Source organism: Haemorhous mexicanus, chromosome 18, assembly GCF_027477595.1.
Source record: "Haemorhous mexicanus isolate bHaeMex1 chromosome 18, bHaeMex1.pri, whole genome shotgun sequence".
In the NCBI taxonomy this organism is placed as follows: Eukaryota; Metazoa; Chordata; class Aves; order Passeriformes; family Fringillidae; genus Haemorhous; species Haemorhous mexicanus.
The window spans coordinates 7,673,527-7,775,044 of record NC_082358.1 but is presented as its reverse complement, the minus strand read 5'-3'; the positions used below and the strand labels follow the sequence as shown (position 1 = coordinate 7,775,044).

General features: G+C 47.1%; 8 protein-coding genes across 14 annotated transcripts; 3 read left to right on the top strand and 5 right to left on the bottom strand.

Annotated features, from left to right (window-relative positions):
* Positions 1-18,404: 18,404 nt before the first annotated feature.
* Positions 18,405-23,911, bottom strand: SLC35C2 (solute carrier family 35 member C2). Of its 4 annotated transcripts, none has more exons than XM_059862284.1 (9): positions 23,639-23,911; positions 23,412-23,562; positions 21,727-21,790; positions 21,435-21,507; positions 21,112-21,280; positions 20,747-20,830; positions 20,243-20,418; positions 19,417-19,546; positions 18,405-19,274 (listed from the first exon to the last, which is right to left on the bottom strand). In XM_059862284.1, exons 1-9 carry the CDS (start codon positions 23,753-23,755, stop codon positions 19,153-19,155), a joined length of 1,086 nt encoding a protein of 361 aa, XP_059718267.1. In that variant the 5' UTR covers positions 23,756-23,911; the 3' UTR covers positions 18,405-19,152. The 4 variants fall into 4 exon arrangements, with proteins under 4 accessions (XP_059718267.1, XP_059718269.1, XP_059718268.1 ...); XM_059862286.1 differs by having other exon boundaries at positions 20,354-20,418; XM_059862285.1 differs by lacking the exon at positions 20,747-20,830.
* Positions 23,912-24,020: 109 nt separating this feature from the next.
* ELMO2 (engulfment and cell motility 2) lies at positions 24,021-43,277 on the bottom strand. 2 transcript variants are annotated; one of them, XM_059862282.1, is made up of 21 exons: positions 43,067-43,277; positions 38,858-38,983; positions 38,683-38,723; positions 38,104-38,176; positions 37,696-37,746; positions 36,538-36,719; positions 35,638-35,737; positions 35,306-35,457; positions 33,019-33,097; positions 29,464-29,514; positions 29,019-29,141; positions 28,260-28,394; positions 27,733-27,837; positions 27,543-27,651; positions 26,772-26,908; positions 26,293-26,456; positions 26,098-26,210; positions 25,687-25,794; positions 25,271-25,357; positions 24,878-24,951; positions 24,021-24,350 (listed from the first exon to the last, which is right to left on the bottom strand). In XM_059862282.1, the coding sequence occupies exons 2-21, from the start codon at positions 38,933-38,935 to the stop codon at positions 24,150-24,152; spliced, it is 2,163 nt and encodes a 720-aa protein (XP_059718265.1). In that variant the 5' UTR covers positions 38,936-38,983; positions 43,067-43,277; the 3' UTR covers positions 24,021-24,149. The 2 variants fall into 2 exon arrangements, with proteins under 2 accessions (XP_059718265.1, XP_059718266.1); XM_059862283.1 differs by having other exon boundaries at positions 43,097-43,277.
* Positions 43,278-43,409: 132 nt separating this feature from the next.
* Positions 43,410-45,820, top strand: LOC132335943 (small nuclear ribonucleoprotein-associated protein B'). The gene is made up of 7 exons (XM_059862943.1): positions 43,410-43,536; positions 43,647-43,798; positions 44,144-44,255; positions 44,504-44,656; positions 45,017-45,155; positions 45,309-45,434; positions 45,641-45,820. Exons 1-7 carry the CDS (start codon positions 43,534-43,536, stop codon positions 45,676-45,678), a joined length of 723 nt encoding a protein of 240 aa, XP_059718926.1. The 5' UTR covers positions 43,410-43,533; the 3' UTR covers positions 45,679-45,820.
* A 463-nt stretch (positions 45,821-46,283) lies between these two features.
* On the bottom strand, positions 46,284-52,646 carry DDX27 (DEAD-box helicase 27). The gene is made up of 21 exons (XM_059862942.1): positions 52,489-52,646; positions 52,270-52,404; positions 52,108-52,167; positions 51,685-51,835; positions 51,286-51,332; positions 51,042-51,128; positions 50,219-50,324; positions 49,961-50,134; positions 49,503-49,653; positions 49,251-49,350; positions 49,001-49,142; positions 48,773-48,926; positions 48,579-48,660; positions 48,320-48,497; positions 48,036-48,142; positions 47,797-47,902; positions 47,601-47,695; positions 47,376-47,502; positions 47,056-47,140; positions 46,781-46,855; positions 46,284-46,493 (listed from the first exon to the last, which is right to left on the bottom strand). The coding sequence occupies exons 1-21, from the start codon at positions 52,582-52,584 to the stop codon at positions 46,478-46,480; spliced, it is 2,274 nt and encodes a 757-aa protein (XP_059718925.1). The 5' UTR covers positions 52,585-52,646; the 3' UTR covers positions 46,284-46,477.
* A 41-nt stretch (positions 52,647-52,687) lies between these two features.
* ZNFX1 (zinc finger NFX1-type containing 1) lies at positions 52,688-65,860 on the top strand. Its single transcript, XM_059862941.1, has 13 exons — positions 52,688-53,127; positions 53,803-55,803; positions 56,596-56,724; positions 57,165-57,310; positions 57,513-57,656; positions 58,096-58,213; positions 58,455-58,711; positions 59,225-59,364; positions 59,674-59,828; positions 60,482-60,627; positions 60,985-61,095; positions 61,809-61,904; positions 63,299-65,860. Exons 1-13 carry the CDS (start codon positions 53,073-53,075, stop codon positions 65,723-65,725), a joined length of 5,925 nt encoding a protein of 1,974 aa, XP_059718924.1. The 5' UTR covers positions 52,688-53,072; the 3' UTR covers positions 65,726-65,860.
* A 324-nt stretch (positions 65,861-66,184) lies between these two features.
* CCNDBP1 (cyclin D1 binding protein 1) lies at positions 66,185-72,090 on the top strand. Of its 3 annotated transcripts, none has more exons than XM_059862518.1 (11): positions 66,185-66,338; positions 66,419-66,478; positions 67,123-67,202; positions 67,770-67,851; positions 68,304-68,448; positions 68,663-68,736; positions 69,034-69,110; positions 69,742-69,995; positions 70,381-70,441; positions 71,389-71,435; positions 71,713-72,090. In XM_059862518.1, the coding sequence occupies exons 1-11, from the start codon at positions 66,272-66,274 to the stop codon at positions 71,819-71,821; spliced, it is 1,056 nt and encodes a 351-aa protein (XP_059718501.1). In that variant the 5' UTR covers positions 66,185-66,271; the 3' UTR covers positions 71,822-72,090. The 3 variants fall into 3 exon arrangements, with proteins under 3 accessions (XP_059718501.1, XP_059718502.1, XP_059718503.1); XM_059862519.1 differs by having other exon boundaries at positions 66,187-66,338; positions 68,304-68,400; XM_059862520.1 differs by lacking the exon at positions 66,419-66,478 and having other exon boundaries at positions 66,239-66,338.
* Positions 72,091-72,586: 496 nt separating this feature from the next.
* EPB42 (erythrocyte membrane protein band 4.2) lies at positions 72,587-82,372 on the bottom strand. Its single transcript, XM_059862517.1, has 13 exons — positions 82,246-82,372; positions 80,608-80,793; positions 79,698-79,928; positions 78,988-79,106; positions 77,859-77,981; positions 77,313-77,487; positions 76,891-77,029; positions 76,399-76,502; positions 75,848-76,090; positions 74,702-75,019; positions 74,102-74,262; positions 73,727-73,860; positions 72,587-72,842 (listed from the first exon to the last, which is right to left on the bottom strand). Exons 1-13 carry the CDS (start codon positions 82,253-82,255, stop codon positions 72,692-72,694), a joined length of 2,094 nt encoding a protein of 697 aa, XP_059718500.1. The 5' UTR covers positions 82,256-82,372; the 3' UTR covers positions 72,587-72,691.
* Positions 82,373-86,574: 4,202 nt separating this feature from the next.
* On the bottom strand, positions 86,575-101,033 carry LOC132335852 (protein-glutamine gamma-glutamyltransferase 6-like). The gene is made up of 13 exons (XM_059862782.1): positions 100,879-101,033; positions 98,009-98,182; positions 97,422-97,661; positions 96,797-96,915; positions 95,477-95,605; positions 94,078-94,255; positions 92,550-92,685; positions 92,063-92,166; positions 91,111-91,353; positions 90,253-90,579; positions 89,111-89,268; positions 87,360-87,493; positions 86,575-87,057 (listed from the first exon to the last, which is right to left on the bottom strand). The coding sequence occupies exons 1-13, from the start codon at positions 100,883-100,885 to the stop codon at positions 86,904-86,906; spliced, it is 2,103 nt and encodes a 700-aa protein (XP_059718765.1). The 5' UTR covers positions 100,886-101,033; the 3' UTR covers positions 86,575-86,903.
* Between the last annotated feature and the right edge of the window lie 485 nt (positions 101,034-101,518).

The following is a 101,518-nucleotide window of genomic DNA, read 5'->3' as shown; positions in this document are numbered from 1 at the left end:
CTGCCAGTGGCACACTGCAAATGGCTGTGGGGAGGACAAAGAGCATCAGTGCTGGCACAGCCCGTGTCTGCCAGGACACCCCTGGCCCTGGCAGAGTTCAGCAGGGCTGGGGGGAGGACTCAGAGAGGATTGGCCCTCACAGCAGTTGAGAGAACCGGTGGCTTTAGAGTCTCAAGGATCTTGTGCATCCTTTTGTCACTGCACACCAGCTCTCCATCCTCTGTGCTCTGGGCTCAGACCAGGACTCAGATCCAGACCCAGACTGAGCTTTGTGTCTCCAGCCTTTTGCAACACAGCTCAAGCTGTGAACCGACTCAAATCTCAGGGCTCCCTGTCAGCTCCCACCAGCATAACTGAGGTGAGGAAAGGGGCTGGAGGTGCTGCAGGGGCTGCACCAGCCTGGACTGGAGGAGGCAGCCTGAGACCCTGCAAGCAGATCAGCTGCACCTCCTGCCTTGGCTGCCAGCACCTGCAGGGAGTCTGGATCCCTCCTCAGAAGAGCAGCCAGATGGGAAAGGTCTGTGAGAGTCTGATAACGTGGCTGCTTGGCTTCCCTCCCTGGCAGGCCTGCACGGGGCACACAAGTGCCTGTGTCTGGCACTGCAGGAAAAGGGGGGCACGTGCCCCGAGGCCAGGCTGGCATCTCTGCCCTTCAGAGCCCCCAGCACAGCTTCTCCTGCTGAAACATGCCCAGGGAGTGCAGAGTGCATGCTCACTCACCCCACAGTGAAGGGCAGGTGGGAGGTGCATCCCCTGGCTGTGCTCAGACACTTGGCAGATGCTGAGCCAGGCTCCACAGGACAGGGTGCTGGGGCTCAGGGTGCAAAGCCAGCACCTCTTTCCTAGCAAGGCTCAAGGAATTCATCCCTGTCCCAAAACTCACTGAAGGACATGGAGCTGCTGGCTCTGGACCACCCAGGGCAGGACAGGAGCTAAAGGCCAGGCAGCTGCTTTCTTGCACTTGGATGCCAGCAGAGAAGCTGGCATGTGAGGGGTAAAGCCAGGCAACAGAAAAGAACAAGGCAGTGCTTGTGGCAGGAGTGCTGAAATCCACTATTATTCTATGCTCTAAACTTATTTTTAAAATTCTCTTTCCTCTGCAGATGGTGCAAACAAAGTGCCAAGTAATCTGCCCCCACTTTTCTGCACAGCAAGCAAGAAGACATCACTGTATCAAACAGGTGGAGGTGGGCACCTTCACCAGCAGGCACCAGCCCCAACTCATTCACCCTGCACCAAAGGCATCTCAGCAAGCCAAGCAGCTCTACCCTGCTTCACCCATGGGAAGAACACAGCACCAGAGCAAGGCCAGGGTGCTGAGCAGGCTGGGGGAAAGTAGGCAAGGATGGAGGGTGTTTTCTGTGTGTGGAAGGGAGAGGAAGGCTTGGGAAAAGTCTCCACACTCCCTGGGACCGAGGAAACCCCTGGCAACAGGGCAAACATCAGGGGCATTTCTAGTTCAGCAAAACTAGAAGTTCAGTGTGTGCTTCTGCATCACAACTTGCTGCCTCAGTGCTGGAAATCCTTGGAATTTAGGTGGAGGATGGATGTGATGGCAATGATAAAACCTGGGCTTTTCAACCCATTTTCACTCTCGGGGCCTGTGAGGTGGGCTTGACTTGTTAGGTAGGTGAAGATATCACAATGATGGTACCAGGAGAGGAGGAGAAATCAAGGCAGAGAGTGATGTCTGTGATCAGTCACGTGACAATCAAAACAGAAAATAAAGCCCAACACCCAGCACTTGGCTTTTGCTCCTGCAAATCTGTCTGCACCCTTGTAATCAGCAAATCCAGAATCAGCCTCCATCCCCTGCACGTGGGGAAGGTGACAGGGATCAGCAAGGCGTTGTAAAATTGGTTCTATTTTTACATGCACAGAAGGAACAAGGAGCTGCCCATCACCTCTGTATCCCCCTGACAGCAGGACTGGCACTGCCTGGGCCAGCAGTGCCCAAACCCTTGGTTTTTACTGTCCCAGGCTGCAGAGGCAGCATGGGCCTCTCCTTGGGCATCCTGGCACTTTAGGGCTGTGAATTTCCCAGGGACATTCAGCAACCACTGGCTCCTACTTGCTAGAACCTCCCCAGCTCTTCCTGGCTTTTCCAGGATTTCTGGGCACAAGCAGGCAGCTCCTGGTCCGACTCTACAGCCACGGCTGTGCTCAGCTCCTGCTCTGCAGCACCATGGAGAGCAGAGCATCAGTCCCCTCCCGAGGATGGGCGCAGGCTCGCTTCTGCACCGGCCCGAGAGGCTGATGTGCTGATGATGTTCCTGCCCAGGGCTGGAGCTGCAGCAGCCCCGTGCTGACCTGCAGAGCCCAGCAGAGCTGTGCAGAGCAGCTCCCCGCAGACACTGCACCCCACTCTTGCCCGGCTCTCTGTGCCTGGGGCTGCACAGATCCCAGCACCCCAACCCCACCCTGGTGCTCTCTGTGCTGCCAGGAACAAAGCCCTCTCCTGAGCAGGCTGGGCTGCCTTGCCTACAACTAAACATTCACATGCACTGTGCTCTAGCCCTTTGATCAGCAATTTATCTCTCCATGCCACAGGTTTCCTGGAGCCTGGCGTTTCCGCCCCGTGCTCAGCCCAGGTCCCAGGAGCCCCAGAGACAGGTGTGAGGAATTAGCTACAGGGGCTAATGCTCTGACAGGAACCAGCACCAAAAGCAGGGGACAGAGTGTAATGTTTATTACATTTGAAGCAAAGCAAACATGTGGCCTACTTATGTATCTAGAAAGAATTAATTGGGGAGCTCCACAAAGCAGCAGATTATAAATTAGAATAATTTTCACCAACTTCAGCCCATTCATCTTGTTTCACACCAGGCCTGTCAGCTCAGGCTGACGTGGCCGAGTGCAGCCCCAGGCCCAGCTGCTGTCTGCTGGCACAGAGGACTCTCACAGCCAGCCCCATGGGCACAGCCTGCCAAAAGCCATGGGGAGCACCTGGGCTTCAGCCAAGGCACACACCTTTAATGGAAACAAGCTCAGAGCCTTAAGAATGGCTCCAGAGGTGCTGAGTGCCAGCAGCTGCCATCTGCAGGGGTATCCAGAGTGCTCTGCTCCAGGGACAGCAGAGATGCTGGGCACTCACCTTGTGCTCCTCCAGCCCCTCCTTGCTGCAGCCTGCAGGAGCTGAGGGTCTGGCAGGGCTGTGCACACACCTCCTGCACACCCCATCCTGGTACAATTCCAGGGTAGGAATCAGGCTCTCCTGATGGCACATAATGGACAACCTCTGGCCAAGGTCAGGTGGAGAACCCTTTGCACAGCTCAGGGGTCACTCCTGGGGACATCACCCACCATGTGCAGGTGCCTACCTGAGCTGCTGGGAATGTAATGCTCTGCGTGCCCAAGGCACTGGGGGCCTTGGGCTGACACCTTGAAAAGGGGTAAAACCTCTTTGCAATCAGATTCTGGTGCAAGGACCAGCAGGAATCACAAACTGGAAAATCAGCTCATGCTGAGCTGCTCTAGCCCCCCAAAAACCAGGCCCCAGGAAGGGCTCCAAAAACCAAATCAAGGAATGACCCTGAGGTGTTTCAGGAGTTCTGTCCTGGAGGAAAAAACCACCCAGAGCAGTGACAGTATCCCAGATGGTGAAATCTCACTGGCTCCTCTGAAAGCAGAGGATGAGAATAACACTGATTTGGCCTCCACTTACAGGTCCCAAGGGGACAGCATGCAAAATACCATATGGATGCTGGGATCATTTTCCTTCAAAAGGTCACCTGCTGCCTAGCTGGATGAAGTGTTGAAAGAGCCAGTGGAGATGGCTGGGCAATGGCTGTAAAGGAGGATCCCTGCCTGAAGATGCAGTTCAGGTCAGAGCACTGCCACCAGGACCTCAAGTCTCCAGCCCTTCACAGTGATCAGGGGTGGACAGAACCAGAGGTGGGGCCAGAGCCTCAGCAGCCACCTGTGCAAATGAGAGCACTCCCAGGACAGTGTCTGCAGGGCTCCAAGGCACAGACAGTCACAGTGGTTTCCACAGGGAGGAGCAAACTCTGCCCCAAGAGTTCTCCTAGGCTCTGTGGTGTCCTCAGAGTGGGCAGGAACAGCTGCCTGGAGCATGCTGGTGTGATGCTCTTCCTAACACCCTTCCAGACAATTTTCAATTCAAAGAGACACGTGCCAATTTGTACTTGGTCTTTTTGACAAAACTATCCAGAAGCAAGAGCTAGCATGCTGCCAAGGGCTTCAGAGGTGTACATAACAGTCTTGTCTCAGCTGACAGGATTCAAAAAGCTTCATTCCGTGGCAGGGACTCTCATCAATCTGTTTTTAGCAGCTGAAACAACCTGCACTGACATAGGAGCTGTCAGGTTCAGCAAGCCCACAGAGTCCACCCTGGCAAGGGTGTGAGATCAGGATGGGCAGAGCCCTGCAGGCACCAGCCCAGGGCTTCCAGACAGGTGCCAGGTGAGGTGCACCTGTCCCAGCCAGGTCTCACTCCAGAGCAGCACCCACCCCTTCACCACTGCTCTGTCTCAGCTGCAACCCTCCCTCCACACCCAGCCAGCTGATAATTTGTGTTAGTTTGTTCAAATGTCATTATTAATTAGTATAAAAACACTATTAGCAATGTTAATGTATTCCAAACAGTTCTGAGCATTGGCACTGTGTGCAAGCAGAACTGGGGCAGAGACCAAGGCAGCAAAGCCAGGCCTGGGCATGGGCTGAGCTGAGCAGTGAACCAGGATTGTCCCTCCCTCAGCACTACTCTCCCTGGTATGGCAGTCAGGAAGGGTTGGACTGAGACAGATTTGTGTTTGTGTGTGTTTGGAAATCATGACCACAGAAACGACCCAGCGTGGGAATTTTAGGATTAAGAGCAAGGAGCTGAGGCAGGGGCATGGGGGTAGCAACAAACCCAAATGTAAAGTGGATGAATTATTTACTGCAATAAACAATTGTGAAGTCACTTACTCTGGCTCTATGCATTCTAAATGGGGGCTGCAGCCTTTCTCACATCTCCCTAGTGTGCTGAGTGATTTTTTTGCAATTGGATGCATGAGGCTGGGGTAATCTTATAAGAGACTCCAGAAGATCAGTTTAGTATTGATCATGTGCTGAATTTAAAGGCTTTCCACATCCATCTGCTGCTGTTCCTCAGGTGACAGCCCAGCAAAGATCTGGGTGCTCACTGCACCCCAGAGCAGGCTGCAGGTTGTGGCTGGGCTGATGCCCAGCAGCACTGGGGCCAGGGCATCCCACCAGAGCTCTGCTCAGGAGCCAGCAGAGTCACAGAGCTGCTCCCAGCCTGCCTTTGGATCAGGTCCCCCAGAGAATCAGGCTGGTCAGCAGGGCCAGCTGGCTGTGGACTGCAGTGGGTCACAGCTCAAGCCCAAAGGGGCCCATCACAGGGTGACTGTGCCAGCAAGAGCTTGGAGGAACATCAATCCTGGGGACACAGGGTGACAGGAACAGGCACAGAGAGAGAGAGAGCACAGGGAGGAGTACACGTGGAGCAGGACCTCTGCCTGTGTCTCCTGCACTCTGCAGGTTTGCCAGGCATGTGAGTACAAAGGGTGAGCCCAGACTCCAGAGACAACAGCCTGGCAGCAGGACAGTTGCTGTGACATGCCCACAAAGGTGACAGGAAGAGGGAATTCGGGATTATGGGACTCTTGGATATATTGTGTCATGACGAGGTTTTAGTTTTTCTTTCACTAATATGCATATTGCAACTTGTAATGGAGCCATGAAAGCTGTGAGCCATGTTTTCCAAATGACAGCCTGCTCTACAATGCTAAAATATAAAGTGTTGTTTTGTAAAACAACAAGAGTTATATATATGAGAAATCTACAGATTTACTGAAGTAGGAGATGTGCAGGGTAAGAAAACAATGACACCTCCAGGTCCATATTTACTTAACAAAGGACCTGTGTTCAAGCAACTCTCACTGGCATACTCACAGAGGTTGAGTGGCTGAAAATAAGGATACAACATAAAGAAGCCCTCTTTATCAGCAGAGAGAGCACATCAGGTGCTCCTTCAAAATTCCCAGGCAAAAATAAGAGTCTAAAAATCCATTTTGCAAAGCTGTCATCTGGGGTGAACTGGGGCTGTTGTCACCTGTGGGCAGCTCTGTAAAGTGCTGAGAGGCAGCACTCTAAACACAGGGCAGGGCCCAGGCAGGACCTCAGTGCCCTGAACCTGGTAGGTGCTGAGATGCAGATCTTAATTCCAGACATTGGTAAGGCATCCAGTTCCTCTGCTGCTGTTGTTGTTGCTGCTGTTGCTTTGTTTTCAATAGCTGCAGTTAAACATTTAACCTTTACATTGATGGAATGACCCAAACATGTTTTTCCAGGCTGGCCAGCAGCGAGGCTGCCTCACAGTCAGCAGAGGGATGATTTTCCTTTCAGCCTGGCAAATCAGTGTGCTGGGTGCCTGGCAGACTTGCAGATGTCCCCTGCTCAGAACACATGGAAGGGCCTCAAAGGTAAGGTACAATTTCTCCAGACTGCCAGGTCTAACAAAGAGGTGGGCACAAGCCTCTGTCTTCTTGGCAAGCAGAAGAATAGCAGCTCACAATTTGGACACCAGGCTGGCTCTGGCTGGTGCTGTCCCATGCCTGTGGCTCTGCCAGCAGCTGAGGCACCTATTCATCATGCTGGCTTTTTGGATGGCACAGAAAGAGTTACAGGAAGGAGCAGCAGAATAATGGTGAGTTAATATGGTCCCATGTTTTTTACTACTCTCAGAATATTAAATTGATCGCCTGGTACCAAAGGCCAGAAGTGTCACCTCTCAACAAGATGAAATCTATGTAGCCTGTGGATAGGGGAAAGCCACAAGATTTATAAAGGCATCCATAAAATTAACATTTGAATGAGGATATGGGAGAAGAGACCATGAGCTGCAGCAGCAGCAGGTCTGCAAGTCCCTGCCACCCCTGCATTCAGAGCCCAGCAGGCACTGCTGACTGGGTGCACCCTCCTGCCCCAGTGCCTGACCCAGTGGGGCCCCAGAGGTGCCCCATTGCCAGAAAGGGACTGCCAGGAAGCTTTGGGAGATGGCAGCATGTTGGCAGTGCCACGGGGAGAAAGTAGCAAAGGGCAGGAGCCAGCCACATCCTAGATCTCCTTGGGGAACCCCTCCCTGGCACTCACAGAGGCCCAGACCCTCTCTCCATCCTCCCCTTCCACGGCTCAGTGTGGGGACAAGCACCCTGCCAAGGCTCCATCCCACTGCCCAGGTGCCCAAGTGTTGTCCCTTGGCACAGCAGACACAGACACCCAGCACCCCAGCAGCTTTTGGGGTGCACAGCTGCTGACACAGGGGCTCAGTCAGTGTTCAGCTTCCCTGCCTGTAGAGCCAGGTGCTGGGCACTTCTCCCTGCTCTTCCTCTGCACAGCAAGGAAAATACTCCAGTCCTGCCACAGCCCTGTGACCAGGAAGATGCTGGAGCACTGCTCTGGAAACAGCCTGAGAGCTGAAGTTGTTCAGCCTGGACAAGAGAAGTTTCTGAGGAGGCCTTAGAGCCCCTCCCAGGGCCTAAGGGGGCTCTGAGAGGGATGAAGAGAACTTTGTACAAGGGTCTGAAGTGACAGAATAAAGGGGAATGGCTTCCCAGTGACAGAGAGCAGGGTTGGATGGGATCTTAGGAAGAAATGTTTCCCTGTGAGGGTGGTGAGGCTCTGGGACAGGCTGTTTAGAGAAGCTGGGACTGCCCCATCCCTGGGAGTGCTCAAAGCCAGGGCGGACAGGGCTTGGAGCACCCTGGGACAGTGGAAGGTGTCTGAGCCCATGGCAGAGTGTTGGAATGAGTCCACCTTTAAGATCCCTTCCAACCCCTGCCATTTTAGGACTGTGATTCTCTGACCCCATAGACCTGCTGTTATCCCATGAGACAGTGCTTGGCTGTGGCAGTCATGTTTTCTGAAAAATCCCCTTGCCCAGGACACTTCTCCTGGGAAGTTGAGAAGCCTCAGAGAAAAAGGAAAACAATATTATCTCACGTGCTTCTCCTGTGTTTTGCTGCTTTGGAATGTGTTTGGAGATCGTTTATCCAACAGGTGATTGTTTCATTGGTTTCATGGGAATTGTTTTGACTTAATGACTGATCAGGGCCAAGCTGTGTTGAGACTCTGCAAGGAGTCACGAGTTTTGATTGGTATCTTTCTAGCCTTCTGTAAGTATCCTTTCTGTATTCTTTAGTATAGTGTAGTATAGCATTCTTTAATATAATATTGTATCATAAAATAATAAAGTAGCCTTCTAAGAACATGGAGTCAGATTCATCATTCCTTTCTTCATCTGGAAACTCTGCAAATACAAGACTTGGGGCCACAAACTCACCATGACAGCCCATCCCACATTGCACAGCTCAGATTCCTGCCCGGGGGCACCTTGGTGTGTGTCCCAGGGTGGCAGTGTCCCAGGGTGGCAGTGTCCCAGGGGTGGCAGTGTCCCAGGGTGGCAGTGTCCCAGGGGTGGCAGTGTCCAGGATGACAGTGTCACAGGGGTGGCAGTGTCACAGGTGTGCAGTGTCACACGTGTCCCAGCTGTCCCTAGGTGTGTGTCCCAGGGTGGCAGTGTCCCGGGGTGGCAGTGTCCCAGGGTGGCAGTGTCCCGGGGTGGCAGTGTCACAGGGGTGGCAGGGTCCCGGGGTGGCAGTGTCCCGGGGTGGCAGGGTCCCACCTGTCCCGCCTGCTCACACCTGGCGCGATCGGGGCCGCCCCCGCTGCTGCCGGCGGCGTCACTGCCGTGCAATTAAAGGAATGAAATGTTTATACAGGAATAAATCTGTGCTAATGAGTGCATCCTGCCCTGACAGCCTCTGAAACACAGCAAGCAGCACGGGAGAAGGTTCAGATGTGCTCTGCTCCCAGGCAGCAGCCAGGCCCGGGGATGGAGGTGGAGAAGGAGAGGGAAGCAAAGCCAGGCAGGTGCTGGTGGGGCACAGGAGCCAAGGGTGCTTTGGTTTCCATTTCTGCTTTCCTGACAAGGAGTCAGCAGGAAAGACCAATCCCATGTCAGGCTGGCTCAGGCTCAGGAGGTGTTTGTGCTGTTTCCTTCTCTGGCACCTTGCTCCAAGGTTCAGGAAGAGCAGAAGCCATTGGGATGGTGGGGACACGCTGCTTTGGGCCCTTCCACCCAGGTGGCCTGCTCAAAACCTTTCCTTCAGGTAGCAGCAGAAGCTGTGCAGGAGGAAATCCCCGTGCAGGTCATCCTTGCTCTCCTCCATCCCTCAGAAGCACTGCACTAATCCCAGTCCTGCCTACACGGGAAGGCACGGAGACACAGAATCCAATTAGCCTGAAATCCTGCTCTGGCTCCTGCACAGCATCTCCCTCCCTCTCTCAGAGCTGTGGAGCTGCAGAGATAAACAGTGCATTAGGATTCCAGAGGGGTCTGGCAGCAAGGATGGCTCTGGAAGTGCAGCACCAGTGAGACACCCCTGCACCCCTCCCAAACACCTCCCTCCTCCTGTGCCTCACAGCAGCTCCTCACCCTCACTCAGCCTGCAGCACCTGAGCCAGGTGGGAGCTGAGGGCTCAGGCCAGAGCTGGCAGGTGCCCAGGCTGCTCTATCCACCCCAGGGACTCCATCTTTGCTGTGGGAGGATGAGTGGCCTCCAGAGCCTCCTGGGGGTGGCCAAGGTGGCACCAAGGCCATGCCAGGGCCCCTCTCCCTCCCAGGGCATCCCTGTGCCCGGAGAGCCCTTCAGAACCAGCAGGACACAGGGCACCCTCAGCTCCCCTGTCCCTCCTCCAGCAGAGAGTGGCCCTGCATGCCTGGCTCTCCAGAACAATCCAGGGGACAAAGCAGGTCCCAGGCCCACAGAGACAGTGGGAAAAGGCACTGAAAGAGCAAATCCTCCCCTCGGGAAGCCAAGCACAGCCAGGGCCAAGCAGAGTGCAGGGGGTACCTGTTGCTGACTCTGTGCCAGGCCCTGCAGGACCTGAGGCAAGGACCCTTCTGGGCTTGATGCTTCCACTGCTGTGCTCACACTCCTGCTTGCACCCCCTGTAAATTACCTGCTTTGCATTTTGCAGCAGCAACTTAACAGTATTAATTCATTGTGTTGTGTCTTTAACAAACACCATTATCATATCACCAGCCAGGATTATGCAAATCCTGCAAAAGGAATTATTTCTCTCCCCAAAGTCACCTTGATTTATCAGTTTTAACCCAAAATGAAATAGTAAGTTGCTTTGGACAAACTGTTAGAAACATGGCCACACATGACCACTCATGACACGTGGCCAGGAGTCTGTGATGGCCCCACAGGGCACCTGTGCCCAGCTGGTGACCCTTCACATGGGCAGGTGACAGAGCTCTGTGCTGGCCCCCACTGAGTGGACCTGGACCAAGAGCTGGGGAAACAACCCCTTGCAAAATACACCTGGGACAGCTCCCTGGGACCATTGCCCAGGCCCTGGGGCAGGGCAGAGGCTGTGAAGAAGGGTAGAATCATAAAATCACTAAGGTTGGGAAAAACCTCCAGCATCATCAAGTCCAACCTTTGGCCAAAAACCACCACATCAACTAAGCCATACCCACACTGAGTCACTTCCTGAGTGCTTCCAGGGATGGAGACTCCATCACTTCCCTGGGCTCCAGCACTTCCCTTCCAGTGCACGTGGGGCTGGCAGCAAGGAAACTTTGCAAAATTGCATTAAGGGCTGTCCTGTGGCTGCCACTGCTCTGTCCCATCCCTGTCCCTCCTTTGCAGGCTGAGCCTGTGTCACAGGTAACAAACCAGTGTGTTCTCCCACACAGGGGGGGGCAGCTAGGGACCAGCAAGCAAACCTGCATTCCCCTCCAGGAATGGGCTCTGGAACAGGGCCCTCAAACAGCTCAAAGCCCTTGGCCATGACTTCCCTGCTGCAGAGGTAAAGGCTCCCCACCCCTCTCATGATGACCACAGCTGTCCCTCTGTAGCTGCCCTGAGAAGGCCCCAACGAAGGAGGGATGATGAGGAGGACTCCATGGATATCAGAAGGCTAATCAATCACTTTATTATACTACATTATTCTATACATCTAAACTGAACCTGCCAAGCACTCGACCGTGCACACAACTGCTCAGACTGCCCAGAATCTGTGACTGTCACCCAGCAGTCCCAGCACACACACACCTGGCCCTGACAGGCCAAGGAAACAAAACACCCAAATCACTCTGGGTAAACAATCTCCACGTTGCATTCTACTTTGGCACAGACACAGGCACAGCAAATGAGAGAAGAATATTCTTGGGAAAAATTGTGCCTTGCTTCTCTCTGGGAAGAGAAATTTGGGGCTACATCCCTCAGCACAAAGGAGGCACCTGTATGATTTAAGGTAACCTTTTCTCCATTGTTTGTCAGCAGTTTGAGTCAGTCCTTCAGCAGAGGGTGAGAACAGCACCTTAGCAAGAAGAGAGGACTTCTCCTCTTTCTCAGGGCAGACAGCAAGACTGCAACCTGAGCACAGCCTTTTCTTGCAAAAGGAGCCAGGCTGTGGTGAGTGCTTTGCCCTGACAGCCAGCATTGCTTTATGTGCTCCAGCTCAGTGCAGAGGGGCTGTTCTGAGACAGAGATCTGCTTCAGATTCCATTTACTGTGGATGGTAGCTGTGTTAGAGTACAAAAAAATTCCCCAATTAGTTCTAAATAATTTCTACTTTCAAACTCAATGTGTTCTGGCAGACAAAGAATCAAGGGCACCGACTGTGTGTTGGAGCAGCATGATTGCAGGCTGGTGAATTGAAAAGCCATGGACAGGTGGACACTCAGCAGCTCTTGTGCCTATGGCTCACATTTAATTCTAACAGAGGATGGGAAATTCCTCAAAAAAAAAAAAAAAAACAAACATATTATGACAGAGACAAGGATGAAATTAGGCACTGGCAACTTGTGGTAAAATACAGCTCAGTAAGAGATAATTATTCCCAAACCAAACACTGGAAAAAAGGACCTCTTAAGGAGTCCCTGCACTGTGCCTGGACATCACCACTGGCACACCTGGGCACACCTGGGCTGGGTCTGCAGCCAGCACCATGAGAGAGGCTTTGATCAGCTTTCAGTCTCACCCATCATGGGCCAGAGGAGCACTGAGCTCCAGAGGTTTTGTGGGGACAGAGCTGGGGACAGGCTGGCTGCTGTTGTGGTGTGCAGAGACTGTGAGGAGGAGCTGGAAGAGCTTCCTTGGCCATCCCTGAACAGAGCCTGAGTGCTGGTGGGAGAGATGCCTGCTCCTGGCACGGCACAGACCAGGGCTCAGGCTGCCCACAGCGTTAAAATCACACTCATTCCTGCTCTGATGTGTTCAACATGGTCCCTCCTGCATTTCTTACAGCTCCCTCATCTTCCCTGCCTCTCATCCATTCCAGACCCAGCTCCTCAGCACCAGCTCTTATTTCCAGCACAGCCTGATGTCCTCTGATCATTTCACAGCTTTCCTCAGGCTGACCCAAACCAGGCTCAGCCAGGCCACCACTGCCCTTGCAAGATCAGAGGGACTACATCCTCCTGGCCTTGAGAATCCAAAGGATGAATCTTCCCAGTCCTGCCCACCTTGCAGCTGGCACATCCCTCTCCACAGGCACAGAGCCCCTCAGAGGCAGCCCCTGCTCTGCTGGGCATGGGGACAAGGCAGGCCAGGGGCTGGGAAGGTGGCTGCAAAGCTGGAGCACAGGAGGGATGCAATGGCAGAGACCAAAACAGAGAAGGCAATTCAATTTTCAGAGGCTGTCCCACCAATTCAGCTCAGAGAGATGATAAGAAACCCATTTCCAGTGATAGGCACCCTAATCCCCAGCCATCCTGCATTTCCATTTTTGAGAGGCGCTGTTTCCAACAGGGAGGCATTTTCACATCTAGGTTTGCTAGAAGGGACAGCAATGGATTAAATACCAATTTTTCCAGCACTGATTAACTCCTCCTGTGCCTTCTCCTGCCACTTATGCAAGTGCTGGATCACAGGGCAGTGGAATGACTGCTGTGCTGTACCCCTGGAGCAGGAACACAGAGCTGGAGGCCTCTCCCAGGCTCTTCCCAGTGGCCTGCAGTCTGAAGAGACAGGGAAGAGGAGAAGAACATGACATGCATCAGCAGTGCAGGCAGAGCAGCTCAGATCAGGAATTTATTATTGCTTAAGGCAGGACTCAGACTCAACTGAGGCACGAGTCATGCAGCTAAGTTTAAATCCAGTGTCAAAACCATTAGACAGGTCCAAAGTGCTGCAGGGCTGACTTAAAACCACACTTGGAGGAGAAGAGCCACCTAGAGAAAAAGGGAAGCAAACTATGCAGAGGTGGCCATGCCCCTCACATGCCATCCTCACAGTTTCAGCATTGTGGTCCAGGTGCAGCCTCCAGGTTACTGGAGAGCAGAAAGACAACAGCAGCACAGATGCTGACTTCCAGCATCAAGCAGAACTTCTTCTGTCACTGGGAGGCCACTAAGCCACAGCATTCCTAGGATGCCAGCACAGCTTTTCCCCAAATGCCTGCAGCCAGACCTGCATCTGTACCAGCTATCCCAGTCCTCTTCCTTGTCCCACTGCCCCCACACTGTGCCAGGTTTCTCCATTTATCCCCATTTCCTGAGATCAGACTCCTACCCACTCTCTGGGGCCCTTCAGGGACCTGATGGGCCCCAGGCTCCCAGTCCTGCTTCTACAGCACATCTTTTTACCCTGGCATCCCACGCAGCAGCTCCCTCCCAGACGTGATGAAGCTCCCACCACAGGGTGGGAACAAAGCCTGGATGTTCTGACTTAGCCTCTCCCAACCCCTCCCTTGGCCCCAGTTATGAACTGAGCAGTTTTCTGGAAAACCCAGACAGATTTTGCCTCAAAACTGATGTGGTCTCTGTGCTGAGGCTGCAGGAGGGAGCCCTGAGTGTAGTCAGAGCTCTCCCATCACTCCACACGGCTCCAGCACCAGCCACAACTGTCCATTCATCAACCACTGCACAAATGGAAATTTAAAGGCTCATGGCTCTATAACACAGAAAACAATTCCCTGTGCATTTTTACAGCGCTGTAATTTATTGGATCAGAAATGATGAATGGCAGCAGGAGGGGGCAGAGCCAGCACACAGGAGAGTGCTGATGCACTGGAAACCAGAGAGAGAGAGGTGTAGCTGAGGGCAGGGAGTGGGAAAGCCCCCAGGATTGCTGCTGCCTGGGGTGGGGGAATGCCACCTCCTACAAGCACTGACTTCCTCCCACGCCTTGCAAGCCCGCCATTCAGGGCAGGATTTGCAGCAGAGGCTTCTGTAAGAAAAAGCCACATGAGGAAGAAGAGAGTTGGGCTCTGTGCTCCTGAGAGGCACAGCCTCACTCTGCCCCGGCAGCCTTTGCTGGCAGCTTTGCAGATTCAAGGCACAAGCAAGAAACGGAAAAAAGCTTCATCCCTGGGGAAAGAGGAGCACCTGGTGGAAAAACAGAGCGTAAACGTGAGCATTGCAGCTCCTCCCCCCTGTAATCTCCCAGCTCTGGAGTCTGAGCTGCATTCAGCAGTAATTGAAACCAGGCTCTTTAACACAGGTGCCAATTACTGCCTGTTAATGCGAGGAGCACTGATAGATACAGCAATTACACAGCTCTGCAGGGCTGGAGAGCACAGAACGAGATGGAAGGGGCTACTTATGCCACTGTGGGTGTTGTAGGACAGCACTCTGCCCCAGCAAACCTCCTGCAGTGTTAGACTGGGCAGGTTCTTGCACGCCTGCATCTCACCTGAGTGAGGAGCGTGCCCTTGACACAAAGAAGGGAACAATATCCCGGGGTGTCCCAGGTAAAGAATTGCCAGCAGGTCAAGGGAGCTGATTCCTGCCTGAGGCAACACTGCTGAGGCCACACCTGCAGTGCTGTGCCCAGGGCTGGGCTTGTCACTGCAAGACACACAGACATACTGCAGAGAGACAAGCAACAGGCTATGAAGATGATGAAGGGCCTGGGAGCCCCTCACATCTGGGGAAAGGCTGACAGAGCTGGGACTGCTGAGCCTGGAGAAAGCTCAGGGGGAAATCTGTCAATGTCAATAAATATCTGATGGGAGGGTGGAAAGTGGATGGAGCCAGGCTCTGTTCAGTGGTGCCCAGAGACAGACACAAACTGAAACAGGAGGTTCCCTCTGAACACCAGGACCCACTTTTTTCCCCAAGGGTGGCCGAACACTGGCACAGGGTGCTCAGAAAGGTTGTGGAGTCTCCATCCTTGGAGATACTCAAAGCCAGCAGGACACATTCCTGGGCAGCAGCTCTGGCTGGCTCTGCTTGGGCAGGGGCTTGGGCAAGATGACCTCCAGTGTCCCTTCCAACCTGAACCATGCTGTGATGGTGATCTCCAACCATTCGTATTCTTTGTCTTCTGCCATTTCTACACTTCTCTTGCCCAGCTGCCTTTCCCCCACCTCTCTGCTCAAAGCCTCCCCCATTCTTTGCCTTCCTGGGGGTGATGTGGCAGTGAGGAAGGAGGCTGATGCAGGTGTACTGTGGCAATGATGCCAAGAGGACAACGGAAAGTGAAATTCCCAGAAAAACCCTGCAGAGATCCAAGGCTGTGAACATCAAAATCTGCATACCCCAACAAGGAGAAAAACCAAGAGAGCCTCAGTGCAGCAGCAGGGGTATCAGAGTCAGAGGCAGTTATTTACCACTGCAGAGACTGCAGGAGAATGTGAGCCCTTTAAAGCCCCAGGCTGGCAGCAACCAGCATTCCTCCCATCTACACCCTGAGCTCCCCCTTCCCCACCTCACAAGGCACCAACCACAAACCATGTAATTAATCCTACAGAGATGTTCAGCTGCAGTGAGAAACGAAGCACATCCTGAGGCATCCCTACTGCTGGCACCAGGCCCCATGTTGCTGCTCTGCCTTGCTACTCCTGTGTGTTTTGGAGACAGGCTTGCCTCCCCACAGCAAGCCCACTGGTGTTACATACCGTGTTTGCTGGGCAGAGGACCAGAGAGTGCAGGGGGGTCTGCAGGGACACTTTCCCCTTGCCCTCAGGATGTTTACGGTATTGAAATTTTAGCAGGAAGCCAAGCATCTGTTCTTCAAATAAAGAGGTCTCCCAGGGGGATGTGTGGGGAGGCAGAATCATCACACATGTAAACACCTGGTCTTACAGGCAGGAACAGAGTTTGAGGAAGGAGTGCAGCACTTCTGAGACTCGTTCAGCTTTGCTTCCGCTGCCTAACGAGTTCAAACACCATCAATATTCAGTGGCAGCCCTCCCTTGCCAGGCTGGCTGTGGTGCTGAGGGGCTGGCACAGACAGGGGAGCCTGGGCAGCACAAACACAGCCCTGAGCCCTCCCCACAGAAGGGCTCATCCTCCCGTGCTGCTGCAGCACACGTGTCCCTGGCACTGCCCTGCTCCAGAGCCCTTGCAGGACGTTCAGCCTTCACACATTTCCTCTGAGGAAGGGAGCAGAGCCAAACTGTGCCACATAATGTTTGTCTCTACTCAAAGCTACTTCCCCTGTCCCCTAAAGTGGCCCCTGGCTTGGGGCTTGTCAGAAAATGCTCTGCACAAGCAGTGAGCTGCACCACTCCTCTCAGACAGCCACAGGGACCACCGTGGCACCAAGAGACCTCCTAAAGGCAGGAGACAAGGCTCTGTGCCTGCACACACGGCTGGGGGCTCCCAGGGTTTCCATCCCAAGCCTCAAACAGCTTCAGCAGCACCAAGAGGCCTTGACTGCCTCTGGCCAAGGCACTGCAAAGCCACCCAGGGCTATTTCCAGAGGCAAACAGGATCTACTGGCACTCCCAGCTTCCAATACCATCCTGTCCATACCTCCATCCCCCCTCCTCAGTAGACTCCAGTCTTCTCCATGCCTACAGTCTGTACTTCAACACTCACTACAGGATTGTGCAGTCTCATTTATTTTGTGCCATTGCTGCAGCACTCCTGGCTCCCTCCTCCAAGTTCTTCATCTTTGTGTCTTTTTCCATTTCCAGCATTTTCAATGCACAGTAGGATTTTTTCCTTATATGAGAAGGTGGGCAAAGGTTCTTTCTCCTTTCATTAAATATTAGTGTCCATTCAAGCACGATGGACAGTGTTCAGCAGAGCTGTGGTGCTGCTTTTACACTGCTGCACTGCCCTACAGCAGCCCAGTCCCACCCCACCCCTCCCAAGCTTGCCCACAACTCTGCCATGCTCCAGGAGCTCCAAGACAGAGCTGGAGTTCAGGGGCATCACCTCTGCCTTAGAAAGGAAACAAGGCTGGAAGCAACAGACTACATGGTTCCACAGGTCACAAGCACAATTGGATTTCATCTTCAGGCACCACAGCAGGTGCAAATTCTGGCCTGAGAATGAAATTGCCTTTACCTTGGATTTACAGGGACATGAAATCTCAGTCTGGGAGTTACACAGCAGAAGGATTCCCAAGGTTCAGTTGTAGGAGAGTGGAAAGTGAAATGAAGGAGCAGCTGTGACACTGTTGAACCCAGTTCATGTGCAGGAAGTGCCACTGCCCCACATCAAGCACAGAGTATTTGGGGCTTGGAGCTCACAGCTATTGGCAGGGCAAACAGGGTGAATCCTGCTGGAAGCATCCCCAGTTATTGGAAAGTACAGCTAGGGCCAGAGCAAGCAATTCTCAGCTCCAGACATTCTACTTGATGCACAGAATCCCTTGGTCTGCCAGCCTGGTGTGGACGTGCTGGTTCAGCAGCTTTACACGAGGAAGCTGCACCACCTGCTGTCTGCTTTGGAGCCAGTTACCAGAACGTGATCAAAGATGATCACTAATAACTAAAGTTTTCTTCAGAACCAGCTTTTTACAGGACATGCTCTTGATTAAAGTCATCAATAAAACTTCATCTCTGAAAACTAAGAAGCAAGATCAACAAAAGGACCATTTAGTCAAAATGGCTCAAGATCTCAAACAGAACATGAGAAGTTCACTTTAATTCCCAGTTCCTGTCAGGAGAAAGACTGCACTGTTATCCCTTTGGGAAACTCTGTCAAGGTATTTCTACTCTAAAAACTACAAAAGCTAGCACTGAACAAAACTTTGAAAGACGTGGAAATTCTGCCATGCAAAACACCAGCCACCTGGCCAACACCACTTGAGGCTTAGCAGCAACAAAAATGACATCTTAAATCCTGCTATTCCCCCTCCCTGGACTGCAGCACTACCTGATCCAATCAAATGGGTCAAAGAGATAAGAGTCTTACAAAAAGCCACAATACTAAAAGCCTTCTCAGGGTATATGGTGCATCAAGGCAGAGCAGTCAGTAAGTTCTCTTGGCTGGCATAAATATGAGAGGCTGCAGAACATCTCCCTAATTCTAGAGATCAGTGATAGATGGGCAAGTGTTTTGTGTGCCAGGCCTTATGGGCATGCAGTAGCAAGGTCAGTGGAGGACTAAAAGGAAAGGAATTGAGAAGACAAATGACCTCTGTTGATGAAGCATAGGTGGAGAATGTACAGACAAAAGCAAATCAGAAAAAGAGTTTATTTAAAAACCAAAAAATCCTCCCCTCAAAACCCCACATACTTTCTGATAAGCTTATTGCTCAAGTTAGATCTCCTGTGACACTGCTCATTCTCCTCTTGGCCTGTAGCAGAAGTACTCTGGCATCCCTGTCTTCACTCCAACCAACATCACCTGGAAATGTTCATCCTTTTCAACTGGTCCCAAATACCAGCATTTAATTCTCTCCTTACAATGCACACAGAACATGGAGGTCCCCAGGCACAAAAAGTCCTCACTGGGACAACTCTAGGGATTTATTCAGTCATGTGATCCCACTAGGATGGGAGTTCCTAAGTTGCAGAAATATAAAAATAGAGGAAGGTGTATCTACCTTCTCCTTTGAATTCAAAGCCTAAACAGCAGTAAAATCATCCCAGAACCCCTCAGCCTGCAGTCCAGACATGTCCATGTTCATTCTACAGCTCATGGTCAGCCTTCAGGATCCCCTAATGGACTTTGTACAGCTTTTCCCTGTCTCACCTTGCCATTCTACACCCACTGAGCCAGGGCTTGTCTTCCAAGTTCCTGTGAAAGGGATGTTGCCTTTTCTTGTGCAGCATCTACAAATCCACACTGCAGCAAAACAGCAGAACTCTCTCACCGGGCCCTGGCTCTGCTTTGGGTGGTCACAGAGACTTTTGGACCTTCCTCCTGGACAGCTGTCAGGCAGGTTAGGTAAGAACAGAGCAGGTGGCTTTGTGCTTCATGTTCAGTCAGTGCTGTTGTGGGGTTTCAACAACCTCCTCCTCTTCCTCAGCCTGTTCGGGGTGGCGCAGCAGCAGCTGCAGGTCAGGGTCAGAGCTGGCCTCTTCGTGTGGCTCCAGTGCTTTGTCACCTGCATGCAGACAGCCCCTTTAGTGACAAACTTGCTGGATTCCCACCAAACCGGCGCTGTCATGGAGCTGGAACTAGACCCAGCTCCTAGAGAAGCAATGAGAAAGCCTACAGAGAAAGAGAAAGGGATTTAAAACAATCACCTTTGGAATTCATGGCTTTGAGAACAACGTGGAGGGAGATTCCTAACAGGCAGACAGCAAAGCCCAGCCAGTTCAAGAGACTGAGGCGGTCTCCCAGTAAATGTGTGGCCAGGAATAAAATGCAGATTTCCTGTGGAAACAAAAAAACATGGCAAGTGGCAGGGCAGGACCTGAGGAGATATGCGTGCTACATTTTTCAGCTGAAGCCTAGATCAAGATGTCAGGCTGCTAAATTTCTATCAGCACATTCTTTCATGTGCACAGAGTTCTAAAAACAGTTTCTAGAAACAAACAACCTGTCAAACCAGGATGTGGGATTTTAAGTCATCTGACTGCATAGCTCAGTTACAGAGGAATCTTGCAACTTCTGGATCAGAGAGATTTCATATATCACAGTTCAGCTCAAAAGTATGTGTGCTGCACTCCTCTGGGGAGGATGTGCCAAACTAGGCTACAGAGACAGCTCAAACCAGTGGTTTGGTCATATGCAGGTCTGATGCAAGAGCTTGCCCTTCTTATCCCTCCTCTCTTCCCCACCATCTGCTGTTCCTGAAGGCAATGTGTTTTAGTCTATCCCACATTCCAACAAACTTGGATCATTAATGGTATTTTTTATAGAACAGCCACTAGTCTCTGGCCCTTTGCTGTCAGGGACCAAGAGACTGCACTGCAGAGACTGCAAGGCAAAGCATCAAGCTCCTGTGCAAGGAGAAGAAAAATAACAAGCAATTGTTTCTAAGGATCTAAGCAAGCTCCCAGCACATAAAGCCCAATAGGGATGACTCAGTACTTGCCTTCTAGTATTAGCACAGGAACCATGCCTTACCTTAAAAATGCCAGCAATGGAAAGGGTGAGGCTAGATGTTCTGGAAACCAAGAGGAACTCAGAAAAGCCTAGACCAAAGGCAAGAATTCCACCCAAGAACAGCTTCCCTACCAGAGAGAACAGCATTCCTGCTTCATGGAAACGGAAGAGCTTCTCTGATATGGACAAAGGAAGGCCTAGGAACAAGACAATGAGTAGCAGAATACCATTCCCAGCTCCCAGGATTCCTCTTAATAAGATTGATGGGGTGGGCTGCTCACATTCCAGTATGAGGAGGATGTGCAGCCAGTTCTTCACAGCCCTTACTTCCACAAGTGTGGCAGGCTACTACTTCTATGCACTCTTTAACGTTCTGCCAGCATGAGATAAATCCAGGTCTCTAACTACTTTGCAGAGTTGATAGTTGTTCACTTATTTAAGTGAATTATCTCCAACAACAAACTGCTAAGCAATCTCCCACCACTCTATAAAGCTCTCCCTGCTGTCTGTAATGAACTCACGCACCCTCAAACACCGCAAAGAGTGGGAGGAGCCCCAGGAACATGAGCGGCTGCAGGTGAAACATGATATCAATGGGATTCTGGAGCCCTGAAAGAGGAGAATCAGTAACAGAGCAGGCAGCAACAAGCCAGGGAATAACACAGGTCCCAGAGCCTTTATTAGCACCATTCCTAGACAGACATCTTATTTGTGATGCCCACACCTGTGCTGCTGCAGACACCCAGCCACCTTCATTACCCACCAACAGATATTCTGTGCCCAAGGTTTCAAACACCTTCCATGAGATGTTTCTGCAGCAAGGGCAATTACCTCTCCTTATTCCCCTCCCTGTTACCAGCACCACCACCCCCTCCTGGCACCCCACATACCCAGCTCAGCCTTCTGCATCAGTATCTGTGTGAGGGTCCAGCGAATGCCCCCCAGGAAAGAGGCACAGAGCACCAGCACAAACCCCTGTGCATTGAACTGTGTGGACTTGTAGGTGAACATGAAGAGTCCCCCAGCAATGAGCAGAACCACCAGAAGCAACGTCACCCTCTGCAGGAGAGCAAACACAACAGAGACAGGCACCTCCTTCCTTTCAGATTCACCCAGCTAACTGCAGCATTCCTCTGCTCACGTTTCTTGTGCATGCACTGCCTATCTCCCTGGGTCTGACCTCCCTCCCTAAAGCATTGCATGGGACTCTTACCATTTCCTCCAGCTTGAAGAGCAGTGAAAAAAGCAGGATGAAGAGAATGGCAGAGGATTTGGTCATTGTGTAGCTGTAAAGACCAAAATACACAGTCAGACTTCTTCAATGTAGTTCTTCCCATCAAAGTTCTATTAGAAACCATCACCCATTTCTACACTGCTACCAGCAAGCTATCACAGACCCTGCATGCTGACCCCACTAACCAAACACCTGTCCAAGAAACAGACCTTGGCAAAGCACTCTCCAAACCCCACCAGAGGCTCCCAGGGAACCTGGTGTTTGTACTCACAGGGAGACAGTGACATACAGGAAGCTCCAGTTACTCAGCCCAATATCCAAGGAAGTTGACAGAGCTAAAGAATTAATGAAAAAGTCCTGAAGTTAACCGTCCTCTGTGACATTACTCAAACCCACCACAAAACCCTGCTTCATGGCCACAGACAGCAGAGCAGACCCCGGGGAAAAAACAAGCTTTCCTCAAGTTAGTTCTTCAGAACCACCATAAGTCAGATATTCTCAGCTCTTCATGTTTCTGTCCTGTTCCCTGTGACTCAAGTTGGGCTCAGCACTGCACTCACTCAACATGCATTACAAAAAAGCCAGAAATAACTCTTGCCCTCCCTGTGACTGAAAGTGATTGCAGATTTGCATAAAGTCTTCCTTGACTGTATCAGAACATAACTTGTAAGTCTGAGGGTCACTGCAAGAAGCCTGAAAAAGCAACAATTATCTGCACACAGCCTTGACCCTGGTGCAGCTTTTGGTACAGTCTATTCTCCCTTCTTTGTAAGTTTCCTACCACAGGAAACAGTGTTACTGATCCAAGGGCAGGCCATGCTGAAAGGTAAAACTGCTGCAGATGTGGAGAGCTTTTTTCAAGAAACCATGGGGCATGTTATGTAAGGTACTGCAAACCTTGCCAGAGATCACAGACCAGATGCTGTTCTGTGGGAGCCAAAACAACACCCAGCCAAAGAACTGCAGAAGGAGTTACAGTTCTGAGCTCCAAGTAGGAGCTTCACTTCTTGGTCTCAGATAGTTCTGTGCGCCATGAATGATGAATTCTCTATCAAGCTCCACCCTGAGAAAGATGCAACGCATGGCTTGATACCAGCGTTAAAGAAAAAATGTTACTTGCAGACACAACTTATCAAGGCACTGCAGAAGGTTCTCTGTGCCAGTGACTCCTTCAGAAAGATTTCTGTGTGGCCTCTCCCTATCCTTATACATCTCTGTAATGAGCAATGAAGGTGGCATGTCTCAGGCTGAAGCTTTAGGTAGCATCTACACCTGCCCTACACCTGGTAGGGAAACACAGGGGCCAGAGCAATGGCTGGACCCCACAGCTCACCCTGTCCCAGGGGATTGCCCCCGACCACCCCAGGCAAAGGGCTCTGGAAGCAGCCAGAGTGCCACAGGCACCTCTGAGCATTCTCACAGAGTCACAGAATAGGCTGAGTTGGAAGGGACCCACCAGGATCATTGAGCCAACTCCTGGCCCTGCACAGGACACCCCAAGAATCCCACCCTGTGCCTGAGAGTGTTGTCCAAATACTTCTCGGACTCAGTCTTGGTGCCATGACCACCCCCCGGGGAGCCTGTTCTAGTGCTCAACCACCCTCTGGGCGGAAACCTTTTCCCAATATCTAACCTAAACCTCCCCTGATTCAGCTTCATATGTTTTCTTGGATCCTGACACTGGTTATGAGAGTGAAGAGATCAGTGCCTGCCCCTCTGCTTCCTCTCGTGAGGATGCTGAAGACCTGAAGACCACAATGAGGTCTCCCCTAAGTCCTCACTTCTCCATACTGAACACACCAAGTGACCTCAGCCGCTCCTCACATCACCATCCTCGTGGCTCTCCTCTGGACGCTCTCCAACACCTTCATGTCTTTCCTATATTGTCGTGCCCCGAACCTGTGGCCCGCTCCCGCTCCGCCGCCCTCTCCCGTCCCCTGCCGTGCCCGGCCGTACCTGCGGGGGCGGCCCGGCGGAGGCAGTCGGCCCAGGACAGCGCTGCCCGCGGCCGCCCGGAGCGGCAGCGCGCCAGGGCGCGGGCGAGCGCCGCCAGAGCGAAGATGAGCAGCAGGTGCAGCAGCGTGACCAGCAGCGGGAACGGGAAGCTCTGCGGGACCGACAGCCGCTGTCACCGCCGCCGCCCTCCCGCCGCCGCCGCCCCGCACCGCCCCGCCACCCCGCACCTTCATCAGCCACTTGTTGTAGAAGGTGATGCCGATGGAGAAGCCGTAGTAGAGCAGCACCAGCGGCGCCGCCAGCGCCGCCCGCCCCAGGGCCGCGCCGCCCGCCCCCGCCGCCATGCGCCCGGCAGCGCCGGGGGAGCGAGGAGCAGGAGGAACCGGGGATGGGCACGGGGGATGCCGTGACGGGGCCGCGGCAGGACAGGACAGGGCAGGACAGGGCAGGGGTGTCGCGATGCTGAGCGGGCCGTGGCGGCGGGGGAAGCGGGGCCGCCGGTGACGTTGCCCGGCGGGGCGGGGGAACGAGCGACGGCACGGCGGCCGAGCGGGGCGGGCGCGCAGCGGTGACGCTCCGCGCAGGGCGGAAAGAGGCGGAGGCGGCGGCGGCGAGGAGCGCTACTGGTTATTATTGGAACCGATACAAAAGGCGGGCGGCGCCGGGACCCCCGGGCCGAGCCCGCGGCACGGCAGCAAGCGGCGGCCCCGGCCGCACGGCCCGGCGGGCTCGGGGCCCTCAGCCGTAGTGGTACACGAAGTCGTAGCTGCTCGGCTCCTTGGGGATCGGCGGCGGCGCTTCGGGGATCTGGATGTTCTCCAAGTCCAGGAGCCTCAGCTTCATTTCCATGCTCAGCAGCGTGTCCAGGTCGCTCTTGGTCAGCTCACTGGACATGTCCTTCCCCAAGAGAGCGTTAAGCCCATCAATCCAGATACAGTACTGTGGAAAAGAAGGGGTCATTCACGACTGCAGGCATAAATGATACCTTATGTCAAATCTTTCTGTCCTTGCAAAAATTAGAGACCTTTAAGACAGGAAACACTGCAGTGAGTTAATATGTAGGGAAAAAAAAATCCCAATCCCAGCTCTAAAACAGTTCCCACAGATATTTCCAATGGAGTTAAAAGCCTAGAGGAAAGTGTGAGCCCATGGTTGTACTAGAAGGACAAGAGTTTCTACTGTGGGACAACAAATGAAACAAGTAAACAGATTCTAGGAAACAGCTGGGAAAAAAAGTAGCAGTCCAGACTAGGGGAAATTACTGTGGGATTTTTTTTTTCTTTTTAAATGAAAAAGATAATTAAGGGAGGGAAAAAGATGGTTCATATAAAGCATCAGCAACATATTCTAGGAATGAACCTGGTGAGAGACAGCCTGCTCGAGTCTCAAATGAGAAGCAACTGATCCATCTTAATCTCTGAAGTTAATTGCTATATATTCTACTGCTTAACCACTATGTTTCTTACCTCATATTTATTGGGTGCAATGAAGTTCAAGGTCTCATCGGGATCGTATAATATGGAGAAGGCCAATTCTAACACTTCCTAAATGGAAAAGAATCTTTCATTCACCAGCTGAACAGAACATTACAGCACCTTCTGCCTGCCACCCCAAGAGAGCTGCCTTGCTGCAGCTCAGTACACTTTCTCACACTGGTATTGTGAGCAATTCTGAAGAGACTACAGCACAATCATGTTTACAGCTCCTTGCATCACAAAGGAACACTAGGAAAGGGCTCAGACAGGAGATAGGGTTTGTACACAGCACACCTGCAGTGGGGGAGATCATTCACTCCTCTTGCTTGCTTTCAATCTCAAACACTACAGCATTAGATATTAATGACAGTGAAAAGGGAGAACTTGCCTTATTCTGTTTCAGTGCACTTTTCTCCTTCATGTGTGGACAATCCTTCCCTGTGACAATGGCTTTGATGTCTGCAACTGGAACTAACAGTGAAAAAGTAAAACTCCCAAACAAGCAATCCTAACCAGGAAAATACAGAACTTTGTTTTGTCTTTGTAACTGAACACTGTTTGGTTTTTTAGCTCATTAGTGCAGTTTTCCAAATCACATTACCAGTAAGACATCCCTGCACCTGGCTTTTAAAAAAGAACTATCAAGTAATTCCAAGGTTTGAAGAATTTGGGCAAGGAACAAAAGTTGGTGTCTCCTTAGTCAGGGCTTCAGCCTTGTGTCTTTCATCTTTATCTAGAATTATATTCATCCTCTGGACAGCAGAGCACAGAAGAGTGCACAGCGTGTAATCAGGACTTACTTTTTTCTTGTAAAGATTCAAAGGTCACTTCCCCCTGGGCATTATCTTCCAGGTCTCCATAGTGTAGCACCTTGTGATTCAGAGCCAGGCGACAATACCAGAATCTTTCTGGAACACACACCAAGGGTAAGCTGAGCAAGATCATTCACATAAGGTCTCACAGCCACTATGTTACAGCCTCTCCACCCAATCCATCTGCTCACCCAGCTTCTCAGCACAGCTTCTTATTCATGAAGGGATGGCTGTATTCTTAGAAATACGCATTTGTGCCATCCCAAACTACTGGCTGATATGGACAGCCAAGTAACCAGCTTTTCTTTCTGGCAACATGCCTGCTGACAGACTAATTAATTAGATCTTATTTGCTACAGTTCTTCACATGAAAAAATACAGCAGACACTGTCCTCTTACCTTGTCTTCTGCGATTTCCAATTTTCCTAAAGCTACTTCCCTCACAAAGCCTGTTCAGGCGCTGCTGCTTTATCAGCTCCAAGATCTCAGGCTGGATTTTCTCTCTCAGCTCCCTGGCAATCAAATATGGAAGAGTAAGCAGAAAATGGAGATAATAGCAGGTATAGAAGGCAACAGTTTTTGTTAGGCACGTACACAATAGGTGGAGACTGGAAGTCATCTTGGCTCATTCTCTCAGACTGGCGTAGCCGCAGAATCTCAGAATAGCTCAGGCTGCGCAGTTTGCTCTTGAACTGGTCCAAGGAGTTTGGTTTAGAGGGCAGAGCCCTTGTGATCTGTTCCCTCACAACCTGCATAACCTAAAGAGGTGGGACAGGAAGAATAACAAGTCACATTCTTGTTGGCAGCATAGAATCAGGGCACAGCCCAGTAGCAGCAAAGAACTAACATGGTATAACTGGGGCCAGGAGTATCAGGATACTCGTGACTTTGAAGATCCAGAAGAATCAAGAAGGACCTCAGGGCATTCCAAATAAAAGTCATCCTCCCTTACAGCCCATACCAATGCCCTATCACATCATCTGTGCCCTACTCCTTAACCAAATATACAGACTGAGTGAATATGTGCTGATCTGCCAAAGATTTTTACAAAAATATCTCTTCTCCACCCTGACCTTATTAAAATCTTCTGCTGTCGCCCTCATTTCTTTCCAGGTCTTGTTCAACAGCTGGATACAGATGGCAAACAGTTCCTCAAATGCACGGTCATGAGTGAAAAACATGGGGTGATAGTCGTTCCTGCCTTCATTGGCTTCAGAAAGAAACAAACCACAGCCATGTGAGCATATTGGACAAAAGGTACTAGGAGAAACTAAAGTCCACTACAGTGACAGACAACTGATGGTGTGCAACAGTACTTACTCCAAGGGATTAAGACAGTTCAATACTTTGTCACTCCATAGATAGTTTATTGACATCAGCAATTCTCCCCACAGCTCACCATGCAAACCTCTGTGACTCATGCCCTTTTTATCCTGCTCCCCCAAAATAACTGCCTGCAGTGTTTCCCATCTTCCTCTGGTGGAATTTCTTACAGTGGTTAATTTTCTCAGAATGCTGTTTTGAAACTGTCAGAGCTAACAAACTTTTCCCAAGTTCATGCTGGTTTCAAGACTATTTTTTCTTTATACAGCACCCTCCTGAAGCTCTGAGAAGTTGAAGCTTTCTGCATGTATCAGTTTTTCAGGAGAACGAGAGTGCACACACCAAAATTTCTTACTTTATTTTGATAATGATATTATCACTCAGACATCAACTGTGCTAACTCTAAGCTCACCTTGTCCTTACATGGCAGAAGTGAGATCAAGGTAAAAATGCTTGTGAATATTAGTTTCTAGAAGCATCAGCCCAGCAGCCTGTAAAGGTGGGTAATGAATGGTACTTACGGAGTTCCCCAACTTGCAGGATCTCACAAAGCATCCTGGTGAGCTCAATGGCACTGCGCCCAAAGGGACACTCATGTTTATCTTCTCGGCTGCTGTTCTCCAGAACAATCTACAAGAACAGGATGCCACACACACACTAAGAAGAGCTGCTGAGGTGTTGGCATCTGTAAAAATCAGCAGCTTCACGTACCCTGATATAGGTGTCCTGATGAAATTTGGCCAAGTAAAGCATGTTGTCCAACGCCAGCATCCCAGGAGGAGTCTGTGTAAAATCCATGGCTGGATTGATGTGATTCTGTGAAAAGAGTGTGTAGAAAGAATCCAAATAAATTAGCTCAATGAATTGTGTGAGAACTTTTTCTGAATGAATTTTAAACTACCTGTCCATCAAGCACTCCCTCACATCTATCCAAGAGGTAACTCTGAACACCTCCTGACAATGCTATCTGAACTTTCTAGAGGCAAGGCTGGTTCCAAGTTCTTCATAGCACAGGTGCATATGGTAAGAAATAGCTCCAAAGAATGCCTAATGAACCCTTGCACTTAACCCATCAGCAAGTTCTTCACAATATTCCCCAGGAGTGTGAGTGAAACTGAATCTCTAAACTCAGATACTAAGTAAGGTAAAGGAAACAGCTATTTCTTTCCTTATTTCCCCACAACTCCTGTGGAGATTGCTCAGATTGCCTTGACAAGATTTACAGTCTAGATGCATACAGTGAATCCCAGCATCTTGTAGTCCTTGGTGTACATGGCTTTGCGTTTCTCTGTTCCGCTGCCAGGGACGGTGTTGCTGTCAGACTCTGCATCAAATGCAATTCTTCTCAACTCAAATATGATGTCTCTCTGTGCCTGAAGGACAGAAGGCAGGGAAATGGTGATGTGATCAATCACTACAGCAGGATTTTCACATATTGCACACTCCTGCATCTGTCCTCAGAGCTCACACAATGAACACAGAGAGATGCCAAGGGTCATTAGCACTATGCACACAAAGAGGCAATCCATTTCAAAATGGCAAGTTTCAGTACACTGGGTAATGCAAAATATTTGTTTGCACTTTTCTTTAACTGCAAGTTTAGTGACAGGCAATTTCTAAGCATTCAGGTAATGCTATGGCATTTCTCCTTAAAAACTGTAATACAGCTGAGTAACAGACACCTGAAAAATGCCCCGTTTTCCTTCTATACTGCAAGCAAATGGATAAAATGATGTGCCTGCCATAGAGGTTAAGTAACCAGTTTGACAGCTGGTCAAGAAAGGAGTATATGACTTTCAGAGCCCACTTACATCTCAAAGTCCCAGAGAATGCAGCAGGATGGTCATGAGCATATCCTTATCTCAAGGCTGACAATGTGAAGGGCGAGTTTGAAACTTTATGTACATCCACTGCAAATTCCATAGCACTAGGGAGCTCAGGAATATGGCCACCTGTACATCCTATTCTATCAGACCTTACTCAGCTCTAATAGTGACCTGATCATTGGGATCCATCTTGGTCATCATTCTCTCTTCCAGGAGATTAAAGGTCAGGACCTGCAGGACGTAGAGCTGATGTGCCATTTCTGTTTTAATGGGGCGGTTTCCTCTGATCACGTGCTGCAAAATAAAGAAGAGGATAGAAACTAAGAGAATGCAAATAAAAGCTGAAGTATTAACCCTAGGCATATGCCAGACTGCATGTGCATCTCTCTATATGAACATTCAGTTGTTTAACCTCCACATCCCACCAGAAGCATAATTATAATGCTCTGTAAAGGCAGAAAGCAGCATCCTGGTAACTCCCTTTTGAATAAGTTTTACCTTTGAAAGAGTCACTTTGCAGCAAGTGCCCTAAGGGCAGCAGAATTTACACTATGCACAAGTGAAACCTCCATTGAGAGGACATTAGGAAGCACTTTGTCATTCCAGACATACTTACATTTAGGATTATAGACCTCAGGTGCTTCTGGGCAAATGCATTAGCCATTTCCTGTTGTGGAATTTAAAGATGAAATAACATGAGTGAAATATAAACAAAAAGCCCACACTGTGCAGAAAGGAGAAAATGGAAGAAGCCTATGAATTGGAGATAGCACTAGCACACAACAAAGTGCTTTTCTACAGACTGTCAATTTAGCATAGCATCTCACCACAATCATAGATGGCTCCCCTACAGAACATCACTACTGTGGAGAAAGCCACTAGCAGAGTCAAAGCACAGAAGCAAATTCAGCTTAATGTTGGACATCAAATGGTACTTCACTGTTAGGAGATAGGGCAGCAGGAAGCACACTGTGCATTGCCCAGGAAAAATCTGCCATTTCCAAGAGCTTCTTCCAACTAGCATTTCACAGCTTCTTATTCCAACGTAAACACCCAAGATAACAAGAGCTATGGGATGCAAGTTTCAGGTCTCCTCCATCTCAAAAACTCTCCCTCTGAAATTGATTTCCTTTGTCCAGTTTCTAAAGAGATGATCAGAAGTCAGCTTGAGGACAATTTGCAGAAGCATTTCAATTTACAAAGATACAGGCTAGTAATTTTCATGCTTAGAGGAAAGCTTCCAGTTTCCCTCCTGAGTGCATGGCTTCCTTCTCTAGATGAGGAGGGTTTCCCAAACATCAAGTCATGATGACAAACACTCACAGCAGATGCAAGATGTCTTCAGTTTCAGCAACAGTTACACATTCATCTGCAAAAACCTAACCTGTGCTTTCCTTGGAAATTGTGAAGGTGTGCTTTCTAACACAGCAGTGACCTCATCACCCCTGCTAGGAGAATAGCACAAGTGCTAATGTCAAGGTGTCATGAGTTTGCTGCTACAAGCAAAATCTTTTGGGTAAGAAAAATCTGTTGGGCATTTTATCATCTGGAAGAAGTACAAAAGAAGTGACAGTCTGAGATGTCTTCACATTCCTGTGCAGTGCAGATTGAGAATTGGGAGCAGATGTGGAGTCTCAGACAATTGCACTCAATCAGCTGTACATTCTGAGCAATCCAAGACTTTCCAACTGCTCCTATCAACATCACTCTTGACAGAGCAAGAAGTCTGCTAAAATGTATGCATTAACCTTGTTCAGAATTCCTATTATCAGTTTTGATCCAGACAGAAACCTCCTGAACCAAGACAGTGACTGACAGCCAAGCTGTAATGGCTGCAAGTTCAGCAGGGCTCATCTTACAACCAAAGTGAGTCAGTGCTTGAGTGGAAGGTATCTAAGGAGCATCTAGATGAAGTAGGAGGCGCTTTCAGAGAGAACACATTGCCCTCTGAGTCATTATTTTCTACTACTATTTGTGAGCTGTAGTACTGAGAATAGGACAAGGCTCTGTTGTTAGGATTTGCTCATGCATGCGACACAAAGAATCCTTTCTCAAAGGAATTGGTTTGTGTGGGATGGAGTTAACAGGTGACTGAAGCAGATAAGAAGTGGGGAGGACAAAGACAATTAAACAATTCTAAACAGCATAGAAAGAAGCATCAACACACAAACAGTCTAACCACTGCTAAGGGGTCTATGCTCTGCTGAGAGTCCAGTAAGGCCCACTTTGCTGCTTGATGGTCACAGAAACACAGAATGGTTTATGATGAAAAGGATGTCTTGAGATCACCTAGTCCAACTCTGCTGTTTCAAGCAGCATCAGACAGATTTGGTTGTCCAGGACTGTGTCCAGTCAGGTTTTTAACATCTCCACTGATGGAGACTCCATAATCTCTCTGGGTACCCTGTTCCAGTGTTTGACCACTCTCTAATTTATGTCATGGGGGTGTGCACATTTCATCTGGAATTTCCTAGGTTTTAAGCAGTGCCCACTGCCTCTTGTGCTGTCAGCAGGCACAACTGAGAGGAGTCAGGCTCCCTCTTTATTATTCCCTTCCATCAGATATTTAAACACATAAGACCTCCCTGAATCTTCTCTTCTTAAGGCTGAGCAATCCCAAATCTCTCAGGCTCTATTCATATGGAAGATACTCCAAGTCCCTTAGATAACTCCATGGCTCTTTGTGGTCATTTGGATTGTATTCAAGGGAGGGGAAAAACAGTGAAAAATCCCTTGGAATTTTGTTTGCTATGAAGTCTACTATCTTTGCTGAATTACCAGCAGAGGAGTATGATTTTTCTTATTTTCATGTATTAAGCATATCCATTAATTTTAGAAATTATGTAACATTTATTGAGATGGCAATTTCCACTCTGAAGGTGCTGCATCCTTGAAAAAAGTGGAACATTCTCTGTGCCATGCAGAAAACCAAAAAACCTACCAGTATCTCAATAGAGAAGGTTCCAAAATCAACCTATTAACAAGAATGGTGATTTCCCTGGAGTGAGCAGAGGGCAAAAAACATTCTTAAACTACAATTACCATAAGGGAGAAGTCACAAATTAGGCAGAATTTATGCTCTAGTCCCCAGTCAGCATCAAGTTTCGTGACTGCTCTTCACAGACAAACAGCTCTATCTTTAGAAGGATGCAGCTGGATATGAAACTGTCATTAGCACAAGTGAGATTTGAGCTATAAACTCATGCTGCTGTAAGTTTAAGGAGATTCAGATTGCTAAAGGACTTGTTCCAGTTTTACAATTGGTTCACCTGGTCAGTCTTGCAGTATCAATTTCCTTTTATGACCGTCTCTATGACCTTGTGTGCACAGAAAGCCATTCAGGGTTTCTCCTGCTACTGACTCTTCTCCCCTCCACAGTCTGAGGGCATCCCCAGGAGTCCTCCCACCCTTCTCCCTAGGTTCATCCACTCTGAGGCTGTGGGCATCACCCCTGGGATACAAGGAGGCACAGCTAGAGAAGAGCTAACATGCCTACAGTCCCCTACATGACCAGCCCCCAGGCTTGAGTTACTTACAGTGATGGGCAGGTCTAGTGGGTTAAGCAGCTTGTCCTGCTGGCAGAAAGCAAAAAAAGGCACAAAGAGAAGCAGACAGGATTTAGCTTGGAGTCCAGGAATAAGGCACAAACAGGGCACTGGAGAAGAAAGGCTTAACACAGCAAAGCTACACAATACACACATATGCACATCTTGCAGGTAGCTGAGATCTTGGGAGCTTCCTCAGAGCAGGGCAGTGTTTCATTTCTCATGTTTGTCAGCAGGAATATTCCTCTATAACTTAAGAAAGATCCCTTTTTTGGGGAGAGGGAGGTGGGTGTTTCTTTATAAAGTACATACAGCCCCAAGGAGTCTACCCAGCCTACCTCTCCCATACACAATTAACTTAAACCTCCCATGCTGTCTGCAGGATTACTTTCTGTCTCTGAAGGTCTTTCAGAATCCTTTCTGAGCATGTCCTAAATATAGATGTGTGCTCCAGGACACATTATTAATGGGATGGTACTTCTTCTCCTCTGTTGCCATACTGAAACAGGCACTTAAGTTCTTGGCAAGGTCTGAGGTCTACCTTGCCCAGACAATGTGATTTCTGAGGCATAAAAAGCCAGGCAGCCACCATCACTCAGGTTTAAAGTCAAAAGGCAAGAACAAACCTGTCTTTTATCCTCAGGTGCCTTCAGGAAGAGGGCATTGATCAAGGCAATGGCATATGTCTGAATCTCTTGGTTTGAGCTGCAGAAACAAAAAAGGGGAGGCTTGTAAGGCAACAGGCAGTACAGAAAGTTACAGCTTGCTGCTTTACCTGCACCATGAGAACACTGACTACAGCACTAGTGCATTTTCAACAGACAAGCAGGACTCATGTAACCTATGCTTATGATGTCCAGCTCTTCAAAAGGCTTGCAAAAACCTGACAGAGATTTGACTGACAGGTCCATTACCCAGGAGGCAGAGCAGACTGCAGCCCAGCACCACCACAGTTTGTTTCCAATGCTGAAACTATCTCTGTAAAACCTGGTTATGGTACAGTCTGCTACATGGATACAGCTTGGAACTTGCATGGAGCAAGTTATTGTTCTCCCCTATGCCAGTGGAAGCCACCAAAACCAAAATCAAATGGAACTAAGGGGAAAGAATGCTTCACTGCAGAACTTCCTCAGGTAAAGGGGGGTGCTTAGGCCCTTCCTATGTCACACAGAGCATGTGGTTATACTTGTCAGGTTCAAAACAGCACACAGCTAAGCTTCAAAATGCCAATGACATGCTTCTGTCCTCCTGTGTCAAATGCAGGTTTATTTCCTGCAATACTCTAACTCTTCCTGAGGGGTAGACCTTGGCTGTCAAGTCCTTTATTCCTCAGCCTGACCCAGAGCACTCCTGCATCAAGCTCTTCTGATGAACAGTAGTCCAGTGTATCACCTAAATGAGTATGTGTGCATGAATAAACGTTTTAAAAATATTTTTTATTTATTTAACTATACATGTAGAAATAAAAGATCTTTTTATAAAAGATCTGAAGCCAATACTTCTTTTAACTTAAATACCAATTTTCCTCACTTTGACATATCTCTGGATAACAACCATATTCTTTCTTCTATTGCTCCCTTCCAAATCTTTTTCATTTTGACCAGTCTGCTGTACTTCAAACATGCAAATCTCCATGCACCATCCTAGGTTCTCCTTGGGCCTCCAAGCTGCACAGGTCTCTGAAGTCTGACATTCACTTTTGCTCTCCTTTTCAGGCTTTGTTGCTCTTTTCACCACACTGCTTGCTTTTTGACAAAGCAGAACCATTTTTTAGGTTAATTTCTCCTCTTCTAACTCATCTCCTTTGGACTTATTTCCATGGTCATGTTCTTCCAGAACATATCCTCTGTTATGAACTGTTCCCTCCTGATGGCCTTGCCAAGAAAACCACCAGCAAATCCTGACTCACCCTCCCCCTCCCCTTCCAAAATATTCCCTGCATGGATGCTTTCTTAAGTGACCATTTGTGGTCTGGAAGCACTTAAGCACACAAGTTTATGTCTTGAACGAAGATAATTTACTTTAAAAACCTGCACAAGTGTGTTCAATGTAAGGACCAAATCTGTGTTTGAGTAAACCAGAAATCATAAAGCTGAAAGAAGATACACTCTTTGCAGAACAAAGCAGCTGGGGTGTTCAGGAGAACTTGTTTAGCTTTTCTGTTAACCAAATTCAAATGTATAAACATTCCAAGCACGCAGTGACATTGATGCAACACTTTGTTTGCACTATAATTTGGTTAAACTACTGTTCACTGATTAAAGAGCATCAATCACATTCACAAATAGTGCTTTTCCATACAGAAAAGAATTAAAAGGCTTGAGAAAAAACCCAACCTGTTCAAAGCTCTAACAACTACATGCAGCTTTTCTATAATGAAGAGTAGAACTGACCTAGACAAACAGCCCTAAGAGATAGAAATTAATTTGCCAGCTTGTTTGGAAAGTGAGGAAGGAAATGAAGGGAATTTTTAATCCCTTCAAGCAAAAAAAGCAATTGTTTTCTTCCTTAGTATGCAGGACAAAACCCAGAAGATGATGAGCTCTTAGATTCTAGTGGAGACAATTTAAAGAGGGGTAAAAGTGAAAGACAGCTGGATGCAAAACCTTTGGGAAGTTGTTCTAGTGAAATGCAGGTTTGGTCCTAGCACTGAACACACCTGGGGAGTTATTTAAAGCTAAATAGCTTTGTTCAACACTCATGTGCCCAAGTTCTTCCAGAACACAGAACATATTTTTCTAGGATCTCATGTTTTAAAAAAATCCATTAGAAATCTTAAACTTCAAGTCAGTTGTCATTTTGGTAATGCTTAAAAAAATGTTTAAGTGCTCCAAATGTAAGAGGATGTCTTTTTAAATAAACAAGTAGTCACAAAATTGGTAAAATTCCCAGCATTGCTGGGTGGACACTCACACTTGCAGGTGGGAAATGAGCTGCCCCACAGTGATCTCCTCTGCAATCTTCTGGTACAGAGTCTGGCTGTTGAGCACCATGCTCTCCAGGATGGCCAGCGAGCGCTGCAGGATGGACACGTCCACCATGGGCTGGCTCACGTACCCTGCAATCTGAGCACAGCAGGTCAGCTGCTGCCAGCCAGGACACCTCCAGGGGAGTGAGGGCTCACAAGGAGGGTGCACTGTGCTCTCAGACAGCACTCAGCTTCTCAGAGTCTTCTGCTCTTCCTGGGAGATGCATTAAAGCATGAGAAGAAATAATATCCACTCACCCCCTCCACCCAAACTCACCTGTTTGATGAAGGTTATGGAGACCATGTCCCAGGAGACAATACCATGGTCCATGAGCTCCAAGAAGGCAGTCAGGGTGAAAGCCAACATCTCACTATAACTGAGAAATTGAAGAATTCAGTTACAAGAGATCTGCTGGCAAGGAAAAAAGCCTGCTCAAGCTGCATAAGAGAAAAATGTCACCACACTCTCCTAATAACACAGTGTGGCACCTGGGGGAGCAATAAAGTGTATGCATCCACGCAGATAATTTTACTGTTTTGTAGAAAGATATTTTATTTTTCCTGGCTACAAGCACAAATTAAAATTAGCAGCAGTAAGTCCCTAGTCCTGCCACCAGAGACTCACAATCACCAGGATCAGTACTTGGCTACTCAAAGGAGCAAACACGTTTCCACATCAGAAAAAGAAAAAAAAGGGAAGTTAATTGTCCTCTAAATATTGGGACCTGACTTGAAATAAAATGAAGGCACAGCATGAAATGTGGAAAATTTAATACATAACCACAAGACAGAAAGATAAAAGAGACTGAAGGGAAGATTGCAAAAAAATGCCAAAAATGTATTAGTTGCTAATATATAAGAAGAGCTATAAATGTTATTACAGTAAGTTATCAAGACTTTAAAAGTACTTTCAATGAAATATAACAACTGCAACAGAAAATCCAACTGAATTCTTTGTACCATAGTTCACTGTGACTGTGCTTGAGGAAACTTCCAGAGCAAATCATGACTGTCTCCTGTTCTGCCTTGTGAGGTTTAGCAAATGACTGGAAAGACTTTGTCTCCACAGATCAGCATTTGCTCTAAGGTTGTGAAATTGCTTAATGCCACTTCAGGAAGCCAAATGAGCCCCTTACTCAAGGCCTCCTCCCAGAGTTCTGGAATAAAGGAAACTTACTGGGATAGGAGTTTGGTCCCACTCTCCACAAGCCGTGTCAGCACTGTAATCCCTTCCATGTTGATGAACTCTGTGGCAAAGGTGACGTCTGCTGAAAGTTTGGCCAGTTCCTTCATGGCATCCAGCCTGGCTTCCATGCTGTGGGACTGGATCCTCTCCATCAGCTGGCGAGCTGCCCTGGACTGGCAGGAAAGAGGGATGGTGCCAGTTACAGAGCAGGCACCTGCAGGCTGAGTCCTGCCAGCATCAGCATTCTGTCAGAAGCCCATGGGTGGGCAGGGAGAGCAGAGCCAGGGTAGAGATAGCAGCAAAGTCACATTCAGTAGCTGCAGTCAGCAAGTCTAAGACAGACTAAAAAAAGGCTTCTCTCAGCAACAGTTGCAGCCAAGCAGGAGGTGAGTAAAATGCTGGTTTGCAAGTTAGAGCAAATGCCTGTTTTTCTCCTCGCTGAGGTAAGTGGAGGTGAGTATAGAAATAAGGAGCAACACCATTAAAGAAATACAATATTGATAAAAAGTCTCACTGATTCAAAGAGAAGCATGATCTCATTCTGTGTATCCAGAAGACATTCTGTAAGATTTCTCAGACACAGATCATTATATCCTCTTAACTTCCTTTTGCCCAAGTACCTTCTCCCAGTCCTACTCACCCGCAGCTCTATGCCAAGACATTTGCACAAAAAAAGGTTTAAGAATTTAAATAAGAAGAAAGCTGCAAAAGATTACTTTTGAGGGCACAATAGCAATAATTCAGCAGGAACAACCTCCTCTTCATCAAACTTGTCTCTATTTTAATTTTTTGCATTCAGTTGCTGGAACTGTTGCTTTCTAACTGACCATGCTAAGTTCCCTCACATTGAGAATGCATTTGTCAGGTGTTTTATTGCATCCTAATCTGGGAGATGCATTAAAATTGTAGACTGGGTTTATTGACAGGAAGTCCTATGAAAGGGCAGAGCATCCAAAGGAAAGACACACACCTCAGGCAGGAGGGAAAACAAAGAGTGTGTGCCTCACTGCATGGAAGGGCCCTCAACAAAGGTAATTTGCAATTACCCCCTGCAGCTTGGGGAGAAGGAGAAAGAAAAGCCAAGAGGTAAGAAACAGCCTGCCACCCATGGAGAGTTACTGGGAAAGAGGGAGGTGAGGAAGCATTTACCGGGGACACTGCCAGCTGGAGGATAGTTCCATTCTTGATGTCACAGCGAGTCTGCAAAGAAAACCCAAACTTAAACTGTGGAAAAGTGGGGGGGACATAACCCCCCCACTGGATGTGCACTGTAGCTGGATCTACAGTGCACATCTGCATGCACAGCAAAGGGGCTCCCATGCCACACAACCCTACTGAGGGAACTGAATTTGAGTGGCTGAGCCCCCACACCTGCAGGCCTGCAAAGGGAGCAGTGTAAAGCTCCTCTGTTAAACAGCACCGTTTGAGTCTGAATCTCCCTGAGAGCAGAGATGCTGCTCCTCAAGGATTAGAGCCAGTATTGTTCCATGACTTGTAGTCCAAGACATTCTGGACTCTCACCCAGGCTATCAGCAAACTGCTGCCTCTCCCACTGACCTGCTCTGTGATGTACAGCTGAGGACCGTCAGCGTAACGCAGCGTGTAGTACTCAGGGTTTGGCAACGACCACCTGGCAGAGGAAGAAGAAGAAGGATACATTAAGCATCTTTGTCCTCTTTCTTCTGGCTGTCCATTAGGAAATGGAGCTTGATCCCAGGAAGTTGCAAAAGAACTTTCAAGCAAAGCTTTAGCAGGGGAAATCAGGTCTCCCAAAGAGGAGAGAAAACTCCTCTTGAGGACAATGTGGGACTTCAGCCTACTCTGAATCAACTCTGTGGAACACCTGAACAGGCCTACACTTCAAGAACAGCAGGATGGGCCAATCCTCAGAGAAACTGACCCTAAGGCATACGAATGCACACACTTAGAATTGGAACAAAAATGGAAGGCCCCCATCTTCCAGGAGATTCTTTTCTTCACAATTTAAACCCCAGCCCATTCCATGGCCAAAACCAGCAGCAGGCAGCATGGACTGTGCTAGCAGCACATTAACAAGCAGCAGACTTCCACAGTAACCCAGCAAGACTTGTCAGCAGGACAGACTTTCTCCACAAGGATTCCCAGAGAACTACTCACCCATCACAGACCTCCTTGATGATGGATGCAAGAGGCCTTTTCTAGAACAGAAAGAGAGTCCTCAGTAGCCGTGTTCCTCTCAACCAGAAAGGAATACTGCCCATTTCTATGCTTCCCACATTCCAGTATCAACGCTGGGGTGCCTTTCCTCCCCCATCTGGTTACCAGGTCTCACCTGATCTATTTCTAGCAGCTGGGCATTGGCACCTGGCCACTCAACAGCCACTTTCACAATGTCTGAAGGTGGTGGCATTGCTCCAGACTCCTCCAGGTGCCCTTACAACAGCATACACCTCCACACCTGTTAAGAGAAAGGATAATGAGCATCTTCTCTGAAAACTATTTCACTTGCTACACTGGATCTAACACCAAGCTTTGAAACACCTAAGCCCAGGTTTCCTGGGCCTAACAGGGACAGAACAGACATTACTAGCAGAGATCAAGGACTCACACAAACAGCATATTGTGAAATTGCATGCCCAGCTTCATCACTTGAGAAATATTTCTGAGAACTTGTTGGGGCACTCACAAGAAGGAGGGTCACTGATCAGCAAAGCCCCATCTGCCACCCACTGTCTGTACTGGCAGCTCAGGCTGCAGGACTACTAAAGCAGCAGCTCCCTAGGCTCAGCTGTAGGTGAGAGCAGGAACAGACTGTCCAGGTAGCCTCCCTCCCACAGGCTGGTGTTTACTCACACCCCATCCAAATTTCTTACACAACTTGATCCACTCAGGATACCCAAACAGGCTCTTAGGCGAAGCTAGCTTTATCCTCTTCCCTTCCTGTAACATCATAAATCCAAAACATGAGCACCCATCACAGAAAATAAATAAGGTAACTCAGCATCTGCTCTGGAAGTGTATCTTTCACTCCTTTAATGTGCCTTTCAGAGCACAAGCTTATGTTCAGGGTTTGGTCTCAGTCAGTTGTCAGACACAGTGGTTTGTGCCCAAAAAAATTGGACTATGTGACCTCCTGCACTCCTATGACAGCCAGACTTGGTCCACTCTACCATCCCCCATCACCTGGAAAGTATCTGGCAAGCCAGATTCAGGATTTCATTATATTCTGGAAAGCCAACCCCAATTCACAGAGACGGCTACAAGTCAGTACTCCTGGCCTTCTCTTTCTGTTTGAGCACCAATCCCAAGAGTATTTTCTTGTATTTTCTTAAAACTCATTAAATGACTGTAAGACTAAACACATCTCGTTCAGAAAAGTACCAGTCAAGTTAGGTTCAAAATAACATCTCCAACCTTGCAGATAAGCAGCACACATTAGCTGACCTTGGAAAAGCAGCAGGCTCAGGGCAATTTCCAGTATCCAACCAGTACTCCCCAAAGAGCCCAATTTGTATGACACCCCTCGACCTGCAGGGTTTCCATTTATTAAATCTACAAACAGACAGGCAGTTCCCAAATGGTGTGTGATTTCCACTCACTGTTCTCCAGCAATTAAAGGCTATGATGGCCTAAACTGAAAGCCTGAGAAACATCAGTCCTGTGCAGAAATCACACACTCAACATCCCCAGTAACCAGCCCATAATAACTGAACAGGTAATTACCTCTCCCATGAGTGAGCCAAGTCACAACCAGAAAACATCTAAATCTATTCAATGTTCAAAACACAACAAATACACAGGGAAGAGACAAGGCTCAAAGATTAGTCCCTGAGTATTAAGAACTGAATTTGCAACTTTTTAAACTAATTTACCCATGAGTAATTATGCATGAGTAATTAGCATCTAATTACCACTTTTCCCTTCAGCCTCTTGCAGTACAGTCATAGTCTTTTATTTGTATTGCAAGTGACAAGTTGCTACTGAAAAGTACAAGGAAATACAGCAATTTATATGCCAAAACAAAGATGTCCAGATTACTAGAGGTAGAAGTCTTTACACATCTCTAACTTGTCTTTTCTCACTCAAAGAACATGCCACATTCAGAGAGGGGAAGTGCCCATTAAAACAGAAATGCTGATATGAGGGGAAATCCTGTAGAAATCATAGAACATTTAGGTTGGAAAACACCCTTTAGGTCATGAAGTCCAACCATAAACATAACACTGCTAAGTCCACCACTAAATAATGTCCTTAATAACCTTATAAATGTCCTGTTTTATGCCAAAAAAGGAACTGCAGAGGCACACAGCACCCAGAGGTCATGCACTCTACCTGCAGCTCCCCTGACATCCTCATCACCAAAACCAGGGACCAACCAAGTTGTATTGCACTACCTTGGTATCTCGAAAAAAAAGCTCTCAGCTGCATACAAATTCAAAGTAACGCACCATGATATTTAACACTTATTTCTGCCCCAAATTTCTTCTGTAAATGAGCACCCACTCATGACTGGCAACCATGCTCCCTATTCCAATCAGTATTCAAGGCACAGCAAATACACAGTGAAAGAAACAGAGCTTCAAGACTCTGAGAAATATCTTCAAGGTTTTTTTTTTTTTTTTGCACAGCAGCATCACAGAGCAGACACCACAGGTATCTGTACCAAGGCAGAGATTTGAACACCAAAGTGACTTGGCTAAGGAGAACCCAGAGAAGCAGGAATTAAAATTTTAAAAAAGTAGGAAACTTTTTAGAACAGTCTTGGACAAACAATGCTTTGAAGGACCAACACAGATTGATAGTTCAGCAGAAGCAGCTTTTCCAGAAGAGGACAACTGGACCACGAATACAAAGGGTACTTCAGGTCAGCCTCTTAACCTGAGGTTGTCTGCCAAAAGCATGCTTTGAAAAGATTTCACTGTGCATCTGCAGACAAGAGGGGTGCCAAGATGTTTGGTTTTACAATGGATATTTTGCAGTGCAACAGTGATAGAGCTGATAAAACTGTTGAGAGGCTCTTGTGAAGAAGTACAGACCATGATGTTGCGTAATTGTGTTTAGCAGTCAGTCACTTATGTGCATGCTCTCACAGCACATTCTTCTCAACAGCCTGTAAACAATTCCTCACAGTTTGTACAGAGAGACAGAAGCCAAGCTGAAATCCATCAAAAATTAATTCAGTCTGCTTCTGCAGAGTGAGATCTGTCATGTAAAGCAGTGGTGCAGGGGTAGCTGCAGGGCAAGGAAAAATCAGCAGAGCCACTAAAAACACACTATTCAAAAGACTTCTGAGAAGCTGCAAGCTAAAACAACTACAGTATTTTAAGTAGAATTTCCCTATTCACAAACTCAATCTTCTTTTCATTACAGATAGAGAACAAAGTGTGCTGCATACAGAATGAAAATGAGGAGGATGAAAGAACATTCCCTGAAAAAGAAAAGCTGCCTGGTAGAATCCACCAGTCAACAAGCAAATAGCTGCAGCTTCTGAAACCTGTAGATGCAACAGAACACCCTCAGCAGTCCTCAGCAAGTCCCCAGATGGTACCAACTGGCCAAGCTAAAGTTGGAAGTGATGCTGGCACAGGGACTAATGGGACAGGTGGGCAGAGAAGACATTCCTTGGCCAAGCAGCATGAAAGGGTAGGAGATGGCAGAGTCCAGCCTGAAGGCTATGCAGTTTTCTATATTACCTAACACCCCAAGCAATGAGAAACATCCCTCTCTGGATAAACCAGAGAAGCAAATGGCTCAGATTCCCGTCTCTGGAATCCTGCATTGCTCCAAATGCCTTCCATGGCTGCACTCTGGCGGTAAAGCACCATGCTATGGGCCCTGGTCATGCACATTTCAACACAGCACGGCAGAAACCGTCTCTTGGCAAAGACAGAAACTGATAGCAACAAGCAAAAAGAGAACTGCTTTATTATTTTTAATCAGTCAAGTGACTTCAAAGCCGCCAGCCAGGCGCCAATCCCTGAAGCTTGGCCCAAAACCCAGTTCAAGGCATTAAACAAGAATTTTCTGCTAAGCCCTGTCCGCGCTGTACCTCGGCTCCCGAAGGAGCACCGGCCTCGCCCCTCTCGGTGTCTCCGGGGCCAGCGGGGGCGATGCGCCGGGAGCGCAGCACAGCGGGACCTACGGAGCTGCTGCGGCCGGGCCGGGGGCGGGCGGAGGAGCCAGGCCGGATCAGGGCCGCGGGCAGGGTGGGCGCGGCGCCGCAGCGCGCACGGAGAGGCGGCTGACACGAGGCGCTCCGCCGACGGCTGCGCTCCCGCTCCCTACCCCTACTACCCCTATCCCTATCCCTATCCCTATCCCTACCCCTACCCCTACCCCTACCCCTACCCCTACCCCTACCCACGCCCGCGCCCGCCCGCGCTCCCCCGGCCCCACCGCGGCCGCCCCGCGTTCCCGCGGCCCCGCCGAGGCGCTGCCGGCGCTGGCACCGCCCCTGGGCGCGTCATGCGCCCGCCGCGCTGCCATGGAGACCGCGGGGACCATGGAGACCCGACCCGCCCGCCCCGCCACCCCAGCGCACCCCCTGCGCAGCCGAGTCAATGCCGCTAACCGAGCGTCCCTCGTCCCCGCGCCCCTCCTCGCCTCCGGGGCCGCCGCGGCGGGGCTCACGTCAGCTCCCCGTGCCCACGGTGCCCCGCCTCCGGGAGCGGCTGCGAGCGCCAGGGGCCGGGCGTGCGGGAGCTCATGCAGGGCAGCCGCTCGGGCTGGCGCGGGGCTCTGCGGCGGCGCCGCGGCCGCGCTCGGCTCCCTCCGCCCCGGCAGCGAGCGCGGGGCCGCGGAGCTCTGCGCAGCCCCCGCCCCCGGGCGCGCCCCGCCCCGGGAAGCGCGGCCGCGGCGCGCCGGAACGGGCGGGGCCCGCGCAGCGCGGGCGGAAGTCGCGGCCGCCGCGCGTAGGAGCTTCCGCCGGGGCGGGCGGGGTGCGGGGAGCGAGAGAGCGCGGCGGGAGCGGCAGCAGCAGCGGCGGGGGGAGCACGGAAAGCCGCAACCATGGTGAGCCGGGCGGGCCCGCGGGGCGGGGGGCCGCGGGTGCAGCGGTGCAACGAGCTCCGCTCCGCTCCCCCTCCGGGCCGGGCCGCGGGTAACGCGGCGCTCTCTTGCAGACGGTGGGGAAGAGCAGCAAGATGCTGCAGCACATCGACTACCGCATGCGGTGCATCCTGCAGGATGGCCGCGTCTTCATCGGCACGTTCAAGGCCTTCGATAAGCACATGAACCTCATCCTCTGCGACTGCGACGAGTTCCGCAAGATCAAGTGAGCGGTGGGGGTGCCCCCAGCCCGCTCCCCAGCGCGGGGGCCTCGGGGCGAGAGCCGGGACAGCGGTGGGGCAGAGTGTGCTGCCGGCTCCTGCAAAAACACTCATGCGTTTAGTCTCTCATCAAATCCCCAAACTGCCAAAGCTTATGGGACCCTTTGTTTCAGTTCTTTTCAAATAACCAACATACGTGATGCCATTTAAGCAGTTTAGATTTAGTTTAAAGCATATAAAATGTGCTCATCTCTGGAGAAGCAGCCTAGTCATATTTTGTTGCAAGCTCAAAGGGCAGCATTCATTCATTCTGTTTTTCCTTCTGTTTTGCAATTTTTTTTTCTCCCCAGACCTAAAAATTCAAAACAGCCAGAGCGGGAAGAGAAACGAGTCCTTGGTCTTGTGTTGCTGCGAGGGGAAAACCTGGTGTCCATGACGGTTGAAGGACCACCCCCAAAAGATGTAAGAATGAGCAGAGAGCTCAAGAAAAAAAAGGGAAATCTGATTAATTTGCTTCTTTGCAGGGGAACACTACTATTGTATTGTTGTAGACTTACAGATCTTACAGATGCTCTTGTGGCTAGGTCCAACTAACTTCACTGAAGGAAGCTGTAATTCCTTTGTGGGCTGGGACATTTCATTGGACAAAGCAAGGCTGTAGGCTCTGTGGACTTCTGATGAATCTTTCTTTTTGGGGGCTGTGTTTTCAGACTGGAATTGCCCGGGTACCCCTTGCTGGAGCTGCTGGAGGACCTGGTGTTGGGAGAGCAGCAGGGAGGGGAGTTCCAGCTGGTACTCCCATGCCACAAGCTCCAGCAGGATTAGCTGGCCCTGTCAGAGGAGTGGGAGGACCATCCCAACAGGTGAGATACTATGACCCATGGGGCTTTTAGTTTTTGGTACCAGTGTGATCAAGAAATGGGTATAGTGGAAGAACTGTAGTCTTAGTTTGTTACCATAATGTTTGAGCCTAGCGAGGAGTTTTTGGTATGAAGTCTGCCTGGGTATTGTCCTGTATGACAGAAGAAGAGGGTTGAAAAGTGCAGCTTTTCACACATAATTCAAGTGGTATCCATTGAATTGTGTTACAGGTTGTACTGTTATTTAGTCAGTTAAGAGAAAGAAGATGAGTGTAATTTCTGAAGGGGAATTTCAATGTTACTTTTTAGTTATTATGATAAAGCAGGTGCTATTTTTTCTGAGTCTATTTGTTTCATCTACAGGTGATGACACCCCAGGGTCGTGGAACAGTTGCAGCTGCTGCTGCAGCAGCCACTGCCAGCATAGCAGGAGCCCCAACTCAGTACACACCAGGGCGTGGGGGTCCTCCCCCACCCATGAGCAGAGGAGCCCCTCCTCCAGGTAGGAATCACTCTGTAGAGCCCATGTTTTGTTGCAGAATTGGTAATAACATTTTTCTGATGAAAATCTGGTATTGTGGGAGATACCCTGGTACCCAGCTAGTGCCTTGAATATTCAGCTGGATTTACATGCTTGTTTTTTCTCTGGCTTAAGGAATGATGGGACCTCCTCCAGGCATGAGACCACCAATGGGCCCCCCCATGGGAATGCCACCTGGCCGAGGGGCTCCCATGGGAATGCCCCCTCCAGGCATGAGACCACCACCCCCAGGAATGAGAGGTGAGCAGAGGCTATCCCAGCTGCCATGAGAAGCTGTAATAAAATGTTTGAAGGGTGATGCATTCCAGTGTCTCCCTAGCTCTGCTACTTGGCAAAGTGCTTAGGTGCCAAAAAGGGGTCTTATGACTACTTTGAGCATGGGGGAAATGTCTTTTTTGTTTAGTGTTGCTGCTTCTTTTCTCTTCAACTCTTTCCTTTATTCCCAGGACCCCCTCCACCTGGCATGCGCCCCCCAAGGCCGTGAGAGTTCTGTAATGTACCTCTGAACTGGGAGAAGACCAAGGAAGGGGATACACTGAGTAGTGCCACCTGTCAGACCTTTGCTATGTATATTTTATATCTACTGCTGGTAATGTTTGCCCTTTTTAATAAAGCTGGAAAACCTAGTACTAGGAGTCTCTGTTGTGCTGGTCTCTTTGTGTCAAGAGTGCAGCCATTACTTTTTACTGCTCCACATTGGTCATCCCAGAAGAGCAAGCCTGAAGAAAAAAAACTTAATTTGTATAGACAGAAATTACCAGTTATTTTGTGTTCCTTATAGAAATTAAAGCATAGCAATGAAGTTTAACAAGGCTGATGGAAAAAGAACAGATTGGGAGAGTGGAGAGGATAAAAAATGAAAGAAACCATCTTTATGACAGGTGGTTTGAAAAACTTTTCTTCTTATTATAGAAACGGGTTCTAAACCACAAGATTTTTTTTCAGCTCTTAGTTATTTGACATCACAGAAGTATATGAGCAAAACTTTGTTCGGTTTTTGCCTTGAAATCATTACATACATGAACTAGAAAGATGTAACATATTCCAGCTCCCAGTTGTTCTAGCCATCCATAAAAGAGAGTCAACATCTTACAAGAAAAATAATCCTTTATTTCATGGGTTGCTACAGATGATTTCAGAGTCTTCAACCAGGTAATTGACAACCATCCCAGAACTATTTCACAACTTGAAGAAAAACTTCAATTTTACTGAGGTTGTCTCCTTGCAGTACTACAAAATCGAGGGGCTGTACAGTGTGTCTGAATTTTGTAACAGTTCTTACTTTATTTTCTCTTATACCTGCAAGAGAAGAGAATAGAAATGTTATTACTCCATCAACCCAACTGTCAATGACAGATGAGAAGCAGCACTGAGCATTTTCTAGGCAAAATGGTCTCCCAAGTAGAAGCCTAGGAATGTGTTACTGAAGGCCCTATCCTTGATTACCCCCAGCATCAGACCTGCAATAAGAGGGTACTGCAGAACCAACACACCTTTTAGCAAGGGCCTTTTAAACAATTACAAGAAGAAGAAGAAAGCAAGGAAAAAGCCCCAAAACTTGAACAAGAGAGTAAAGGGAAGTATACCTGGACTTGGATTTGAAGTTCCCTCCTTTCCTGCGCTGGGCGATACCCAAGCGTTTTCGATCTTCAAAGGATGGGCTTTGGAGAGAGAGAGGGGAGGGAGGAGAGGTCAGCCATGTCACAGAATTCTATCAGCAGGACAGGTACTTCTCAAAAGAACCCTGCCCCAATTTCAGAACCTCTTCCCCCAATATCAAAATATCCCTGAGGAAGTGCAGAGATGCAAACAAATTCTCATTACTGCAGTCTGCACTAATGTAGACCTGCTAAGACCTTACCCGGCACGGTACTGCTTCAGAGCCTTCCTGCTCGTGTTGGTCAGCTCTTCATCAAACACAGACAATTTTTTCTTCTTCTTGGGACCTAACAAATAATAAGAACACTGGTTGTAAACAGAAGGCCACAGCATCATCACAGTACTCTTGAACACAACAATTAGCCTAAGCATGAGGCAAATGACTGCAAACATGGACCCTGGGCCAGCACTTGTGGCCATTCCTTTAAAGATCAGTGCTCTCTGTACAAACTAGATTAATTTACCTATTTCTAGCAAAGTAAGTGACATAGAGGAAGTTAGCTGTAAAACAAAAGTTTCTACCTGCTGGTGCTGCTGCTGGTTCCTCTTCTGGCAAGGCTCTGGCTCTCTTTGCTCGGCGATTCCTCTTTGCCAGCCGCTCAGCATACATTTGAGATTTCAAGATCTCAAACTGTGATCTTTCCTCTGGCTGAAAGGTGTTAAAACACAAGTTTTGGTGATGTGAAGCTTTGCTAAGGGAAAACTGATAGTCTGGTCAGATTCCCACTTGTCAATAAATAAACCCACTGTCATTTGGCCTTTTTTCTGTGTGTCTTGTACAAATTTCTTCCTTTTCTTTTTCCCTCGTAATGCTAGGTCAAATTCCTGCAGGGCTTTAGCCACTGGAAAGAGAAAGAAAAGCAGAATAAAAAACCTTTTAAAGCACAGAGCCGAGTCCAGCTGTGGCTATAGAATTTAACAAGGCCACAGTGTCATGACTCACATTTCTCTTTCTTCCTCTCCTCACGGGTCTGGAACCAGCTCCGCTCCAAACTCTCACTTCCAGTCTCTTTTTTTCCTGTCTCCAGCTGCTTCTTTGCCTTGTTGATCTGTGATAATTCAGGCAAGATGTGAGCTCATGGTAGGTAAAAATTACTCCTCTTTTCCCTTTCTAAAACAGGCAGGTTAAGTACACTTAGGGTAGCTTCATAATGGGCACCAGATACTAAAAAAATTGCTTACCTGGGCCTCTGACTGCTGCATCTCACGTTCCTCACGCTCCAAGCAGAGAACTGCATAGATATCTTTCTCTAGATTCTCAATCTTCTCCCGAAATTTCAATATGACATCTGAAAACAATACAATATGAACAGCAGAGGCAGCTCATGTGAAGTCCATCTCGTTTTTCAGCACCTCCTGCTTTATTATGATAAAGCAGGTGCTATTTTTCCTTTAGTGTCCCTGTGTACCACGATACTCCCTGTGTACTCTCTCCAGCTTTTTACCTCAGTAAAAGTACCACATACCTTGGGGGAGGATTCTGGCTTTCACTTGTGTTTTAGCAGTCTTGACAATCTCCTTCAGCATCTTACGCTCTTCTTCACCCACCAGTGAAACTGAACGACCAGCCTTGCCTGCCCTGGCTGTCCGACCCACACGGTGCACATAGTGTTTGATGGTGTTAGGCATGGTGAAATTGATCACCTGTGACAGAAACAATGTTAGTAGGGAATCAACATGAAATGCCTCATTAAAAATAAAAAGCTCAGCATTTCAAACACTCACCGTTTTAACACCCTCAATATCAAGTCCACGCGCAGCCACATCTGTAGCTACCAGGATATCGATCTGCTCATCCTTAAAGCGTCTGAGCAGAAAAGCAAATGCATTAGCAATGAATGTAGCCATCCACTTCCACCCTAAAACTTCCAACTTGGAGCTTCTTTTTAGCTTAGGCTGCTAACTAAGCCTGCTAATACCTGAGTGATTCCAGCCGCTGTGTCTGAGAGAGGTTCCCATGAAGCTCCCCAACCCGCAGGCCCATCAGTCCCAGCAGGATGTGCATGCGGTGAGCTTGCTTCTTGGTCTGGGTGAAAAGCATCACGTGATCCTGGAAGGTTCGTGTCAGCAGAGCTAAAAGAAAGTCCTCTCAGAAGGCTGCTCCACAGTCACTCACTGATTCCAGGCTGCCTTGGCTCATCACCAACCTGTAACAATGGCCTCTCGGTCCCCCTCCCGGTTGGGTCTGATGCGGATAAATTCCTGCCGCAGGAAAGGCGCAACATCTGTGTTGCTGTTCACGAAAATCCGGACGGGATTTTTCAGGGAAACAGAAGCCAAATCTTTCACCTACAAAAACAGGTTAAGAAAAAAAAGTCCACATGACTTCTAGTAAAAGACCTGACAAATTCCCATTCAATTTCCTGCTTGGGTATGTTTCTCAGCAGCTTGTCTTACCTCCTCAGTCATTGTGGCAGAGAAAAGCATTGTCTGACGATGGTGGGAACACAACCTGATTATTTCCTTCATCTGTTCCTCAAAGTATTCATCCAGCATCCTACACAGGAGAAAAAGAGCAAAGTAAGGCAGCTTCATTTAAGCCTGGCCAAGAAACATTACATAAGGCAAGACAACAAGGACAGCCTGATAGCCTGGAGAAAGGAAAGCAGAAAACTGCCATGATTTTCACTGCTGTCCTGCTTACTCTACCTGTCTGCTTCATCCAAAATCAGCACCTCAACGCTGCTCAGGTGGAAAGAAGGGCAGTTGTGGAGATGATCAATCAGTCGCCCAGGAGTGGCAATAAGAATGTCTGGCCCTGAGCGCAGAGCAGCTTCCTGAGTCTTCACATCCAGGCCACCTGAAAGAGAGGGAATACAGATTGCTGACCCCTGCAGCACACTGCAGCAGAGTACAGGGATGCAAACTGCCTGAGGAATGGGAAGCACCTCAGATAAAACCACATTCAAAAACAGAAATGACTCCATATTTTCTTTCTCAGAAACAGGTAAACAAGTACAACATAACCATGGAAAGCAAGATTTTAAACCTCCATGTATCTACTAAAAGCATAACCACACAGCCTCCAGTTTTACACACAGAATTCCCAGTTCTGTATAGTGGTTTACCATGAGCTGTACAGTTCACATAAAAGACTGAACACTCACCTACTGCCAGGCAAGTTGTGACACTGCTGAACTGTGCCAGCTGTTTTGTGACAGAGTGCACCTGAATACCCAGCTCTCGTGTTGGCACCAGAACCAGTACACGTGTTATTGGAGCCTGACGAGGTTTGTAAATCAGGCGCTCAAGGACAGGCAAGATGAAGGCAGCTGTTTTACCTGAAAAAAGAAAAAATTTAAGAAGGGTTACCAATTATTGTGAATAGCTGATTCTCTGTTTCTAGTGCCCTGCTCAATCCCTACCTGTCCCAGTGGCAGCACAAGCACAAATATCCTTTCCCAGAAGACCCACTGGGATACAAGCCTTCTGAATTGGGGTTGGTTGCTTGAAGCCAAGAGCTGTGATTGCCTAGAAAGGAGGGAGAGCAATTAAACTCTGTTTCTGATATGACCACACCTGGAGTGCTGTGCCCAGAGCTGGGCTCATCACTACAAGATACACAGACATACTGCAGAGAGACAAGCATCTGGGGAAAGGCTGACAGAGCTGGGACTGCTGAGCCTGGAGAAAGCTCAGGGGAAATCTGTCAATGTCAACAAATACCTGATGGGAGGGTGGAAAGTGGATGGAGCCAGGCTCTGTTCAGTGGTGCCCAGAGACAGATGCAATGGGCACAAATTGAAACATGGTGATGTATGTGTTTAGTTCCCTCTAAACACCAAGAACCACTTTTTCACCTCAAGGGTGACCAAGCAGCAGGACAAGGGGCCCACAAATTTGCAGTCTCCAGCCCTGGAGATATTCAAAGCCATGTGAACACATTCCTAGGCAGGAACTCTATGTGGCCCTTCTTGAGCAGGGGTTGGACAAGATGACCTTCAACCATGCTGTGACAAGTCTTGCTCAAGGTGGTGTTAACACATTCAATCTTTGATTGACACAATCAAAGAACAGTTTCTGTTAATGTATAATAACAGCTTCTAAAGGACTCTCACACTAGCTCCCAAATGATTTCCTTGTCAGAGAGGTGGCAAAGCAATGAGAAATTTGACAGTTCTAACTGGTGGCAGGGAGGCTGTACAACATTCTTCAGAGTAATATGTAATAAATCAGCTAGGTGAATACCTTCAGCAAAGGTCGTGAAAGATTCATGTCCTGGAACGACAAGTTATCATCATATTGAGAAGCATCTTCAAAAAAGCTCTCTGCTTCCTAAAAACAGGAAAAACAACAAAACTGGAACAACACATGCAGCAACACAACATGTTATCAAAGGGCTCTGGGCTGGTTTCTGAGCTACGGTTTGTTAACCAAAGCAAATTCCTCAATAGGAAATACTGGAGGATTTTGACTAGTTTTTAACACTTACCACTACTCCCTTTTTTGATCTCTTCTTTTCCTTCACTTTGACCTTATCTGCAGAGAAAGAGAAATGTGACAAGAACTAGGAAGCACAGCTAAACCCAAAACAAGATAAACTATCTTCACCCTGTAACCTCATACTTTTTGCTCTCAATTCAGATATTGAGAGAGAAGCCTCAGAAACAAGTAGAGGCATGTAATGGAGTAAAACTGCCCAGTAAACTCCTTTGTTCAGGGATGAGTTCAATTATGGCTACCATTCAAAATAAACTTGATTAAAATCAGAAGGAATGTCGCAGAAGGCAAACAAAATATAAAAGGTGCTCCTTGCCCACTTGCTTCACTTCAGACTTTTCTCCAGTGAGCCAACTCTGTGTCAGATTCTTGGCCATCTCAGTGCTGATACCTGCTTTTGTGAAGATACTTTCATCATCCAGTGAATACTCAGACTCCACATCTTCTTCATCCCTACTGCAATCCTCGTGCTCCTTTTTGGTTTGATCATCTTCAGCCTCTGGATCCTCATCTTTCACTTTGGCTTGTTTAGCTTCTCTTTCCTAAAAAACAAAATTACGAAAATGTTTTAAAAAGAAAGGATGAAAAAGAAACTTCAATCCTTTGTGAGTCTGTGTTTGTTATTATGAGCCCATTCACAAATCCACGAGTTTGCATAACTTTAATCATTAATAATTCTGCAACCTCACCCGTTCAGCAGCACATCACATGTGGCAGCAAACTGAGCCGAAGCGATGAGCTGCAGCCAGAGCACCGCGGCTCAGGGAATGGCCAAACACATACCAATCTTTTCAGCAAAAAGAAAGACCCTGACCTGGAGCTTCCTTTTCTGTCTCACTTTCTCAATCTTCTCATCCAGCGTCGTAGCTGCTTTCTAGGCACAAAATCACAACAGGAGAGCTGTAAGTGGAGCCCAGGGGAGCAGTGAGCGCTGTGGCCTGTGGCATCGCAGCTCCATCCCGGCCTCAGGCCTCACCTTGCCGCGGAGCTGCCGCAGCGCCGCCGTCCAGGCATCCTCCCCGCCGGCCTCCGCCTCCCCGAACACGAAGTCGGCGCTGAAGTCGCCGCGGGAGGGTCCCCGCCGCCTGGGGCCCGGCGCCCGGGGCAGCTCCTGCGGAAACAGCCGTGAGCAAGGACCGCGGCCCGGCCCCGCCGCACCGGCCCGGCCCGCGCCTCCCCGCCCGCCCGGCCCCACCTCCTCATCCTCGGAGTCGCCGGATTCAGAGTCCACGGGCACCACGTCCCCCTCGGCGATGGTGCCCACCAGGCCCAGGCTCTCCAGCGTGGCCATGGCTGCGAGCCGGAACCCCGCGGGACACGCGTGCGCTGGGCCGGGCCGGGGGCCGGGCCCGGGCGGGTGGGCAGAGCCGCGGCTGCCTCCGCCCCGCAGTGCCGGGAAAGGAAACCGAAAGCAGCCGTGCCGGGGCCGGACCGGTGGCGGTGCTGTGTGTTTTCCATCATTTGCACTTTCCCTCTGCTTCGCTTCCCCTTCTCTTCGCTTCCCTTTGCCGCGGGAGCCGGAGAGAGGAGGAGAAGCTCCGTTTGGGAGGTGCTGCCCGCCGCTGACAGGGGCGGGGGCTCTGCCCACCGGGCGGGACTTGCGGGGAACTGGAAAGTGAAACTTTGGGGGGAATTGGAAAGGGAAGCGCTGCGGGGTTTCGGGTCAGACGCGGCGCAGCTTCGCCCGTGTTCGGCCGCAGGAGCGCCGCGGTCCCCGGCGCCCAGCGCTGCCCTCGCCCCGGAGAGCTGGAACACACCCGGAGCGGTCCCCGGCCGGCGATGGAGGGTCCTGGGCAGGAGCCCCACGCCCTACAATTCCGAGGTGGAGTGAGAGGTGAGGGTCCTCCGGGGAATGCAGGGCAGGAGGGCTGGGTGTGGTGCTGGTACGGGGGGATCCGCTACTTCCCTACCTGTGTACAGCGGAATTTTCTCTCAGAGCTGAGTTTCAACACTTCTTTATTTGCCCTTGCTGCAAATAAAGAAGTGTTTGCAGCAGCCTCTTGCTGTTTGTTCCTGCTAGCATTCAGTTTTCCCCCAAACGTTCTGTGGGGACTCTGACCAAGGCCCTGTGGGCTGTGCTTCCTGCTACTCCGAGAGGCTGAAAGCAGACACTCCATGTTTTGTCTGTGCTATGTACAGTTCAAGTCAGCTGTGGCGTCCTCTATCATTATTTCACTGATGATTAACTCCCGAGGAAATGCTGTCCTGTGCAGAAAACTTTATCTTTCACCTTCTTACTTCTGCTTTCAGTTCTGTGGAAAGAGATTGTCTTTTTTAGTGTCTTCGAGTGAACTCTAAGCACAGCACTCTCTTTAGCACTTGGATAGAAGGATACAAATGAGACACCAATTTGAAAATCTGTGTGCAAATGTAATAATTTTTTAATTTGATGTAAATGATCAAAATATGCTGACTGCCAGGTCAATATGTTCATTCGTCTTTGTTGGGAGGCATGTTAGTTTGGTTGATTTATAATAAAGGAGTGTCTTTTTTTCTGCTTTTTTTAAAGGGCATTCACTTCGTTTGGGCACTGGCTTTATAGGAAGAGGCAGAAACAGAACAAATAAGGTACCAGGCCAGGCACCTAAATTAGGGGAAAACCTCCACGACAGTGATTATACCTTTCTACATGGGCGAAGAGAAGAGGAGTTTGGTGGCTGGATTTCTGAGGTTCCTCAATCAAGTAAGAATCCAAGAATCCAAGATGAACAGGCCAACAGTGAAGCCACAGGATTCTGGATGAAACAGAAGAATGAGGGAAGGACAATGAGGTATCAAGGTGGACAAACACATGAGAGGGGCAGAGGACCCTGGAATGAGCAAGAAAATGCATTTAGAGGAAGAAGGTGTCAGCGTGGACAAGCCCATGAGAGGACCAGAGGACCCTGGAATGAACAAGAAAATGGAGGCAGGGGAAGGAGGTATCAAGGTGGACAAGCTCAGGGAGGAGCTAGAGGGAGAGGGCTGAGGAGTAGGTGGGAAAATGAAGGTAGCACATGGAGGATGCAACCTCGGGAGAATCCTCATTTCTACCAGAATGCTACCCCAGGTGGTGCCCACCACCGTGAGCAGTCTCGGCAAGCCAGAAGGATTGGCTATAAATTCCTTGAAAGTCTCCTTGAGAAAGACCCCTCAGAAGTTGTCATCACACTTGCTTCCAATTCAGGGTTGAAGGAACTTCTTTCCCAAACAACCATGAGCCGCAATTTTGTTCAGCTCATTTGCCAGGTGCTTCAGAAAGCATGCAGTTCCCAAATGGATAGACAGAGTGTCCAACACATTCTTGGGGTTCTGAAGGAGTCCAACTTTCTCAAGGTCTGTCTGCCACAGTATGTGTCTGACATGGTAACAGAAATAGATCCTACTGTACGCCATGAGTATCCTGAGCATATCAGCAACATCATTTTACTTCTTCAGAACCTGATAAGTACTTTCCCAGCCAGCTCTGTGCAGAAAGTCTCCCTTCTCTTGACAGTCTTGACAGCATCCATAGGTGCCCTGAGAGCTTTTGGTGTGGACATCACAGAAGAGACAGAGAAGAATCTCGATCAAGTCCAGATGCTCATGCAGCATCTGCAGGAGAAGAGACGTGAAGGCACCCTGAGGGCTGATAAGTGTACATTTGTGCAGCCTCAAGATGGGCAAGCAGAAAGCTATCGTTTCATGAGCATTTATCCAACATATAATGAGATACACGGTAATGAGAAACCCTTTCTACGTCCCAATTTTGTTTTTGGAAAATATGAAAGCACCAGTATTTATCTTGACACCCACTTCCGACTTTTGAGAGAAGACTTTGTAAGGCCTTTAAGGGAAGGTATCATGGAGGTTTTGCAGAACCTCCAGGACAGAAATTTAAGAAGGAAGAAATTTGATGATATAAGGATCTACTTTGATGCACGGATTATTGCCCCATCTTGTACCCCAGATGGCATTGCTTACAAGGTCCAGTTTGACACAAAACCACTGAGGTTTGTACAGTGGCAAAATTCCAAACGATTGCTGTATGGATCCCTTGTCTGCATGTCCCAAGATCACTTTGAAACATTCCTTTTTGCCACCGTTTCTAATCGTAATGCTGCAGAACTTGTCAATGGGATTGTGGAGCTGTCTTTTGATGCAGACAGCCAGCCATTGCCAGGACAGTTTCAACCCTCAGACTCTTTCCTCATGGTAGAGACAACTGCCTATTTTGAGGCCTATCGGCATGTGCTAGAAGGGTTGCAGAAAATGCGGGAAGAAGATATCCCATTCCAGAAGTACATTGTGGAATGTGATACACGGGTGAAGGAGCCAGCATACCTGAAACAGGATACTGCCTACAACCTTGCACCCTTGGTGAAGACTTCACATAAAGAGAAGTGCCCTGATAGCTTGAGAAGTGTCGAAATTCTAGATCCCAGTCAATGGCTTTCAATGGAAGATTTGAAATTAGATGAATCTCAGATGCAGGCATTGAATCTTGCACTCACCAATGAGCTGGCTATCATCCAAGGACCTCCTGGCACTGGTGAGACATATTTGCTTAAAGGCTCTGTAATTTAAGAAGTTCTTGTGATTTCCCCATCGAGGGAGATTAACTTCAGAGAAAGCCAGCTGTACTGTCTCCAAAGCTTTAGTCCTGTGCATAATTGATGCTTGAGTCACCCAGTTAGTGTGAGCTGTGGAGACAGTTAAATATCCTCAAATAGCCACATCTGATCTTTGCCCACCTACATGCAAATAGACACCAACTGCACTGTTGGCTGTGCTTGTATATTGGGGTAAAGAAGTTTACAGTGGCCTTTGAGAACTTGGTCCTTCTTGCTGTGCAGCACTCTCCTACTTGTCTTCACAGCATGTTAGGGCTTTGGGAACATTCAGCCGTGAACCATTGTGTGAATAAAGTATTACAAGATGGACTGTAATTGTTTTAAATGGTTCCTGAATTTAACAAGCACCAGTGTTTGTATTCCAATAGTGTGTGGATATTTCATGTGCAGCCAAATGTCATCTATGATGCCAGTACCAGAGTGGGCTGGAGAATGCAGTGGGAGAGGAAACCCTGTGTCCAGGTCTGGTGTATTATCCAAAAAATAACATTCTTGCAGACTGTGGCCTTGCTTAGCTACAGGCTGGAATGTCAGTATAATGTTACTTTGTCTACATTTTGTAAGCTAGTTACCCCTGGAGTCAGTTCTCTTGGTACAGACCAGATTGGCAGCCTGGAAATAAATCTTAAATCTGTTTTTGATGATTTCTATGTTTCAAGGCACTCATAGAGGATGGATTACCCTTTTCTGATTCTGAGCTTGTCTTGCAGGGAAGACTTATGTGGGTTTGAAGATTGTTCAGGCTCTCTTGACTAATGATCACGTGTGGCAAGGCCTCTGGAAGCGTCCCATCCTTATAGTCTGCTATACTAACCATGCACTGGATCAGTTCTTAGAAGGTAAGAGTACCTGCAAGCAGGATAGTGTTTTAGTCATAGAATCATAGAATGGTTTGGGTTGGAAAGACCTTAAAGATCATCTAGTTCCAACGCACCTGCTGTGGACAGCAGGGATACCTTCCACTAGACCAGGTTGCTCCAAGCTCTGTCCAGCCTGGCCTTGAACCCTTCAAGTGATAGTGCAGCCACAAATTCTCTGGTCAACCTGTTGTTGGAGCCTGTAATTAGAAACTATACTATAACTCTTACTCTGCTCATTGTATGGCATGATAACCTGCATTTTGGTTTGATTCTTTTTAGTGACTCTAGCCCCATTGACATAGGTTAAAAAACTTCATTCAGAGTAAACCACTGTAGGATTTGCAGTCAAAGGGTATTTTTTCTACCTGCTGAAAACTGAGCTTGGCCCTTTAGTTCTAATATTTCTTTTTTATTCACAGGAATACTCTCATTTGAATTCGATGGGATAGTGCGCGTTGGGGGCAGGTGTAGCAGTGCAGCCCTGCAGAGATTCACCTTGAAGGAGCTGAGGAAGCATACCAGCAGATTTGACTTCCCAGACAACCTCTTCAGAGACTCTGAATATGTATGTACAGACCTCCTGGGAGATGCTGGGACTGGGTTGCCTGTGCATTGAAGGAGATATTAAACCTCCCCCACACGTGGCCTTTCATCTTGTTTTACGCTGAATTTGGCCTCTTAATTCTTCTGTCAGTTTTTTGTCCTGCTGTTAGTGAGCTTTGTTTTTCTGAGTGTAACACTGCCTCCCTTGTCTTTGTTATGAGTAGATAACAAATGAGATGAAGGAGGCTGAGGAGGGTCTCCTTGAAGGAGCGAAGCGGTTGGAGTGCACGGCCTACGGAGTTCTGCACGAGCGCTACTTGAAAAGGCACATGGCACCCCAGCACTGGGCCAGCCTGAGCAGGGCTCTGGTAAGAAAGGTCCCTTTCTTCTGAGTCAAGCAGTCCCAGTGCATGCTTACCATCTTTTCTGCTAATGGGCCTGAGGTTCCCTAAGCATGCATCTTTTTAGCATCATTTGGTTACTGGGAAAGTAAGGGAGTGAACAGCAAGCTGTGCCAAATGACAGTAGTTTAGACAGGCAGGAGCTTTGAATTTTGCTCCTTTAAACTGCAGAGATTCTAAGTGATCTTTAGCAGCATAAAAATGCAAGTACCCAAAGGAAATCCTCTTAAACTGAAGGGAGGAGGGGTACCCTTTCTGAAGATCTGGGTCTGCTTGGACTTTCTAGTTCAGGAGGGTGTCTTGGGGGGACTTGTCCTAGTTGCCACTGCTGTAAGGTGCTGCTTTGGCATCATGCTAAGACTCTGAAGTGCAATAGGCCTGGCTGATTTGACTTTCCCTGTATTAGGAGGACACTGAGTTTTACTACATTGGTTCACAACACTCACTGATTCTGGAGTGGCTGGGACTTGGTGTATCTGCCTTCACCCAGAAGGCTGCAGAGAATATATCGGCTGAAAATCCAGGTAAAACAAACAAAACAAAAAAAAAAACAAACACCAGAAAGACAGCCACCCCCCACACATTTTTCACAAGTGTGTTTACCTAAGCTAAGCAGGGTATGTGTGCCAGTAAAGAGACACTGCTACTTAACAGGCACTGAATGATGTGTGATATTGTGAGGGAATAGAAAGAAGATTAACCCTCATTTCAATGTAGTGATCTGACTGCTGCACTAACAGAGTTCCTGTGGCTTACTTCATGCAGCTGGTGACTCTACAGGTGGTCAGCAGGAGGGAGAGGAGGAGAAGGAAGATGAAGAAGAGGAGGAGCTTTTGGCAATCCCAGAAATGGCTGACCTGATTGAAGATGAGAGAGTGCTTGAGGATGAAATGATAGCAAACTATTGGAGGAGGGAGAAGGAGGATGACAGTGTTCATGAAATAGCCCGTTCCATGTTGGCTATGAAGCTGGACCAGGAAGAAGGAAAAGCTCAACCACGGCAGGAGAACATGCGGTGGGAGGTAACTGCATGCATTAGCATGACTGTGTAAAGAATAACATGGGGATGCTAACACAAAGGAATCTTTGTGCTGTAACTGCTTATTTATTGTAAATCAATGGTGACTCCGACGAAGGCGAGGGCAGAGAAAATGATGCATCTGACTCCATCATCAGAAGGCTAATGAATTACTTTATTATACTATGTACGTTGTATCTAAACTGAATCTGCCAGGCACTCACTCTTGCTCACAACTGCACAGAACAGCACTCATCTCTCCTTCTCTCCTGACTGTCCCGTGACAGTCCCACACACACACACTTCTTGGCCCTGCTAGGCCAAGGGAACAAAACATCTTCACTTTGGGTAAACAATCTCCATATTGCATTCTACTTTAGCAAAACACAGGCACAGCAAGCGAGATAAGAATTGTGTTTTCCTTCTTCTCTGCTTGTCTCACAGTTTCTCTCTGTTCAGAGGGCATGTGAATACCACATTTATTGGGGCACTTTCTTTTTCTTTTTTTTTTTTGCAGATAACTCGTGGCCAGAGGAGAAAAATTATGCAGAAGATGAAGGTTGAGCTCCGTAAACTGAACACAATGACAGAGTTAGAGGCCAATGCTATTCAGGATGTGTGGCAACTTGACCTGAACTCTCGCTGGAGGCTTTACAGGTGACAAAGCTATTTTGCAGGGCTTGTCAGGCAGGTGTTTCCTAGGATCATTCCAGTGTGCAAACAAGCCGTGATGTTTCTGTCTGTATCTGTTCAGTTCCTTGTTTGAACATGCTTGTTCTTACCTTCCTTGTACTGCATGGGAAGCAATGTCATGCCCTGCATTTGTACATGTTCAGGGCTAAGTACAGATGGTAATAGCCTGTCTCCCAAAAGGCATGGCAGAAGTTTTGAGCTGAATCCACTCAGAACCTGTGGATCACCATCCTGTTTTCCTTGCAGTGTGTGATAATGGCACTTTCTTCCCAGGCTTTGGCTGCAGAGTTACCAGGGTTTTATTCAAGAGAGCATCCGGGACTATGAAGAGCAGTATCAGGCAGCAGCCAGAAAACTGAAAGAACTGAAGCTGGAGCAAGATCTTTGCATTCTCCGTAGCACCAGAATTGTGGGGATGACAACTACAGGTGCAGAGCAGTTGGGAAGCAGACCAGTATTGTATTGCTTACAATCATGTTTAAAAAACCTTTTTGCCGAGAGATTAGTATCATGTGTTGCTTCAGAACCTGGGTCACGCTCTGCAGTAGTCTGGAGCCTTTTCAATCAGTGACTCCCTTTGCAAATGGGGCTGTTGTGAGAGTTGTTAATTAGTGGCATGAGCAGCTTCTGTACCGTTTTGCACTCCCCCTCTCTCTAGCAGCATTGTTCTAAAGGAACTGCAGCACTTGTGCCTTAGTAAGGCACAGCTAATACCTGTATTGCTATTCCCACAGCACCTTCTGGAGGTGTAGTGTCAAGGTCATTGTAGTATGTCCCTTTGGAGAGACAATTTAGGCTTATTTATGTCTGTAGAACAATGCATTGAGTGTTTCTTCTGCATTGAAAAAAGGACCAAGGCAGGCATAGGACTAATCCCCACCTGCCTTCCTTAATAACTCTTCATATAGAAGCCATCCCTGGTATGGTGCTGTTTTAAAATTCAAAAAGCCAAGTGTTGAAATGGGGAATCTTGAGAAGAACCCCAGTTTTTCTGAGACAGAGCCTACTCCCCTCTGTGAAAAGTCTTGCCTTACTGCTTGAATGCAGTATATCCTAAGGTTTATCTTCTGTCCTTGCTCAGGTGCTGCAAAATACCGACGGATCTTGCAGTACATAGAGCCACAAATTGTCATTGTAGAAGAGGCAGCAGAGGTGCTTGAGGCTCACACCATTACTACTCTGAGTAGAGAGTGCCAGCACCTCATCCTCATTGGAGATCACCAGCAGGTAACTTTCATGACTAACATCTCTGTCTGCTGGGTTAATGAACAAGAACCATCTAACCAAGCGCTGTGTGGGAAAATTGCCAAGGCTTGTTGCTCCCCAACTTCCACAGATACCACAGGTCCTGTCTCCTGTAGTTTTAGAGTAGAGCTCCTGTGGGACTGGTGTTTTAGCTGAACTGATACAATTTTAGATGTGCTTTGATTGTGATTGTATCCAACTTCGATGTTAAGCACTTCTGCAAGAATCCAGTCTCTGGCCTTTCAGTGGGAGACCAGTCACAAAAAAATGACAGTGAAAAATCCTACTTACACATAGGAAAAGTGCCAAAACATGGACCTCCTATGCCTTCTCTTTCAGTTGCAGCCTAGTGCAAATGTATATGACCTGGCCAAGAACTTCAACCTTGAAGTCTCTCTCTTTGAACGTCTGATCAAAGTGAATTTCCCCTTTGTCTGTCTGAAGTACCAAGTAAGTAAGAGCTATAAAAAACTTCATGGCATTTGTATTTAGGTTGTTTTAAGTCTGTAATACACTTAAGTTTATATTTCTACTGTAAGAGCAGCCCAAAAGAAAATAATGTTCTAACTTCTGAAAAGAGTGGTAGGAGCTGTCAAACTGATACAGAGTTCCAGAATGTTTTCAGTTATTTAGTGATATTGTCCACAGCACTGTGGTTCTCATGTTTTTGTGTGAAGGACATGGTTTATTTTGACAACTGAAACTTCCACAACTTTGCAGAGTGAAATGGCACAATTCTTCTCAGGATGCTTCCTGCTAAATTGCTCTAATCATCTATCTTGGTGCCTGGGGAAGTTAATTCTACCACCAGCAGTCCTGTGTTAAAAGTACCTGGAAGAGCTCATTTAGTAGTTAGGGTGAGGTGCTGACTTTTGTTATCTGTAAGTGTGCTTAGATTTGCACTGAAACCAGCACTATTGTGCAACAACCTTATCAAGAGATTTTCTTGAAGATGGTCTGCTACTATCACTCCTGCAGTTGTTGGTGGTGTCAGCAATGGGGTGAGGAAGAGCAGGGATTGGGAAGTGCTTTCTTCTTGTCTCTTATTGAAAAGTCATCCTTGTCTTGTATTCAGCCACTGTCTGTACAGTGGAGCAAAAGAATATTGACAGGGAAATATGATGCTCCTTTCTCAAGACTGATAAAAGTGTTTTGTGTTTCAGCACCGCATGCGCCCTGAAATTGCCCAGCTTATCAGTCCTCATATATACGAGAAACTGGAGAACCATCCCTCTGTCCTGGAATATGAGAACATAAAAGTGAGTTTTCAGCAATCCAGGCTTTTGTCCCCTGTTACTGGCTAAATGAGTTTCTGTAAACTACAGTGTTCAAGGATTTCAAATTCTTAGGTCAAATTCACTTGTTGAAATTTATACCTGAATCAAGGAATGACATAAGTAATGTGTAGTTCTTCTGGCATTAGTGATGGTAGACAGTGGAAATAGATCCAATACCAATGACTTTAAAAGAACAGTAAAAAATGGAAGGGGTAACAAACGAATTGTAGGTGTTTGAAAGCTAGGAAGAAATCTTAGATGAAAGACTTAAATATTGAAACTCCAACGTAAAATAGGTGACAGGATTACTGGAACTCTTTTTCCTTGGTCTTTCCATTTGGGCATTCTACCAATAAACAACATCTGCAAAGAAGATCTATGCAGCTTACAAGTATAAAGTCATCATTTATCATCTAACATGCACAATAAACAGCCAGAATTTAGTAAGTTATTAGAATGCTTGCCTTGGGTATCAGTCAGAAGTGTCAGTCTTTGCTTCTTCCTTAATGGTACGGAGCTTCCATCTTAACATTCACTCTCTATTTTCTGATTTATATTTCCTCAATGAAATGAGGAAATACAAATGAGGAAACCCTAACCAGGGCTTCATGTATCTCTATGTTGGTGCTTTTCTTGGATCTTTGAACTATTAACAGTCATCTTTCTGTAATCTTACCTTGGAAAACCAGAGATCTGTGTTTGATCTACAAAAGCTGTTCTTTCCTGTTAAAATCAGTCTCTGGGTTTTGGCAGGCAGAACAAGAATTTCTTATGGGTAGAATAATTCCAGTTAATAGGTAAAAAATTAAAAGCCCCTGCTAACTCAAGGCAAATAGAGTTTTTGAACAGGTGAGCAGTCAACTCTGCACACCATGAGCTGGTGAGTGACTGTTGGAGTCCCAGCATTCCTAGTTTTTTCTGTTGAAGGAGAAATCTTCCTTGCTGCTTTGTTTTTATTGCAGCAGCAGAGGAAGTGTGTTTTAGGCCAGTGCACAGCCCTGTGCACTGGTAACTTAGTATCTTTCTCCCACAGAGCCAAAACAAGACATTGTTCACACCATGAATATGCTTTGAGAAGTTACTAACACTTCATGTTTTATTTGGTATAACCTGGAAATGTACAGTAAAAACATCTGTGGAAGGATAGGGAATAAAATCAGAAACTGATTTCATATTAGGATACTAAAATATTACCTGAAATGGGAATTTGATTAATAACTTATGGAAATCTAAGAGGAAATCACCTAAGTAGACAGTAACTGCATACTGTAGTCAACTCCTTAAAAGTCCTGCTGTCAGTGGATAATCAGGAGCATGGAAACAGGCTGGGGTGACAGAAACTAGAATTCTCTCTGACATCCTTTCTCTTGTTTCAGGGTGTCGCAACTAATGTCTTCTTTGTGGAACATGAGGTTCCTGAACAAGAGATCCAGGAAGGGAAAAGCCACCAGAACCCACACGAGGCCCACTTTGTAGTGCAACTGTGCAAGTATTTCTTGTGTCAGGGCTATGAACCTTCTCAGATCACCATTCTCACTACTTACACTGGACAGCTTTTCTGTCTGCGTGAGCTCATGCCAGCAAAGATCTTTGAAGGTGTGAAGGTTCATGTGGTAGATAAGTACCAGGGAGAGGAGAATGATATTATTCTGCTGTCATTGGTGAGGAGCAACAAAGAGGGGAGACCTGGGTTCTTGCAGATCCCTAATCGGATATGTGTGGCATTGTCCAGAGCTAAGAAAGGCCTCTATTGTATTGGGAACATGAGAATGCTTGGCAAGGTTCCTCTCTGGAACAAGATCATTGAAACCCTTGGGAAGAACGGTCACATTGGCCAGTCATTGGAGCTTTGCTGTCAAAACCACCCTGGAACCAAGACAAAGGTATCTACAGCTGAAGACTTCAACAGTGTCCCGGAGGGAGGCTGTAATCGTCCCTGTGAGTTTAGGTTGAGTTGTGGACATGCTTGCGCAAGGGCATGTCACCCATATGACCCAGAGCACGAAGAGTACAAGTGCCTGAAGCCTTGTCAAAAGGTACTTTGTGAAGATGGGCACCCCTGCCCAAAGGCATGTTATAAGTCCTGTGGAAAATGTATGATGAAGGTAGAGAAAACTCTTTCTAAGTGTGGCCACATACAGATGGTGCCATGCCATATTCCAGAATGCAAATTTGAGTGCCTAGAACCTTGCCAGAAGCAGTTAAACTGTGGACACACATGCATGCGTTCCTGTGGGCAGCAATGCACAATTAAGTGTCCTAAACAGGTTACAGCCACACTGAAATGTGGCCACGAGCAGAAAGTTTCTTGCTGGATGACTAGGATGGCACATGAGGAGGCTGTGAAATGTGAGAGTAAGTGTTCTGTCACACTGGCATGTGGTCATGAATGTTCAGGTTCCTGTCATACGTGCTTTGGAGGAAGATTTCATAAGGCGTGTGATAGCCCATGCAAGCGTGTCTTGATCTGTTCCCACAAGTGTCAAGAGCCTTGTACTACAGAATGTCCTCCTTGTCAGAAGGAATGTCAGAACTATTGTATTCACAGCAAGTGCAAAAAGAAGTGTTGGGAAAGGTGTGTTCCTTGTGCTGAGCCATGTGAGTGGCAGTGCCAGCACTACCAGTGTACCAAGCTTTGCTCTGAGCCGTGCAACAGGCCTCGCTGCAATGTTCCCTGCATGAAGATGCTGCCCTGTGGTCATCCCTGTGTTGGATTGTGTGGAGAGCCCTGCCCAAAGAAGTGCCTTGTTTGTGACCACGAGGAACTCACTCAGATCTTCTTTGGCTTTGAGGATGACCCAGATGCTCGATTTGTACAGCTTGAAGACTGTGGCCATGTCTTTGAGTCTCAAGGCCTTGACCACTATATGGATGAAGATGATGATGTTGTCAAGCTGAAGGTATGCCCTCTGTGTCAGACACCCATCAGAAAGAATCTGAGATATGGCAGCAGTGTGAAAAGGCAGGTGGAGGAGATAGAACGGGTGAAACAGAAAATCCAAGGCCCGGCAGAGGAAATTGAGTCTAACAGACGGAGACTGCGGGCTGCACTGGCACAGAATCTTTATCTGAGGCATCACCTATTCTCTAAGTATGCCATGCTGGAAGAGAAACTAAAAGCTTCTCCTCTCTCCACAAAGAGTATCGGACTAATTGAGAACCTGCTTAATTTCTACAAACGTGTAGCAGACCTAACTAATTCTCTGAATAAAATTGATGAGAATGAAAAGAAAGGGCTGATAAAGAGGCTGGATGAAGTGCAGAAGTGGTTGGATAGGCAACGCATCAGTTTTACAGAACAGGAGCTCACTGACCTGCAGTCTGAGATCCAGAGACTGACTTACTTGCTGAGCCTCTTGGCAAGGTGCAAAGCACGTAGCGTGATCCCTGCAGACATCGCAGCAGAGATTAACAGTGCACGTGAGATCCTGGAAGGGACAAAGAAATTCACAGAGGAGGATGAGGCTGCAGTGAAGGCTCACCTGGAGAAGATCAATGTGAGCTTGCCCATGTCAGGGCTGGGGATTTCTGAAGCTGAGCGAGTGCAGATTGTCAGTGCCATCGGCTGTCCCCGTGGCCACTGGTTCAAGTGCAAAAATGGGCACATCTATGTAATTGGGGAGTGTGGGGGGGCAATGCAGAAGAGTACATGCCCTGAGTGCCACGAAGTCATTGGTGGCACGAACCACACTCTCGAGAGCAGCAACAGCCTGGCCCCGGAGATGGATGGGGCAACCCACGCGGCCTGGTCCGAGGTGGCCAACGACCTGCTCAACTTCGAGGACCTGCTCCGGCTGATGTAGGGGGGTGTGAGCCTCGCTCCTTCCCACAGGCACGCACGCAGGGGCACAGCCCCGTTGCTTTCCTTGCTTTCCCCGTTTTATTGCTCTATACTAATAAAGTGTGTATCGTTTTAATAAAGTGTTTATCGCTGCCAACCCGGCTGGGCTGTCTCTATGGGGCTGTCTCGATGGGGTGGGGGTGTCTGTGGGGCAGGGCTGTCTCTGTGGGGTGGGGTTGTCTCTATGGGGCTGTCTCTGTGGGGCAGGGCTGTCTCTATGGGGTGGGGTTGTCTCTATGGGGCAGGGCTGACTCTTGGGGCTCTCTCTGTGGGGCGGGGCTCTTTCTATGGAGGGGGGCAGTCTCTATGGGGCAGGGCCGGCTCTTGGGGTTGTCTATCGGGCGGGGCCATCTCTGTGGGGCGGGGCCATCTCTGTGGGGCGGGGCCATCTCTGTGGGGCGGGGCCGTCTCTGTGGGGCGGGGCCGTCTCTGTGGGGCGGGGCCGCTCCAGCCCCTCCGGGAGCGGACGTGACGCGCGTCTGGGCCGCTCTGGGGCCGCCCCGCAGCCATGGAGGCGCGGGAGCCGCTGAGGGACGTGCGCGGGGCGCTGCGGGCGGTGCTGGCGCGGCTGCGAGGTGCGGACCGGGGCTGGGGCGGGGGACGGACCGAGCCGGGCCGGCTCTCCGCGGGCTGAGCTGTGTCTGTGCCGTTGCAGAGGGAGAGCCGAGCGAGGGCCGAGAGCCGTTCGAGCTGCCGCGCTTCTGGGACGCGCTAGGTACGGGCGGGGAGCGGCCGGGCCGGGCCGGGGTTCGGGGGCAGGGGCAGGGCTGCCATCCCCGCTGTGGTCTCCAGCTGTGGGATGTGCCCTGCACTCACGGAGTCACGGAATGGGCAGGGTCGGAAGAGAGAGATCTTTAGGATCGTCAAGTCCAACCGTTAACCCAGCGGTACCTCTGTGAACCCTAAACCACGTCAGTGCCAGATCCAGCCTCCTAAACATCCCAAAGTTAGTGACTCCACCAGCGCCCAGGCCAGCCTGTTCCAGTGCCTGACCACCCTAAGTCTGGTCACCAGACACTCCAGGGTGTGGCAAAGCAAAGGCCGGTATTGAACCGTTCACACAAGGTTTATAAAGGTCTCTGTTAAAGCCTCCTGGCACATACTGGTGAGCAGGTCATGAACCAGGATGCAGACTGGGGTTCTGGTAGGGACCAGCCAAGTGAGGAAAAGCCACAGGACACAAGCAATGTATGGCACAAATGCAGCAGGGAGTTTTTCTTTGTAGTGGGGTTTAGTTTATATGTTTGTTATAGCTTGGGTGTAATGGTAAGCAAGTAATAAAATCATTAAGCTGCTCTGTTCTTTTATCTTGTAGCTGAGTCACTTTCTCTTTTGCTTCTCCTGGATTTTTTTTTTTAGGTCAGACATTCCAAGTAGCATCACAGGAAGCTACAAAGCTGAGTCTGGCATTCTCAAGGCCTCCACTACCTTCTGCAGAGGTGAGAGGAAGCCTTGACAGACTATGAAATTGCAGTGTGTTTGCAAGCTTCAGGTATTTCTTGGTTCATTTGACTAAATGGGCTGTGTACTGTAAAGTGTATTACTATAATCCAAGAACTGCCCAGAGAGCAAATTTCTCTAAGGTAGGGAGATATACTAAATAAAAATGTTCTTATATTCTTTCAGAGCTACAGCTCATTGCTTATAGAGACAAATTATTGGAGAATACAGACCTTAGGTTTAACAAAGAATTTGCAATATTTTTGCTATCAGTTGAGAGAAGTTTATCACACAGGTGTTCAGAGGAGAGAAAAAAAAAGACCTTCAGTTCAGAATAATGATCTAAGTTACTTTTTCTTCTCTGATGCATGACCACCACACCAGGAAGTGTTTTGTTAGTAAATCATGAGGCAGGTTAAGATGCATACACCTTGCTTATGGTGCCTTCTTCTCGTGCTTTATTTGTTTACTCAGAGCAGTCTGAAGGCCAGTGATTGCTTGTGAGGATTCTAAATGTGCCGCAGCTGTGTGTTCCATGGGTGATCCTTTTGCCTCTCCATTTTCAGAACTGCCGGAAGCTGAGTGAGGATGTCCAAAATGCCATTCTTGCAGTTGCCACAGTGTACTACTGGCTACCCAAGGGCCAAGGTGAGCTAGTGGCAGCAAGGCAGTCACCGCTGTATAGGATGGGGGTTCTTTCACCACCACTATAGAGAGAAACCCAGTGTTTCAGAGCCTAATGAGGTCTGGTATCAGCAAGTTTTTATTAGCATGATTTCCCATTTTCAGCTGTTCTGTAGACTTTGAACGTGTTTATGAATGAGGTACTTGTCTGTCTGCTGCTGCAGTTTTCCATCTGTGGGAGTGTGATGTAGGAAGTTGTGTAGTTGATTGAGCATTGAAAGGAATGAAATGTTGAAATCCTTGCCCAGAGTTCTTTTGGAACTGGGAAGCATTTTCCTTTTCTTCAAACTACTTGTAACTTCATTTATATAGTGTATCCACACAAACAGAGCAGTCTGTGTGTTCATCTTCAGCACTTGCTCTCTGTCAGTGCTGACTTTGTGCCAACTTTCTTGCCCTTTCTCAATCTCACCCAGGTACTACTCTTCGGAAGATGGTTCGAGACGCTACCACTGAAGTAGTGGAAGGGATGATCCAGCTCACAGACACAATTCTCAATGCCCCAGTGGAGAGGTTGTCATTTTCAATTGCATGGTTCTGGGATAATTTTTGGGAAAAAAGGCAAGAAAAAGTTACAAGTATACTTGTTAGGAGGCAGTAAGGGCTTTACACAGACATGGCATCCTAGTGACAGGCTGGTTGGTGACATCTTTGCAGCAGAGCTTTTGCTGGTGTTTATCATCTTTGGTGCAGAAAATTAAACAAACCACAGTCTAGCCCAGTGCTGTTACTGACTCTGACCTTGAGGGTTTGGTTTTGTTTTGTTTTGTTTCAGCTTGTCTCAGGAACAGCTGATATCAACTGGAGGTGTGTGGGAGGCCTGTGAGCAAGTGTCTAACCTGCCACGAGGTGAGTATTGTACACGCAGAGCAACAGCTCTAGGATCTATTGTCTTGGAATATCAATAGCTTTTGCAAGGGCATTCCAGCTGGTACAATAAAAGCTGAATGGAGAATAATTCAAAAACTTGATGGGTTTTGAAATGTATAAGCTTGGAAATCAGGTCAGATTCTTTGCCTGACAACTGTGCAGCTCTGAGCTCTGCAAGAAGCTTGGCTCTACAGAGATTGCAAGCCTAGATGGAGGTTGTTGCAAACTGATTTGAAACAGTGGGGTGCCACAGTTTTCATCCTTTTGCTTTTGCAGATAACCAGGCAGCAGTTGTGTCGGCTCTGGCTGCATCTCTAGGTGTGGTCAAGGATGCTGTGGAGGAGATGGAACACGTAAGGAAGCCCCTAAGCCTTAGAGGGACCTGGAGTGGTGGATTCATAGGCTCAGAATATTCTGAATTGGAAGGGATACACAAGGATCATCAAGTCCAGCTCCTGGTCCTGCACAGGACAACCCAAACAATCCCACCCTGTGCCTGAGCGTTGTCCAAATGCTTCTTGAACTCTGGCAGGTTTGGGGCTGTGACCACTTCTCTGGGGAGCCTGTTCCAGTGCCCAGCCACCCTCTAGGGTGGTTCAGTGATAGAACACAGGAATTATTTTACGTACAGGCTTTAATATAATTTGCTCCAACATGACACAGTTTGTTGTTTTTTTGCATGAATTTTAATGATTTTTTATTCTCAAGCCTGGTTTCTTTGTATAAGATTTTCATAAAGGCATGTCCTGAATTGGGAATGGGGGAGGCAATTTAGGATCATGTAAGAATTCACCAGGTTCTTGCTGTTTGCCCTCTCAGAGTGGTGGATTAGTTTTTCTTAAATCTCAGTTGGTTTTAGCATTAACCAACTGAGATTTCTCCGTTAATTATTTATATGATGTCTAGATTGTGCTTTCCTTTTGCTCCTGGCTATTGCTGGAATTGATGTTAGGCTCTGGGTTTTCAGTGCCTCTGTGTTCTCAGGCACTGGTGGAAGGGCAGGATCCCTATGGGGACATCATGGAAGATGAAGAGCTGGGCTTTCGGGGCAACAGGGACACGTATTGGTCAGAGGCTGACAGGCAGCTGCTCAGCTCCTGCATGGGACTGATGAAGGCTTCTAAAGCTTGCCTGAAGAAGGTCTTGGCTGCAGTGAAGGCCCATGGCAAAGCTGATTCTCCAGAGCACATTGCACAGCTGGATGACCTGGCAGACATTGCTAATGAGATCAGCCCAAGGTAAGCAGGGTTCTCCCCATGCTGCTTTTCCCTCTAGAGCAGTCCTGGTCTTTCTTTGAGGCCTTGAGTGAGGAGTAGGAAGAACCTCTGTGATAATGGAGCAGTGAGCCGGTGGTGGACACAGATGTGGTGGGAAGGCTCTTAAGCTGTTGAGGGTTGTGTAGGTCAGGAGAGAAGCATAGGGGATGGAGTTGTGACCACATCTCACTCCATGGTGAGAAGGACACACAGGTGACTGAGAAGGCAGTGGGAAGCATCCCATAGGTACAGCTGACATCTCACTGTTGTTCCTGACCTGCATTCAGGATTGGGACAGGCTTTGACCAGGGTCTGTGAATTGTGCTATCAGAACATTCCTTCCTTGCTCCCCTCTTTTCTGTTCCAGTGTTGATGAGCTGGCACTGAGCATGTACCCACCTGTGAACCCGTTGGCTGTGCGACTTAACGTGAGTATCTGCAGTCCTGATAGCTCAGTGCCTGAGCATCTGCACCTGGGACAGTGGCCTGGCTCTAGGGAATGGGAAGAAATCAGATTGGAGGGGTTGTGTGACTTCAGGGAGAGATGGGTGCTAGTGGCTGCCTCGGTAATCATTTCTTAGGGATGAAGAGTGCCCTTTGTTCTTGCACACTTCCTTCAGGTGGACACACAATCTGCATCTGTACGTCTTTAAGGGTACTTAAAACTTCAGCTCTGAACTATAACCCACAGAGATTTGCAGTGTTAGAACCTCAGGAAAGTGATGTCTAAGGCTGCCTAGGTACTGCAGATGTACTTCCTTTCTTGGGTAGTGCAGTCTTGCTCAAATAAAGCTATCTTTGAAATGAAAAACTCTTACAGTGAAACAAGCTGCTTGGAGAAGCAGTGGAATCTGCATCTTTGGCAACACTCAAAACTTAACTGGGCAACACTCTGGCAACCTGACTTAACTTAGAAACATCCCTTGCATCCTAAATCAAGTACAAATCTCCTTGTATCTGGGATTTCTTTTATTCTTAATCATGGTTTCCTGCCTTTGGCCAGTGGCTTGATTTTTTTTTTTTAATAAAAAAGAATTACTTAATATCAAATTGCATTAAAATCACTCACTTGCAACTTTGTACTTTAATATCAGTTACTAATTTCTAATAGGCTTTTTTTTTTTCTAAAAAAGCATTTTAATATATGCTTTAAAAAACAGACAGGTTTTTTTTTACCTGTCACAGCCAGGAGTAGGTTGGGAGGCACTTCCAGCATGGCAGTGATGGATAACTTCATTCTGCATCAGGATCCATGGCAGATTTATTCATTCTTGAATTTTGTGCATCCCTCTAGTCCTCTTTATTTTCCAGTACTGTTCAGACCCTCCTTTTCCTCTCATTTGGCTCACCTTATTTCCCTTTTGTTTCTTTCTAGGCTGCTAAATTGGCCTCAGTATTAACGAAAGTCTTAGAGATTGCAAAGTGAGTATGAGCTACAGTTTTGCATTTCAGAGCAATGATGATGTTATCCGTTCACAAAGGGATGGGAGTGAGAAAAGATGCTAGGGATGATAGTGGTTCCCTTGTTTTGGGTTTGGGACTGCAGACGTGAGTGTGGGCTCTTCCTTGCTCAAAGCCCTCTGGGGCTAGAGCAGCCCTGTTTTACTGCTGGTTATTCAGAGCTTCACAGTACCCCTGTGTTGTCTGGATGCACTACACACCAGGAGGCTTCCCTAATGCATTTCCTCCACTTTTGCAGGACAAGCCATGTATGTCCACCATCAGAAGAAGGCTGGGTGCAGTTTCTAACTGGTGCAGTAGATCACAACATGAACAAAGTCAAGAACTTCACACAGGGTCAGCTTTAACTCTTCTATGCTGCTGCCACTGGCTCTGGCATCTGCATTTCCAGTGAACTTTGCTGTTCTTTGGCTGTTTGGAAAATGATGAGAACAATGTAGGAGGGAACTTCACTGCTGCTTGGAAGAACTTCTCCAGAAGTTGCCCTTTGCTATGGCAAGGGTGTCATTTTGCTTGGATTCTTGGGATAATGCAGTGCTGCTTCTGAATGTGCCCCATTCTTTGGACGTTACAACTACTGTGGGGTTCAGAGAAAAATAAAATATTGCTAGATTTACATTAGTTGTTTTATCTGTCTTCAGAGAACAAAGGACATATACAGAATGAAAGGGTCTTGCTTCTTTTGCAAGCAGCCTGGTGACTAATTATAAAATGTGCTGCACTGCTGCTATTTCCTGTCTATTTCCTGTTTACTGTCTTAGAGACCAGTGAATGAGCTTTCGCTTATTTTCTCAGAAAGCAGCAGAAAATATTGTTTACTACCTTACCAATGTCAAGGATCTACAGGGGAAGATATCCCCCTATATATATATCCCTAGAGACATGCTGCATCTATCATCACTTTAAAGTTCCAGGATACCCTTTACTTTGTCACAGGTAGGGCAGAAGTCTTAAGCACTGGTGGGCTCAGCACAGGTGTGGTGAGAACTGCAATGTCTGCTTCAGCATTCAGTCCATCTTTGTCACAGTGTGGCTCAGCTTCTAAAACTGCAGAGTAGACATAGTGGCAGATGGGAGAGAGTTGAGTTTGTGCAAGTAATCAAAATCAGACATGGTTTTAAATATAACTTTTATTAACCTGTTAACATCTCTGCTTGCCCATGATCAGGGCACAGATCACAACCACTGTTTTTGTAAGGACCTGTTCTGAGCTGGCCTCAGGCAGCTGCAATGTTGGTGGTTCTGTAGCTCTTTAGGTTCTGGAGCTGGAGGCAGGTAAGACGTGCAGTGAGTCTTCTGGGCCCTGCTTGGGTAGGGGTGAATGGGATTTCCAGCTCCTGAGTGCTTTTAGCTTCCACAGAGCCCAGCCTGAAAGGAGAGAAGGGATTGTACAGCAATCACCCTCTTTGTGTTTTTAGTTTCCTGTGTCTGGGATCTGCATTAGCGAGACAGGAATGTGGTGCCAAAAAGGAAAGGAAAAAAAGAAATAGAAGAAAGCTGGCAGTTACTTGAACTACCACAGTGAAATTGTCATCTAACAGTAGTTTGGGAGGGAGATAGGACAGGAGAGTTGAAACCCTCCCTGGGGACATCTAAGGGGACTTTGTCCTAATGCAGCTTCTTGAGACAAACGTGGGGTGTTGGTCATGTGAAGGGGAGCCCCTTTGGTGGCTCTTGGCTAAGTCACATTTGCCTGGTTCTTCAGTGGAGAAGGGGAAGACACCACAGTCTCTATTGTTTACAGTGGGTAATGGATGGAAAGATGTCAAACAGTACATTTTTATTCCACTTAAAGATGTTCAAGTTGCTCACTAGAAAGTAATTGATTTCTCAACAGCAAATAAATTTCATAGCTCATTTCAGTAACCTCTAACTTTGTCTTATTTCATGTGTGTTTCTAAGTCTTGTGGCATTTCTCTGGTTATCCTTTTTGTTGGCAGGAGGTTTTCCTTTTGCTGTCTGTGCCTTTGATGTTGAAGCTTTCATAGATTCCATATTGGCTTCAACTTAGGTATTACACATCTGTTGAAAGTTCTCTTAGCTGGCTTTTCTCCTTTTCAGTGTGACAATCATATGTATTATCTGTAAATAAAGGATGGGATGCTTGGGGCTTTCATGCCATAATGATATCTTCCTGCCATGTTGTTGCCTGGTTATTTTTGAGGACAGCCTTTCCTGTGCAAGGATTTCTCTTGCTTGTGTTGTGTCTCTTTTTCCATTTGCTGATCTTGAATCAGTCAGTTTGCACTTACCTGTAATTCCTTTGTCTGTAAATGAGCCCTCGCCCTGTGACTGCTATCACACACTGCTCCAGGGGTTCCATGAGGGGGTTCTGGAGGCTGATCTTTGCTGTGCTTGGCTCATACTGGACCATGTTTTCTGGGAACTGTTAAAAGAAGCAAATGGGCTGAAACTGAGAGAAGAAAAGATATTCTTCTATGATTAAAGGGAGATGTGTGATTTTTCAGTGCCTGAGGTGCCATTTGCCAGGAGGGGCAAAGTCCAGCTTAATTTCTTCTGCTCTGCTTTCTCAGAGAGCCCCTGAACCAGCAGAATTGTTTTGCTGCTTATGACTGTAAAAGCTGTTTTCTCCCCACTGCAGTGGCAGAATGGCAGCCCAATCTTACCTCAATGGTGAGAGGGGAATCACCAAGGCTGATTTCTTCCTGTGCCAGGTACATGTAGGAGGAGTCCTCATCGCTCAGCACAGCAGTCAGCCTGAGCAGGTGGTTCTCCCCCAGCTCTTTTCCAAACCATGTGTAAGGCACAGAGACCTTCAAGGTATTGACTGGAACAGAATGGGGAAGCAACAGTCATGGGTGCAGTCTGGTCTTTCTCTGAATGACACCTAGGAGTGTTCAGTGCCCAACACTGTACTAAAAGCTGCAGCATTTAAATGCTTAAGGGACCTCAAGTGGATTTGCAGATTGAAAATCTCTAAGGTGATATTGCCAAAGTGTTTTATTTCACAGAATGGGCGAGGTTGGAATGGACAATAGTGGGTCATCTGGTCCAACCTCCCTGCCCAAGCAGGGTCATCCCAGGGCACAGGATTATATCCAGTCAGTTCTGGAATATCTCCAATTAGGGAGACTCCACAATCTCTCTGGGAAATCACCTAGAATCAACTATTCAGCCAACCTTTTGTAAACCTAGGGCTAGGAGAATTTTTCTGAAATGAGAACACTAGAGGACTTTTCTAGCCCTGCACCCAGGAGAGTCCTTACCTGAATTGCTGTGGAGGTTAAAATGAAACTCTTCTTTCCAAAGTTGGGCAATGGGCACACCATTATAGTGCAGAGCCTGGATCCCAACTACCAGATGAGTAGCCTTTTCTCTATCACTGTGGTTAAACACTTCAGTGGAAAGTGTCATATCTTGTCCCAGTTGCAAAGAACTACTTGACTGGAAGTGGATGAAAAGGTTGACTGGCTCTTCCAGAGCAGGAGGAATGAAGATAAACTGTGTGCTGCTGCTGCTGGTTGTCTCAAGTTCCTTCATTTTTCTGTAGGCTTTGTCAAGTACTTTTTTTTCCTGGAGAGAACCTGTCACAAAAAAATGGAAGCACATACTTTGGTTCTCTTTCCTGTTTACTAGTGAGAAGCAGCAGGAGAATAGCATTGATTTCTCCTGGTAGTACTCTAGGTAACTGTTTCTAAGAGCACAGAGATATCCTTTTGTGCTTCTGGTTGGATAGTTCGAAAGCTTCAGCTGTCAGGATATTCATTGGATGTACCGGACAGATTCTACTTGGCAATAGTTGTCACAGTTTTTATAACACCTTGATGCTAGCCTCTCTCAGAGTAGAGGAGGCAGTGCTTTTTTGTTGCTATAGCTAAGGCACAGTTCCATGCTCTCATGTGTTGAGAAGTTGCAGTTCTCCTGCAGCCATGGAGACAATAAGCCACAGGTTAAGATGGGGTGTTATGGCTTGAGCCAGGGAAACTACTCAGATTCTGAAGGGGAGCTGCTTGTTGAGGCAGAGATTTAGGCAGTATCTGAGAGCACAACAGTCCTTTTCACAAAGCTGCAGTCTGAAATGTGTCTATCCATATTTATATTAAAGAGGTAATTGGATGTACAGAGTGTAGAGATAACAGAAATCAGAAAAGGTTTTCCAGACATGAAAGTGCTTGGTGAACAAACACCTGGTCTTCCAGAGACCTTAATGCCATTAAGCAGGGTGGAGTTTGGGTGATGACCTCTGCTTTGGCTTTGTAGACAGAGAGAATCAGGTGTTCTAGTGCTACTGAAGAAGGGGAAGTGGTGAGAAGTGGATGACCCTGGTGCTCTGGTTTTGCTCTGCTCTGGTCTTTTACTGCTGGTTTGTAATAGTGACAGGGAATGTTCTCAGCTCCATGCCTGCCCCATACCTTCAGGATATTTGTAGTTTTGTGTGATGTCCTCACAGCGCTCACTGCCCACACTCTTGGTGCTGATGTTGTTACCAGTGTATTTTGTGCCACCAAAAGCTGGCTTGAGGGTGTCATCTGCTTTGTGTATCCACACATGACACTTGGCATTGATGGCAGCAAAGAAGTAGCAGACATCATAATCAACTTGTGTGTCCCCTTCCTTGATGGCATGAACAGGGGCTGGCCCACAGAAGGATAGACCTGAAGAAAAAACGTGGTCCAGTTAAGATTCAGATGCTTTCCCAACTAAACCCATCCCTAGTTTAGACCTATACTGGTGAAATATTGAGTTTAGGAGGCCATTAGGAAGCAGTGATAGAGCTCTTAGTGCTACATGAGCTGCACAAACCAAACAGATAAATGATAGTTTTGTGCCTAAAGTCAACAGGGTGAGTTCCTGTCTTTTTGCATCTTTCCACTGGAAGATGGGAAAGGAGGAATATTGAACAGCTTTATTTGCCCCTGCTCTTGCTCAAGCAAGATATCTTACCCTTGCTCTGATATCTTACCCTTGCTTTTCTCCTGGCAGGTGGCATCCAGTGCCTGCCACCCACTGTACTCTGGCAGCAAGTCTGAACGAGCCATCCAGCATTCATTCCAAACGTGGAAGGTCCTGCAAGAGGCAACAGCATGAGCTTATATCCAGGGACTGAGCCCTGAGTACAGTAAATCTTTTGCCAAACCACAGCTAGTTAATGCTCCCTTGGAGGAGTTCAGTTCATATGGACAAGAGCAGAGATGTGTGTGGAGAAACAAGTGGAGTTTCTCCAGTTGTACTGGGCTATCATTCTTCCTTTGTGGGCTCTAGAAACAGGGCACTCTTGAGGTTGGGTTGCAGCAATTTATCAAGAAAAAGTCTTGTAGACAGGATCTCAGCTGAGCTGTCTTCTATCACCTCCTTGCAGCTGTTTCACCTCTTTTCTTTCCCCTGAGTTTCATTTCACACATCCAAGTATTGCCTCAAATTCTTGCTGAGACCCTGCCCTGCCATGTGTTCTTACCAGACACGAGCACTCTCATCCTGTGTCAGCAGTGTCCCATCTTCATCATAATACTCATCCACACTCAGGCTGCTCTTGGTGTTGTGAGCCCACGTAAAGCCAGTGACCACCCTGGTGGGAATTCCCAGGCACCTCAGAACTGTGCAGAAGAGAGAGCTGTGAATCAGCTGTGCACCCTGCCCTGAGGGTGCCTCCGCTGATGGATATAGAGCCTCTTCTGGTGCTAGGCCTGTTGGGAATGGCACCAGGATTGCTGTTTGGACTTTGCAAGAGGCATTCCTCCCTCAGGAAATAAAATTTCACATGTGCATTCAGTGAATGGATGTACTGATACTCTTCTCTCGAAGGCAGTGATGCTGAGTGTTGAGGAAGCTGAAGATGTGCCCCTGCCCTGAGGATGAGAGGCTGTAGCAGCACTGTACCTGAGCACAGGACTGCAGCAAACACCCAGCACCTCCCGGAGCGCACGGGCTGGAATTTGGATGCAATCCACTGCTGGAGGATGGGGCTGCTTCCCAGCCACTTGGAAGGGGGTGTCCCATTATGGTGTTGCCCAGGCTCATATTCTGTCAGGCTTCTAAGCTCACTGCAGTTCAGCTGCAGAGAAGGAGGAGAGAAAGATGTATTAAGGAATTGCCTCTCTTTGGTAGGTCCATCTGATCCTGTTTGTGGAAGCTGCTCCCAAAGCAGATGAAACCAAGAGGACTTTTTTTTTGTGCCAAGCATGAAGGTCATGGCTGAGCAGAACAGGGGCAGCAGTCCCCTCTGAGATTTGTTCAGTAAGTACCCTTTCACTGCTAAGAACCTCCTGCAGCACTACATGTCTGCTGAGGGACTATCAGGACAGGCTGGAGATGGGCAGGAGGTGTTGTTTGGAACAGGCTTCCTCTTTGGTCAGTGGTTTGGCCTGACCTGGGGCTGAGAAGGTGCCCCCTGCTCGGGTCAGGGCTGCTCTGTGCCCTCCTTACCATGGCAGCAGCTGCTCTGCAGACGTGGACAGGGTTTTTGCGCTGGGCAGGATCCTTTTCTCTTTGGAAGTGCTCCCCCAGAGCCAGCAGCGTGAAGCAGATGTCAACCATATCCTCCTCAAACTGAAACAAGAAGACATCACTTCAGGAAATTCTCCATGAACTTTTGTTCTCTTGAGTCCCTGCGAGGGTTTGTGAGTGTGCAGATTGTTTCTCCCTTTCTGCTGATGGTTTTAGCTAAGTGGGCTGTGAAGGAGGGCTCCAGGCAGAGATTAGCAGGGGGAGCTGAGGACAGACCTCCAACTTTATTGAAGGTGGGAAATGCATCAGCATGATACTGTGTTCTCTGATTGAGGGAAATTGATGCTTTTCTATAGGGGGATAGAATATAAGGAAATAAAGATAGTGTAGAAAGTCATCTTACCCCTAAGGAGTTGCAGCTGGGCCAATTAGCAAAGATTAGGAACAGGCCTGACTTTAACAGGCCCCAGCTGTAAGCAATGAGAAGAAGAGTGCTATAAAAGAGTGTGGTGGCTGCTTGGGAGGGGAGCTGCAGTCAGTTGGCTGCTTTGTGAAGAGGAAAGAGTCAGTGCTCTGAGGAGCTGCCCACGAGAAACACCAAGGAGGTGTGGAACTTTTGAGATAAGGAGACAACAGTATGGAACCCCTGCAATAAGATAACAATGCTTTTCTGGAGCACTCTCTAGGTTGGCACAGAGATACTTTTATGATCTGCCGGCACAAAAGTGAAATAATCCCTGGCTGTGTCAGATGGCCTTAGACAAGCAGAAAGATTTTCTTGTCCTCACTTTACCTGTTAGATAGAGACAGTAATATTGAGCTCTGTTAAATGCTTTCATACCTGTTGATGAAAGGGAGGCACACAAAGCTCAGATACAGATCAATGCATTCCTTTACAGAGGACAGCCTGAGAAGGAAGCTAAAATTACATGTGCTGGGTTATAGAACTTCATACACAGGTCCCTGTTCTCCTGCACAGGAGGCAGTGGGTGCAGAGAACATGGAGATGAGTAGAACTCTATCAGAGCATCCTGTTCACACCAGATATATGCACGTTTCCTCTGCTGGGGTTGGAAGAGAGCACAGACATACTGGGCCTCTTTCTTACCTGACTGAAGTCCCAGGGTTGGGCCAGGATTGCATTTTCAGTCCCCTGGTAGATGATGCCATCTTGGTTTAAGATGTACTCCTGCCGCTGTGCCTCATTAGGCAAGAACACCTCATCATCTAGATTAGAGAAAAACAGCATCAGGAAGAAAGCATTGCTGGTCTCAGGTGCACTTGCATCTCTCATGCATCAGCAGATTCCACTGTGGTTTGGCAGTCCCTGGCATTCTGCCCTGAAAAAAACCACAGACTGTAAATCAGACAGGAAAGAAGAATTTCATTGTCATCTCCATTGCCTTGTCCAAAAAGTTCCTCTGGACCCAGGCTGTTGCACTGGCTGGCTCTTCTTCTCTCCTGGCTGATAACTTCTAATACTAAGAAAGATACAGTGGCCTTAACCAGACCAATTACAATCTTGACTCATCCTAAAATCTCTGTTGTAGGAAACACTTAAACATTTTTCCCTTAGCAGAAGGACAGGGCTCTTGCAGGGGAGTACTCCAGGGAAGAGACAGAAGTGCTGAGGCAGGAAACTTTGGGCTTTATGAGCCCCTGCCTCTCTCCTGAGGTGCTGTGGGGAGCAGGGCAGGAGTGGAAGGAGCACTGGGTGAGTCAGCCCCAGCCTCCCTCCATGGAGGCAGTGTCACAGCTCCAAAGTGTTTTTTGTGAAGTGGCTGATGCCAGCCTGCCTTTCTGTTTCTGACCACCTACCTCGGCACCAGGGATTAAAGAGGAGGGTGAAGTTGCCCAGGAGCTGAGGGAATTTGGAGGCACGTAAAAGCAGAGTGTACTGGCCAATGGGGGCATTGGCAGGTGTGTTCACACACAGGGTCCAGAAATTTGGGTCCTGCTCCTCCACTGCTGCACTCCACTGCTTCTGGTCTCCCAGGCTGGAGATGGGAAATTCAGCCTGGATTTCATCTGCTTTGGAAGAATGTGGTCCTGCAGACAAAGAAATCTGGTTGTGTTTATTCCAAACATTTTGTTCCTCACCTGTGCAGACTGCAGGGACCTTGTCCATCCCTGGAGCCATTGCTCTCCTTGTGAGAGGGCCATGACCCTTCAGCACCTTAATGCCCACTGAGCATTGCTAAGGTCAGTAATGCACTCAGGCCTCCCTGCTTGAAAGTGAGATGTGCTTTCCAGAGATTTGTAGAAACCAGAAATGGCCAAAATGGTGCAGCCCTGCTGTTCCTGTGGAATTTAGTGCCTTGTAACAGAAGTCACAGCCCAGTGCTCACAATATGGTGAAACAAGCTGGGGCTGAAAGCTGCTGCCCTTCTCAGGGGTCTCACTAGAAAACACTCTAACAAAAAAACCCTGTGACAGGCCAGCTGGGTTTGAACATTCCTAACCCCAAAAGCCAGAAGAGATCCCAGGAGTATTTTGCAATGGTGGAATAGTGAAGCTGTGTTGGTTATTGTGTGCAGTGTCTCTTCTGGAAGGGATCTGGTTGTGACCCTGCAGCAGCAGGAGGCTCCTCTTTGCCTCACATGAACAGTTCACTGGCCTCACATCTAAATTGGCACCCCTGCCCAGCTCTGGAGATGGCTTTTGCCCCCAGCTCTGCTCTTCAGGTGAGTGGAGGAGCAGAGCTCTGGTAGGTTTGTAATGGCATTACCTGTCTGTACGATGAGGAAGGTCCTCTTCATCTGCTTCAGGTAGTTGTGTATTGGAGCTGAGAAGCTCACAGTGATGGTGAATGGCTGTCCCCGCCTCACTATGAGCCTTTTAGTGCTGATTTCTTCTGTGTGGTGGCTTTTGTTATTCTCTGGGATCATGAAATCACATTTTTGGATGCTCAGACCTGTAGTGTGAGAAGATACAGAATGAGTCTGGGGCTGTGAGCTGGCTGCAGGTGGGCCCTGAGCCACACTGGGACACACAAGCAGCTGCTTGGGTTTTTCTCCACTCAGACATTCTCCTCCTGCCTTTGAGACTTTCTATCCAGTAATGGTTGGGAGTTCACTCTGAGCTTGAGTGACTCTTGGGCTGCCTTTGCTTATACCTGACATCATTAAGTGCAACCTTCACTGCTGGTTCAAATGCACAGCTGGATCAAACACCAGTTTTCCTACTTTGTACCACATCAGTTGACAATGCCATGCAGGAGACAGGAAAGATCCTCCTCCTTCCCCTCCTGTCTCCTACACAGGCTTTATGCACATCATATGTGCTTCTGCTGTGCACCAGAAGACAGAAAAAAATTGTCACAATTTCAAGCACCCGGTGACTCCCTGTTTTATCTCAGCCTTGGGATCATCCTGCCCTCATTTACCTCTTTGGCTTGTAGCCCATCACTAAGATCCTTGGCCCTGTGGGTTGTAACTGCTGCCCCTTATGTGACACATGCTGTCACCTACCTCCCCTTGCTGACCCATGCCTCTCCTGGTGTTCCAGCTAAAAAATTTAAAATCCATAGAGCATTTCTCTGCTTTCTAAATTGATTGCTCCTGTGCTAAAGCCAGAACTGCTCTCTTTGCAGATTTCTCTGCTCTGCTCCCTCCTGATGTCTTGTCCTGTCTTGTCCTCTGCATTGATACCTTCTCCCACTGTGGTTGTCCCTTCTGTGGTTGTTGGGGACTCTTACTGGATTGTGTGCTTTGTTTCTCTTTTCCCCATATAAATTTTTTCCATGTGATGTTTTCAGTGAAAGATTCTGGTCTGGCTTTCAAATCCCTCATGGCTGTCCCAGTTCAAAGCCCTGCACCAGTTCAGGCCTTATGGAGCCAGCTCTGGCCTCATCTGTTTTCTTCTCTGTGATGAAGATGTCTGTCCTGTCTTGAGGAACAGTGAGTGATGTGGAGTCTGGCTCCCTCTCCATCGTATGACTTTTCCTGGTTCTTACTGTCACTTTCTTCAAGGTTGCCTGGAACCTTGTTTCCCTGCTCCAGGGGCTCAAACACTTGGTCATCTCTCTGTTTAAGTCGTGTAGTCTCCTTAATTCCTCCCACCCTCTCATTCCCTGTGCTGAGGATTCACTTACCTTTGCTTCCAAACCCTCACCAGTCTGCCTTAGCTGCTCCTTGCTGCTTCTCAGACTCCTCTCAGGCACCAATACCAGCTTTTAATCCTGAGCCTTTTTGTGCAGTGTGCCATGCAGACTGAGCTCCCTAAGCCTTTAGAGCTCTTGGCTCCTGCCCTGCAAGCTCAGCTCTTCCACAAGCCTCATGAACACTGTCCTGGAGCAAGGACAGTTGTCTCTTCCTGACACACAGCTGGCAAATGCTTGGAACTAACAAAAATGATTTTTGCTTACCTTGGCCCATGGCTGGTTCTGGGTACCATGAAAATATTCAGCTTCTGCTTGCTCTGGTGGGCAGGGGCTCCTTCCTCCAGCTGTCTTAAAAACTGTCCTCTTGCAGAGTTGTTTGCTTGGTTTCTTTGTACAGGGTGGGACGTGGTGTTGCCACCTTTCCAGCTTATCTGGTGTGCAGATGTTGAGGACTCTTTTATCTCTCAGACCACACTGGAGACAGGCTACAGATGAGGTCAAGTTCCACAGCAGGCTGTGAAGCATTTAGAGACAGCCAGTGACAATTCCTTCAAGGAGCTGTGCACTGAGGAGCCCAGAATAGGAAATGCAAGTCCTAATGTGGCTCTGAGCAATGCACAGAGTGCACTTCCAGTGTAAGTCTTGGAGAGCTGCTCTCCAACATTGACCCCAAGCTATTTAGATCCTAAACCCTTCAAGGAGTTCAAAAGTGTAGTCAGTGCATCCATTGCTCTTGTGCCTAATTCAGAAAAGTGAAACCACTTAAAAATGAGAAAATGTGTTAAAAGAAACAACTGAATTTGTGTAGCTTAATGCAGATTATTTAAAAATGTTGTGCTGGAGACTTGGACTAAATATATTCTTAAAGATGCTGTAATATAAAAGGAACATCACTGGATTGATAATAATTGGTCAAAAGATAAGAAATAAGATATCAGAAATTAACAGCTTTCACTGTGGAGTGAGTCATCAATAGTTTTGCAGAAACCTATCATCTCCAACAAACTCAAAAATAATTTAGGAAGTTGATTACATAATATAGTCCAGTGAGTTTTGGGGTTTTCTGAGAATTTCTTTGTTAAACTTTACAATTGTTTGCATACCTGTGTCATTTAAGCTAGAAACAAACTCTCTTGAGCTTTAGGTTTTTACAGCATAGCCTTAACAGTATAGATTCACCTTTACAGAATGACTGCAGAGTGGTTGAGGTTGGAAGGGACCTCAGAGGTCATCTTGTCCAAGCTCCTGCTCAGCAGGGTCACCAAGAGCTGCTGCTCACCTCTTGCAGTGACGAGCCCAGCCCTGGGCACAGCACTGCAGGTGTGGCCTCAGCAGGGCTGCCTGAGGCAGGAATCAGCTCCCCTGACCTGCTGGCAATTCTTTACCTGAGGCAGCCCAGGAGATTGTTCCCTTCTTTGTGACAAGGGCACGCTCCTGCCTTGTGTGAGCTTTGACTGCTCTGACTTTATTACAAAGCCTGGAGGTCACCAGATTTGCAGAAGGTGGGAACACTAAGAAGAATATTGAGAAAATCTTCTGAAAAATTCTGTATTTACTGAGCACACATTGCTCAATGTCAATTAAATGAGATTTTTGTGTGACGGCTGATTTGTGCTCTTTCAGTCTATGCAAATAGTAAACCAACTGTGCTCAAACTTCTGTCTTTGCATGGTCAATGTTCTTAAATGCTCCTTTGCAGTATACATATGTTTTGAACCTCTACATCCGAGTGGTTTAGATACAAGGAGGTATTTATCCCATCATCACTGCCTTGTAACCACTGTGTATTCACACAGTACCATCTCTTGGTCAGATTGGCAACTGCAAGTAGCATTTCCTGCATAGGATTTCCTGCACTTCAGCTCTGAAAAGAGACCTACTTACTGTCCCTTTGAGTCTTTCTTGGGCTAAAAAAGCCCATGGGGAAGGTTAACATCCAAAAGACTTCTGCATGTAGTACTCAGGTGCTGGTACTGGCACTCCTGGTGAGGATGAGCCCCTGTCCCCAGGCTGTCTCTACATCCAGGGCTGCCCTGTCCTGGGTGCAGAACCCAGCACTTGCCTTTGTTAAACCTAGTTGGTTTTGTCACTTCTCTATCCACTGCATCCCTGACATGCTCCTAGAAATCTCAAGGAAAAGTAATCCATAAGATCCTTGAAAGTGTCCACCCTGCCTGGACATTACTATACTAACTTATGGTGTGTAGGAATACTTGTTTTACAGCTCCAAACATAAATCCACAAAAATTTTATTACCTTTAAAAATACAACCTTAAACTGTTTTGTGAGTAAGCATCCTTAATAACTGGATCTCTACCTGAATAAAGTGATCAAAAATTATATACACCCTTTTATTGTGTCTACATTTCCAGCTTTGATGTGGCATACCCATGAATTAGATAAGAATTTTTATTTTGAGAGGAATTTCTTGTTGCTTTAGAGCAACCAGAAATGCTTACACTGTGCCTTTGGTTTTATCTTTGACAGTGAGCAGTGCCCTCCACATTCAGTACAGGAGAAGGACAGACCAAGAGGTAAAGCAGTGAGGCTTTGGTGGCAGAGCAATGTGATTTGAAACCAGCAACTTTGGCTATTTCTGGTTGATTTTTTTTTTTTTTTTTTTAATCTGAATCTAGAAACTTAGAAGAACAGAATGATGGGGAGAAACATTCACTACCCTGGAGGCTGATTTCAGTGTGTTTCAAGACCAATTCATGGTTATGAATGTGTCATATCAGTGAGTGCTCATTGGATTTTTTTTGGAGTGGTCAGACTGGAATGAGGGCTGGCTGGGTCAGCCTCTTGGGCATGCTCTTATTTAAACTGCATATTTATAAAGGAAAATACTGACAATTAGCCATATTTTACACCCCAACTCCCACTGCCTTCTGACCAAGGGCTGTGTAAAGATTGTAGGTTTGACAAAGGCAGTTTAAATCCTGCCTCGGGCACTTAGGTGTTTTTCTCTGTAATAATCATTAGCATAATTGAACAGTTGTCTGTGTCTCATGCAGGAAGAATGTGTTTCTCTGGCATGGCACTGGCCAGATCTGCATTTTCACACTCAAACTGAGCTGGGTGTGGTTGCTGAGGGCAGGTGAAAATGCTGACACTGTGAAAACCAGAGTGTTGCAAAGCCTGGAACTTGGCTCAGGCTCTGCAGCGCCGGCTTCCCTTTGAGCTGCAGCCTTCCTCTACAGGTAGTTAATGAGGATGAGGTCATTCCAACCTCCTGGGACAAACACTGTCTGAAATAATTGCCTGGATTATGTTTAAGAGGGAATACTGAAGGAATTTGAATGTTTTGGCTGTATTGTGTGTTAAATGTAATGTCAGTCTGCATTCTTGTGAGATTTAATGAGATTCTCTGAAATACCATCACTACCTCAAGGCTTTTCTGAGGCTAGTGGAGGATTGCACACCCTGACTCTCCAAGATCCTGCAAGACTTAATTGATAGGTGCAGAGCTACCTATTCCCCTCTCCTTTGCCTGGAGAAATCTGAATTCCTGTGTGTATGTGTGTGTGTGTCCTTTTCAACCTTCATTCCAGTCTCTCTGGGCTGACTAGTTTTACCAAGCTTCCACATCCACTTTAAGTATATGTGTGGGTGGCAAAATATTGTAATTGATGTCATAAAATAGGACTTTACATGTTTTGAAGATTTTGCTGGCTTTAAATCAAAGAAATATTTAAATGAGTCCTCAGTTTAATCAGTGTCCCAGGGTCAGTTTGTGTGCATGGGACATTCTGGGGGGAGCTGGTCCTGCATTGCTGGGCAGCACTGACTGTCAGGAGGAAAAAGTCAAATTGTCTGTAGGAGCATTCAGATCTTTGCTAGATTGGCTTGTTAACTTTGCAAGGAGTGAATGGACACATTAGGGATTTAGATATGGGTGGCACAATGCCTCCCTCATGAATGATGATCTGCTTTCAGCAGCTTTGTGGTACGAGTAGGAGTGACTGTTAATTGTGAATTTTTGTAGGTCTTGCTGATGTCCTCCTTTTTCTACTTTCTCATTTTTCCAGTCATGAGAAGAGAGTTCTGTTGTAGCACTGCCATATCTTATTGCTGTATTTTCCCGTCTAGCAATAGGATGATAAATGATACATTTAATTCTAGAATTTAATTATGTCAGCTGTTTGGATAGTAATTTGGCTTGTACTGAATAAAACATATTTAGTGGATGAAAGCCTGGAAAAATGAGGGTTTCAGGGACACCTTATAGTTCCTTCCAGTGCCTAAAAGGGGCTTACAAGGAGGCTGGAGAGGGACTTTTCACAAGGGTATAGGGCACAAGGGACTGGCCTTAAGCTGTAGGAGGGTAGGTTTAGATTGGATATTAGAAAGGAAATCTTCCCTGAGAGGGTGGTGAGGCCCTGGCACAGGGTGCCCAGAGAAGCTGTGGCTGCTCCATCCCTGAAAGTGTCAGGTTGGATGGGGCTCTGAGCAGCCTGGGATAGTGAAGGTGTTCCTGCCCATGGCAGGCAGCTGAAACAAGATGAGCTCTAAGACTGCTTCCAACTCAAACCATTTTATTATTCTGTGGTAATTAAATTGCATTCCAGGAAGCTTATAAAACCAGTGGTTTTAAATGATGTTCCTTGGAAATCCAGCTGCTATTATTACTACAGGCTCTAATGCTGCACACCATCACACTTGATCCTCTCCTTCAAGTTTAATTATATAATGATTCCCACCAGTAATTGTGTGTGTGAAGGCCCATAAGACAGGCTAGAGAGTGATAAAGGTGACACTGTCTTTACAGTATAGTCTCTGGTACCTTTTTATTAATTTCTGTCCATATTACATCACTTTATTTTGGCTGAGTAATTTGCATTTCTGTGCTTCCAGTCATAAGAATGCATGAACACTGCACCAGCCTCATAAACAGGCAAAACTGAACTGTTGTGCAGGTTATATCACTGAGTAGGAGCCACATGAAGCATCACAAACCCCTTAATGTCTGAAAAGTGGGTGCAAACCAAGTCCACCTGAAGCTGCCTGGTGCCACTCCTGTAGGGAATGATTTCAAATTCCACTGTTGAAGTCTCCATGGGGGCCATTCTTTCCACACTGAAAGAGAGAATGCATTTGTAAGCTAAAGCAGCTGAAAAATTCTTGCTAGGTATTCCTCTGAGTACCCAAATTTAAGGCTGTGTGCCATCTCTCCTCTCCCTGAGCATTCTGTAATTCAAATCTTGGCAAAAGTGGTGCAAAAATTCCATCTGCTGTATGGAGAGTACTGACATGGTGGCATTTTGTCCAAGGCTGGTGCAAATGAAATCATGAGGCTGACAGAATCATTTAAAAACCCCACTGGTCCTCCAGATTTCCCCCCAGAGTGAACAAGTGGCCAGCCTGGAGTGTTTACGTACCAGATTCGGAGCTGCTCTTTGAGCAGGCCACTGCCCTCAGCTCTCAGGACACAGTCTGTCACCTCCTCAGACAGGGGGTTGGTAAATGTGACCTCCACATTGACAGGCTTGTGTACCACAGCTGCACCCAGGACCTACAGAGAGAAAACATTCTGCATCAGCCTTGTGTCTTCCTGATGCTTTTGTCCTTTCACTCCCATTGCAAACCACTCACCCTTAGGATCACCTGGGCAGGAGGGAGCCAGGAATTAACTCATGTGCATAGTTCTGGGCAACAGAGCTCAGCCTTGAATGAGTGTGGCTAAGAATCAGCAAACTGCTGCAGAATCTACCATTTAGTCCCTTTTTTAACTAGGTCAGTGCATGGTTTCTTGTATAACATGGTGCTCATCAGAGTGAGAATACAAGCACTGGCATACATGGTTAACTACTGCAGGCACCTTAAATTAGCTTTAACTAGGCTAAATGAAAGGTCTGGGATTGGAGAAGGTGGGAGGTGTGAGACAGAGGTAAATTGTGGTGTCTCAGGGAAAAGAATGCAAATTAGCAAATAAACATATTCATTACCTTATTTTGGCTGAGATAATGTGGAATTGGTATATCTGGTGTATATTTGTAAATAATGAAATATTAGGTAACATCATTGAGAGGTCCATCAGCACAAAGGCATTTCTCTAATACTGTCTCCACATTTATAGGGAAGTTTCAATCAACAGAAACATAAATGGTTCTTAACACTTGATCACTGACTTGAAGTCATTTAATTCAGGTGCCTGCCCTACATAAACTGGCTCTGTTATTTGTATGACACAGCACAGAGACTTTTACCAAAGTCTCACTAGTGTGGTGTTCAGAAATTGCCAGACCTGCAAAAAACCACCCTTCTTACTCCTGTGTGTGACCTTGCTTTTCTTGTCTGCTACTGACAGAGTGGTTTGGGACAGCTAATCTAGTCTGGAGGGCCTGGAGGACTCTGCACATTACCATGTTCCCTCTATGTTATTTACAGTAAGATGAGCAGATAGCATTTGATCCCATGAGTTATGCAGCATTTAAATCTGCTGTCCAAAACCAGTTCAGCTTGTTTATGTGGATGTGATGGGCCATGCAAAGCCAGGACTGTCCCTGGGCAAACATAGTGTAGGATCTTTCCTGTAGGCTAAGAACTGCTTTTTATTCATTGTACAACATTTGTCAAAAGAAAGTTAAAAGTGGGAAAAAGAGAAAGCCTCCAGTTCTAATCAATCATTTGGGAAGTGCTGCAGAAGGTGAAAAGTGACATTTATCATGATACAGTTAAAGAACTTTCTTTGAATATTGGTAATAGAGAGACTCACAGCCCCAGGTGAAGGTGTCTTTGGTAAAAATCAGTCTTCCTAAATAAACTGGAAGATATTGATCAGACATTTCTAACAGAAGGGGAGGTCTAAGTATAGAGGAGATTTCTTTCTCTGTCTGGTCTGCCTGTCCATCCTTAGGTAAACTTGTAACTGTTGTAAGACTGAGAACTTTATCAGTGCCACGTTAACAAGCACTGGCAAGAATACCCCAGCACAGCTTTGCCATGGAAAGATTTTCCTTTTTTTAGTGCATTTCATATCATTTGTATCATATGGCCTATTACTGCAGCAACAAGATCAGGCATGATTTCACTTCCCATACTCCCTCCCATGAGGAATAGATGGGGTAGGAATTCCAGTTGCTGCTTCTCAGCACATCTGTCAAGGGTCACAGAGGGGACAAGCTTTTACCTTGATGGTGAGAAAAGGATCCTGGAGCACAATATCCTTCTCAACCAGAAGTGAGGCTCCCCGTTTGATCTGGCACACAGCAGTCACAAGGATCTTCCTGTCATCCATCAGAGAGTTTTTGTACTGGGAGTAGGAGATCTTGAAAGAAATCTCTTTCACTGTAATGGAAGCAAAACCAAAATTTCCCTCTCTTCTTTTTTCTATCAGCTATCTGTAAGATATCTGTGTTTTAAGGAGTAATTCTCTTACCACCCTGGGGCTGCACATTTGTGAGTGTTGACACCAACAGACAGGAATGATGCTCATGGGTGACTTCTGCTTACATTTACATAAAGCACTAAATGATCAGGTACAGTTTGGTACCTGGACAGATCTGAGGATGGATGGATGTGGCAATACCTGCTGGTGGTTTTTTTTTTTTTTTTCATTTATCTGAAGCTGGGGTTTATTGCTCATTCCTTGCAAAGAGGGCAGAGGGCAGAAGGTGGGTTGGTTGAGATGCCCTTGCAGATGCAGCTGTTCAGCCTCTGCCTTGCACAATCAGAGTTTCTGTGCCAGTGAGGAAGGCAATGGAACTCAGTATAGTGAGAAAAAGAGTTCTGCTGGAGCTCTGGAATGGGTTCTAATGTGTCATGTATTAGTTTGAGAGGGTAGCTCTGTCCATCTGTGCTGCCTCTCGTTTTTCAGCACTGTCCCTCTAAAAGCAGGGCAGAGACCTCTCTCTGCCGGTGGCACAGCTCTTCCTGCAGTTGGTGGTTTCTGTTGTGCTGCTGTGAAAGTTGTAGGCTTGTTTTTCCTTAATCTGTCTTTGTGCTTTGCTTAGAGGGAGCCAGCATCTCACTGTTCTCCAGCCTATGTCTCTTAATTGTTCTCTCTTAGCAAAAAAGGTCATAATGTAGGACAACAGTGGCTGTGCTGGGTCAGACAAAAGGTCACCTTGCTCGGTCTCCTTTTTGTCAGTGCCTGAAAGCAAATGCTGAAGACAGGGAAAATATGTGTCTTTCTTTTCCCCTGAATGGCCTTGACCTACAACTGTTTGCAGGTCATGCACTTCATGAGCCACTCCTTATTTTCATGTGATCTGACCACAACCCAAAACTATGTATTGTCAGTAATAAAAGTTGTAATAAAATGAAAATTACCTTCTTCAGATCCAAGTTTAACAGACCTATGCAACTGCAAAATCTCTGCCTTGGGTTTTCTGGTGTAGAGAATGGCTGAAGCCTTCAGTTTAACCTTTATGTTCTTAAAATCTGAGATCAAGTTTTTCAGTGTCAGGGTAAGGAGGATGTCCTGGCCAACCACAGGAGATGCATCAAGGAGCAGCTTCCCTGAGATGCTGGGGGTTTGTGCAGGCTGTGCCCTTGAAAATCGCCCTCTGGGTCTTGGAATTTTGCTTCTTTTCCCAGGTCTTTTCACACCAAGCAGCTTCAGTGCTTTCTTGTACACCTGCCTTTCTTTCAAGGATCCTGCATTGAAAGGTACCAAGGTCAGAGTTCATGTACAGGGTCTGGTGCAGTGGAGCCACGGCTGATCTCAGACATCCAGGGAAGCTGAGAAGGGCAAAGACACTCAAGAGGAAATAGTGAGGTCTAACCCTAATGTGAATTTTGGCACAAAAGCAAATGAATGTACCTGGCCATGAAGGCTGGAAAGCAAAACCTGCCACCAGCTGCAGGTGGCTGTTCATGGGCACCCCTTAGAAGCTGTGGGCAGTGGAAAAGTAATTCTGGGAGAGCTCAGCTCTGCATAAGGTGGAGCAGCTGCCATCTCCTCTGAAACTGAGAGGATGAAAACCTTTTGCAGAAATTCTCCCCAGACAGCTCTCCAGAATGGCTTTTGTTTCAATTGAATCAATATCAGCAGGTAAGGAGCTCTAAGACTTTGAAAATTCACAATTACTTGGCTCTAGAAGTAAAGAAGTTTAGTCAGTACTCAGTCCAACAAAGGCCTTAATTCTTTTCACATCAGTGGCAAAACCATTGTAATAAAGACTTTACCTTCTGGATATTTGTAATTAGCAGTGACATCCACACGGGAGTTGGTGCCCACTGCTTTGGTGCTGATAAATTTTCCAATCTTCCTGGTATCAGAATAAACTCTCTCTTTTCTTTTCTTGCTGTAGCGAATCCAAGTAACACAGTCAGCATTCACTGCTGCAAACACAAATGGGCTGTCATAATCCAGGTTCACATCCCCTTCCTTAATGGCTCTGGTGGAGGCAGGACCACACTGATAGATGCCTGTATTAGAGAGGGAGAAGTTGAACAACATAAATCCTCGTGCTGACAGCAGGAGGGAGAGGCAGCCACTCCAAAGACACATTTGGGTCAAGTACACTGTTTTCATGTCTGTGTGGTGTGGTAACAGCGTGCCCAGAGATTCCACGTGCACTTTGTATCACAAGGTGGGGCTGCAGAGGAGGCTGGTGGGCAGAGCTAAAGCTTCTGGTGATGTGTGCCATGAGAAATGGTCTCACCCACCAAAGGCTGCATGCAAAGCTGTCAGGTGAAAGGAGAGGACTCAGAAGTACAGTCAGACTTGAGAGATGGGAATCAGCAGGGCTGGGTGTGCATTGAGAAGAGCCAGGAACCTGAATTTGTTAAACCTGGTAGTGAGGAATGGGATTGTGTGATGTGAGGAGCTAAGACAAGCAAAGGTGAGATAAGTGAACTTAAGATGTGCTGGCTTTTGTGGAGGCAGAGAATTGAAATGAAAAAAGAAAGAATTGTTATGCTGGTCAGCAATTCAGAGGCTGACAGAAAAGCTCTTTACTGGAGATTGATGTGGGTATTGCTTTTCTTGTGCACCCAAATTAATGCTACATCTGCAGGGGATATATAGAAAAGAATTGTCCTGAAATTTTTGGTAATTTCAAATTTCAATTTTTTACTCCTGGTAATCTTTAGGAGTAACATTATCTACAGGTTTTTATATTTACAACAGTGTTACCTTTGCTTTTTTCCTGGGGTGTTGCATCCAGAACCTGCCATCCATCATAAAAAGAGCCTAGGTCTCTTCTAACGAACCAGCTTTCATTCCAGACGTGGAAATTCCTACAAGGGAGGTAGAATGCAGAATATCAGATTTGTACAATGCAAGAAATAATCCTATTTGAGTGAATGAAAACTCCACTGTGGAGAGAGAAGCTGCTGTCCTCCTTTCATGAGTCCTCCTTCCCCTTTTTTGCCAGCTTTTTGTGTTATACCTCTGAGAAAGGTTGAGATGTTATGAAAAATAAATATTAAAAGGAAAATACTTCATTTCAGAGTCAATAATTCAATATTGGACATTCCTGAACAAAAAGCCAAAGGTCTGGTGTGGAGTTTTATATCACTGGGAGCATGAGGTCGGGGTTGTTTCTCAGGAGCATGATTCTAGATATTTTAATTAGTGGGGAATATAATGGAAGAAATATTAAAGAAATATGTATATTTACCACACACTGTCTTCACTCAAGTGCAGGTTGTTTCCAGACACATCAATGTACTTATCAATACTCAGATTTAGGTTCTTGTCATGGGCAGAGTTGAAGTTTGTAATAACACGAGTCGGTATTCCCAAGCATCTCAGTACTGAAATACAGAATGCCATAAAAGCTCTGTAAACCTATTTTGCAGACATATAGAAAGTTTTTTTCTTGGTCACACAGTTTAGTGTATGTTTTCAGGGTTGAAACAAGCCCTCAGAAATTTCCCTCCAGCTATGATGCAAGTCACAGTCATTGTGCAAAATTGCTTAAAAGACACTTCCACTGACATGACATTCTTAGCTGTCATGTCCTTTTTAATAAGAGTTTGGTTCACCCATTTATTTTAATCTTTGATCCTTCATCCTCTTCTCTCTCCCATTTTCCCTCTGTTTGTTCCTTGTTTCTTTTTCCACTTACAGAGGTACATCTCTTAATTTTCCTTTGTATTTTCCCCAGAGAGGTTCTTGTGTCTCAGAGCAGCAGTGACTGGACAATGCTTGGATGAAATGGTTTTCCTGATTTGCAGCTCTCTTTACAGGTCCTCAGAATTGTGACTTGCTCTTGTCACTAGCTGGTAAGATACAGCAGTAGAAAACTGGCAGTGTGAGAAGATGGACTTAAAAGAGTGCTGGTTTTCTTTGAATCCTAGCTTTGAAACAAGAAACCTTGCTCTTTTCACCAACCCAGCGTGGAAAATCCCTTTGGTTTTTGTTTACTCACAAAGCTGGCATGCATTATTACAACCTGTAAACTGAAGGATTAACCCTTCACACACAGAGAGCAGAGGTTCCTCGCTCTCCCTGTCAGAGCTGAAACAGCTTGAACACAATTGTCACAAAGTTCAGCCTGCAGAACTCGTAGTGAGCTGCTGTCAGAACCCAGGACATTCCTCTGGAGGACTGAAGACCCTGGCAAGGGGCTCAGAGACCTTGGCATGGAGTCAAAACCACCTGTACCTTTGATTTTAGCCCATGGAAACAATTACCAACTTTGTGTGAAGATTTACAAGCCACAAGAGTTTGAGTAGAATGAGAGTTATTTTGTCACAGGGTGAAAAAGTAGAATTTTGGGAATTTAGAATGGGGGTTCAAGAAGCAAGATGGAGGAATCTGGGTGTGTCCTGTCCTCCATCTTCTGCTGGGATGGTGACACTTCTGGATTGGTTTAGAGTAGAGACAGACTGTCTAACAGAGGTGATAGGTATTGGGAAATTATTGTAAATAAAGGACTTGTAGTTCTTAGTATAAAAAGCCAACACCACCCCAAGGGCAGGGGCTGTGCCACAAACTGACCTGCCAGACAGATCTCAGCAGGGCAGAGAGAGAACGGAACAGATAAGAGAAAATAAACAACCCTGAAAAGCAGAGCTGAGGAATCTCAACTTCTTTGGTTGCGGGGCTGGAAAAATGACTTTTTGATACCTCGAGAGCCATTTCAAGCACAGCAAAGCCGAGAGGCCGCCTCTCTGGTGTCATTTCCACCTGTGCCAGCGTACCTGTGCAGGTGACTCCCGCAAAGACCCAGCACTGGCCGTAGCGCACGGGGCGGTAGCGGGCGCGCTGCCAGCGGCGCAGGATGGTCACGCTGCCGCTCCAGCGCAGGGGGTTCGTTCCTGAGCGGAACCTCCCGCTCCACTTCCCTTCCACCACTCCCTTCTCGTCGTTGCTGTTCACCTGAAAGAGTCCCTCTCGTGAGAGAGTGGAAGTGTTTACAGGAAAAGAGAGAGGGAAATGGTTAGAGGTGACTCTGCGAGGGTAGCACTGTTCTCGTTGACTGGGTGGTGGGACAGAGCATTTGAATTTTAGATAAAGTTTTGTCTGCTCAAAGGCCACCACTGGGCCAAACCCAGACCAGATTGTGGAATCTGGTGATTCAAAACTGCCTTGTTTTCAGTCCAAGTTGTCCCAAATGTACTGACTGACACCTGTTGACATTTCTCTGTTTCATCTATTGATGTCACCTCCTTGTATGTCATTACTCTGCTAGACTGTGCATTTGTGCTGCTTCACATTCTCAAGTGATTTATGGTAGCCTTGAGAAATCCATCTTTTCTCTGAATGTGCATTTGTTGCAAATGTGCAGATAGTACTTACAGCTTGCCCAAACTTGTTAGATGTGGTTGCATATATTTGTACACATCCATGGTAGAGCCCTGTTTAAGTGTGGTGGTACAGGATGCAGCAAGTTATTTTTAATATTTTTCCTTAATTATTTGTAGTTAATAGTAATGTTGTATATCTGAGTAGAGTTATTTACTTTATATTGAAGCTGAGAATGCCTAAAGTGAGTGCTGTACAAAAGGCTGAAAAATATCAGTTATAAAGGAGGAGTTTATAACTGATACTTCTATTTTATAAGTAATACCTGCCTCACCACAAGAGATGTGGTGAGGCAGGTATTACTTATAAAATAGAAAACTTTTCAGCTGCCTAGTTGTGCATTTACGCGTTTGTGAGGAGGAGTTGTAACTATTTGTTGCAGGAAATGGTAACAACCTCACTGAATGAATATCTCTTAAGTAAAGAATGCTAAATTCAGACATTAAATGCAGCTGAACCAGCACTGGTTTTCCAAAATATTTTGTGCTTCTCTTGGTGTTTGAAAAATTTAGCAAGTGATTTCAGAATAGACAAAGGCTTTCCAAAGTAGTGAAAAGCTCTAATGGACTGAAAATCTGTCAGGAAAATACATGTGAGGTTCAATGTTCCTCAGAAGTTCTTGGAAATGTTCCTTCAGTCATGAGCAAACTTTTGGGCAGAAGAATAAATCTCCATTTTACCTATTTTGTAGCTATTTTCTGCTTGGCTGCACCTATAAAACACTGAGGAGTCCATGCTGAATGGTGAGTGTGGGTTGGGGTTTTGTTGGTAGGTCTAAGTGCTGGGTGACTTTACCGTGGCACTGATAACCCTGCTGACATAGACAGGGCTGTTCCTCTGGGACACATCCACAGCTGGGTCCTCACGGTGCTTCAGGCTCCGGTCCAGAACAGCCAGAGAGATATCCAGGATGTCCTCTTCAAACTGGAATCAAAACAAGCAATCTATTAAGGCTGATTTCATAAGCAAACCCAAGGATAAACTCCCCACCTAGTTTCCTTCTCTGAGCATGGGAGGAAGATGGGAATAGAGGAGTTTTCTGTACTGTTAGAGAAAATCAGGCCAAGAAGAAAACATAACCATTAAGCTGCCAACTCTCCATAGTGTTTTAAAGATGTCTGAGCACAGTGTGGGCTGTGGCCACTGGCACTCACGAGGACATTACGTGGCCTGGTGGCACAGACAAGACCACTGTGGGTTGGGCTCAGCAGGAGTCACACCCTCCCACATCCTGCCCTGCTCCTTCAGGCACCTGTCTGTTATGAAAGCTTTGCTCTCATGGGCTGCCTCCACCTCAAATCAGGTGATCTGATCTGAAAGAAACCCACAAAAATAGTTATTGTGGATAAGGGTCACCAAGGCACTGCTTGGGGCCAGAGAATGCCCCAGTGCTTGGCTGGATGGATGTGGCCAGGCAAGGATGGCCCTTGACCTCTGAGACAGAAAGGAACTCTGGCCTTGTTCATTTATAAATGTAGAAGCAGCCACGGGATCAGGAGGATCAATAGAAATGCTCTCTGCAAATGCTGGAGCAGTTGGAGGGCATAAGTGGCCAGGGATGGTCCTGGCTGGCCTGGGCAGTGGCAGGATGGCTGTGTGGCTGGAGGTGGGCTGTAGTTCTGACTGTCAGTCAGTGGTCACATTTGGAGGGCCAAACTGCTTTTCAGACATTCCAACAGGAGTTGTTTCATTTGAGTACATTTGGGGTATCCTTTTAGGGTCTTCTGTCCCATTCTGCCCCATTGCTGAACACTGCTGAATATTGCAAAAATATTTACATGCACTGGCTTTGCAATACCCAGTGGCCTTCTTTGCTCTCTACAAGGGTCAAAAAACCTCGAATACAGTTTTACCAGTTTGTTTAACAGGCAAAAGAAAACTTTTGCCTAAAATTATGCTTTGTTTCTTTTATTTCTGTATGAGCATATGCCACACAGGGAAATGATCCTGATGCTGCTGTCTGTAATGTAATGTAAATGAGATACATATTTGCAAGAAAATCTGAAGTGAGGAATATTGAACTCTTATACTATGAGAGAATGACTTTTTCTCCTCAAGACCCTATTTACCCACTACTCTTATTTTGACAGTTCTGAAAGAGGTGGTGCTCTTTACCTGTCCATAGTTCCAAGCTTCTTCTTGAATATCTTTCTCCACTCCCTGAAATATGATTCCACTGTCATTCAGGACATACTCCTGCCTCTCCTTTTCATTAGCCATGTAGACATCATCATCTGCAAGCAGAATGAGACATGATGGCTGGAAGGAAATGGTCTTGCTCTAACTGAAAATCTCAAATAGAGGGCAGTTCTAGGGATCAGGTGAGACTGCCCATGCATTCAGGCTTAAGACTCTCTGCTACACCTCTGTAACCATTTAGAGAGTGAGTAAAATAAGCATAAAATTCCTTTCAGGGGAACTGACCCTGCAGTAAGCACAGGATGTATCTTACTGGTACTTGTTACTTGCTTGACAGCTGAATGCAAGAATCAGAGGAAAAATCAGAGGAAAAAAATTCTAGAATGAATATTTGCAATATTTACTCCCTTTGATTTCTTATCCTACAAGCAAGAGTCTGGGTCTTCGAAGCCTTTCAACAGTGAAAAAGGGACAAAAACTCAATCCTTGGTGTTAAGCAAAAAACCAACTTTCTGTAGCTGTGAGTGTCAGGCACAGACTTTACTGTGACACCCAGGTTTCCTGGCTGAGACAACGAGTTATTTGGAGGTTCAGAGCATACCTGGGCACCAGGGATTGAAGAGCAGCACAAACTGGCCCAGGACTTTGGAGGAGAGCTTGTTCCCAGCAAGGATCTCGAGCTGGAGTTTGTATCGCCCGATGACGGCGTCGGCTGGGCTGAGGATGGAGAGGTTCAGGCAGCGAGGCTCGCTGGGCTCTTGGCTTGCCCTCCAGCCACTGGCTCCCTCCTCAGAAAGGCCAAATATGGCCTTGGTCTGCTGGGATTCTGCTGGAGATGGTCCTGCCAGAGGGAGTGGATGAGCTGGGGATGGTGGTTTGTGGGAGGTAGGGGTGAATTATGGGATGGAGATAACATGCAGTGCTGCAGGGATGTCCTTAGGAGCAGAGATACAGCCTTGGTGTGGAAATGAGGATGGCTCCTGCCTTCCTTTGAATTATTCACTGTCTCTTGCCTTAAGGTATAAATCAAACTTTAAAATGGGAACTCCTGAGCCTAAAAGGGCCAGGAATCCTGAGTGGAACAGGGCAAACCTTAATGTTTCAAGAATGGGCCATGTAGACCTTAAGGCACAAGTATTTTGCAGCTGGAATAGCCTGGATGTGAGATGACTGCCATGGGGAGATTACCTGTGCTTGCAATAAAGGTGAAGTTGTCCCAAGACTGCACTGTTGTTTTGAGGTTCAGAGAGATGTTGAAGGGCTGCCCCCTCCTCAAGATGAGTTCTGTGCTGCTGTAATCAGAGGTGTGGTGTGCAGCTTTATTTAGTTTGGATTGCCAGTTGACTTTTCCTATTTTTATGGCTAGAAAGACACAAGATATGTTAATTTAAAACATTTTCCTTCAGACTTGAACACCTTTCATTGTGTCTAATGTACTAATTTTATTATATTTATATATAGCTGGCATTATGTGCTATAGGAGCAAAGAAAAATCCATTGTTATTAAAAATTGAAAAAAGGCCAGGGAGTTAGACAAACAGCTAAAAGATGAACCTATTTCTGTAGGGTTCTTTCAGGAAGAGAAAAAAAATATTCCAAAATTCAGAGAATTCATCTTTGATTTAAACAAAAAATCAAAATCTTTTGTGTTTAGGTAAGACTTTGTTAAAGTCTGAAGAGACTGTTCTGTTCCTCGTGTTCCTGCCCTTTTTCTGTGGTGATATCTAGTTCCCATCACGTTTTACAGATTTACAGAAAGAAGTATTAAAACTCTCTTCAGGAAATGCAAGGCTGGTTCTGGAAACCCTGCCTGACAATGATGGCTAGGAGGTTGGTATCTTCAGTGTGGAACTTGCTCGTTATCTTCTCACGTATCTTGTATCTAAATTAATTTACAGTCTTGTAGCTTGAAGCTGGGTGTTAATTCACACTCTGCTGGAGAAAGATTACAAGCAGAGGAGTGGCATATCTCGAGGCAGTGCTATGGCTTGCTCTATTGTATCATGATAGGTTGCCCAATGTTGAAAATGGGGCACTGAAGCTCAGATTACAAAAGCTTCAAGCTCTCTCTTTCCTTGATAAATTAAAAAATTCCCACAACAACAAACAAAGAGCAGAAAAATGGAGATTTCCCTATGAAAACAGGTGTTTGGAAAGTGCCCTTTCCCAGTATGATATTCCAGAGGAGTTTCAGGTGAAGAAAACCTCCTGCTCTGAGTAGAGCTTGTTAACCCTGTGCAGAATAATGCTGCTGTAAGCATTTCCATCATTTCACTGAACCAAGAAAGGGGCTCATGTCTGAGAGAATCTATAGGCTTCTACTATAATAATAGGGTGAGATTTCAGTTTTCTGCTGCATTTGCAGCACAAAGTTATACTCTGTGAAGGTTTGATAAAGGTGCAATTGTACTAATTTTTCTGCTTTTTTGGAAGAAATGTGCATTTCTTAGGCAGAAAAGGCCTGGAGCAAGTGACTTTCCTTTAGTCTGTGAGCATAAGCATGTGTGAGTGTTTTCAGTTAAAGGTCTTGCTTCAGATGTGTCACCTGGAGACCAAAATTCCATTGGCAGGAATGTGATGTTTGAGTCACATGGTGTGAAATGCCTGGAAAGCATGTTGCTTGCATCATCACTTCATTTTCCTGCCTTAAACACGTTTAATTGAACGGGACCCATGGAAAGCATCATTCCTAATATCAAGTCCTCTAATTTAAGGGTGACTTAGAAGGTGTTTCTGAAGGGCACTTGGAGTCAGGGTTTGCAAGGAGTCAGTTTGCCTTGCTGCACTTTATCCATGTGTATCCTGGGTGCCCAGGCTCTGCAGGGCAGGGAGCACCACGGGTTGAGCTGGGCAGGGATGCAGGAAACTGAGAGCATTTTGCACATTTGTAAATAAAAATGTCATGCATAGAGGGTTTAACGGCAACCCATGATATTAGTGAGGCTCTGATATTACAGGACCTAACAGTGCTGCTAAAGACTGTCAGAGTGGAATGTCACAGGCAAGGACAAGATGTCCATCAGAGGAAGAGGGGAAGTGAGCAGAAGCAGGAAAGGTAAAGAAGGCAGTGGCTAGCATTGGTTGGCTCTAACAATTTACTGCATCAATAGTTTGATGTGCCTTGTGAAGCTCATGGCTACACAGGCATTTCCAGAGAAAATGTGCAGAAGATCAGAAAGAAAAGTTCCATATATGTGCCAAGAGCACAGTAAAGCTTGATGCCAGTCATTTCTCCATGTGAATCTCAAATTTATCCTTGTTGTGATCATCACAGTTTCAATTTCAATCTTATAATTTCTTTTTCCTCTTTCAGTGCCTGTGAGGAAAGCTTATTTTCTGTAATTCTTTCAGTGTACAGTTGGCCAAAAACGTGTTTGGGTGTCCATGCTGTAATGGACAGACATTGGGAGCATACTCAGAAGGAAAAGCCTGGTGGTCACTGCTGAAGATGCTGACCATGGTGCACACAGGGTTCTCTTTGCCTTTGACTGAAAGCTGAAGCTCCACCAGGAAATCCTGTTTGGGCTAAACTGTGGAGTCTGAGTGTGATATTCCATGGTGCACATGTCTGACTCGAGATCTTTACAGTCAGCATCAGAGTGAGCACAGAGAGTGCAATCCCAGACAGACAAACAGCACTTTCCTGGCAGAGCCCCTCTTGGGAGCCCAGAGCCCACCAAGGGACCTGGCTGGGGCCAGACTCCACTTGGCCTTAGAGCCTGGGATTTCCATGTAGCAGTTTGATGCCCCCACCACTAGCCAATAGTTAATTAGGTGGCTGCAAAAGCACTGAATAGAGCAGTTAACTGATATGATAGAAAAATATTTTCTTACTCTACTTTTTTGTGTTACTGGAAAAAAAAACAGGTTCAAGACTCATGATAATAAAAGAAAAAAAGAAAATAATTTCTAATAGAAAAGACAATAAATACACTTAACCTAAAAAAGCAAAGTTCCTGAGAGAGCAGCTAGATGTAAATTATCTTGTTTCCTCAGCAAATATTGCTCATCTGGGTTGGAAGAGGGATGTCTGGAGCCATCAGGCTGGATGAACTTACCTGCCATAGGGATTCCTTCTTCTTTTCCACCCTCGTGCGTAGCTCAGGGTACAGTTACAAAAGTGTGCAAGAACATCCTACATCCTCTTCCAGCAGCACCAGTAATGAAAGGCTCAGGACTGGACTTGGCTACCTAGGCTGGAGTTTATACAAGCTGGGTGTGACCTGTGGTTGGTAGCTACTGTTTTTGTAGTGATATCCTACGTGAGCATCCACTGATGACTGCTTTAATTGCACAATCTTGAATCCAATTATCCTTATGTAAAACTGGTGAAGGACTGAGGAAAGACAAGAATCAGTATTCTGGCATTTTAGAGAGGAAAGCACCCAAAATTGGGTTTAATGAAGGAAATACTATCTTAAGTAGACAGAAGCAACTTAATGGTTTGGTTTGTGTCATTTTAGGTTTTTGGGGACTATATGTACAGAGGGCAAGTGTAGACTGATATACCCATGGTACAGCACAGCTGTGTGGGACAAGGAGTAATCCAAGTAGATTTATAATAATTAGTGTTACTGCCAGTAGCTTTTCCCACCCTTTTTTTTTTTTAATACATGAATCTGAAAATCTTCCACATTACTGCATATAATTCCTTCTGTCTTTCCCACAACATTATTGTAATAATGCTTCATTCTCATT

What these genes read in the sequence shown, in the direction of transcription:
- LOC132335852 (XM_059862782.1), bottom strand. An exon ending in AAGCTTGGAACTATGGACAG is followed by an intron (nt 95,606 to 96,796) that starts GTAAAGAGCACC and finishes TTTTGATTCCAG; the next exon opens with TTTGAAGAGGACATCCTGGA. An exon ending in ATCCTTTTCTCACCATCAAG is followed by an intron (nt 87,494 to 89,110) that starts GTAAAAGCTTGT and finishes TTCTCTCTGTAG; the next exon opens with GTCCTGGGTGCAGCTGTGGT.
- CCNDBP1 (XM_059862518.1), top strand. Translation starts at nt 66,272, where the DNA reads ATGGAGGCGCGGGAGCCGCTGAGGGACGTGCGCGGGGCGCTGCGGGCG. An exon ending in GCGCTTCTGGGACGCGCTAG is followed by an intron (nt 66,479 to 67,122) that starts GTACGGGCGGGG and finishes TTTTTTTTTTAG; the next exon opens with GTCAGACATTCCAAGTAGCA. An exon ending in GCTAATGAGATCAGCCCAAG is followed by an intron (nt 69,996 to 70,380) that starts GTAAGCAGGGTT and finishes TTTCTGTTCCAG; the next exon opens with TGTTGATGAGCTGGCACTGA.
- ELMO2 (XM_059862282.1), bottom strand. Translation starts at nt 38,935, where the DNA reads ATGCCACCACCTTCAGACATTGTGAAAGTGGCTGTTGAGTGGCCAGGT. An exon ending in TTCCAGTCTCCACCTATTGT is followed by an intron (nt 26,211 to 26,292) that starts GTACGTGCCTAA and finishes TTTGATTGCCAG; the next exon opens with GGAGCTGAGAGAGAAAATCC. An exon ending in ACTGAAACAGAATAAGGCAA is followed by an intron (nt 24,952 to 25,270) that starts GTTCTCCCTTTT and finishes CCATTTAGGAAG; the next exon opens with TGTTAGAATTGGCCTTCTCC.
- ZNFX1 (XM_059862941.1), top strand. Translation starts at nt 53,073, where the DNA reads ATGGAGGGTCCTGGGCAGGAGCCCCACGCCCTACAATTCCGAGGTGGA. An exon ending in ATTCCGAGGTGGAGTGAGAG is followed by an intron (nt 53,128 to 53,802) that starts GTGAGGGTCCTC and finishes CTTTTTTTAAAG; the next exon opens with GGCATTCACTTCGTTTGGGC. An exon ending in TTGTCTGTCTGAAGTACCAA is followed by an intron (nt 61,096 to 61,808) that starts GTAAGTAAGAGC and finishes TTTGTGTTTCAG; the next exon opens with CACCGCATGCGCCCTGAAAT.
- LOC132335943 (XM_059862943.1), top strand. An exon ending in GACGAGTTCCGCAAGATCAA is followed by an intron (nt 43,799 to 44,143) that starts GTGAGCGGTGGG and finishes TTTTCTCCCCAG; the next exon opens with ACCTAAAAATTCAAAACAGC. An exon ending in AAGGACCACCCCCAAAAGAT is followed by an intron (nt 44,256 to 44,503) that starts GTAAGAATGAGC and finishes CTGTGTTTTCAG; the next exon opens with ACTGGAATTGCCCGGGTACC.
- EPB42 (XM_059862517.1), bottom strand. An exon ending in CTGCCAGGAGAAAAGCAAGG is followed by an intron (nt 76,091 to 76,398) that starts GTAAGATATCAG and finishes TTTTTTCTTCAG; the next exon opens with GTCTATCCTTCTGTGGGCCA. An exon ending in AAACTACAAATATCCTGAAG is followed by an intron (nt 75,020 to 75,847) that starts GTATGGGGCAGG and finishes TTTTTGTGACAG; the next exon opens with GTTCTCTCCAGGAAAAAAAA.
- DDX27 (XM_059862942.1), bottom strand. Translation starts at nt 52,584, where the DNA reads ATGGCCACGCTGGAGAGCCTGGGCCTGGTGGGCACCATCGCCGAGGGG. An exon ending in TGCAGCAGTCAGAGGCCCAG is followed by an intron (nt 47,903 to 48,035) that starts GTAAGCAATTTT and finishes GAATTATCACAG; the next exon opens with ATCAACAAGGCAAAGAAGCA. An exon ending in GGAGAGGAAGAAAGAGAAAT is followed by an intron (nt 47,696 to 47,796) that starts GTGAGTCATGAC and finishes TTCTCTTTCCAG; the next exon opens with TGGCTAAAGCCCTGCAGGAA.
- SLC35C2 (XM_059862284.1), bottom strand. Translation starts at nt 23,755, where the DNA reads ATGGCGGCGGGGGCGGGCGGCGCGGCCCTGGGGCGGGCGGCGCTGGCG. An exon ending in CTGTATGTCACTGTCTCCCT is followed by an intron (nt 21,508 to 21,726) that starts GTGAGTACAAAC and finishes TGGTCTTTACAG; the next exon opens with CTACACAATGACCAAATCCT. An exon ending in CCATTGCTGGCATTTTTAAG is followed by an intron (nt 19,547 to 20,242) that starts GTAAGGCATGGT and finishes TTGTTTCCACAG; the next exon opens with GAAATCTGCATTTTATTCCT.